Source organism: Salvelinus alpinus, chromosome 24, assembly GCF_045679555.1.
Source record: "Salvelinus alpinus chromosome 24, SLU_Salpinus.1, whole genome shotgun sequence".
In the NCBI taxonomy this organism is placed as follows: domain Eukaryota; kingdom Metazoa; phylum Chordata; class Actinopteri; order Salmoniformes; family Salmonidae; genus Salvelinus; species Salvelinus alpinus.
In genome coordinates this window covers 3,789,045-3,933,223 of record NC_092109.1, presented here as the reverse complement: position 1 = coordinate 3,933,223, position 144,179 = coordinate 3,789,045, and the positions used below count along the sequence as shown (strand labels likewise).

The window sequence follows — 144,179 nt, the reverse complement described above, 5'->3', positions numbered from 1 at the left end:
GTATTTGATACACTGCCGATTTTGCAGGTTTTCCTACTTACAAAGCATGTAGAGGTCTGTAATTTTTATCATAGGTACACTTCAACTGTGAGAGACGGAATCTAAAACAAAAATCCTGAAAATCACATTGTATGATTTTTAAGTAATTAATTAGCATTTTATTGCATGACATAAGTATTTGATACATCAGAAAAGCAGAACTTAATATTTAGTACAGAAACTTTTGTTTGCAATTACAGAGATCATACATTTCCTGTAGTTCTTGACCAGGTTTGCACGCACTGCAGCAGGGATTTTGGCCCACTCCTCCATACAGACCTTCTCCAGATCCTTCACGTTTCGGGGCTGTCGCTGGGCAATACGGACTTTCAGCTCCCTTCAAAAATGTTCTATTGGGTTCAGGTCTGGAGACTGGCTAGGCCACTCCAGGACCTTGAGATGCTTCTTACGGAGCCACTCCTTAGTTACCATGGCTGTGTGTTTCAGGTCGTTGTCATGCTGGAAGACCCAGCCACGACCCATCTTCAATGCTCTTACTGAGGGAAGGAGGTTGTTGGCCAAGATCTCACGATACATGGCCCCATCCATCCTCCCCTCAATACGGTGCAGTCGTCCTGTCCCCTTTGCAGAAAAGCATCCCCAAAGAATGATGTTTCCACCTCCGTGCTTCACGGTTGGGATGGTGTTCTTGGGGTTGTACTCATCCTTCTTCTTCCTCCAAACACGGCGAGTGGAGTTTAGACCAAAAAGCTCTATTTTTGTCTCATCAGACCACATGACCTTCTCCCATTCCTCCTCTGGATCATCCAGATGGTCATTGGCAAACTTCAGACGGGCCTGGACATGCGCTGGCTTGAGCAGGGGGACCTTATGTGCGCTGCAGGATTTTAATCCATGACGGCGTAGTGTGTTACTAATGGTTTTCTTTGAGACTGTGGTCCCAGCTCTCTTCAGGTCATTGACCAGGTCCTGCCATGTAGTTCTGGGCTGATCCCTCACCTTCCTCATGATCATTGATGCCCCACGAGGTGAGATCTTGCATGGAGCCCCAGACCGAGGGTGATTGACCGTCATCTTGAACTTCTTCCATTTTCTAATAATTGCGCCAACAGTTGTTGCCTTCTCACCAAGCTGCTTGCCTATTGTCCTGTAGCACATCCCAGCCTTGTGCAGGTCTACAATTTTATCCCTGATGTCCTTACACAGCTCTCTGGTCTTGGCCATTGTGGAGAGGTTGGAGTCTGTTTGATTGAGTGTGTGGACAGGTGTCTTTTATACAGGTAACAAGTTCAAACAGGTGCAGTTAATACAGGTAATGAGTGGAGAACAGGAGGGCGTCTTAAAGAAAAACTAACAGGTCTGTGAGAGCCGGAATTCTTACTGGTTGGTAGGTGATCAAATACTTATGTCATGCAATAAAATGCTAATTAATTACTTAAAAATCATACAATGTGATAATCAGGATTTTTGTTTTAGATTCCGTCTCTCACAGTTTAAGTGTACCTATGATAAAAATTACAGACCTCTACATGCTTTGTAAGTAGGAAAACCTGCAAAATCGGCAGTGTATCAAATACTTGTTCTCCCCACTGTATATACTGTACTCTATATCATCTACTGCATCTTGCCATCTTTATGTAATACATGTACCACTAGCCACTTTAAACTTTGCCACTTTATGTTTACATACCCTACAGTACTCATCTCATATGTATATACCGTACTCTATACCATCTACTGCATCTTGCCTATGCCGTTCTGTACCACCACTCATTCATATATCTTTATGTACATATTCTTTATCCCTTTACACTTGTGTGTGTATAAGGTAGTAGTTGTGGAATTGTTAGGTTAGATTACTTGTTGGTTATTACTGCATTGTCGGAACTAGAAGCACAAGCATTTCGCTACACTCGCATTAACATCTGCTAACCATGTGTATGTGACTAATAAAATTTGATTTGATTTGATTTAAGAAAACATTTTTGAGGATTGAAAATAGACTGTTTCTCCATGTAACCCACATACAAATTAGAATAGTTACGAGCCATGGGGGATCCCATAGCAGTACCACTCGTCTGAATAAAGAAATAATTTAGAAACACGAAGTAGTTGTGTGTGAGTATTATTTCAGCCAATGTTATAATGCATGCACTGGAAGGTAGTTCATTGGGGTCACGTTGCAGAAGAAAATGTTCCATAGCTTCAATACCGCCATCGTGTGGAATATTTGTATATAACGACTCAACATCAAAAGTAACTAACAAAGTTAGTTGGTGTCCCTTTTGGTAGGCCGTCATTGTAAATAAGAATTTGTTCTTAACTGACTTGCCTAGTTAAATAAAGGTTAAATACAAATACAAAGCCTCTTGCGAATTGAAGTTAAATTATGAAACACAAAGAGAAGAAAGATACATTCTTGTATGTTTTTTTTGTTGTACATTTTTGGGGGAAGCCTGACTTCCCTACGCATCCATGAATACACACCACTGTGACTATCTACTTCGTTCGTCCTTCACTAACCTGGCAGAACAGTCATTGCGTTCTGTGAATCCAAAATCATAAAGCTGGCTTTTATTTTGAAAAAAGTGAGATTGACCCGGAAAACCATCGCTAAGTAGCCGGAAGAACGTTTGCAGAAAAAGTTTGCAACATAAGGCATGCATCCATAGAGAATGATAGAGGCCTCTAGTGGCCAAAATTACATTGTAGTATAGTCAGCGCAATTGAGGGCTTCCACCATTTTAATGTGGTCAACTAGGTAGGACTTCCGACTTCATTGGCTGATCCGTCCTGGTGACCCTATTGGAGTCATGTCCAACCGGGTCATGAGGAGGGCAAACGCGAAAAAGAAAATGGACTACTTCAAACCGGAGATTGCCTCAATGGCGCTGCCTATGCTGTCACAGACGCTATAATGGCACATACACAAAAATGAGTCCTCTATCTATCTCTATGGTTCCAGCCATTACCTCAGTGGGTGCATCCATCGAGTTAGATTGGATATAGCTAGCTTAACGGTAGTAAATGGATTCATCTACGTTTAGGTAATACGTGACTGTATACGCAAGAGTATTGGTGCGTGTAACATTACCTATCCGTTAACTTCGGAAAGAAGCAGATTCCCTCATTCCAGCTAGCTAGCCAGCCAGAAAAGCTAACGTAACGTTTATTTTCTAAGCCGATAAACTAATGACCTTTTGACATCTAGCAAAATTGAATATTCTGATAGTTCTAAGTAGCGTTCTATTGTTTTGTAGAACGCAAAGAATAACAGGTTTTCCCGTCCGCCTTGGCTAGCTAGCTAGCACAATACCTCCCACAGATACGGGTTCTACGGGAAATGGTAAGTTGTACTACCGTTTCTACAGCTAGCTAGATCACCTACATGTTCACGTTAGTGTACAATGCACCTTACTACTGAAACTAACGTTAGCTAGCTAGCTAGCTTAACAACGTTAACTTTACAAATGCTAGTTACATTCCTTGAACTCTTAGCTATTACTTTAAATAAAAGGGGCAAAGCTAGCTGGCTAGTCAGAACAGTAGATGTCCTACTCGATACAACAGAGGCAGTCTTGTCTCTACGTTAGTTAGCTAAGAACTCATGTTGCCTTAAACTTGTGAAGTATGTAACGTTAGCTAGTTAGGCCTAAGTAAATGATTGAGGTACACATTTGCTGGTAGTGTTAATGAAATATTCTAAACAGTCAAAGGTGATCTTTGAGAATGTATTTTAACTACGCTTTAAAGGTAAACTCAGCCAAATTATGTTGCCACGAGCAGCACTGCAGTTGAGATTAGCGATACACAACACTTCACTCTGTCACACATTATCCACCCATGTGCACGGATTCGCTTCACGCTGTTAGTTTGGTAGCCACGGGACCAAAACAACCGAGAAGTTGAGCCTCGCGCTTCAACAATCTTAGCTGTTGCCGAAATGTACCTACTAAGTTCTTTGTTTACTTTCTGCATCTACGCCATGTCGCTGAGTCTACCTTTAAACACATAATAATGGTATGTAACGTTTACTGAACCCTGTAACCGCAGGTCGACGTTCTCATGTGTCCATGGAGAAGGCGGCCTTTGAGGGGTGGCTGGAGTCGGTCTCCGCCTCTTTCCTTACACTGAGCGACCAGCAGCGCAACCAGTCCCTGGACCAACTCATCTCGCTGAGCGGTGCAGTCCAGCTGCGGCACCTGTCCAACGGACTGGAGGCGCTGCTCAAGCGGGACTTCCTGCGACTGCTGCCCCTGGAGCTCACCTTCTACTTGCTGCACTGGCTCGACCCGCAGACCCTGCTAACCTGCTGCCTGGTGTGCAAGCAGTGGAATAAGGTCAGGCTCTCTCTGTCATGGTGGTTGGATCTCTGGTGGTGTATAAGCAGTACGACAAAGGTCAGCAGGACACAATGTTTTGGAACGTTCAGATAGAAAAACATGTTATATAGGACACACATGAACAAGGAATGGCTCTATTCATGGCATTTCTATCTGCAATGTTTGGAAACTGAATGTGGCCCAGGCTTCATGTTATACCCTTTTCACACCATCGTGCTGACCTGAACCATACTGTGCTGGCATGGTTCTTTTTCTACTTTCACCTTTCCAGTGTGGTTCTGTCCAACTATTGGTGGATGCATAACCAGGCCAGCACAGTACAACTCAGTATGTTTGAAGGGGTATTTGTTAGTAGCTGGTGTGCAAGCAATTGAATAAGGCCAGGGTCTCCCACATGTGACACTAGCTAGGTTTCCATCCAATTGGTGACAGATTTTCATGGGAATATCTTAGAATCAGCATAAAGAAAATGTGCATTCTCCCACCAGTGGTGTTTCCACCAAACATTTTCTTTTTGCTTAAGTTTTCATTTACCTAATAAAAATCAAAAGTAATTTTCAACTGTACTGATAGTTTGGTCACAAACGGCAAATGTGCCTCCTCTGGTCTTGGCACGTGTGCTCAAGCCAACAGCTGGCAGATACAGTGCGGGTAGGCTAGTCTACATGATGTTATTATGGTTATTGCAAATATTTTTATTTGTCGAGCATCGATCATCATGCCACCAGAATAAGACCCTCAATGTTTATTGGAAAGGAGCATCAAGCTCATCACAATGCACTTTCACCACCCTGTGAAGATCATCATAACTTGTTTCATCTGTAGACTAATAAACTGCATTGTTTGAGTGGTAGTACCACACATCCGTATCATCATGTGACTATAAGTTGACTTTGATATGTTGGTTATTATATCAATATTGGAGCATAAAGGCGTTTCCACCACAATTAATTATACATACACAAAAAGATCCCACCATGTTGAACAAAAAAATGTGTCTATTTATAAAATTGAACCGAAACTTCCTGTTTCCATCACAGCTGTCATGATTTTAAAAAAAATTGGACGCTATGACTTTACTCGCATAACAGGATGGAAATGTGGTTACTGATAATATTTTGGATTGAGAAATGTACACCTGTGGTGTGGCGCAAGTAAGGACCTATTTTAACGTGTGTTGTAAAATGGTACTTACTCCAACGTTATTGAGGTGAACTTTGATATTGGACCTCCACATGTTGAACCTTTTCCTCCTAAGATTTGCCTCGGTTAGTTAGTTAGATTTGACGTTTGTTTGGGTTGCTTGGTCCTCGGTTCCGGTTGAACTATATAATCCTTTTGATAACTCCCGTAGGTGATCAGTGCGTGCACGGAGGTGTGGCAGGGTGTGTGCCGGGACCTGGGCTGGCGCATCGATGACTCCATCCAGGATGCGTCGCACTGGAAGGGTATCTACCTCAAGGCCAAACTGCGCATGATGCAGTTGAAGGACCAGGAGGCCTTTGAGACCTCGTCGCTCATCGGGCACAGTGCGCGCGTCTACGCCCTCTACTACAAGGACGGCCTTCTCTGCACAGGTGGGTTATATGCGTATGGTCATTCTGGGGTGTGGTGGAGTGGTCTTCAGTGTTCTCCTCCCATAAATTTGGCCAGGTGGCCTATTACTCTTTTGCCTGTTAGGTTGAATTTAAGGTTTAGGTGTTAGCATCTGTGGACAATGCTTCAATTGGCACTTTTGTGCAAAATGTAGTATCTGTAACAATCGCTAGTTTGCTGGAGGTCTTTTGTCGTCTGTTAAAATGTTGTCGTTACATTCATACATGTAATTGTTTAATTCCTCATTTGTAAAACTCAAATTATTTCGTAGGCTCTGATGACATTTCTTTAAAATAAAATGTTAAAGCTGCAACCTCGAGCTCCGGTGCGATAATTTAATTCACCAACGTTTCGACAGCCGAGCTGTTTTCATCAGGCTATCCTCGTTGTAAAATTCACAAATGATCTTGTAGGCTCTGATGACCTTTCTGCCAAACTGTGGGACGTCCGCACAGGGCAGTGCATCTATGGCATTCAGACGCACACCTGCGCCACAGTGAAGTTTGACGAGCAGAAGCTGGTGACTGGGTCCTTTGACAACACTATCGCCTGCTGGGAGTGGAGCACAGGTGCCAAGATCCAGCAGTTCCGTGGGCACACGGGTGCAGGTCAGCGTACCGCTGGGATCCCTACCTTTCCCAGTTCCTGACTTAGGGGTGTTTCATCCATTGTTCATTTTGGGTTTTAGGAAATAACTTTTGTGAGTTAGGCATTGTTTCCTAGAGACAGCTGGACTGTGCTGATCAGTGGGTTTTTGATTGACAAGCAGATATGAACTTTGATTTTATGCATGGGAGCTACCACTACAAGTAGCCTCCATAGACCGGTTGTAGAGACCTTATCAGTGTCTAAATAGCTCTATTTTACAAAAAAAAAATCATTCTTAAGGCTACGAATTATGATGGTCACAAATGGCAGAGCCATGTGTGTTGGTGTACTAAAGCCAGGTCTCTCTCCTTGCCTCTGGCAGTGTTCAGCGTGGACTACAAGGATGACCTGGACACGCTGGTGAGCGGCTCGGCCGACTTCTCTGTGAAGGTGTGGTCCCTGTCGGCAGGCGCCTGCCTCAACACCCTCACGGGACATACTGAGTGGGTCACCAAGGTAAACCTGCCTATCAACCTCCTGTCCTTGGTTGTGTTAAGGATTGCTGGAAAATTGAATCGGCATGTTTGTGGGTATCCGTTGAGGACCTGGGGCAGAATTGCACAACATTTTTTGCTAATCTTGAGTAGACATTTGGGATGATTTGTAGATCAGTGATTGTGCCCATTGTCTTGTGCAAATGGATGAAAGGAGAAGGGTTTGCAGTTGCAATCTATAGCAAAGCCCTATCTATCACATTCACAGCTTTTGTTTTGCTGGTACATTTTGTTTACAAACTGTTCAATAAGAATACTAGATGAAGGACCCAAACTCGTCTCACAAACCATTTCCCTTGTGTAGGTGATTCTTCAGAAGAGTGAAGTAGAATCCATGGTACACTGTCCTGGCGACTACATTCTGTTGAGTGCTGACAAATATGAAATAAAGGTAATATGGTTCATTAATTTGTTCTTTGCATCTGCTGCCATTCAACTTTCATGCAATAATTTAACCCTGTGCTTTTTGTCTTTTGTCACTGTAATACTTAAGATGGCTCCATACAGTGTCCCCCTCAGCACAGTTTGACCACGGTGCTGCTTTCTCTACAGAGATGCATATATTCACACACATATAAAGAAATGAATGTGTGTGTATCATTGGTTATTTCACAGATTTGGCCTATAGGCAGGGAAATCAACTGCAAGTGCTTGAAGACCTTGTCTGTGTCAGAGGACCGTAGTGTGTGTCTGCAGCCTCGCCTGCAGTTTGACGGCCGCTATGTCGTTTGTAGCTCGGACCTGGGGGTCTACCAGTGGGACTTTGCCAGCTTCGATATCCTCAGGTAAACTGCCCAGGGCCTTGTTTCCTGATAGAAACAGAACTTTAACCCTCAAAACAACCAGGTTGTAAACGACTTGATTCCTTGCTAGACTTGCTGTGAATAAGCCACAGAATCCTCAGAACTTTGGAGTATATGACTCACAATATCCATGGTTGCGAACAAAAGGAGTTGTGTGGGTGTTCATACATGGAATGTATCGGAGCCCTTCATACCTGCCAACAATCAGTTGCTGAATCTCCTTCTTTCCAGGGTCATCAAAACGCAGGACCCCGCCAACCTTTCCCTGCTCAGCTTCGGCGAGGTGTTCTCGCTCCTCTTCGACACCGACTTCCTGTATGTCATGGACCTGAGGACAGAAAAGATATCGGGTCGTTGGCCTCTGCCTGCCTACAGGAAGTCCAAACGAGGTTCCAGCTTCCTGCCGGGAGTCACCTCCTGGCTCAATGGGCTGGATGGGCGAAATGACTCTGGCCTCGTGTTCGCCACGAGCATGCCTGACCATAGCATTCACTTGGTTCTGTGGAAAGAAAACCGATAAAGAAAGCTATCGGCGAAACCTACGAGGGCCAGGTTGTCAATTGCCATGTAAACAGGTGCTCTGACTTTCTAAACCCAACATCAAGTTAGATAGTGCATGGGCCAAAGTTGTTTTCCCTTTTTTTGTTTTGACACGTGCTCTCATACATACATGCATCATGTGACATGCTGTCAGATAGAGTATTGGAGATGGCTTCGCCAACCATAAGACGCACCGAAACGCTGCTATGAATACAAGGGGAAGAAAGGCCCAGTTCAGAGGGCCAAGGCAGCAGTTGATTTTAGTTCCAACCCTGCCATGGGTCTTCTCACTTTGAAGGAAATACAAGGACCGGAACGGTGGCTTAATGAAGACCGAACTCTCGAAAAACTGCATGGTCGACAACCATTAGACTGTGACAACTTTACAAAAACATTGCAAAACAAGTCAGGCTCTACAGCAGTAGACATTTCCCTTGTATTACCATGTATCAGAACTTTTAAACTTCGGACAAGGTTCTTCAAGCAGTTACGAGGCGGGAAGTTGCCTTAACACAATACTTCGTTACAAGAAAGTACATCTATGACTTTGGCACAGTGTGTCCTACGTTTTCCCTAGACTGTCACCAACCATCCCCATGAGAGTTTTATGTTGAAATGTTCAAAGTGGTTTGGTGCATCGGATTTGTACCATGTGAAGCGTTGTTGGATATTCAATGTAAATCCATTGTTTGATAATGCTTTTCTGAGGGGTGCTTGTTTTAAAAGTCAACTTGACATTAAGTTGTGCCTTTTGATTTGAATATTCACCTAGGTGTGACAAATCAAACTAGAATTTCATTATTACCAGGCACATTGCAATGAGATAATGAATGTTGTAATTGTATATATATTTTTTATTATCTTTCGTACTCTCCATACTATAACCAACCGCATACAATGTCTGTCTAAACTTACTAGGCTTGTCACGATACCAACATTTTACATCAGGCCAAGTATCATGATGCCACGTTGGAAAAATAAGTGTCCGACCATCCTGTTCGCCCTGTCTGTCCCTCGGAAGCTTGTTACCTAAACGTTCTCCAAAAACCTGTCACTGAAATTCACACTGCTACTCAATACAACACATTGAATTTAACTTCACACTGTATAATAGAATGGCTGATTTGGTCATATTTGGCTGGAGGAATATACATGCATAATGATCTGCATGTCATTGTCAGTAAGGGGAAAACACTGCTTGGAACCTTTACTCTTCAGTTAAGACATTTCCTCACGCTCATACACACCACTCTCCCTCCCAGAAACACACATAGTCCCATGCTAACAACTTTTAAAAGGATAGGCACCAAACAGAATTTAAGGAGCACCAGAAAGTAATCGATTTTTGATATAGTTTAGGCCTATATGAATTCTACCTTTTGAAGCACGTCATGAGTAGCAGACCCTTTTCCTTCCTGTGCCAATCAAATGTGCCTAAGCCTACTGTCAATTACCAGGTTGTTGGCTAGCTAGATAACATGATTGAATGTTGTTTGTAATCAAACCAATAATGAACAACCCGGGATTAGTTTAAAACGGCCCGCGACATGGTTTGTGAAATTATATTAACGGAAAAAGGCATTCCGTTAATATGGGAAATATTTTTTGAACATTTAGGCCAACTAAAGACAACGTTTTTTGTTGTTGCTGTAAAGCATGCCTGTCGCGAAAGAGTGTTCCATTTCACCTCTCTGACACTGCATGCCGGTGAACTACTTGGACTGGTCTGTGCTCTTGGTAATAACAGGCAATGAAATAATACAATGTATCAACATTGCTCGCTATTCCAAAGTAACAAATGTACACATCTAACAGAAGACTGCGTCCTCGCTCGCCATCGTGCATACATTTATTTTGTCCCCCCACACCAAACGCGATCACGACACGCAGGTTAAAATATCAAAACAAACTGAACCAATTACATTAATTTGGGGACAGGTCGAAAAGCATTAATGGCTATTTAGCTAGCTTGCTGTTGCTAGCTAATTTGTCCTGGGATATAAACATTGAGTTATTTTACCTGAAATGCACAAGGTCCTCTACTCCGATAATTAATCCACACATAAAACGGCCAACCGAGTCATCTCTCATCCTTCCAGGCTTTTTCATCTTTGAATTTATATGGTGATTGGCATCTACACTTTTACCACGACTACCGGCAACACAGTTCGTCTTTCAATCACCCATGTGGGTATAACCAATGAGGAGGTGGGTACCTGCTTCTATAAACCAATGAGGAGATGGGAGAGGCAGGACTTGCAGCTCGATCAGCGTCAGAAATAGAAAGGAGTTCCATTTTAGCCCTTGGCAACGCAGACGCTCGTTGGCGAGCAGTATGGGTGCAATAATTGAATAACATGGATTTCTACTGCGACGCTCGCATCCGGTCTGGTCAGCATGTAAATTCTATGTATTTTTAAACTGACGACGGAATAGACGCGGGTGAGTGAGGGTTGTAGTGGATGCAAGCACTGATTACAGCTGCGACACCTGATACGCGAATGACAGAAGTGGATATCATTGGACCTGCGCATACAAGAGACTAGTGGCTGTTGCATAAATTCAACTGAATTTAAACATTTTACAGCAGGCTCTTTAGTTTGGCAGGGCTGAACAAGTCGGTACAATGGTGTTTTAAAATGTTGGTATTATAAAGATCATCCGTTTTGGTACCTTTTATTACCGTGGTACCGGTATACCGTGCAACACTAAATCTTGCCACCATGTAACACTAAATCTTGCCGCCATTTACCCTACATGATTCACTTGAATATTTCTTGTGAATTGCGGTATTGAAGTATAGACCAGGTAAATGTTTTTTTTACAGGATTTGATGTTGGGAAGTTTGCACAATGTGAATGAGAGTGAGCAATTGGTTATCAGCTTGGGAGTCAAAGCAAGACTTGACTCTCAGCTATGTTTTACAGTGACATTCGGTTCAGCAGTGTACTTAGCAGACCGAGTCACTAATTTAAGAGCAAATCCCCATCCATGCAGTTTTTAAATGTCCATTTCAACACTTACATATGTGACTTTCTCAAAAGATCACATTGGTTGCTCAGAGGTGAATTTAGCCCAGAGATGTTTTAATACTCTGAAAGAGACCTCAAACATATCAGGAGCCTTACCAGTTAAGTGGGAAAGACCGGATAGATTTTACACCAAGGCTGTTTCTGAAAATGTTAATAGCTGTTAAATGTATGCTTCTTCCATTCTTGTTTCATCAATTCCTTGCTCTCCCTCTCAAAGCTCATTGGGGGAGGGACCTAGGATCTTCTCCAATGAAAGGTAAAGAGGTAGGATGGAGGCAGCAAGGATTTGACAGCTAGTAACATTTTCAGACAGCCTATGCTTCCCTTCTCCCAAGTTCTATAATCTGTACAGACAAGTAGCTCTCCTGCCATTCTATTGTTGCCTTACTAAGCAGATGGTGAATGGTATGGTAAACCTAGACAATCTCATGTTTCATTAGTTCAAACAAGGCCTCTGAGGTCAGACCTCTACATGCATCGCCTCACTAAACTGTATTGCACTGTAATAGCATCACACACCCAACCAATCTTTTTTTCAATTGCATACATCAATCAGCTTAATTCAGGTATGTTGGTTTCATATAACAATATTGCAATCTTTCAAATAAATGGAAGTTGCTAACCTTAATGATAGTTTGTCTTTTTTTCCTCCCTATGTGTTAAATAGGGAAATTAGATATGTTTCCTTACCTTGAAATATATGTACAAGAAGAAACCGCAATCGACACTCCTACCCAAATAATGTTGTTGACTTGTTCTATACTCGTATTGGTGGCGAACACAAATTGGAGAAAAAACACAACTCAAAAATGCTTGCTATTTCCTCAGAGAACATGATATTTTGGCTCATTGGCTGAGCTGGCCAATCGGTGGTCTCCTGGCATGAATATTTTTAATGACCAGTATACTGGCTGAAAGAAGTTGGCTAGCAAAAGCGATTTTAAGACAAGACCTGGTTAGACTGTTTCAAGTTACAGTGCATTCGGAAAGTATTCAGACTCCTCGACTTTTTCCACATTTTGTTACGTTACAGCCTTATTCTAAAATGGATTAAATAAAAGTTTCTACAACTTGATTTACCACCTGTGGTAAATTAAATTGATTGGACATGATTTGGAAAGGCACACACCTGTCTATATACGGTCCCACAGGAGAGAGAATACAGTAGATGGCACACGTGTGATTTATGACCCTACTTGATGGGTCATGTGTGTATGCCCATATATGGGCATCCTGCAGGACATCCGGCCTTCCTTTCTCACGGTAGGGGGAGGGTGTTTATTTAACCAGATAGTGCATCTGTTCCTTTGAAGCTGTCATGATGATTGATGTGTAGGGACCTCGTTGAACTGGGGGATGTGTTTGAACATTTCAAAGAGTATGGCCCCCACCCTGTTGTAGTGACCTGAGGGCTGTTGTCTATGAAACAGGAATGTCCGGGGTTATTGGGGGGCAGACGCATTATAAATAAACCCCAGAACACCAAACAAGAAATTAAAATAAACCCAGAACACTAAACACCAAATTAAACATGTCTCCTAGGCCAATTGTAGGTGTACTTTGTGCCTCGTGTCAAGAACATCGAGGACATTCTGAGTGAGGCCCCTGAATGTTTTAATGGAGTTTTGGATATGAATGATGGACATATGGGTTACATTTTCCAACCGGAGGATTCAACTTTGAAGATTTTCACAGACAGCGGCCACAGCTCCCTTTATCAAACAAAACCCGGGAGTTTTTCTGGCTTAAGATACTGCTCGGGCTATGCCACATCGAACACGCCCTGAGTGGGGCAACGCTGCCCGGGTATGCGTTGGAAGTGTGCGGGCGAGCTGATTTGAAAGCCATAAGAATCTCTTCAATGGCGTATAGTCCAAAGTGACAATTTTAGCATGTGCCCAATTCAATAGTTCAAATGCAACAAAATCAGTTAGTTCGTATATACACTGCTCAAAAAAATAAAGGGAACACTTAAACAACACAATGTAACTCCAAGTCAATCACACTTCTGTGAAATCAAACTGTCCACTTAGGAAGCAACACTGATTGACAATAAATTTCACATGCTGTTGTGCAAATGGAATAGACAACAGGTGGAAATTATAGGCAATTAGCAAGACACCCCCAATAAAGGAGTGGTTCTGCAGGTGGTGACCACAGACCACTTCTCAGTTCCTATGCTTCCTGGCTGATGTTTTGGTCACTTTTGAATGCTGGTAGTGCTTTCACTCTAGTGGTAGCATGAGACGGAGTCTACAACCCACACAAGTGGCTCAGGTAGTGCAGCTCATCCAGGATGGCACATCAATGCGAGCTGTGGCAAGAAGGTTTGCTGTGTCTGTCAGCGTAGTGTCCAGAGCATGGAGGCGCTACCAGGAGACAGGTCAGTACATCAGGAGACGTGGAGTAGGCCGTAGGAGGGCAACAACCCAGCAGCAGGACCGCTACCTCCGCCTTTGTGCAAGGAGGAGCACTGCCAGAGCCCTGCAAAATGACCTCCAGCAGGCCACAAATGTGCATGTGTCAGCATATGGTCTCACAAGGGGTCTGAGGATCTCATCTCGGTACCTAATGGCAGTCAGGCTACCTCTGGCGAGCACATGGAGGGCTGTGCGGCCCCACAAAGAAATGCCACCCCACACCATGATGGGGTGGAGTGTGAGATATCTTGTGAGGAAGAGACAAGGTCTGATCAGGTCACAGCTTGAAAATGGGGAATTAGAAACGGATGGGTGTCTGGGTTAATCATATAGCCGCCCCCTTTATCTGTAAGAAAGGAATAGTAAAATTGATTAACTAATTATAACATGTTTTCTAAATATTTAGAATTAAATAAAGGGTTTTAACGAAAGGAATCTGTCTTTTCTCTCTCCCAGTGTGTCTCAGAGAAGTGCGTGTGCGGGCGTGTTTGTGTTTCAAAACAAAGTTTTTTTTGGGTGTGTGTGTGCGTATGTCTCTAATTTTGAATTGTTTCAAGCACAATTGAAGAGGTCATCTACATATAAGCCTCTCAAAAAGTTTTACCCCGAGGATGTGTGTGGGTTGTGTGTGCGTCTCTTCAATTGTGCTTGAAACAATATCGGGTCATTAGCACACAGGTTGTCTCCAAAAAAAGGAGCTCTAATTCAAACATGCAAAGATATATATTTGATACAATTACCCCGTTAAAAACTGGTGTTACAATATCACTTCTCATTGTGTACATTTCAAGGTTTCACAAACATAAAACAACTATCTAATTAATGTTTCTCGGACTAACACACTGTTGAGTTTCCTATTTACTAAAGAATAATCACTAAGACAAAACACAAAAAGTTGTAATATAATCTGTATACATGTCATTCTATACGATTTTGATGTGATAACACTTTTTTATACAGCTCAGGATAATACTGTTTATTTTATACTTTACTTAAATTGTATTATTTATCTTGTCTCATACCATGCTAATACACTACTCATACGTCTATTTCCCAAAGACAACCTCTGGATATGACAACCTCTGACCACGTGCACTCAACTTCTTTGGTCGACCATGGCGAGGCCTGTTCTGAGTGGAACCTGTCCAGTTAAACCGCTGTATGGTCTTGGCCACCGTGCTGCAGCTCAGTTTCAGGGTCTTGGCAATCTTCTTATAGCCCAGGCCATCTTTATGTAGAGCAACAATTATTTTTTTCAGATCCTCAGAGAGTTCTTTGCCATGAGGTGCCATGTTGAACTTCCAGTGACCAGTCAGTATGAGGGAGTGTGAGAGTGATGACACCAAATTTAACACACCTGCTCCCCATTCACACCTGAGACCTTGTAACACTAACGAGTCACATGACACCGGGGAGGGAAAATGGCTAATTGGGCCCAATTTGGACATTTTCACTTAGGGGTGTACTCACTTTTGTTGCCAGCGGTTTAGACATTAATGGCTGTGTGTTGAGTTATTTTGAGGGGACAGCAAATTTACACTGTTATACAAGCTGTACACTCACTACTTTACATTGTAGCAAAGTGTAATTTCTTCAGTGTTGTCACATGAAAAGATATACTCAAATATTTACAAAAATGTGAGGGGTGTACTCACTTTTGTGATATACTGTATACCTTTTTTATAAACATAATACAAATAAATTAAAATGGTTATGGAACACAACCACCATCTTGACCCTAACCCCTATATCTCATACTATGTTGACCAAGTGGGTAATGGATTACCCGGCTATCACGGATCCCCGACCATGTACGGTTCGGGGATAGGAGGCATATTTCGTAACCTCTTTAGGATGGTTTGACCGTTTTATGAAGAGAGACCTCAGCATAGCCAAACCACTTAAAAATCAAACCATTTAAAATCAGTGGCTAAAAATATTGTAAGTGAGGTTGTAGCCAATGCTATGACCCGAAGGGCTTCATCAGATCCCGAGCATCAAGAAGGCTCAGGGCTTATGCTGTTGTCTCGAAGGACTATATTGTGTAAAAGCTCGGGAAATTTCAGGATGTTCGCTACCTGCAAATAGCATATCGTCCAAAACCAGCAGATTGTTTTTATGAGGAGGTAAAAGTTCACCATCAGACAGGGATGCGGGTATTCCTTCAACAAACTTGATTTTTATCAACAGCTCATCATACAAAGGTTGGTAACATGAATAACACCACACAATATTGTCAGGTTTCTGAGATAATACATCTTCAGAATTCTCTAAAATACTTTTTACAAAACAAGTTTTACCGCTATTGGATGGGCCTGCGATTAAGGCTGAAAATGGTAGTTGCAACCGGGGATCAAAACCTTCTACAGCAGCCATTATATCTTAAGGGTTAAGACACACAGGACTTGTAACATAAGTCAGTAGCCAAAGGGCAAGGTGGTCCCGTCAGGTAAAAGCAATCTCTTGTCATAGACTACCCGGAATCTTTTAGTAAGTGGGGCATTCCTTAGATGGAAACCCTTTTTATCTCTAACAATCTTTTTGTAGGAGTTCAAAATGTCCAATTCACTATTCCGGTCGTTTATGAACCCCTCAACCAGGCGTGTGATTGATTCCAAGTTTACATGCGGGGCATTTTCATCGTTTTGAGTCACGCCTTTGGCTTTCAACACCACGTGATTGACTTTAGTCCTAAAAGCATAGCTTTTGGGACCACAGGAGGACCACTCTGTGATATGGTCACACTCTTCGAGTTCACTCATTAAACCACCCAGATAGGGTGATTGGAACCCCCCACTTAGCAACTGTTTGCTTATATAGACCACAGAGTCTGTGTCATGATAAAGAACGCGCCTCTGCAACTGTTCCATGAGCGTGTACAGTTCAAGTCGACCATAGGCCGTGGTAAATGCTGCAAGAAACACATTTACATTACTCGGGGGTAGAACATACTTCTTGTTACGTCTCCATTGCACCAGGGCAATGTCTTGACTCAAGAATGAAAAATGTGAAATTTCGTATTGGTCCGAAAAAACGAATTCTCTAAATTCTTCGGGGTCTTTAATGATCGACGTTGTTAGCATATTGCTTCTCTGGGAAAGTTTGCCCCAAAGTGAGTTTAAGTACAATTGACAGATTTCTTTTGGTTTTGTTGACCTCTATTCTGTCAGGGTCAAGACGTAAACCTTCTCTGTCATGATAGTCCTGAATGTACTTGTCTTTGCTCTCTTAATCTGTGACCGATGCAGGATACCCTGAAGCCATTTGCTTGCTTCTCAAGAAGGTCTTGATGTACTCTTTAAAAATAGTGATTGATTTCCTGGAAAAGTTCCACACTTCAAAGATTTTGGCCACACGATACCCCTTCTCTAGAGCCTTAGAGAATTCAACTGTGACCCATACACCTGTCAGAGCTCTTTCTTGATCTGAATGATCACAAGGCTTTTCCTGGTTGTTGTTTTTACTGCAGGTGCGACAAAGGGGAAAGAAAAGTTTTCCTTGAGGTCCCTTGTAAGGCAACACTGGCAGAAACAAACCCCGGGGAGGGTAAACCGTTGCTTTAATCAGACCAAAATAGTTTTGGGGTAAGTCAAAGTCACGAATAATTTCGGGATGCCCCATAGGATAGCATGAGGAACTCATTACATGAGGATAAAGGGATGTAAAATCTACATATCCTATTGTCTCGTCGGGTTGCGCTACATACCGTAATGTCAAAGTACGACCTCCATACAAGGCCTGTCGGGGTTCCAAGGGTTCTGGTGTGTCAAAGCTGGAAAGGAACGCTCGAACATGAGGATCAGAGTTCGGTCCACTCATGCTCCCACGTCACATTCACTTTCAACCCATAAGTAGCCTGTAAAGATTCCAATTTGTCTTGGAACTCCTGGTACATATCCCCAAAAGTATTTTGGGTTAGGACACACATGGCCTGGGGCACAAAGCAAGATTTACAACCGTGGAAGAAACACCCGTTGTACTCAAACTGTCTCAACACTGTCAATCTGTGTGTATACATCAACGTGATACGGCCCAACCGTCTTCTCCCCAATATTCAAAGCATGTTGAATAAAAATGTTTTTATCCTGGGTACTCCAACCATTGAATGTACCCGCTGGAGTATGACTTGAATTGGCGTCGGTAGTTGTCAGGCGATGGAATAGCTATAGATGAGGTAAAAAGTGGGTACGATAGGTTTTCATGCATGCCGATGCAATAGTTGTACAACTCCAGGGGTCAATGCCGGCATCTTTGTTGACCTCTTCTCTGAATCTGAGGCATCCTTCACGAAGTATAACCACATCATGACTCCATCTCTTTATGGAAATCAAATGTGTTATGACATACTGCCTCATACCATGTCATGAATCTCTCTCGCTCTTTGGGAGACATTTGACCACACCGTACATTTCGGGGCTGGGATAAGATCAAATATAATGTAGATTCTCCTCAGATGTGAAGAAATGAGGAAACCACCCTTTCACAGAGTTTTCAAAACCCAAGGCCTCAGGCATTTGAGCCAATCTCATGGGTAAGAAACTTAAACTGTCAATGTATCTCTGGTTGAAGGCGGGGTCTACAAAACACAAGATTTTACTACCTTGCGCCATGACACTGGGTGCAACGCCTTGTTGTATCAGGGGTTTCAAAAGAAGATAGGAATCATAAGGCTCTTGAATTGTGAAGTTTCTATACTGGGGTTTTCTGAAGAGTTTAAGAAAGAGTAGTGTACAATTGAGCCCCTCTGCTGACCACTTTTCACCCTTGAACGTCATGGTAGATACAAAAATAGGCAAATGAACCCCTGATTGCTGATTAGTGTCAAAATCATAAAACACATATTTCTCTGAATGTTCAGGGGCTGAACATGCCAAGGGCTGAATATAACACTCGTGTGGCACTTCTTGAACCCCTTCAGTGTCTCTGCTTTTCAAAGGTCCTATACAGATTGGCTGTCTATTTTAAGGTTGTAATTGCAATGGCATTTTGGACATTTCTTGTTAATGTCACAACTGCTTACAGATTTACAGGCCTTGGGGTGCCATGTTTCAATTTTGTGTTTTTCATAGCAGTCGGCCGAACGACATGTGCGTTGACAATCCGCACAGGGTGTTAGGTTTAAGGGTTGCATCGGACATGTTTCATCCTGACATACTGAACAGTTATAACGACAAGAGTGCCCCCCCCCCCCCCCTTTCGGGTGTAGCCTGTATGACATGATGGACACACATATGGCGCTCCTAAAAACGCTGTGATGTTGGTAATAGCATAATAATGGGCGTTTTGCACATAAGTACAGAATCTGAGGATGAGGTTGTGGGTTGTTCTGGAATTTCAAGAGAGCTGCATTAGCTCTACCGTGGTACAAAACCACAATCTTGATGTTCAGAAATTTTTCAAATTTGACTGTCAGAGAAAGCCACAGCATCCTGTATACCTAGACCCACGGCATTTTGGAGCTCCCTAGCCTTTTGATCAGTACATCCAGGGTTGAGTAAATGTGCTAGGCCTATTGCAAAGCATAACTGATTACCAGGATTGTGAACATTTATGAGATATGCCCTTTTACTGTTTATGATTTCTGATTGCATGAGACTATCAAGTTTCCTTCTCTGACCCCCTCCACCTAGGGGTTGACGTAAGATTTGCACAACGAGCTCTAGGGTCCTAGCAGCTATGATGGATAAATTAGATTGAACAAGTCGTTCCAGCAGGGCTATATATTGTTCAAGATCTGCTGCGGCATTGGGTAAAACAAGAGATACAGTGTTTTGCATACTATCTCCACAAATTTCAAGCTGTAAGACATCACGAGGTTCGGCAAAATCTGTTGCCCTCTCTAAAAGTTCGCTCAGCGTATCCAAGATCATCACATAAAAAACTGCATAATCAAGGTTCTGATTCATCCATGTGAAATTTAAAAAACTGTCGAATCTCTGTATTGCTGAACTTATTTCGGTACACAACACGAACACTTCTATCAATACCATCGCCACTCTGATTTATTACACAATTTTCCAATTCCTCAAAAACATTGTGGGGCTGCTCTGACTCCTTGGACATGGGAGTTAAAGGAGGTGTGTGTGTGTGGGATGGTGGTGAAGATGTTGTGCTCTCATTCATTTGGTTAATTAAGGTTATGAGTTCTGATGGGATCTGCGATAACAGGTTTTCATCTGTCGGAATGATTGATGGATCTGTTGGCCCTGACGCACACACAACCCCACACACGTAACCCCATCCTCGGGGTAAAATGTGTGTTTTGAGAGGCTTATATGTAGATGACCCCTAATTTTGAATTGTTTCAAGCACAATTGAAGAGACATACACACCCGAAAAAAACTTTGTTTTGAAACACACACACGCCCGCACACACACACACGTCTTTCTCTGAGACACACTGGGGGAGAGAAAAGACAGATTCCTTTCGTTAAAAGGTGAGATACAATTTTAAAACCCTTTATTTAATTCTAAATATTTAGTACAGACCTTTTAAAACATGCTATAATTAGTACAAACAATTTAACATCGCAATATTTAACCAAGCCAGAATGTTTTTATACACATACAATTTTTTTTTATACATCCTATATATATATATTATTACAGCACAGTACTACACGTTAACACCCTTTAAATGCTTATATTTAGAACTGTCTGTTGTAGGAAAGACTGTATTCATACAAAAATCAAAAACATTGTTTTAAAACAACTGCAGACACACACCCCCCAAAAAGCAAATTTTTTGAAAAGCACACATGCGTCTTTCCTGAAACATTTCCTCCGAGACAGACTGGGAGAGAGAAAAGACAGATTCCTTTCGTTAAAGGTGAGATACAATTTTAAAAACCTTTATTTAATTCTAAATATTTAGTACAGACCTTTTAAAACATGTTATAATTAGTTAAGCAATTTTACTATTCCTTTCTTACAGATAAAGGGGGCGGCTATATGATTAACCCAGACACCCATCCGTTTCTAATTCCCCATTTTCAAGCTGTGACCTGATCACACTCCACGTTCCGTACATTTTCTTTCCCTGGATAGATCAACCTTCTTGCAATTAGGCCCCGGTTGTGTCTTAAGGATAGAAGCGGCGTAATTGTTCACGATGTTGGAAAAGATTGTCCAACTGTTTCATCATGGCCAGGAATATATGATAATCGCCCCACCTGAAGCTAAAGACAGGCCCCTTAATAGTTCACATCCATGCAGGCTTTTGAAAATATATACGAACTAACTGATTTTGTTGCATTTGAACTATTGAATTGGGCACATGCTAAAATTGTCACTTTGGAGTATACGCCATTGAAGAGATTCTTATGGCTTTCAAATCAGCTCGCCCGCACACTTCCTCTTCCAACGCATACCCGGGCAGCGTTGCCCCACTCAGGGCGTGTTCGATGTGGCATAGCCCGAGCCGTATCTTAAGCCATTCTCTCATACGCAGCGCAGGAGAAAAACTCCCGGGTTTTGTTTGATAAAGGGAGCTGTGGCCGCTATCTGTGAAAATCTTCAAAGTTGAATCCTCCGGTTGGAAAATGTAACCCATATGTCCATCATTCATATCCAAAACTCCATTAACACATTCAGGGGCCTCACACAGAATGTCCACTATGTTTTTGTCACTGTGTTCTTGACACGAGGCACAAAGTACACCTACAATTGGCCTAGGAGACATGTTTAGTTTGGTGTTTAGTTTTCTGGGTTTATATTAATTTCTTGTTTGGTGTCCTGGGGCTTATTTATAATGCGTCTGCCCCCCAATAACCCCGGACATTCCTGTTTCATAGACAACAGCCCTCAGGTCACTACAACAGGGTGGGGGCCATACTCTTTGAAATGTTCAAACACATCCCCCAGTTCAACGAGGTCCCTACACATCAATCATCATGACAGCTTCAAAGGAACAGATGCACTATCTGGTTAAATTAACACCCTCCCCCTACCGTGAGAATGGAAGGCAGGATGCCCATATATGGGCATACACACCTGACCCATCAAGTAGGGTCATAAATCACACGTGTGCCGTCTACTGTATTCTCTCTCACAGGTGACAGTGCAAAGATCTGGGGAAGAGTACCAAAACATTTCTGTAGCATTGAAGGTCCCCAAGAACACAGTGGCCTCCATCATTCTAAAATGGAAGAAGTTTGGAACCACTAAGACTCTTCCTATAGCTAGCCACCCGGCCATACTGAGCAATCGGGCGAGAAGGGCCTTGGTCAGGGAGGTGACCAAGAACCCGATGGTCACTGACAGAGCTCCTTTGTCCTTGATTGTCCCATCTCCACAATCAGGCCTCTATGGTAGAGTGGCCAGACAGAAGCCACTCCTCAGTAAAAGGCACATGACAGCCCGCTTGGAGTTTGCCAAAAGGCACCCAAAGGACTCCGACCATGGGAAACAAGATTCTCTGGTCTGATGAAACCAAGATTGAACGCTTTGTCCTGAATGCCAAGCGTCACATCTGGAGGAAACCTGGCACCATCCCTACAGTGAAGCATGGTGGTGGCAGCATCATGCTGTGGGGATGTTTTTCAGTGGCAGGGATTGGGAGACTAGTCAGGATCAAGGGAAAGATGAATGGAGCAAAGTACAGAGAGATCCTTGATGAAAACCTGCTCCAGAGCACTCAGGACCTCAGACTGTGGCGAAGGTTCACCTTCCAAGAGGACAACCCAAAGCACACATCCAAGACAAGGGAGGAGTGGCTTCAGGACAAGTGTCTGAATGTCCTTTAGTGGTCCAGCCAGAGCCCGGATTTGAACCCGATCGATCATCTCTGGAGAGACCTGCAAATAGCTGTGCAGCGACCCTCCCCATCCAACCTGACAGAGCTTGAGGATCTGCAGAGAAGAATGGGAGAAACTCCCCAAATACAGGTGTGCCAAGCTTGTTGTGTCATACCCAAGATGCGAGGCTGTATTTAAAAAACTGTTTTTCCTTTGTCATTATGTGGTACTGTGTGTAGATTGAGGCAGAATAAAAAAATAATAAATACATTTTAGAATACAGCTGTGACGTAACAAAACGTGGAAAAAGTCAAGGGGTCTGAAGACTTTCCAAATGCACTGTATGTAGAAGGGTGAGTGACTGTGTACTGTTTTGGCAGAGTCAGTGTACAAAAGCTTGCCACATAAGAACAGACTCGCACACAAGAGACACCCAAATTAATCCATCCCCTCAAGACAACGCTCGTTTGGTATCAGTCCTGGACGCTGCATTTGTTAATGACCAAGCAGAAAAACGAGGCCAAATCAGGAAGTTCAGCCCCCCTTTAAATATCAATCACGCTATAAAGCTGAACTTCAGCGATACAGATTGAATCCAGCCCTTTGGCTGAGATCTGGCAGCGGAAATGTTAGCTGTTGTGTGCTAAACGTTCTGAGGCTTGGACAGAGGAACAATGGCTGTTTAATGAGGGAGATAATGCACTCATTTAGCTCGAGACAGAGAAAGGCTTGCCAAGGGACAGGGCGCTCAATGGCCAGCTTATGCTCCATCTACCTGTAATCGTCTGTATTAGGGAGTAGGACAAAGCACTTTTTAAAATGTATTTGTATTAAGTGTGAGGAGGGTTAGCATAGTTGCGGACTGTGTTTGGCAATGTGTTTACACTGCATAACAGTTTTAGGCAGGCTGCACAAGTGGGGCTATTATGCTTGCTAAATGAGCTGGTAAATATACCCAATTTCCTTGAGTGGGAGGGCTGGCCATCTTGGCTGTAAATGGTTGTGTTGGGTCACAATTAGCCTATATGAAAGATAAGTTGTATAAAATGAATCATTTGCACGTAATTACTTGGCCTGCGTACTGTATCTAGTAATAGTTTGGGTACGTACTGCTGGTTTGCCTTCATGGTAAATTTAACTAATAAGAAATGAAGCATCTACGTTTCTATTTAGCAATAATCCTCAATGTTTTGGGATTGCAAAACTACAGTATTCAACAAGATGACTATCATGTCTTCGTAGAAAGAGCTTGTCATAACTGAGCACTAGATGGTGGTAGAGGTGTGGTTGCGTGCACTGGATATTTCTCAGCCAGGTTTTCAAACTGAACAGGTCTCACCATGGGATTTACAGTTTCTAAATCAAGTGTCAACTCCCTCCAACCAGGAGATCCAGTGCCTTCAGAAAGTATTCTCACCCCTTGACTTTTTCCCAAATTTTTCTGTGTTACAGCATGAATTTAAAATACACTGCTCAAAAAAATAAAGGGAACACTTAAACAACACAATGTAACTCCAAGTCAATCACACTTCTGTGAAATCAAACTGTCCACTTAGGAAGCAACACTGATTGACAATAAATTTCACATGCTGTTGTGCAAATGGAATAGACAACAGGTGGAAATTATAGGCAATTAGCAAGACACCCCCAATAAAGGAGTGGTTCTGCAGGTGGTGACCACAGACCACTTCTCAGTTCCTATGCTTCCTGGCTGATGTTTTGGTCACTTTTGAATGCTGGTAGTGCTTTCACTCTAGTGGTAGCATGAGACGGAGTCTACAACCCACACAAGTGGCTCAGGTAGTGCAGCTCATCCAGGATGGCACATCAATGCGAGCTGTGGCAAGAAGGTTTGCTGTGTCTGTCAGCGTAGTGTCCAGAGCATGGAGGCGCTACCAGGAGACAGGCCAGTACATCAGGAGACGTGGAGGAGGCCGTAGGAGGGCAACAACCCAGCAGCAGGACCGCTACCTCCGCCTTTGTGCAAGGAGGAGCACTGCCAGAGCCCTGCAAAATTACCTCCAGCAGGCCACAAATGTGCATGTGTCTGCTCAAACGGTCAGAAACAGACTCCATGAGGGTGGTATGAGGGCCCGACGTCCACAGGTGGGGGTTGTGCTTACAGCCCAACACCGTGCAGGACGTTTGGCATTTGCCAGAGAACACCAAGATTGGCAAATTCGCCACTGGCGCCCTGTGCTCTTCACAGATGAAAGCAGGTTCACACTGAGCACATGTGACAGACGTGACAGAGTCTGGAGATGCCGTGGAGAACGTTCTGCTGCCTGCAACATCCTCCAGCATGACCGGTTTGGCGAAGGGTTAGTCATGGTGTGGGGTGGCATTTCTTTGGGGGGGCCGCACAGCCCTCCATGTGCTCGCCAGAGGTAGCCTGACTGCCATTAGGTACCGAGATGAGATCCTCAGACCCCTTGTGAGACCATATGCTGGTGCGTTTGGCCCTGGGTTCCTCCTAATGCAAGACAATGCTAGACCTCATGTGGCTGGAGTGTGTCAGCAGTTCCTGCAAGAGGAAGGCAATGATGCTATGGACTGGCCCGCCCGTTCCCCAGACCTGAATCCAATTGAGCACATCTGGGACATCATGACTCGCTCCATCCACCAACGCCACGTTGCACCACAGACTGTCCAGGAGTTGGTGGATGCTTTAGTCCAGGTCTGGGAGGAGATCCCTCAGGAGACCATCCGTCACCTCATCAGGAGCATGCCCAGGCGTTGTAGGGAGGTCATACAGGCACGTGGAGGCCACACACACTACTGAGCCTCATTTTGACTTGTTTTAAGGACATTACATCAAAGTTGGATCAGCCTGTAGTGTGGTTTTCCACTTTAATTTTGAGTGTGACTCCAAATCCAGACCTCCATGGGTTGATAAATTTGATTTCCATTGATCATTTTTGTGTGATTTTGTTGTCAGCACATTCAACTATGTAAAGAAAAAACAATTTAATAAGAATATTTCATTCATTCAAGTGGTTTTAGTGGTCCCTTTATTTTTTTGAGCAGTGTTGTTTAAATTGCGATGTTTTTTGTCACTGACATTATGGTGTATTTGTGTAGGCCAAAGTGGAATAAAGTTTTTATACATTTTTACAAATTCATAAATGTAAAGCTGAAATGACTTATTGAATCAATAACTATTCAAACCCTTAGTTTTGTTATGGCAAGCCTAAATAAGTTCAGTGACTGAGTGTATTGATACACCATCCAAAGTGTAATTAATAACTTCACCATGCTCGAAGGGATATTCAATGCCTGCTTCTTCAGGTGCCCTTCTTTGCGAGCATTGTAAAACCCTGCTCTTTTTAGTTGAATCTGTTTTTGAAATTCACTACGGAGATGAGGTAGTCATAAAAAAAAGGAACACTATTATTGCACAGTGAGTCCATGCAACTTGTGACTTACAAAGCATTTCTACAAATTCATAAATGTAAAGCTGAAATGACTTATTGAATCAATAAGCATTCAACCCCTTAGTTTTGTTATGGCAAGCCTAAATAGGTTGCAGGCGTCCTTCCTAACTCAGTTGCCAAAGAGGAAGGAAACCACTCAGGAATTTCACCATGAGGCCAATGGTGAGTTTAATTAATGGCTGTGATAGGAGAAAACTGAGGTTGGATAAACAACATTGTAGTTACTCCACAATACTAATCTAATTGACAGAGTGAAAAGGAAGCCTGTACAGAATACACATATTCCAAAACATGCATCCTGTTTGCAATAAGGCTCTAAAGTAATACTGCAAACAATTAACACTTTGTATTCAGGACAAAAAGTTATGTTTGGGGCATATCAAATACAACACATTACTGAGTAGTACTCTCAATATTTTCAAGCATAGTGGTGGCAGTATCATGGTATGGGTAAGCTTGTAATCTTTAAGGACTGGGGAGTTTTTCAGGATAAAAAATAAACTGAACGGAGCAAAATCATAGAGGAAAACTTGTCTGCTTTCCACCAGACACTGGGAGATGAATTCCCCTTCCAGCAGGACAATAACCTAAAACACAAGGCCAAATCTACACTGGAGTTTCTTACCAAGAAGACAGTGAATGTTCCTGAATGTCCAAGTTACAGTTTTTACTTAAATCTGTTTGAAAATGGTTGTCTAGCAATGATCAACAGCTTGAAGAAATTTGAAAAATAATAATAGGCAATTGTTGCACAATCCAGGTGTGGAAAGCTGTTCGAGACTTACCCAGAAATATTCACAGCTGTCATCGCTGTCAAAGGCGCTTCTACAAAGTATTGACTCAGGGGTGTGAATACTTATGTAAATAAAATATATTTCTATATTTCATTTTCAATACATTTGCAAAAATTTCTAAAAACATGTTTTCACTCTCATTTTTAGGGCAGATCGAGAAAAATAAAAAATATTTTTTTTTTAGGGCAGATCGAGAAAAATACATTTTTAATTCAGGCTGTAACACAAAACGTGGAACAAGTCCAAGAATATTTTCTGAAGGCACTGTATGCTGCTGTGCAAATCAAGCACTTATGAAGGTGCTACCTTGTTTAAAAGGCTAGTTATAGGTGGGTAAAAAAATGCCCAAGTGCTTCAATGATGATTGATTTCATTTGATTTATTGCAATAAACATGTACAAAGTATGTTAAAATGTTCGAAAAAAGCATATCTGTGACAGTTAACAGTACAGCATATCAATACAAATACAGAGGATGAAGACGTCTCAACATGGCTAGGCAACATGTTTTGGTCTCTTGGACAGAGCACAGTAGTGTCAGGCTTCGGCTAAATAATGACGTTTTGAGGACGTTATAGTATTCCTCTCCTCACACCTATACATAGATGGAAAAAAGAACACACTCATGCCAAAAATCCCCGCCCGGTTGTATTGACACAAATGTTCTTATTTATATATCTAAATATAAATGTAGAGTAACCCGTGTTTTGTTTGTAACATTGTTGCTTTGTATAGTAACTGAGGGTTGAGTGGTTTACTCACCGATACACAGAACAGATCTTGGTAAGTAAGATTGTACCATCTGGTTTCTAAAAAGCTTTACAATCCCCCACCCATTTAAAAAAACAAAAATGTACATGCTTTGCACATATTTCAAAGAAATATAATTTTATACACTAGTATATTTACACTATATGTGTATATATTCGTTCACAATCACATGGCGTAGTCATTCTCTAGATAAAGGACACAGAACGGTGAGATGCAGTCGTGTGGGTGGGAATAGTTCATTGAGCCTGGAATACAAAGCACACTGCACTTGGATTTCCATGTGGGACTGGAATCTAAAAGGATGTAGCTTATAGCAAAAACATTGAACTCGGCACTGTAGAAGTAAAAAATAAAATTAACTCTCAGTTTAGTGTTTATCAGATTTACATTCAACTGACCCAAACCTCCTGCCTAAAAAGTCATTCTTTTTTAAGAAATTGCATAAAGGATAAGAACTAGGGAAGAGAGGGGCAATGACGTGGTTGGCCCTAAATGCTATGACCTATAGACAGCGTGTTGGGTAAGGCGTGGGCAATACTGTACATTATAAACGCAAATAACCCTGTTTTGATCCAGTAGCTTCCGGCAGTTATTATAAAACCCTCATTCACAAGTTAAAGAAACAGTTAACATGCACCCTTTGCTTTGGGAAATTTCACCCCTGCGAGAAAGGCCCCACATGGTACGCACCACAACTTTAACTCTCCCGGAACAATGGCAAAGTGTGCTGACAATAGGTTTATGGGCCAGCCTAAATGGTCCAAAAATGAACTGAGGGACAGTAAAACCCTTCAAATAAACCATGCATGGGATTTTATCCCAAACCCTTATTACAGTAGCTCACCTGCATAGAGGTATGTATCGTGTGTACAATACACTAACGTACATGTACATTACGTGGTTCGTAAGGATGGTAAATGAATTTTTTGTGTCCAAGGTGGCTTAGCAGTTCAGACGTCTTTTTCTGTTCCGTATTGTTCGTGTCCTGTATATATATATATTTACACCTTTCTTCGCATATCTTTTATCTATTTTATTATCCAAGAACTCAACTACAAAAGCTTTCCTGCAAAAGCTTTCCTGCAACCCGCTTCACCAATTACAAAAAGTATTATTTACCTCAATCTGAAAATCCATCGTGGAAGCTAGCCAGGGGCTAATTCAGAAGCTAGCCTGAAAGCTAACCAGAAGCTACTCCGATAGCTAGCCAGAAGCTAATCTGTAGCTGCCCCGAAATTAGCCGGTTTGCTGGCTAGCGTTGGTGTTTCAGCTGCCCACGTTTAGTGGTCATCAGCTATTCCTTTAGCTCGATAATCTACCGGCACTTTTGTGCAACGCGACTCGGACCGGAGCATTCCGGGACTCTTTTTCTCTCAGTTTCCCCGGATTCCAGCCGCAGGCTCTGGACACTTGTACCTTGATTTCGCAGCTAGCTAGCTGCAAACCGTGTGACTATTGGCTTACGTCGACCCCGGAGCAAACTCTAATCATTCTGGAGCTAGCCAGCTGAGGAGTTCCATCACCATCCGGACCCGTTTCTTTTGTTGCTGCTGCAGATACGGAACCCCACCGGGCCTTCACGACTGACTGCCGCGACTGACTGCCGACGTTATCTGCCCGAGGGATTTATCCAACTGGCACCTCCGTCCCGACGTTACCTGAACGCTCATCTGAGGCCCGCTAATCGTTAGCTGTCTTATCGGCTGCTATTTGAACAAGTATATTGGACAACTATTATTATTATTATTTATTTATTTTATTTTTTCCTTGGGTCACTATATCTATTTTGCCAATTTGGATTGATCCCCTCTACCACACGGAACCCCACTACACGGAACCCCACTAACCTACCGACGGAAACGCACGAGGTATCTACAAACAACCTCCATCCTATGCTGCTACCGATAGCCATATACCCGGCCAGCTGTCTGGATCGCCACGACCCCAACCAACCTCTACTCACTGGACCCTTATTGATCACTCGATTAGCATGCCTCTCCTTAATGTAAATATGCCTTGTCCATTGCTGTTCTGGTTAGTGTTTATTGGCTTATTTCACTGTAGAGATTCTAGCCCTGCTCTCTATACCATATCCAACCTCTCAGTTCCACCACCCACATATGCGATGACATCACCTGGTTTCAATGATGTTTCTAGAGACAATATCTCTCTCATCATCACTCAATACCTAGGTTTACCTCCACTGTATTCACATCCTACCATACCTTTGTCTGTACATTATTCCTTTAAACTATTTTATCGCCCCCAGAAACCTCCTTTTACTCTCTGCTCTAGTAGCTCTAGGCGACCAATTCTCATAGCTTTTAGCCGTACCCTTATCCTACTCCTCCTCTGTTCCTCTGGTGATGTAGAGGTGAATCCAGGCCCTGCAGTACCTGGCTCCACTCCTATTCCCCAGGCGCTCTCTTTTGATGACTTCTGTAACCGTAATAGCCTTGGCTTCATGCATGTTAACATTAGAAGCCTCCTCCCTAAGTTTGTTTTGTTCACTGCTTTAGCACACTCTGCCAACCCGGATGTTTTAGCCGTGTCTGAATCCTGGCTTAGAAAGACCACCAAAAATTCAGACATTTTCATCCCCAATTACAAGATTTTCAGACAAGATAGAACGGCCAAAGGGGGCGGTGTTGCAATCTACTGCAAAGACTGCCTGCAGAGTTCTGTTATACTATCCAGGTCTGTTCCCAAACAATTTGAACTTCTACTTTTAAAAATCCACCTCTCTAAAAACAAGTCTCTCACCGTTGCCGCCTGCTATAGACCACCCTCTGCCTACAGCTGTGCTCTGGACACTATATGTGAACTGATTGCCCCCCATCTATCTTCAGAGCTCGTGCTGCTAGGCGACCTAAATTTGAACATGCTCAACACCCCAGCCACCCTACAATCTAAGCTTGATGCCCTCAATCTCACACAAATTATAAATGAACCTACCAGGTACCACCCCAATTCCGTAAACACGGGTACCCTCATAGATATCATCCTAACAAACTTGCCCTCCAAATACACCTCTGCTGTTTTCAACCAAGATCTCAGCGATCACTGCCTCATTGCCTGCATCCGTAATGGGTCAGCGGTCAAACGACCTCCACTCATCACTGTCAAACGCTCCCTGAAACACTTCAGCGAGCAGGCCTTTCTAATCGACCTGGCCGGGGTATCCTGGAAGGATATTGATCTCATCCCGTCAGTAGAGGATGCCTGGTCATTTTTTTTAAAATGCCTTCCTCACCATCTTGAATAAGCATGCCCCATTCAAGAAATTTAGAACCAGGAACAGATATAGCCCTTGGTTCTCTCCTGACCTGACTGCCCTTAACCAACAGAAAAACATCCTATGGCGTTCTGCACTAGCATCGAACAGCCCCCGTGATATGCAACTTTTCAGGGAAGCCAGAAACCAATATACACAGGCAGTTAGAACAGCCAAGGCTAGCTTTTTCAAGCAGAAATTTGCTTCCTGCAACACAAATTCAAAAAAGTTCTGGGACACCGTAAAGTCCATGGAGAATAAGAACACCTCCTCCCAGCTTCCAACCGCTCTGAAGATAGGAAACACTGTCACCACCGACAAATCCACTATAATTGAGAATTTCAATAAGCATTTTTCTACGGCTGGCCATGCTTTCCACCTGGCTACCCCTACCCCGGACAACAGCACTGCCCTCCCCTCTGCTACTCGCCCAAGCCTTCCCCATTTCTCTTTCTCCCAAATACAGTCAGCTGATGTTCTAAATGAGCTGCAAAATCTGGACCCTTACAAATCAGCCGGGCTAGATAATCTGGACCCTTTCTTTCTAAAACTATCTGCTGAAATTGTTGCCACCCCTATTACTAGCCTCTTCAACCTCTCTTTCGTGTCGTCTGAGATCCCCAAAGATTGGAAAGCAGCTGCGGTTATCCCCCTCTTCAAAGGGGGGGACACCCTTGACCCTAACTGCTACAGACCTATATCTATCCTACCCTGCCTTTCTAAGGTCTTCGAAAGCCAAGTCAACAAACAGATTACCGACCATTTCGAATCCCACCACACCTTCTCCGCAATGCAATCTGGTTTCAGAGCTGGTCATGGGTGCACCTCAGCCACGCTCAAGGTCATAAACGATATCGTAACCGCCATCGATAGGAAACAATACTGTGCAGCCGTATTCATTGACCTGGCCAAGGCCTTTGACTCTGTCAATCACCACATCCTCATTGGCAGACTCGACAGCCTTGGTTTCTCTAATGATTGCCTCGCCTGGTTCACCAACTACTTCTCTGATCGAGTTCAGTGTGTCAAATCGGAGGGTCTGTTGTCCGGGCCTCTGGCAGTCTCTATGGGGGTGCCACAGGGTTCAATTCTTGGACCGACTCTCTTCTCTGTTTACATCAATGATGTCGCTCTTGCTGCTGGTGATTCTCTGATCCACCTCTACGCAGACGACACTATTCTGTATACTTCTGGCCCTTCTTTTGACACTGTGTTAACAACCCTCCAGGCGAGCTTCAATGCCATACAACTCTCCTTCCGTGGCCTCCAACTGCTCTTAAATACAAGTAAAACCAAATGCATGCTCTTCAACCGATCACTGCCTGCTCCTGCCCGCCTGTCCAACATCACTACTTTGGACGGCTCTGACTTAGAATATGTGAACACCTACAAATACCTAGGTGTCTGGTTAGACTGTAAACTCTCCTTCCAGACTCACATCAAACATCTCCAATCCAAAGTCAAATCTAGAATTGGCTTCCTATTCCGCAACAAAGCATCCTTTACTCATGCTGCCAAACATACCCTTGTAAAACTGACCATCCTACCAATCCTCGACTTCGGTGATGTCATTTACAAAATAGCCTCCAAAACCCTACTCAATAAATTGGATGCAGTCTATCACAGTGCCATCCGTTTTGTCACCAAAGCCCCATATACTACCCACCACTGCGACCTGTACACTCTCGTTGGCTGGCCCTCGCTTCATACTCGTCGCCAAACCCACTGGTTCCAGGTCATCTACAAGACCCTGCTAGGTAAAGTCCCCCCTTATCTCAGCTCGCTGGTCACCATAGCAGCACCTACCTGTAGCACGCGCTCCAGCAGGTATATCTCTCTAGTCACCCCCAAAACCAATTCTTCCTTTGGACGCCTCTCCTTCCAGTTCTCTGCTGCCAATGACTGGAACGAACTACAAAAATCTCTGAAACTGGAAACACCTATCTCCCTCACTAGCTTTAAGCACCAGCTGTCAGAGCAGCTCATAGATTACTGCACCTGTACATAACCCATCTACAATTTAGCCCAAACAACTACCTCTTTACCTACTGTATTTATTTATTAATTTATTTTGCTCCTTTGCACCCCATTATTTCTGTCTCTACTTTGCACTTTCTTCCACTGCAAACCAACCATTCCATTGTTTTTTATTTTTTTTTTTGTTTTTTTTTAAACTTGCTGTGTTGTACTCACTTCGCCTCCATGGCCTTTTATATTTTTATTTATTTGTACATATATTTGTTTGCCTTCACCTCCCTTATCTCACCTCACTTGCTCACATTGTATATAGACTTATTTTATTTTTTTCACTGTATTATTGACTATATGTTTGTTTTACTCCATGTGTAACTATGTGTTGTTGTATGTGTCGAACTGCTTTGCTTTATCTTGGCCAGGTCGCAATTGTAAATGAGAACGTGTTCTCAATTTGCCTACCTGGTTAAATAAAGGTTAAATAAAATAAATAAAATAAAATAAAATAAATAAAAAAATAAATGTATCAGTGCCCTCTTGAAACATGCTAATCCATATCTTCTAAACACCCAAAAAGAACAGCCACGGAAAGATACTCAGCAAAGTGCCTACTCATCTTCACAGACCAGACAGAGTGGGAGTCGTTTCTGCATTGAACAGAAACGAACGGAGGAGAATCGAGGCTACTAGTCCAATGTACATCAATCAGGGCAAGCGGACAAACAGTCAGACATGTGGGCATGAAGGACTCCGGTCCACTGTTGAGTGGAATACGTAAAAACAGTCTACACCAGAGTATGTCCAGGTACCATTGTCTGAGGCAGAATGAGCTAATGCCACCACAACTGGAGAAAAGACGGACACGAAATGGCACTTTTCTATCAACAGTTGAACCTAAAGCAAGCACAGATTCCAGACTGTTCCATGTAACAGACTAAGGTGGGCTTTCTTGAAATGGAAACAATAATAAGAAAATGGTCCATACATATACAGAATTGTTTTTAAAATACTGGATAAAGTAGAGTGACAGTACATTCTTCTTTATGCAATACTCCTCTATAGCTACATCTGCATTGACCCACGAGTATAATCACACAGCCAGTACGGCTTATAAGAGAAAGACAACGACAACAATCATTACTTCTAGCATTAAGGCAAAGTTTTAATTCGCGGTTGTAAGGGCTAGACCAGTTCCTTCGTAGAGTCACTCCAATGTGGGGAACCCGAGGGGCCGTGTCCTAACTTGAGATATAAGATAAGTAACTCACTTTCAAGTCTCCTACGGACATCGATACACGAATTCCGCAAACACGTTTGAGTAGAATTGGAGCATCTGAAGTTAGGATTCAGCCGATAGATTCCAATATGGTGACAGAGTTCAACGTGGGGACCTACTCGAGTCGAAAGGAGACTTGGACTAAGAACTTGTTTTTGGTTGAAACACTTGTTTGTGTTAGCAGCTGTTGTGAGACAACTGGCTCTTCAGCAGGGCAAAGCTAATCAGAAGCTATGCCGTATTCTAGCCAACTGCAGTAATTTCTGACACAGTGTGGAAACAAGAACCCTGGAACTTCAAATTCTAGACCCGCGGATGCTTTTTGTTACGAGACAATTCTTCGACATCATCCAATCAACTTTCAGAATTGAAGCAGATTGACTCTAGTATTAAGTAGAGGGTACTGCACTAGAAACTATTTCATTTACACAGCTTAAAAGGAAGACAAACAAACAGATAGAAAACAAAGTCAGAGGCCATTAAAAAAAAACAGGAAATAATTTAGGGATGGAGGAAGGAGGAGGAAAATAAACACCAGAGAAAAGCTTTTTAAGCCATCAAGTGGAGACTCTCTGCTAACCTCCTACAATCAATCCACTACCATAAAAATCCTCAATAAAAATAGCTCTTATACATTTTTCATACCGTTCAATCTGGGTAGAGCGATTAAATAGTTTAATTATTGATTTCAACTGGAAGGCACATACATAAGGCAATAAAAAGTGTTGCAAAGCATTCGACATGACTCTCTCCCAACACAAGAAAATGAAAAATAAGAGAGGCATTATTGCTGCATTGAAAAAAGAAAAGAAAAAGATCTTTAACTTAACATGACATCAAGAAGAATCGGAATAGTAATAACAAAATAGTTCGAAGCATGAACGGGCGCTTTCAAGCCAGGGAGGAAATCAACTTTGTAAATTAAATTGTGCACTTCTTTTCTCGCGTTAGGTTGAATGTGTTAGCCAGGGGTGCCGGAAATAACCCCCACGTGTTCTCCAGTTTCAAAAGAGTAGTTGGGACTTCACTGACCGACTGCCCTTTCACATACACTATATTCAAAAGTATGTGGACACCCCCTTAAAATTAGTGGATTCTGCCATGCAATCTCCATAGACAAACATTGGCAGTAGAATGGCTTTACTGAAGAGCTCAGTGACTTTCAACATGGGACCGTCATAGGATGCCATCTTTCCAACAAGTCAGTTCGTAACATTTCTGCCTTGCTAGATCTGCCCAGGTCAACTGTAAGTGCTGTTATTGTGAAGTGGAAACGTCTAGGAGCAACAACGGCTCAGCCGCGAAGTGGTAGGCCACAGTGCTGAAGTGCGTAAAAATCATATGTCCTCAGTTGCAACACTCAGTACCGAGTTCCAAACTGCCTCTGGAAGCAACTACAGCACAATAACTGTTCGTCGGGAGCTTTATGAAATTGGTTTCCATGGCCGAGCAGACTCTAGAGCAGTGGGAACGTATTTTCTGGAGTGATGAATCACCATCTGGCAGTCTCACGGACGAATCTGGGTTTGGCTGATGCCAGGAGAACGCTACCTGCCAACTGTAAGTTTGGTGGAGGAGGAATAATGGTCTGGGGCTGTTTCCTGGTTCGGGCTAGGCCCCTTAGTTCCAGTGAAGGGACATCTTATTGCTATAGCATACAATGACATTCTGTGCTTCCAACTTTGTGGCAACAGTTTGGGGAAAGGCCCTTTCCTGCATGACAATGCCCCCGTGTACAAAGCGAGGTCCATACAGAAATGGTTTGTCGAGATCGGAGTGGAAGAACTTGACTGGCTTGCAAAGAGCTCTGACCTCAACCTCATCGCACACCTTTGGGATGAATTGGAATGCCGACTGCGAGCCAGGCCTAATCGCCCAACATCAGTGCTCGACCTCACTAATGCTCGTGGCTGAATGGAAGCAAGTCCCCGCAGGAATGTTCCAACATCTAGTGTAAAGTCTTCCCAGAAGACTGGAGGCTGTTATAGCAGCAAAGGGGGGACCAACTCTATGTTCATGCCCATGATTTTGGAATGAGATTTTCGACGAGCAGGTGTCCACATACTTTTGATCATGTAGTGTAAGAGGCTGGATGTCCACAGCAACACCATATCCTTTATCATTATTAATATTATCATCAATTGCTACTGTTTCTACCTTCATTGAAGAATATGTGTGCGTGTCTTAGTTAGGGCTGGCATAGGGATGGGAGGTCCCAAAGGCAGCATGTGTGTGTTTATGAGTAGAAGGTGAGGACGCTCTGGTGGTTGCCGCGCACCAGGAGGAGGGGAGGCAGATCCTTGGACAGAGTCTCCAGCCAGGACATGTAGAGAGCACTGGACACCGCTCCCTTTCTGGCCAAGGGCATGCTCCTGTAGATCGAGAGAGAGTGTGATGTGATGAGTGACAGAAATAGCCCTATCCATTTGGATCCTTTCAAATCTCACCCTCGTGCCCCGTATATCTACAGCACAAACTCAATACCACACGCATACTTCAATAAAGTGCTGTATGACTGACTAACAGAGCATTGAAACACCCTATTCTACACATCCATTAATGAGACACAAAATGGAGGTCCAGTGACACTGAGGACAATGGGTGTTTCTATTGCTCTCTGGCCCCATTCAGTATCAGTGGTGGAGGTGAGGAGAGCAGTAGTGCTGTGGTGTTGTGAATAGGATAGGACAGCAGGGACCGAAGCAGAGCCAAGCCAGTGGTGGAAAGAGACAACGCAAGGGCAATTAACCCACAGCGCTACTTAATGAGTGTGGGTGGAGTATTGTGTGTGCGCGCCCATGCATAGAGAGGGAAGGATGAGTGAGGAAGCAGAGGGAGAATAAATGAGAAGCAGGACGATGGTAGGAAAATGGAGAGGGGGAGAATAGGAAGAGGTAAATAAAGAAGATGAGTGGATTGAGAAAGAGAGAAGGTAGAGCAACAGAGAGAAAAGATGAAAGAGAAGTGGCAGGGAAATGGAGAGAAAGAGGAGAGAAGACCTAAAGGGGACGAGGAGGGTGACAGAGGAGAGCGAGAGAGTGTGAGGGCAGCTGGCGTCTCAGTTTACAGGGCACCCAGCTGATTCACTTAGCGGCTGTTATTACAATTGACATTTTAGTCACTTAGCAGATGCTCTTATCCAGAGCAACTTACAGGAACAATTTGGGTTAAGTACCTTGCTCAAGGGCACATTGAAAGATTTTTCACCTATTCGGCTCGGGGATTCAAACCAGTGACCTTTCGTTTACCGGCCCAATGCTCTTAACCTGCTAGGCTACCTGCCGGCCCCAGACACAAGGCCTCAATACTTCTGCGTGCACACACACCACACAAAAAAAGACATGCTCTTAAATCTACTTGCATGACAATGAGGTTAGCTGTGCTTGAGTGTTCCTTCAGCAGTTCGTTCAGTCTGATCTGACGATTAGTCTGAGAAGAACCAAAACAAAAACACAGGTTAAAATGGATACACATTCGTCGAGATTACCATCTGAAGCAGCAGCCACACTTTGCTGTAGGATAGGCAGATATGGGAGCACTTTCATCCCCATATATCTCAGACATTGGGCACAATACTCAACTCTGGAGGACCCCATTTCAAAACGTTTTATAGGCTGGTTCTATTTGGCTCCCAGCATCCTACAGCTAGCCCCTTACCACTTCCATGTTCACAGATCTGGAGTAAGTAATATGGTGATGGCTAGAGTGGTTAGATTTACCTTGGCCCTGTAGAGCTCCAGCTCGTTGTCGGTTATCCTCCAGGGCTCGCTGGCCTTCTGTGCCTCCGCCGTATCCTGCTCCATGTCGTCCTCCTTCAGCCGGTACGGCTCGATCATCTCTTCAAAAGCAGTAACACTGCACAACCATAGGGGTTTAAAGGTTAGTAAATGATTAGTTAGAAACTTTAGTACACACGCACAGTATACCAAACATTAGGAACACCTTCCTAATATTGAGTCACACCCCCCCAAGAGCCAACACTGTCATGATTATTGAAGGTGTCAAAGTTCAACCCAATGCTATGTGAGGGCATAGGTCATCACGCAACAGCCGTCATCAGAGCGGTCTACACTCGGTCTGTTGTTTTCATGAAATCATTTTTAATCATGTCAACAACAACATATTTAACCATTGGAAGTTCAGATAGCTGGGAACGCAAGTTTGCGTCCCGGATTCCTGCTAAAAAAACACAATAGTTAGCCATCATGCTAAGAGAGCAAGATAACGCTTGCAGTGTTAGAGTCAAAACAGGAGTGGTATTCGTGTCTACATCTGGGTTCAAATGCGCTAGGTCTGAGATCATCTCAACGCAAGAGCAGGATAAGATGGAACTAAAATAAAAATGTATTCTTTGTCTGTTCCAAATGTATCATCGTCAAACAGCTTAGGGAAGAGATTCTCCGGCTGCTACCTCAACTGCGGAAAAACAAGATGTGCTTTCTAAGTACTTGGATGCAGCCCAGGCACACAGAATGTCAGTTCTGAATGCCTCCTACAGCCAAGGGGGGTCGATGAGTCTGGCAGTACTGACCTGCTCCAAACCACTGGATAGATGGTAAGCTTAACTCGGCGGCCAGTGGGAGACACCGGCAATGTGAAGGAGGTCGGGTGGGAGACAGTCTGGTTGTCCTCCATATATCCTAGTAGATCAGATTCAGTTATTAAACAGCTTTTCCCGGCTGGAGGCGGACATACTGGCCCTGGGAGTCAGCTCTGATCCTGGGAGTACACCAACAGAATGCAGCCGTCTACGGGCACCCTCCTCAGCTCAGCCAATCCCTGACCAAAGGAAAAAAGGTCTTGGGCCCTCCATCTCCCCGAGGATTCCGACGCCATCCACTGCTACATGTGCGGTGAGTCAGGCTGGCATGAGTCGAAGCACACCTCCTCCCCGAGGCAGGCCCGTTCTGTTCTTCTTCCTTCTCCATCGGATTCCATCACAACCACCATAGTCTGCGTGAACGTGCCTTAGGCATGCTGCAAGGAGGCATGAGGACTGCAGATGTGGCCAGGGCAATAAATTGCAATGTCCGTGCTGTGACATGCCTAAGACAGCGCTACAGGGAGACAGCACGGACAGCTGATCATCCTCGCAGTGGCAGACCACGTGTAACACCTGCACAGGATCGGTACATTCGAACATCACACCTACAGGACAGGTACAGGATGGCAACAACAACTGCCTGAGTTACACCAGGAACGCACAATCCCTCCATCAGTGCTCAGACTGTCCGCAATAGGCTGAGAGAGGCTGGACTGAGGGCTTGTAGGCCTGTTGTAAGGCAGGTCCTCACCAGACATCACCGGCAACAACATCGCCTACGGGCACAAACCTACCGTCGCTGGACCAGACAGGACTGGCAAAAAGTGCTCCTCACTGACGAGTTGCGGTTTTGTCTCACCAGGGGTGATGGTCGGATACGCGTTCATCGTCGAAGAAATGAGTGTTACACTGAGGCCTGTACTCTGGAGCGGGATCAATTTGGAGGTGGAGGGTCCGTCATGGTCTGGGGCGGTGTGTCACAGCATCACCGGACTGAGCTTGTTGTCATTGCAGGCAATCTCAACGCTGTGCGTTACAGGGAAGACATCCTCCTCCCTCATGTGGTACCCTTCCTGCAGGCTCATCCTGACATGACCCTCCAGCATGACAATGCCCCCAGCCATACTGCTCGTTCTGTGCGTGATTTCCTGCAAGACAGGAATGTCAGTGTTCTGCCATGGCCAGCGAAGAGCCCATATCTCAATCCCATTGAGCACGTCTGGGACCTGTTGGATCGGAGGGTGAGGGATAGGGCCATTCCCCCCAGAAATGTCCGGGAACTTGCAGGTGCCTTGGTGGAAGAGTGGAGTAACATCTCACAGCAAGAACTGGCACATCTGGTGCAGTCCATGAGAAGGAGATGCACTGCATTACTTAATGCAGCTGGTGGCCACATAAGATACTGACTGTTACTTATTTTGACCCCCTCCCCTTTGTTTAGGGACACATTATTCAATGTCTGTGGAACTTGTTCAGTTTATGTCGCAGTTGTTGAATCTTGTTATGTTCATACAAATATTTACACATGTTAAGTTTGCTGAAAATAAACACAGTTGACAGTGAGAGGATGTTTATTTTTTTGCTGAGTTTAGTATGTAGCCTGAGAAACAAGGTTCATGAAATGTATTATCAGAAACCATTCAGGCCATCTCTGAAACACACTTAGATAATTCATTTGATGCAATAGAATATACAGTGCATTCGGAAAATATTCAGACCACTTCACTTTTTCCACATTGTTACATTAGACGTATTGTAAAATTGATTAAAAACAATTCCCCCTCAATCAAACACACAATACTCCATAATGATGAAGCGACGCTCCCCATCCAACCTGACAGAGTTTGAGAGGATCTGCAGAGAAGAATGGGAGAAACTCCAAATACAGGTGTGCCAAGCTTGTAGCGTCATACCCAAGTAGACTCGAGGCTGTAACTGCTGCCAAAGGTGCTTCAACAAAGTACTGAGTAAAGGGTCTGAATACTTATGTAAATGTGATATTTAAATGTTTTATTTTCAACACATTGGCAAAAAATGTAAATACATTTTTTTTTCTTTGTTATTATGGGGTATCGTATGTAGATTGATAAAACAAAGTTGAATCCCTTTTAGAGTAAGGCTGTAACGTAACATTTGGAAAAAGTGAAGGGGTCTGAATACTTTCGTAATTCACTGTATTGGAAAGATAGAAATGTAAATGTACAGTGGCTTGCGAAAGTATTCACCCCCCCTTGGCATTTTTTCCTATTTTGTTGCCTTACAACCTGGAATTATAATGGATTTTTGGGGGGGTTTGTATCATTTGATTTACACAACATCCCTACCACTTTGAAGATGCAAAATATTTTTTATTGTGAAACAAACAAGAAAAGAAAAATGAACTTGTGCGTGTGTAACGGATGTGAAATGGCTAGCTTGTTAGCGGTGGTGCGCGCTAATAGCGTTTCAATCGGTTACGTCACTCGCTTTGAGACCTTGAATTGAAGTAGTGGTTCCCCTTGCCGCGGCTTTTGTGGAGCGATGGGTAATGACGCTTCGTGGGTGACTGTTGTTGATGTGTGCAGAGGGTCCCTGGTTCGCGCCCGGGTTGGGGCGAGGGGACGGATTAAAGTAATACACGTGCATAACTATTCACCCCCCTAAGTCAATAATTTGTAGAGCCACCTACAGCTGCAAGTCTCTTGGGGTATGTCTCTTAGCACATCTAGCCACTTTCATTTTTGCCAATTCTTCAAGGTAAAACTGCACCAGCTCCTTCAAGTTGGATGCGTTCCGCTGGTGTACAGCAATCTTTAAGTCATATCACATATTCTCAATTGGATTGAGGTCTGGGCTTTGACTAGGCCATTCCAAGACATTTAAATGTTTCCCATTAAACTACTCGAGTGTTGCTTAAGCAGTATGCTTAGGGTCATTGTCCTGCTGGAAGGTGAACCAGTCTCAAATCTCTGGAAGACAAACCGGTTTCCCTCAAGACTTTCCCTGTATTCAATTCTGAAAGCAATGGCTTTTTTTCTGGTCACTCTTCCGTAAAGCCCAGCTCTGTGGAGTGTACGGCTTGTGGTCTGTCCTATGGACAGATACTCCAATCTCCGCTGTGGAGCTTTGCAGCTCCTTCAGGGTTATCTTTGGTCTCTTTGTTGCCTCTCTGATTAATGCCCTCCATGCCTGGTCCGTGAGTTTTGGTGGGCGGCTCTCATGGCAGGTTTGTTGTGGAACCATATTCTTTCCATTATGGTTTTAATGGTGCTCCGTGGGATGTTCAAAGTTTTGGATATTATTTTATAACCCAACACTGATCTGTACTTCTCCACAACTTTGTCCCTGACCTGTTTGGAGAGCTCCTTGGTCTTCATGGTGCCGCTTGCTTAGTGGTGTTGCAGACTCTGGGGCCTTTCAGAACAGGTGTATATATACTGAAAACGTGACAGATCATGTGACACTTATATCGCACACAGGTGGACTTTATTTAACAAATTATCTGACTTCTGGATGTAATTGGTTGCACCAGATCTTATTTAGGGGTGAATACATATGCACGCACCACTTTTCCATTCTTTTTTTTGTTGAATTTTTTGAATCAAGTATTTTTTTTTCATTTCACTTCACCAATTTGGAATATTTTGTGTATGTCCATTACATGAAATCCAAATAAAAATCTATCTAAATTACAGGTTGTAATGCAACAAATAGGAAAAATGCAAAGGGGATGAATACTTTTGCAAGGCACTGTATGTCCAGAGTCATTCCTTTTAGGCTGAGAGATAATCTCATGTCAGATGATGTGGAAATAATATGGCTACAGGTTCATCTGCCTCACAGTTTAGATCTAATATTGAATATTGTGGCTATTGAGACATTTGAGGAGAGTAAACTGCTGGGTGTAACTCTCGATAGCAAGCTGTCATGGTTAAAACATATAGACTCAATGGTTGCTAAAATGGGAAGAGGTCTGTCCATGATAGGGCGTTGTTCTGCTGTCTTGCCATCTCAGTCGACCAGACAGGTCCTACATGCCCGAGTTGTCACACTTGGACTACTGCCCAGCTGTGTGGTCATGTGCGGCAAAAAAGGACCTAGGTAAATTGCAGTTGGTCCAGAACAAAGCAGCACATATCACACTTAGATGTACACGGAGGGAAAGTGTCAGTCTCGCCTGGCTCAAAGTTGAGGAAAGATTGACTGCATAACTATTGTTCTTTGTGCAAGGTACTGATGTTTTGAAGGTACCGAACTGTCTGTTCAAGCAGTTGGCACACAGTTCAGACACTCATCGGTACAAGACATGCAAGCCAGTAGCCTCTTCAGTTCCCAGGTCCAAAAAATAACACATTACTGCACAAAGGGAGAGCCATTAAGAGAGAGCCATTTGATATATGTTGCATTGTAATTTGCACTGTGCTATGTATTAGACTTAGACATTGTGTGTGTGTACTAATATGTCGGCTGTGTGTGATGTTTAAAATGTATGTATTTCAGTCCTTGACTAATAATGTTCTGTACGATGTCATGTTTCATGTGGACCACGGGAAGAGCAGCTGACGCTTTCGCAGCGGCGAATGGGTGTCCTAATAAATAAATTTGGTGTTTTGTTAATGGTGGTGGAAAACGCAGTTGCGGGCACTGCTCCAGAATCTCCCATAAGTGTTCAATTCCCTAACCCGGGCGACCCTGGGCCAATTGTGCACCGCCCTATGGGACTCCCGGTCACGGCCGGTTGTGAGACAGCCTGGGATAAAAACCCGGGTCTGTAGTGATGCCTCAAGCACTGTGATGCCTTAGACTGCTGCGCCACTCGGGAGGCCTTGGCTTTTTGCCTTGACATTTCAATTTAGAACCCCAACCCGCCCGACAACCTCAGAACTGTCATGTGAGGGAGAATCAATCTTGAGAGAAAAACCACATACTTCTCTTTCTTGGGCTTGGTGTTGATGTCTCCCAGTACGTTGATGTCGGAGAAGTCTATCCTGAACTTGCTGAGCAGGGTGGCCATCCTGAGGAGAAAATGTAACAACACATAACACCAAAGCTCTTGGATGTAAAGTGGCATGAAAACTGCTTTAGAGAGACCGCACAAGCCACTGAGGGCATCAAGAAGCCATTTGAAAGGATTGCTACTGTTTGAAGTAGCATAGTGAACAGGTGCGAGCTGAAATCAATATTTTCCAGATATTTAGGAGAAAAAAAGCTGTGGTGGCTGTTAAGAGGCTTTCTCTTTATGACACTCATTTCCCTAAGTAAAAAAAAAATAAAAATGCAATCAAAAGACAGGGATAACTTCTCCTCAAAACATCTTCAGCGACTCCAAACATGTCATGTCCGAGTAAGCACAGCAACTTTTATATACAATGACTTTCATATCAAAGGGATACTTGAATCCTCAATTACATGCCGAGAGTTTGGATGGGATATTATTGCAACAATGAGGTCCAAGTATAGAACAAACGAGGTCCAAAAATATAGTTTGCCAATACTGAAACGCTATTTTAAATTAGCAAGGCTAATATGGCTTGTGACACACACACACACACATACTCTAAAATGGAAGGCCTGGGTTGCCAGTGCTCATTCTAGCCAACAAAAGGAGGCAGGAGGCAGCTGTGGGGGACAATGAGAGTGAGGGTCAGGACATTTGTGTTGGACAATAACACTGCCGCCACAACAACACAGAGAGAAAAGAGAAAGAAGACAGATGAGTGGGAGAAAGAACAACGGAAACCCTAACCTGCTTCTGTGAAGCAAATATAACAAATTGTTATATAGAAAAACATGCAGATTTAATGTGGTGGTGGAATAACGTGGGTTTAATCCTGTAAGGGCCGTACCTGTGCCAGTCAGTGACTAAGCTGTATTTTTGGAAGGCAATGTAGCATAGGGCTCTGACGGGCAGCTAAGAGCAGAGCAAGCTCATCCCTTGAACCTGTAACACACTGATCTTATTTAGCATTGGAGGTATTAGGGGTTTGAGGGAATTTGCCAGACAGACCTAAATCTAGGATGTAAGCGAATATAAAAATGTATTACTCAATATGGAATGTAAAAAAATGGAAGAGGAAAACGCATATAGTATTACAATGTACACTATATATAGACATTATTGTTCAAAAGCTTAGGGTCACTTAGTAATGTCCTTGTTTTTGTCCATTAAAATAACATCAAATTGATCAGAAATACACTGTAGACATTGTTAATGTTGTAAATGACTGTTGTGACTGGAAACGGCAGATTTTTTAAATGAAATATCTACAGAGGCCCATTATCAGCAACCATCACTCCTGGGTTCCAATGGCACGTTGTGTTAGCTAATCCAAGTTTAGAATTTTAAAAGGCTACTTGATCATTACAAAACCAATTTTGCAATTATGTTAGCACAGTTGGAAACTGTTCAGATTTTTTTTATTTTACCTTTATTTAACCAGGTAGGCCAGTTGAGAACAAGTTCTCATTTACAACTGCGACTTGACCAAGATAAAGCAAAGCAGTGCGACAAAAAACAACATAGTTACACATAGGATAAACAAACGTACAGTCAATAATACAAAAATCTATATACAGTGTGTACAAAAGGAGTAAGGAGGTAAGGCAATAAATAGGCCATAGTAGCGAAGTAATTACAATTTAGCAAATTAACACTGGAGTTATAGATGCGCAGATGATGATGTGCAAGTAGAAATACTGGTGTGCAAAAGAGCAAAAAAAAGTAAATAAAAACAATATGGGGATGAGGTAGGTAGTTGGATGGGCTATTTACAGATGGGCTGTATACAGGTGCAGTGATCTGTGAGTTGCTCAGATAGCTGATGCTTAAAGTTAGTGAGGGAGATATAAGTCTCCAACTTGAGCGATTTTTGCAAGTCGTTCCAGTCATTGGCAGCAGAGAACTGGAAGGAAAGGCGGCCAAAGGGGGTGTTGGCTTTGGGGTTGACCAGTGAGATATACCTGCTGGAGCGCGTGCCAAGGGTGGGTGCTGTTATGGTGACCACTGAGCTGAGATAAGGCAGAGCTATACCTAGCAAAGACTTATAGATGACCTGGAGCCAGTGGGTCTGGCGACGAATATGTAGCGAGGGCCAGCCAACGAGAGCATACAGGTCGCAGTGGTGGGTGGTATATGGGGCTTTGGTGACAAAACGGATGGCACTGTGATAGACTGCATCCAGTTTGCTGAGTCGAGTGTTGGAGGCTATTTTGTAAAATACATCGCCAAAGTTGAGGATCGGTAGGATAGTCAGTATTACGAGGGTATGTTTGGTGGCGTGAGTAAAGGAGGCTTTGTTGCGAAATAGGAAGCCGGTTCTAGATTTAATTTGGATTGGAGATGCTTAATATGAGTCTGGAAGGAGAGGTTACAGTCTAGCCAAACACCTAGGCATTTGTAGTTGTCCACATATTCTAAGTCAGAACTGTCCAGAGTAGTGATGGTAGTCAGGCAGGTGGGTGCGGGCAACGATCGGTTGAAGAGCATGAACTTCGTTTTACTAGCGTTTAAGAGCAGTTGGAGGCCACGGAAGGAGAGTTGTATGGCATTGAAGCTCGTTTGGAGGTTTGTTAACAGAGTGTCCAAGAAGGGCCAGATGTATACAGAATGGTGTCGTCTGCGTAGAGGTGGATCAAGGAATAACCCGCAGCAAGAGCGACATCATTGATAAATACAGATAAAAGGGTCAGCCCGAGAATTGAACCCTGTGGTACCCCTATAGAGACTGCCAGAGGTCCGGACAACAGGCCCTCCGATTTGACACACTGAACTCTATCTGAGAAGTAGTTGGTGAACCAGGCGAGGCAGTCATTTGAGAAACCAAGACTGTTGAGTCTGCCGATAAGAATACGGTGATTGACAGAGTCGAAAGCCTTGGCCAGGTTGATGAAGACGGCTGCAGAGTACTGTCTTTTATCGATGACGGTTATGATATCGTTTAGTACCTTGAATGTGGCTGAGGTGCACCTGGATCCAGCTCGGAAACCGGATTGCACAGCGGAGAAGGTACGGTGGGATTTGAAATGGTCAGTGATCTGTTTGTTAACTTGGCTTTCGAAGACTTTGGAAAGGCAGGGCAGGATGGATATAGGTCTGTAAGCTTGGGTCTAGAGTGTCACCCCCTTTGAAGAGGGGGATGACCATGGCAGCTTTCCAATCTTTAGGAATCTTGGACGAGACGAGAGGTCGAACAGACTAGTAATAGGGGTTGCAAAAATGGCGGCGGATAATTTTAGAGGGCCCAGATTGTCTAGCCCAGCTGATTTGTACGGGTCCAGGTTTTGCAGCTCTTTCATAACATCTGCTATCTGGATTTGGGTGAAGGAGAAGCTGGGGAGGCTTGGGAAGTAGCTGCGGGGGGTGCAGAGCTGTTGGCCGGGGTTGGGGTAGCCAGGAGGAAAGCATGGCCAGCCGTAGAGAAATGCTTATTGAAATTCTCGTTTATCGTGGATTTATCAGTGGTGACATTGTTTCCTAGCCTCAGTGCAGTGGGCAGCTGGGAGGAGGTGCTCTTATTCGCCATGGACTTTACAGTGTCCCAGAACTTTTTGGAGTTAGAGCTGCAGGATGCAAATTTCTGTTTGAAAAAGCTAGCCATTGCGTATTGGTTCCTGACTTCCCTGAAAAGTTGCATATCGCTGGGACTATTCGATGCTAGTGCAGTACACCACAGGATATTTTTGTGCTGGTCGAGGGCAGTCAGGTCTGGAGTGAACTAAGGGCTATATCTGTTCTTAGTTCTACATTTTTTTGAAAGGGGCATGCTTATTTAAGATGGTGAGGAAATTACATTTAAAGAACAACCAGGCATCCTCTACTGACGGGATGGATGAGGTCAATATCCTTCCAGGATACCCGGTCCAGGTCGATTAGAAAGGCCTGTTCGCAGAAGTGTTTTAGGGAGCGTTTGACAGTGATGAGGGGTGGTCGTTTGACCATGGACTCATTACGGATGCAGGCAATGAGGCAGTGATCGCTGAGATCCTGATTGAAAACAGCAGAGGTGTATTTGGAGGGCAAGTTGGTTAGGATATTATCTATGAGGGTGCCTATGTTTACAGATTTAGGGTTGTACCGGGTAGGTTCCTTGATAATTTGTGTGAGATTGAGGGTATCTAGCTTAGATTGTAGGACGGCCGGGGTGTTAAGCATATCCCAGTTTAGGTCACCTAGCAGAACAAACTCTGAAGATAGATGGGGGCAATCAATTCACATATGGTGTCCAGGGCACAGCTGGGAGCTGAGGGGGGTCTATAACAGGCGGCAACAGTGAGAGACTTATTTCTGGAGAGATTCATTTTTAAAATTAGAAGCTCGAACTGTTTGGGCATATATCTGGAAAGTATGACAGAACTTTGCAGGCCATCTCTGCAGTAGATTTAGGGCATAATGTACAGACATGGGTATGGTAGGGTGCGGGTACAGTGGCGGTAAACCCAGGCATTGAGTGACGATGAGAGGTTGCATCTCTGGAGGCACTAGTTATGCTAGGTGAGGTCACCGCATGTGTGGGAGGTGGGGCTAGGGGCTCCGCAACAAAAATAAAACGATGATAACTACCCTAAACAACAGTATACAAGGCATATTGACATTAGAGAGAGACATAAAGCGAGTCATAAAGCAATCACAGATGTTGATTGGAAGAGCTAGCTAAGACAACAATGCGTAAGACAACAGCAGCTAATCAGCTAAGACAACAACAACAACAGGTAAAATGGCGATGAATGGGCGGATGGGGTCAGTTAACTACACACAGGGCCTGAGTTCAAGGCTGGGACCGACAGATCAACAAAATAAACAAAATGGAGTACCGTGATTAATGAATAGTCCAGCTGGTATCAGCTATGTAGCCAGATGATCATAGGGTCCAGTGAACAGCAATAGATGAAACAGGGAAGTCGTTAGGTAGTCGTTACTATGCTAGCAAGCGGGAGACACGGCGTACATAAAGATAGCAGGCCGGGGCTAGCAGAAGCATCTTCACCGACATCCGGCAAAGGCCGGCTGAGGGCACAACGGACGGAATTACGTTGGCAGACCAGTCGTGATGGATCGGTGGGGCTCTGTGATTAAACAAACAATAAAACTGGCCTTCTTTACACTAGTTGAGTATCTGGAGCATCAGCATTTGTGGGTTCGATTACAGGCTCAAAATTACCAGAAACAAATAACTTTCTTCTACATTTACATTTACATTTAAGTCATTTAGCAGACGCTCTTATCCAGAGCGACTTACGTCAGTCTATTCTTGTTCTGAGAAATGAAAGCTATTCCATGCAAGAAATTGCCAAGAAACTGAAGGTCTCGGACAACGCTGTGTTCTACTCCCTTCACAGAACATTGCAAACTGGCTCTAACCAGAATAGAAAGAGGAGTGGGAGGCCACTGTGCACAACTGAGAAAGAAGATAAGTACATTAGTGTCTAGTTTGAGAAACAGACGCCTCACAAGTCCTTAACTGGCAGCTTCATTAAATAGTACCGCAAAACGCCAGTCTCAACATCAACAGTGAAGAGGCGACTCCGGGATGCTGGACTTCAAGGCAGAGTTGCAATTAGCCTTTTAAAATTATAAACGTAGATTAGCTAACACAACGTGCTATTGGAACACCGGAGTGATGGTTGCTTATACTTGTGGGGGGGACGCCCATTTGGGGGTCTGTACACCTATGTAGATATTCTTTAAAAAACAAGGACATTTCTATGTGACCCCAAACTTTTGAACAGTACATATGTGTATTTTATACAGTATATATATACACACACACACACACACACACACAGATATACACACACACATATATATACACACACATATATACAGTTGAAGTCGGAAGTTTACATACATACCAAATACATTTAAAGTTTTTCACAATTCCTGACATTTAATCCTTGTAAAAATATTAGGTCAGTTAGGATCACCCCTTTATTTTAAGAATGTGAAATGTCAGAATAGAAGTAGAGTGAATGGGCATAATGTACAGACAGGGGTATTTTTGTTTCATCAGACCAGAGGACATTTCTCCAAAAAGTACGATCTTTGTCCCCATGTGCAGTTGCAAACCGTAGTCTGTATTTCTTATGGCGGTTTTGGAGCAGTGGCTTCTTCCTTGCTGAGCGGCCTTTCAGGTTATGTCGATATAGGATTTGTTTTACTGTGGATATAGATACTTTTGTACCTGTTTCCTCCAGCATCTTCACAAGGTCCTTTGCTGTTGTTCTGGGATTGATTTGCACTTTTTGCACCAAAGTACGTTCATCTCTAGGAGACAGAACGCATCTCCTTCCTGAGCGGTATGACAGCTGCGTGGTCCCATGGTGCTTATACTTGCGTACCATTGTTTGTACAGATGAACGTGGTACCTTCAGGCGTTTGGAAATTGTTCCCAAGGATGAACCACACTACAATTATTTTTCTGAGGTCTTGGCTGATTTTCCCATGATGTCAAGCAAAGAGGCACTGAGTTTGAAGGTAGGTCTTGAAATACACAGGTATACCTCAAATTGACTCAAATTATGTCAATTAGCCTATCAGAAGCTTCTAAATCCATGATGTAATTTTCAACGCTGTTTAAAGGCAGTCAACTTGGTGTATTTAAACTTCTGACCCACTAGAATTGTGATACAGTGAATTATAAGTGAAATAATCTGTCTGTAAACAATCGTTGGAAAATTACTTGTCATGCTCAAAGTAGATCTCCTAACCAACTTTCCACAAATTTGTTGTTAACAAACTTTAGTTTTGGCGTGGTTGAAAAATGAGTTTTAATGACTCCAACGTAAGTCAAATCAAATCAAATTCTTTTGGTCACATACACATGGTTAGCAGATATTAATGCGAGTGTAGCGAAATGCTTTTGCTTCTAGTTCCGACCATGCAGTAATATCTAACAAGTAATCTAACAATTCCACAACAACTACCTTTTACACACAAGTGTAAAGGAATGAATAAGAATATGTACATATAAATATATGGATGGCCGAACGGCATAGGCAAGACGCAGTAGATGGTATAGAGTACAGTATATACCTATGAGATGAGTAATGTAGGGTATGTAAACATTATATAAAGTGACATTGTTTAAAGTGACTAGTGATACATTTATTACAACCAATTTTTAATTATTAAAGTGGCTAGAGATTTGAGTCAGTATGTTGGCAGGAGCCACTCAATGTTAGTGATGGCTGTTTAACAGTCTGATGGCCTTGAGATAGAAGCTGTTTTTCAGTCTCTCGGTCCCAGCTTTGATGCACCTGTACTGACCTCGCCTTCTGGATGATAGCGAGGTGAACAGGCAGTGGCTCGGGTGGATGTTGTCCTTGATGATGTTTTTGGCCTTCCTGTGACATCGGGTGGTGTAGGTGTCCTGGAGGGCAGGTAATTCATTTGCTCCCAGTGATGCGTTGTGCAGACCTCACTACCCTCTGGAGAGCCTTACGGTTGTGGGCGGAGCAGTTGCCGTACCAAGCGGTGATACAGCCCGACAGGATGCTCTCGATTGTGCATCTGTAAAAGTTTGTGAGTGTTTTTGGTGACAAGCCAAATTTCTTCAGCCTCCTGAGGTTGAAGAGGCGCTGTTGCGCCTTCCCCACATTGTCTGTGTGCGTGGACCATTTCAGTTTGTCCGTGATGTGTACGCTGAGGAACTTAAAACTTTACACCTTCTCCACTACTGTCCCATCGATGTGGATAGGGGGGTGCTCCCTCTGCTGTTTCCTGTCCACGATCATCTCCTTTATTTTGTTGACGTTGAGTGTGAGGTTATTTTCCTGACCCCACACTCCGGGGGCCCTCACCTCCTCCCTGTAGGCCGTCTCGTCACTGTTGGTAATCAAGCCGACCACTGTAGTGTCGTCTGCAAACTTGATGATTGAGTTGGAGGTGTGCATTGCCAAGCAGTCATGGGTGAACAGGGAGTACAGGAGAGGGCTGAGAACGCACCCTTGTGGTGCCCCAGTGTTGAGGATCAGCGGGATGGAGATGTTGTTTCCTACCCTCACCACCTGGGGGCGTCCCGTCAGAAAGTCCAGGACCCAGTTGCACAGGGCGGGGTCGAGACCCAGGGTCTCGAGCTTAATGACGAGTTTGGAGGGTACTATGGTGTTAAATGCTGAGCTGTAGTCGATGAACAGCATTCTTACATAGGTATTCCTCTTGTCCAGATGGGTTAGGGCAGTGTGATTGATTTGATTTGCAACCCAGATGGGTTGTATGTAAAGTGTATGTACATTTCCGACTTGTATATACACATACATATTCCAAAGTTGTGGCAAAATGGCTTAAGGACAATAAAGTTAAGGTATTGGAGTGGCCATCACAAAGCCCTGACCTCAATCCTATGGAAAATGTGTGGGTAGAACTGAAAAAGCGTGTGCAAACAAGGAGGCCTACAAACCTGACTCAGTTACACCAGCTTTGTCAGGAGTAATGGGCCAAAATTCACCCAACTTATTGTGGGATGCTTGTGGAAGGCTACCTGAACATTTTGACCCAAGTTAAACAATTTAAAGGCAATGCTACCAAATACTAATTGAGTGTATGTAAACTTTTGACCCACTGGGAATGTGATGAAAGATATAAAAGCTGAAATAAATCACTCTCTACTATTATTCTGATATTTCACATTCTTAAAATAAAGTGGTGATCCTAACTGACGTAAAACAGGGGATTTTTACAAGGATTAAATGCCAGGAATTGTGAAAAACTGTGTTTAAATGTATACATACACACACACACAAAGTATGTGGACACCCCTTCAAATGAGTTAATTTGGCTATTTCAGCCACACCTGTTGCTGACAGGTGTATTAAATTGAGCACACAGCCATGCAATCTCCATAGAGAAACATTGGCAGTAGAATGCCCTTACTGAAGAGCTCAGTGACTTTCAACGTGGCACCATCATAGGATTCCACCAAGTCAGTTCATCAAATTGCTGCCCTGCTAGAGCTGCCCTGGTCAACTGTAAGTGCTGTTATTGTGAAGTGGAAACGTCTAGAAGCAACAACGGCTCAGCCGCGAAGTGGTAGGAGACACAAGTTCACAGAACGGGACCACCGAGTGCTGAAGCACGTAAAAATTGTCTGTCCTCGGTTGCAACACTTACTACAGTGTTCCAAATTACCTCGAAGCAACGTCAGCAGAACTCTTCGTTGGGAGCTTTATGAAATGGGTTTCCATGGCCGAGCAGCTGCAAACAAGCCTAAGATCACCACACGCAATGCCAAGTGTCGGCTGGAGTGGTGTAAAGTGCGCCGCGATTGGACTCACTTCTCTGGAGTGATGAATCACACATTACCATCTTGCAGTCCGATGGACGAATATGGGTTTGGCGGAAGCCAGGAGAACGCTACCTGCCCGAATGCATAGTGCCAACTGTAAAGTTTGGTGGAGAAGGAATAATGTTCTAGGGCGGTTTTTCATGGTTCGGGCTAGGCCCCTTAGTTCCAGTGAAGGGAAATCTTAACGCTACAGCATACAATGACATTCTAGACAATTCTGTGCTACCAACTTTGTGGCAACAGTTTGGGGAAGGCCCTTTCCTGTTTCAGAATGACAATGCCCCCGTGCACAAAGCGAGGTCCATACAGAAATGGTTTGTCAAGATCGGTGTGGAAGAACTTGACTGGCCTGCACAAAGCTCTGACCTCAACTCCATCGAACACCTTTGGGATGAATTGGAAAGCCGACTGCGAGCCAGGCCTAATCGCCCAACATCAGTGCCCAACTTCACTAATGCTCTTGCGGCTGAATGGAAGCAAGTCCCTGCACCAATGTTCCAGCATCTAGTGGAAAGCCTTCCCAGAAGAGTGGAGGCTGTTACAGCAGCAAAGGGGGGACCAGCTCTATATTAATGCCCATAATTTTGTAATGAGATGTTCGATGAGCAGGTGTCCACATACTCTTGGTCATGTAGTATACTTTCAATACATTCTCATTGGCAGTATAGATCTACAGCGCATAGAAAGCAATACAGATCTGTAGTGAATAGAAGGTCACTCACGCTCTGCGGTCGTGGTCGATCCTGTTGATCTTGCCTCCGATGAAGACGCGGATCTTGCAGTCCTTCCACTTCTTCTTGTTGGTGAGCAAGTAGGGGATGAGCAGGGTAAGGCCTGGCACAGTCACATTACAGAGACACAGTCAGTCACTACTCTGTGCTTGGTGCAATGCGGCAACACCAGTCTCTTCTTACTGATGGCTGCTGTGCCTACTCCACTCATGTTGGTACAATGTTAGTCTCTTGTCCAATGTATATTTTTCTAATTTCTCAGCGGCATGTTACTCTCGTTGCATATGTTACCCACTGGTGATATTCGTAACCAGTAATATTCTCAACCAAAGAGATATTCTAGTTCTGAGTGCTGAATTCTTCCTGAATTGACTGTCCTCAATACAGTGTTTGTCAAACTTCCAACTACAACCAAGTTGCTCTGTAACAGCAACCAATAGGCACAAAGTATCCAGAAAACACCCCCTTGGTGGTCTGGAGGGCCAAACTCACCACCGTCGTCAAAGAGCCACCACACGTCCACGGTGCCCTTTCCCTGTTTCCTCTTGAACAGCTGACTGGCGTCCAGCAGCCTCTGGTCGGCCACGTTCAATCTCTGGGGGCTCTTGTCTGTGTGGCCAAAAAAGCGCTATGTCAGACACTAAGATCAAGACAGGACAGGAAGCTGCATCCTCAATGAGGGAGATGACTTAGCTAGGAATTCCTCTGTGTGACTCAGACTGGGCCCACATTTATAAAGTGTCTAGGATCCGTTTTGTCTTTCAGATCATAATGAATAAAATTATACGGTCAAGGGATCTGGCACCAGGCTGTGTGTGACTTACTTTGGGTGTGTGATAGAAATCCAAGGAAGTGGGGATCTTATGTGGTTTTTATCTAACAGTCACGGTACAATGGAAACGATCTCTAAAGTGGGCTCAGTGTAATGTAAACGGTGTGCTCGGTGTAATGTAAACTGTGGGCTCGGTGCAATGTAAACTGTGGGCTCAGTGCAATGTAAACTGTGGGCTCAGTGCAATGTAAACTGTGGGCTCAGTGCAATATAAACTGTGGGCTCAGTGTAATGTAAACTGTGGGCTCAGTGTAATGTAAACTGTGGGCCCAGTGTAATGTAAACTGTGGGCTCAGTGTAATGTAAACTGTGGGCTCAGTGTAATGTAAACTGTGGGCTCAGTGTAATGTAAACTGTGGGCTCAGTGTAATGTAAACTGTGTGCTCAGTGTAATGTAAACGGTGGGCTCAGTGTAATGTAAACTGTGGGCTCAGTGTAATGTAAACTGTGTGCTCAGTGTAATGTAAACTGTGGGCTCAGTATAATGTAAACTGTGTGCTGGGTGTAATGTAAACTGTGTGCTGGGTGTAATGTAAACTGTGTGCTGGGTGTAATGTAAACTGTGTGCTCAGTGTAATGTAAACTGTGGGCTCAGTGTAATGTAAACTGTGGGCTCAGTGTAATGTAAACTGTGGGCTCAGTGTAATGTAAACTGTGGGCTCAGTGCAATGTAAACTGTGGGCTCAGTGTAATGTAAACTGTGGGCTCAGTGCAATGTAAACTGTGGGCTCAGTGTTATGTAAACTATGGGCTCAGTGTAATGTAAACTGTGTGCTCAGTGTAATGTGAACTGTGTCCTCAGTGTAATGTGAACTGTGTCCTCAGTGTAATGTAAACTGTGTGCTCAGTGTAATGTAAACTGTGGGCTCAGTGTAATGTAAACTGTGGGCTCAGTGTAATGTGAAATGGGCTCAGTGTAATGTAAACTGTGGGCTCAGTGTAATGTAAACTGTGGGCTCAGTGTAATGTAAACTGTGGGCTCAGTATAATGTAAACTGTGGGCTCAGTATAATGTAAACTGTGTGCTCAGTGTAATGTGAAGTGGGCTCAGTGTAATGTAAACTGTGTGCTGGGTGTAATGTAAACTGTGTGCTGGGTGTAATGTAAACTGTGTGCTGGGTGTAATGTAAACTGTGTGCTGGGTGTAATGTAAACTGTGGGCTGGGTGTAATGTAAACTGTGGGCTGGGTGTAATGTAAACTGTGGGCTGGGTGTAATGTAAACTGTGGGCTCAGTGTAATGTAAACTGTGGGCTCAGTGTAATGTAAACTGTGTGCTCAGTGTAATGTAAACTGTGGGCTCAGTGTAATGTAAACTGTGGGCTCAGTGTAATGTAAACTGTGGGCTCAGTGTAATGTAAACTGTGTGCTCAGTGTAATGTAAACGGTGGGCTCAGTGTAATGTAAACTGTGGGCTCAGTGTAATGTAAACTGTGTGCTCAGTGTAATGTAAACTGTGGGCTCAGTATAATGTAAACTGTGTGCTGGGTGTAATGTAAACTGTGTGCTGGGTGTAATGTAAACTGTGTGCTGGGTGTAATGTAAACTGTGTGCTCAGTGTAATGTAAACTGTGGGCTCAGTGTAATGTAAACTGTGGGCTCAGTGTAATGTAAACTGTGGGCTCAGTGTAATGTAAACTGTGGGCTCAGTGCAATGTAAACTGTGGGCTCAGTGTAATGTAAACTGTGGGCTCAGTGCAATGTAAACTGTGGGCTCAGTGTTATGTAAACTATGGGCTCAGTGTAATGTAAACTGTGTGCTCAGTGTAATGTGAACTGTGTCCTCAGTGTAATGTGAACTGTGTCCTCAGTGTAATGTAAACTGTGTGCTCAGTGTAATGTAAACTGTGGGCTCAGTGTAATGTAAACTGTGGGCTCAGTGTAATGTGAAATGGGCTCAGTGTAATGTAAACTGTGGGCTCAGTGTAATGTAAACTGTGGGCTCAGTGTAATGTAAACTGTGGGCTCAGTATAATGTAAACTGTGGGCTCAGTATAATGTAAACTGTGTGCTCAGTGTAATGTGAAGTGGGCTCAGTGTAATGTAAACTGTGTGCTGGGTGTAATGTAAACTGTGTGCTGGGTGTAATGTAAACTGTGTGCTGGGTGTAATGTAAACTGTGTGCTGGGTGTAATGTAAACTGTGGGCTGGGTGTAATGTAAACTGTGGGCTGGGTGTAATGTAAACTGTGGGCTGGGTGTAATGTAAACTGTGGGCTCAGTGTAATGTAAACTGTGGGCTCAGTGTAATGTAAACTGTGTGCTCAGTGTAATGTAAACTGTGGGCTCAGTGTAATGTAAACTGTGGGCTCAGTGTAATGTGAAGTGGGCTCAGTGTAATGTAAACTGTGGTCTCAGTGCAATGTAAACTGTGGGCTCAGTGCAATGTAAACTGTGTGCTCAGTGCAATGTAAACTGTGGGCTCAGTGTAATGTAAACTATGGGCTCAGTGTAATGTAAACTGTGTGCTCAGTGTAATGTAAACTGTGTGCTCAGTGTAATGTAAACTGTGTGCTCAGTGTAATGTAAACTGTGTGCTCAGTGTAATGTAAACTGTGGGCTCAGTGTAATGTAAACTGTGGGCTCAGTGTAATGTGAAGTGGGCTCAGTGTAATGTAAACTGTGGGCTCAGTGTAATGTAAACTGTGGGCTCAGTGTAATGTAAACTGTGGGCTCGGTGTAATGTAAACTGTGGGCTCGGTGTAATGTAAACTGTGGGCTCGGTGTAATGTAAACTGTGGGCTCGGTGTAATGTAAACTGTGGGCTCGGTGTAATGTAAACTGGGGGCTCAGTGTAATGTAAACTGTGTGCTCAGTGTAATGTGAAGTGGGCTCAGTGTAATGTAAACTGTGGGCGCAGTGTAATGTAAACTGTGGGCTCAGTGTAATGTGAACTGTGTCAGTGTAATGTGAACTGTGTCCTCAGTGTAATGTGAACTGTGTCCTCAGTGTAATGTGAACTGTGTCCTCAGTGTAATGTGAACTGTGTCCTCAGTGTAATGTAAACTGTGGGCTCAGTGTAATGTAAATGGTGGGCTCAGTGTAATGTAAACTGTGGGCTCAGTGTAATGTGAAGTGGGCTCAGTGTAATGTAAACTGTGGGCTCAGTAGAATGTGAAGTGGGCTCAGTGTAATGTAAACTGTGGGCTCAGTGTAATGTAAACTGTGGGCTCAGTGTAATGTGAAGTGGGCTCAGTGTAATGTAAACTGTGGGCTCAGTGTAATGTAAACTGTGGGCTCAGTGTAATGTAAACTGTGTGCTCAGTGTAATGTGAAGTGGGCTCAGTGTAATGTGAAGTGGGCTCAGTGTAATGTGAAGTTGGCTCAGTGTAATGTGAACTGTTTGCTCAGTGTAATGTGGGTGTAATGTGAAGTGGGCTCAGTGTAATGTGAACTGTGTGGAGTCAGTGAGTGTCTTTATTGTAACATTCCCTTCTCTATTCGGTCTGTCTGAGTGTATGTCTGTGACTTGGCTAAGTTCACAGAATGGATATCAAACAGATGTACCTGAAAAGCACATGACTATTACAACAGGAGAGCGAGACACAGGCAGAGAGGGACAGAAGAATGAGAGGAAGAGAGGAAAAACAGACAAAACCAAAGAGCAGCCTGCTAGTAAGGAACAGATCGAGACAGTGACAAAGTACTGAAGACTGTCATCTCTGCAGAGAGAAGAAACAGGCACTTAAGACTGAGGAAGTTCAGGATAGAAAAGATTGAAAGAAAAAACAACATCAGAGTGCACACACACACACACAGCTAAGAACAAAGAGGAAGACCCTCTCACACTGCCACAGAGCAGATACACACACACACAGCTAAGAACAAAGAGGAAGACCCTCTCACACTGCCACAGAGCAGATACACACAGCTAAGAACAAAGAGGAAGACCCTCTCACACTGCCACAGAGCAGATACACACACAGCTAAGAACAAAGAGGAAGACCCTCTCACACTGCCACAGAGCAGACACACACACACACACACACACACACACACACACACACACACACACACACACACACACACAGCTAAGAACAAAGAGGAAGACCCTCTCACACTGCCACAGAGCAGATACACACACACACACAGCTAAGAACAAAGAGGAAGACCCTCTCACACTGCCACAGAGCAGACACACACACAGCTAAGAACAAAGAGGAAGACCCTCTCACACTGCACAGAGCAGATACACACAGCTAAGAACAAAGAGGAAGACCCTCTCACACTGCCACAGAGCAGATACACACACACACACACACAGCTAAGAACAAAGAGGAAGACCCTCTCACACTGCCACAGAGCAGATACACACACACACAGCTAAGAACAAAGAGGAAGACCCTCTCACACTGCCACAGAGCAGATACACACACAGCTAAGAACAAAGAGGAAGACCCTCTCACACTGCCACAGAGCAGATACACACACACACACACACACACACACACACACACACACACACACACACACACACACACACACACACACACACACACACACACACAGCTAAGAACAAAGAGGAAGACCCTCTCACACTGCCACAGAGCAGATACACACACACACACACAGCTAAGAACAAAGAGGAAGACCCTCTCACACTGCCACAGAGCAGATACACACACACACAGCTAAGAACAAAGAGGAAGACCCTCTCACACTGCCACAGAGCAGATACACACAGCTAAGAACAAAGAGGAAGACCCTCTCACACTGCCACAGAGCAGATACACACACACACACACACACACACACACACACACACACACACACACACACACACACACACACACACACACACACACACACACACACACACACACACACACACACACAGCTAAGAACAAAGAGGAAGACCCTCTCACACGGCCACAGAGAAGATACACACACACACACACACACACACACACAGCTAAGAACAAAGAGGAAGACCCTCTCACACTGCCACAGAGCAGATACACACACACACAGCTAAGAACAAAGAGGAAGACCCTCTCACACTGCCACAGAGCAGATACACACACACACACACACACACACACACACACACACACACACACACACAACACACACACAGCACACACACACACACACACACACACACACACACACACACACACAGCTAAGAACAAAGAGGAAGACCCTCTCACACTGCCACAGAGCAGATACACACACACACACACACACACACACACACACAGCTAAGAACAAAGAGGAAGACCCTCTCACACTGCCACAGAGCAGATACACACACACACAGCTAAGAACAAAGAGGAAGACCCTCTCACACTGCCACAGAGCAGATACACACAGCTAAGAACAAAGAGGAAGACCCTCTCACACTGCCACAGAGCAGATACACACACACACACACACACACACACACACACACACACACACACACACACACACACACACACACACACAGCTAAGAACAAAGAGGAAGACCCTCTCACACTGCCACAGAGCAGATACACACACACACACACACACACACACACACACAGCTAAGAACAAAGAGGAAGACCCTCTCACACTGCCACAGAGCAGATACACACACACACAGCTAAGAACAAAGAGGAAGACCCTCTCACACTGCCACAGAGCAGATACACACACACACAGCTAAGAACAAAGAGGAAGACCCTCTCACACTGCCACAGAGCAGATACACACACACACAGCTAAGAACAAAGAGGAAGACCCTCTCACACTGCCACAGAGCAGATGTGTACACACACACACACACACACACACACACACACACACACACACACACACACACACACACACACACACACACACACACACACACACACACACACACACACACAGCTAAGAACAAAGAGGAAGATCCTCTCACTGCCACAGAGCAGATGTCTATAAACACACACACACACACACACACGCAACGGCGCTTCAGAGACTGCGCTAGAGCTACAGGTAGTCGGATTGAGTCAGGAGCGGAAAGAGGAAAGGAGGAACAAACAGTTATTCCCAGAGCCAGGCAGCTAAGACTACTAGATGACAGAGTAACAAAGAGTGAGAGACAATGTGTTGCATGAGGGTGAGAGCAATAGAAACAGAGAAAAAGAAAACCAAACTCAACCAGGTTCAACAGCTTTTCGAGCGCTCATGACAGAGAGTGAGAACAAGATAAACGTGTTTTATTTCAATACGGTTACATGACAGACAAAGAATGAGTACGTGTGCAAGTGAGTGAAAGTAATAGAAGGAGAGAAAAGGAAAAGTAAGGCAACTCAATAAGGTGGACTGCCTGCCTTTTTTCAATAGGGGCTTCGTTGCGGCTTTGCATTCGTCATCGTCATCTGGATCATGTAAAAAAAAAAAAGAAAAAAGAGGGAGGTAAAGAAGAAAAAAAGAGCGAGAGAGAACGGAGAGGTTAACGTTTTTTGCTGCTGTCGCCATGATGGGAAACATGCGTCAATAGCACCGCTACAATGAGGGGTCTGTTCTGGGGGCGGGGTGTCAGGTGGACCGCTGTGTCATTTATCCCTGCGCCAAAACGAGATGGAATGGGGCTCCAATGGAAAAGGCATCAGCGGCAACACACAAGCACACACACTTGGGGTCCCTCAGGGAAAGAAAGGTTGAATCCAGGCAATGGTTAGAAATTGGGTCATCGGAAAACTCCACCACTGCCTTAGTAGTGGATGAGCTCTTGGGACACGCCAAGTTAGCGAAGCCAGTGTTTATAGCCAGGGCACACTCTTTAGTCTTCACAGAGACAAATATTATTGGCTGCAACTTCAACCATTTGAGAAACACTGTTTTACGACCACTTTAACAGTTTAACCCATAATAGTCTAAGTCGAGTCTAAGCCGGGGGATGGGGTTCTACTAAGCAATATGCAATTGTTTTAAGGGCACACCAAAGTTTATTTAGCTGTTTGATTTAGAATTTTAAGACCCCTTGAAGTATAAAAAAAATGTGGGATAATTTTTTTATTTTGGCCTTACTGCTATTAGCCCATACAAACACATTGAATAACAGATTCATTCACTACATGGATAGTCCCCGAAAAATCCAAAGAAGTTGGTTCTCTAGTGTCTCCCCTATATCTGAGAGATGTAAGAAAGACCAAGATTTTTTGGGTTGCTGTTGTTGACATGTTAGCACATTTTTTGGCACTAAACAGTCTCCATATATACTTCCATTCATTTTTTCGACTGGTACCAGGGGACCTTCAGACGAGTCTTGTGAGGCCAGTGGGCGTCTTAGAGCAAAACAAACCGACGTGCATGTTCGTGAGAGTCTCACCTTTCCACAGAGGGATCATACTAGTGTGTAGCCCAAACTGTTCGGACGCTACAGACAGAAGTTGGCAGATCGGCTGTACCGACTTCAGACAAGTCCCAAGACGGGGCGTAGAGAAAAACGGAGAACACCACCGTGTCCGTGAGAGACTCATCTTTCCATAGACATAATAGTTTGTAAGCCAAACCGTTTAGACGTTACAGAGGATTTTGTGAGATGACTGATTTTCGGGATATCTCATAGTCTGACGCTCTAGCTCTGTCACCGCAGATGCGTAAGTGCAACATAGGGGGATGCGGTGGATTGAGTCACATCCAATGCAAAAAAAACATCTCTAGTTTTAAACTGACAGATTTTTATGGGGATTTGTTATTATGCTAATTAGAATTATGCGGGGACGCAGACATCAACCTTAAGGGGTTAAAACATACAAAGCCTTGGACCTAAATCCCTCACTTCTAAGGTATTTTGGAGAGGTTTCCTGGTCGAGGTTCGCAAGTGTGAGAAGATGGAGAATAATGATGTGGAAAATGACTAAATAAATAAATAATCTGGACAAGTTCGGAGAAAATAATAAAAGGTTCCGGCGTTAAGCATTGCTTGCTCCTAAGCCGACTACAGACGTGACAATCTTAATTTGACTGTTTTTGTCACCTGGCCCACTATGTTCACTATGTAGTGAACACCAGGGTTTCTGTTAGGAAAATGTGGTGCCAGACAACGTGACCAGGAATATTTAATTTACCGGCCGTTTGAGAAATTGACCGGACCCATATGCATTGGGTGCATAACCTATTAGGGCGCCCATGCTCAGAATAACAGAAATCACATTTAGATTATGTTAATGAATCTTAACAGAACATGCAACTCTGTACATAAGTAGCCAATAAAACGTCATTTTTAAACATTTGCTAAAATGCAATTCGCGGGAAAAGACCCTTCTAAACAGATCACCTGATAAAGGTTCCATGTGTGACAGACACAAATCTCTGTTAGAAACTTCTCTGTTGGAAAAATCTGACGTTGCAACAACTAGGATGGGTTGCTAATATGACAAGGTTTGTGCCTTTGGCTTCTGGACAACGAAAGAAAGTTGATACGAAAACCAATAGAGCAGGAGAGAAATGGCATAGCGGTGGGTCCAATAGGACAGTAAATTGACATACATTTCCCAAAATTATGTAATTACTCCTGTCTCTACAGAAACTGACTAAGATTTTTTCAAAATACTTCACCAGGAAGCATGACTTAGCCACAGAGGATCATTAGGGATTCCTCAACTTGGGCAGCGTGTGTGGCAATAGGTCTTGCTGATTTATGGCGTTGCGGCAGTCAATGAAAAGCATCTAAAATGTGTGTGAAGTACAGTGATGGAAAAAGTACTCAATTGTCATACTTGAATAAAAGTAAAAGACAACTTCATAGAAAATGACTCAAGTAAAGCCACCCACTAAATTACTACTTGAGTAAAAGTCAAACTATTTGGTTTTAAATATACTTAAGTATCAAAAGTAAATGGAATTGTTAAAATGTACTTAAGTATCAAAAGTAAAAGTGTAAATCATTAAAAATTCCTTATATTATATATATATATTTTTTTACTGATAGCCAGGGGCACACTCCAACACTCAGACATCATTTACAAATGAAGCATTTGTGTTTAATGAGTCAGATCAGAGGCAGTAGGGATGACCATGGATGTTCTCTTGATAAGTGAGTGAATTGGACAATTGTCCTGTACTGTTAAGCATTCAAAATGTAATGAGTACTTTTGGGTGTCAGGGAAAATGTATAGAGTAAAAAGTACATTATTTTCTTTAGGAATATTTATTTTCTTTCTTTAGGAATATTTAGGAAAATGAAGTAAAAGTTGTCAAAGTAAATAGTAAATTACAGATACCCCAAAACACTACTTAAGTAAAAATACTTTAAAGTACTATACGGTGCCTTAAGAAAGCATTCAGAACTCTTGACTCTTTCCACATTTTGTTACGTTACAGCCTTATTCTAAAATTGATATATATATTTTTTAAACTCAGCAATCTCCACATATTTGGATATAAGAGCAATGTCAACTCACCAACATTACGACCAGGAATACGACTTTCCCGAAGCGGATCCTCTGTTTGGTCCACCACCCAGGACAATGGATCGGATCCCAGCCGGCGACCCAAAACAACGGCGCCGCAGAAGGGGCAGACGGAGCGGCCTTTTGGTCAGGCTCCGTAGACGGGCACATCGCGCACCGCTCCCGAGCATACTACTCGCCAATGTCCAGTCTCTTGACAACAAGGTAGACGAAATCCGAGCAAGGGTTGCCTTCCAGAGAGACATCAGAGATAGTAACGTTCTTTGTTTCACGGAAACATGGCTCACTCGGGATACGTTATCAGTCGGTACAGCCACCTGGCTTCTTCACGCATCGCGCCGACAGAAACAAACATCTCTCTGGTAAGAAGAAGGGTGAAGGGAGGGTATGGTATGCCTTATGATTAACGAGACGTGGTGTGATCATAACAACATACAGGAACTCAAGTCCTTTTGTTCACCTGACCTAGAATTCCTTACAATCAAATACCGACCGCATTATCTACCAAGAGAATTCTCTTCGTGTATACCCCCCCCAAGCAGACACCTCGACGGCCCTGAAAGAACTTCATTGGACTCTTTGTAAACTGGAAACCACATATCCTGAGGCTGCATTTATTGTAGCTGGGGATTTTAACAAGGCTAATCTGAAATCAAGGCTCCCTAAATTTTATCAGCATATCGAATGCGCGACCCGGGCTGGCAAAACCCTGGATCATTGTTATTCTACCTTCCGCGGCGAATATAAAGCCCTACCCTGCCCTCCTTTCGGAAATCTGACCACGACTCCATTTTGTTGCTCCCAGCCTATAGACAGAAAATAAAACAGGAAGCGCCCATGCTCAGGTCTGTTCAACGCTGGTCCGACCAATCGGATTCCACACTTCAAGATTGCTTCGATCACGGGGACTGTGATATGTTCTGCATAGCGTCGGAGAATAACATTGATGAATACGCTGATTCGGTGAGTGAGTTTATTAGCAAGTGCATCGGTGATGTTGTACCCACAGCATCTATTAAAACATTCCCTAACCAGAAACCGTGGATTGATGGCAGCATTCGTGCAAAACTGAAAGCGCGAACCACTGCTTTTAATCAGGGCAAGGTGACCGGAAACATGACCGAATACAAACAGTGTAGCTATTCCCTCCACAAGGCAATCAAACAAGCTAAGCGTCAGTATAGAGACAAAGTAGAGTCGCAATTCAAGGGCTCAGACACGAGGTATGTGGCAGTGTCTACAGTCAATCACGGACTACAAAAGGAAAACCAGTCCCGTCGCGGACCACGATGTCTTGCTCCCAGTCAAACTAAAAAACTTCATTGCTCGCTTTGAGGACAATACAGTGCTACTGACACGGCCCACTACCAAAACCTGCGGGCTCTCCTTCACTGCAGCCAACGTGAGTAAAACATTTAAACGTGTTAACCCTTGCAAGGCTGCCGGCCCAGACGACATCCCCAGCTGCGTCCTCAGAGCATGCGCAAACCAGCTGGCTGGTGTGTTTACGGACATATTCAATCATTCCTTATCCCAGTCTGTTGTTCCAACATGCTTCAAGAGGGCCACCATTGTTCCTGTTCCCATGAAAGCTAAGGTAACTGAGCTAAATGACTATCGCCCCGTAGCACTCACTTCCGTCATCATGACATGCTTTGAAAGACCGGTCAAGGACCATATCACCTCCACCCTACCTGACACCCTAGACCCACTCCAATTTGCTTACCGCCCCAATAGGTCCACAGACGACGCAATCGCAAATCACACTGCCCTAACCCATCTGGACAAGAGGAATACCTATGTAAGAATGCTGTTCACCGACTACAGCTCAGCATTTAACACCATAGTACCCTGGGTCTCGACCCCACCCTGTGCAACTGGGTCCTGGACTTCCTGACGGGCTGCCCCCAGGTGGTGAGGGTAGGAAACAACATCTCCACCCCGCTGATCCTCAACACTGGGGCCCCACAAGGGTGCGTTCTCAGCCCTCTCCTGTACTCCCTGTTCACCCACGACTGCGTGGCCATGCATGCCTCCAACTCAATCATCAAGTTTGCAGACGACACTACAGTGGTAGGCTTGATTACCAACAACGACGAGACGGCCTACAGGGAGGAGGTGAGAGCCCTCGGAGTGTGGTGTCAGGAAAATAACCTCACACTCAATGTCAACAAAACAAAGGAGATGATCGTGGACTTCAGGAAACAGCAGAGGGAGCAGCCCCCTATCCACATCGACGGGACAGTAGTGGAGAAGGTGGAAAGTTCCTCTGCGTACACATCACGGACAAACTGAAATGGTCCACCCACACAGGCAGCGTGGTGAAGGCGGCGCAGCAGCGCCTCTTCAACCTCACGAGGCTGAAGAAATTTGGCTTGTTACCAAAAACACTCATAAACCTTTACAGATGCACAATCGAGAGACACCTACACCCCCTGATGTCACAGGAAGGCCAAGAACAACAACCACCCGAGGCACTGCCTGTTCACCTCGCTATCATCCAGAAGGCGAGGTCAGTACAGGTGCATCAAAGCGGGGACCGAGAGACTGAAAAACAGCTTTTATCTCAAGGCCACCAGACTGTTAAACAGCCATCACTAACATTGAGTGGCTGCTGCCAACATACTGACTCGTCTCTAGCCACTTTAATAAGGAAAAATGTATGTAATAAATGTATCACTAGCCACTTTAAACAATGCCACTTTATATAATGTTTACTTACCCTACATTACTCATCTCATATGTATATACTGTACTCTATACCATCTAATGCATCTTGCCTATGCCGTTCGGCCATCGCTCATTCATATATTTTTTATGTACATATTATTATTCATTCCTTTACACTTGTGTGTATAAGGTAGTTGTTGTGAAATTGTTAGGTTAGATATTACTGCATGGTCGGAACTAGAAGCACAGGCATTTTGCTACACTCGCATTAACATCTACTAACCATGTGTATGTGACAAATAAAATTTGATTTGATACCCCATAATGACAAAGCGAAAACAGGTTGTTTGACATGTTGGTATAAAAATAAATAAAAATAGGTATCTAAAAAATAATGTATTCAGACCCTTTTCTATGAGACTTGAAGTTGAGCTCAGGTGCATCCTGTTTCCATTGATCATCCTTGATGTTTCTACAACTTCATTGGAATCCACCTGTAGTAAATTCAATTGATTGGACATGATTTGGAAAGGCACACACCTGTCTATATAAGGTCCCACAGTTGACAGTGCATGTCAGAGCAAAAACTATTGTCCATAGAGCTCTGAGACAGGACTGTGTCGCGGCACCGATCTGGGGAAGGGTACCAAAACATTTCTACAGGATTGAAGGTCCCCAAGAACACAGTGGCCTCCATCATTCTTAAATAGAAGACGATAGGAAACACCAAGATTCTTCCTAGCCGCTCAGCCAAACTGAACAATCGGGGAGGTGACCAAGAACCCGATGGTAACTCTGACAGAGCTCTAGAGTTCCTCTGTGGAGATGGGAGAACCTTCCAGAAGGATGACCATCTCTGCAACACTCTACCAAATCAGGCCTTTATGGTAGAGTGGCCAGACAGAAGCCACTCTTCATTAAAAAGGCACATGACAGCCCGCTTGGAGTTTGCCAAAAGGCACCCAAAGGACTCTGACCATGAGAAACAAGATTCTCTGGTCTGATGAAACCAAGATTGAACTCTTTGGCCTGAATGCCAAGCGTCACGTCTGGAGGAAACCTGGCACCATCCCTACTGTGAAGCATGGGTGGCAGCATCATGCTGTGGGGATTTTTTTCAGCAGCAGGGACTGGGAGACTAGTCAGGATCGAGATGAACGGAGCAAAATACTGAGAGATCCTTGATGAAAACCTGCTTCAGAGCGCTCAGGACCTCAGACTGGGGCGAAGGTTCATCTTCCAACAGGACAATGACCCTAAGTACACAGCCAAGACATCGCAGGAGTGTCTTCGGGACAAGTCTCTGAATATCCTTGAGTGGCCCAGCCAGAGCCCGGACTTCAACCCGATCAAACTTTTTGCCCATGTCTAGATAGACCTGGGGGAAAAAATCACTGCGCAGCAACGCTCTCCATTAAAATCTGACAGAGCTTGAGAGCATCTGCAGAGAAGAATGGAAGAAACTCCCCAAATACAGGTGTGCCAAGCTTGTAGCGTCAAACCCAAGAAGACTCGAGGTTGTAATCGCTGCCAAAGGTGCTTCAAAGTACTGAGTAATGGGTCTGAATACTTATGTAAATGTGATATTTCAGATTAATATTTTGTTCTATAAATTAGCAACATTTTCTAAAAACCTGTTTTTACTTGTCATTATGGGTTATTGTGTGTAGATTGAGGGGGAAAAAACTGTTGAATCATTTTTAGAATAAGGCTGTTTTATTTATTTAACTAGGCAAGTTAGTTAAGAACAAATTCTTATTTGGTCTAAGGCACTGCATCTCAGTGCAAGAGGCGCTACTACAGTCCCTGGTTCGAATCCAGGCTGTATCACATCCGGCGGCCCACAATTGGCCCAGCATCATCCGGGTTTGGCCGGGGTAGGCCGTCATTGTAACTAAGAATTTGTTCTTAACTGACTTGACTAGTTAAATAAATACAATTATGTTATTCGTCCATAGGTCTGGAAAAAAATCTATATTATTTTTAGGCCATATCGCCCAGGCCTACCGACATGGGACTCCCTACGGGAGGAAACAATTAAACGTGACGTGTGTGGCATAAATAGAATTCCGTGTCGGGAATCAACTGAAGTTCCCAGCCTGTCCGTAAGACATGTGGGAACAGTTCCCCTGTTTATTTGTCCACAGTTTAAGGAGGCAGCAGACAGACACAATGTTGAAGCCATCTGTGTGTGAGCACGTGTATACAGTCGTGGCCAAAAGTTGAGTATGACACCAATATTAATTTTCACAAAGTTTGATGCTTCAGTGTCTTTAGATATTTTTCTCAGATGTTACTATGAAATACTGAAGTATAATTACAAGGCTTTTATTGACAATTACATGAAGTAGATGCAAAGAGTCAATATTTGCAGTGTTGACCCTTCTTTTTCAAGACCTCTGCAATCCGCCCTGGCATGCTGTCAATTAACTTCTGGGCCACATCCTGAATGATGGCAGCCCATTCTTGCATAATCAATGCTTGGAGTGTCAGATTTTTTTTTGTTTGTTTGTCCACCTGCCTCTTGAGGATTGACCACAAGTTCTCAATGGGATTAAGATCTGGGGAGTTTCCTGGTCATGGACCCAAAATATTGATGTTTTGTTCCCCGAGCCACTTAGTTATCACTTTTGCCTTATGGCATCATGCTGGAAAAGGCATTGTTCGTCACCAAACTGTTCCTGGATGGTTGGGAGAAGTTGCACTCAGAGGATGTGTAGGTACCATTCTTTATTCATGGCTGTGTTCTTAGGCAAAATTGTGAGTGAGCCCACTCCCTTGGCTGAGAAGCAACCCCACACATGAATGGTCTCAGGATGCTTTACTGTTGGCATGACACAGGACTGATGCTAGCGCTCACCTTGTCTTCTGAGGACAAGCTTTTTTCTGGATGCCCCGAACAATAGGAAAGGGGATTCATCAGAGAAAATGACTTTACCCCAGTCCTCAGCAGTCCAATCCCTGTACCTTTTGCAGAATACCAGTCTGTCCCTGATGTTTTTCCTGGAGAGAAGTGGCATCTTTGCTGCCCTTCTTGACACCAGGCCATCCTCCAAAAGTCTTCGCCTCACTGTGCGTGCAGATGCACTCACACCTGCCTGCTGCCATTCCTGAGCAAGCTCTGTACTGGTGGTGCCCCGATCCCGCAGCTGAATCAACTTTAGGAGACGGTCCTGGCGCTTGCTGGACTTTCTTGGGCGCCCTGAAGCCTTCTTCACAACACTTGAACTGCTCTCCTTGAATTTCTTGATGATCCGATAAATGGTTGATTTAGGTGCAATCTTACTGGCAGCATTATCCTTGCCTGCGAAGCCCTTGTTGTGCAAAGCAATGATGACGGCATGTGTTTCCTTGCAGGTAACCATGGTTGACAGAGGAAGAACAATGATTCCAAGCACCACCCTCCTTTTGAATCTTCCAGTCTGTTATTCGACCTCAATCAGCATGACAGAGTGATCTCCAGCCTTGTCCTCGTCAACACTCACACCTGTGTTAACGAGAGAATCACTGACATGATGTCAGCTGGTCCTTTTGTGACAGGGCTGAAATGCAGTGGAAATGTTTTTTGTGGATTCAGTTCATTTGCATGGCAAAGAGGGACTTTGCAATTGCAATTCATCTGATCACTCTTCATAACATTCTGGAGTATATGCAAATTGCCATCATACAAACTGAGACAGCAGACTTTGTGAAAATTAATATTTGTGTCATTCTCAAAACTTTTGGCCACAACTGTACATGCATGAGATGTTTTCGTGTATGTGTGTGTACATGCACAAGTGTGTGTGTGTAAACAAACAAGGACACACACTGTAGTAAAGCCATCTGTGTGCTGTGGAGACTAACAGACTGGGCCCAGTGGGAAGGCTGGGGGTCACAGGGTCAGAGGCCACTTCCTCTCTGAGTAGTGCGGTTTACAGGCCCGCCACTCAGTGTAGCCTAGTTACTGGCTGGAGAAGCATAAGGGAGGCCTTTGAGAGATCTAGAGGGGGATCAGCGTGTGGCGGTAAACTGCTTTCAGAATTCTTACATCCGAAACCCCTTCCTCAAGAGCCAAAACAGCACGTTCACATTGTGATTTCACAAATGTCTAATTTTCCATATCTCAATGTGAAGTTGTAAAAAATTAGGTGACCAACCTTCCTGCTCCTTCAGAGCTGAAGAGTGTTCCCGTCCTGCACAGCAATCGGGACCTCGATTAGCCGAATCAGGTATGTGCGCACAACCACTAGTGTAAAAAGGCACTCACTGTTTATATGTGGGTTACTTTAGAATGACACCTGACCTTTCTGGATGGCTGGGCTGTTCTGAACACTGGTGGCCTTGGAAAAAGGCTTGGACGAGTCTCCGTCAGAGTCCTTCATGTTGATGGACACCACCACATCCTTCATCCCTGACGTCTTCTCCTGCGACGACAGCAGGTCATCTGTGAAACGACAAAGCTAAACCATTAACCATGTTTACTGGACATCTGTTAATGTTTGTTAACAGATGACCAGTGAAGCTAAACTATTAGCCTAGAGCAAAAAGAACATCATGTAAACGTCAAAAACCAATTACCTGGAAAATAGCATGGGCTTTGTCAGTGGAAAAAAACTTAAACAAGAGTCATTTTTGTGTCCACTAAACACAGATGTGGAAGGTAACTCTTAAAATGTAGGAAATAATCTTGATGATGGGGTTATTTGGTGGGTAAAAGGCAAACAGTGTGTTCTGAAATGGTGGCTGAGCCATTTGGGCCAATTTAGGTGAATTTGGCCATGGTACAAGCCAGGTCAACTGACTGGACTAAGGGAAGATGAATTTAGACTTGAGTTTTATTTTAATGCTGTTATTATCAACATGCATTGACTAAGAGTTATTGGTGAACGAATGGTACGTGAGTAACACGTCTACTCTTCAACCAAGAAATGATCTTCCTCAGAAAATGTGAACCTTTAAGTGAAGAGGAATAAGAAGGTTAACAGGGAGTGACTGCGTGAGAACAAATCAAAGAGCCTAACTTCAATAATCTGCATCTGGACTGTCTTTTGAAGGTTAATCTACTGAAAAATCCCTTTTATTCACCTCTCTCCAACTTTAGTTTAACAACCACACCTCAATTGGATGCTCTCGATTCCCTGTGTAGTTGCAAATTGGCCCAGACACAATCGTTGCGCTGAACAAGTTAACAGGACGCGGCAAAATACTAGTGCTGAATTCATTTTCTCAATAACTGAATAAAGTTTTAGGAGGAAACAAATGAGACAAGCTGTTAAGATTAGTCGTTTGGCAAGAGAGTGTGTGTGTGTGGGTAAGTATATCATGTAATTTGGTACGAAAGTGTTTCAGTGTGTGTTGTTTGTACACACACCTTGTTCTGAGATGTGGGATACGTCCAGTCCCTCCTTCAGTCTGAGGACCACGGAACCGTACTGGAAGTCAAAGGCATCGCTGAAAGGCACAAACAAACAAACGCACTCTGTTTGCATTATACAGGAAGCAGCTTGACACTGAGCAGGGCCTGTGTGTATGTGTACAACAAACTACATGAAACGTGCAGTTTTCCACTCAGACTAAACACGCGTACGCACTTTAACAAGGCGAACGCAAACAAACAAGCTAAGAACTCAAGCCGCAATGAAAGAGGCCAAGTTTCGAAGGACAAAGTGAAATGCCTGACTGGTAGAGATGGGATCTTCACAGACCACGTGAAAGCATGACTTCGCCCATTCTATACAACTGCATTGATGTAAGTGTATAGTAGAAGCGCGCATAAAATGAAAACTAAAGAGCACATTGCTTAGAGTATTAGCGTAGGTTTTAATATGCTGGGGCTGAACCATCTCTAACCTTCCAATCTAATACAATGATCCCCACACTTTACGCCAGGTACTGATTCAGCCTAAATCAATTGGTGCATAATCTCATAACCAAGTTATCTTTACTCATTGTGTATAACATGTTTTAATTTTCTATTGTTTCTCTATTTTCTTTCTCTCTGCATTGTTGAGAAGGTAAGTAAGTAAGCATTTCACTGTTCTTAATTTTTTTTTAACTAGGCAAGTCAGTTAAAAACGAATTCCTATTTACAATGACGGCCTACCAAAATTCAAATGGCCTCCTGCAGGGCTGAGATTAAAAATAAATTAAATACAAATATAGTACAAAATAAACATCACGACAAGAGAGACAACACAACACTACATAAAGAGTCCTAAGACAACATAGCATGGCAGCAACACATAACACAGCATGGTAGCAACACAACATAACAACAACATGGTAGCAGCACAAAACATGGTACAAACATTATTGAGCACAGACAACAGTACAAAAGTCAAGGGGGTCGAGACAACAATACAACAGATAAAGCAGCCACAACAGTCTGTAAGAGAGTCCGTAAGAGAGTCCATGATTGAGAAAACTCTGCAGGTCGACCTTTAACCTTTTGTCAATAGGGGGAGCTGTTAGCATTATTTTTTTTTTTACATTTCCAAATTAAACTGCCTCGTACTCAATTCTTGATCGTACAATATGCATATTATTGTTATTATTGGATAGAAAACAGTCTATAGTTTCTATAGGAGTTGAAATTTTGTCTCTGAGTGGTACAGAACAATTTCTACAGCACTTTTCATGACAGGGTTCAGATTTCAGAAATTTTTACCTCTGATCTGGGGTCTGTTTATAAGGCCACAGTGAATGCTATGAAGAAACCGACACTACCTACGTCTTCCTCTGGGTGTCTGTACGTCATCACGTTTTCAATGAAGTCTATGGGACGTTCACAGCCATTATAAATGACAAAAATGTACAGAGACCCCTCTTTCTCAACGTGCGCCTCAAGCGTGAAGGCCATCGGACCTGCCTCGTTCCAAATCGTTTTCTAACCAGCAGTATTTCTCCGGTCATGTTTTCAGTCGTTATAGTTGTTAAAAACATCATAATGTAGTTAATTTGAACCGTTTTATAGCAATTTATATCCGTTTAGTGCGATTTTGAGGAATTTCTTTGTTGTGCACTCTGAAAGTTTGGACACGCTTTAGGGTGTCGGTCGTTGGTGATGGACATTTCGAAGGACAGAGGACATCTATCGACCAAAAGACGTTTATAACATAGAAAGGATACATTGCCCAAGAATATGATGGAAGATCAGCTCAAAGTAAGCAATATTTAATATGATAAACCGTGTTTCTGTCGAAATATTTTAAACGCATACATCGCCATTTTGTTTGGTATAGCTTCACTTGGCCAACCCTGTATTGAAAAGTAAGGATAATTTTAAAAATGTAAATCAGCGGTTGCATTAAGAACTAATTTGTCTTTCGATTCCTGTCAACCCTGTATTTTTTAGTCAAGTATATGATTAGCTTTTAATTAAACTAGATCACTCTGATAGATGACGTCAGACATATTGAGGCTTGATTTCCTAGTAGTTATTGGCTATCAATATCTTAGTTGAGCCGAATTGGTGATAGCACCTGAAGGAGTAAGAAACTGATGGAGTTAGAATAGTGGTGTATTTTGCTAACGTGTTTAGCTAATAGATTTACATATTTTGTCTTCCCTGTAAAACATTTTAAAAATCTGAAATGGTGGCTTTATTCACAAGATCTGTATCTTTCATCTGGTGTCTTGGACTTGTGATTTAATGATATTTAGATGCTACTATCTACTTCTGAAGCTATGCTATCTATGCTAATCAGTGTGTGGGGGGTGGGGGGTGCTCCCGGATCCGGGTTTCTGAGGCAGTAAAAGTTAACAGAATGTGACTAGCAGAACGGGTGTTGTATGTGGAGGATGAAGGCTGCAGTAGATATCTCAGATAGGGGGGCGTGAGGCCTAAGAGGGTTTTATAAATAAGTTTTAACCAGAGATGACCAGTTTACAGAGGAGTATAGAGTGCAGTGATGTGTCCTATAAGGAGCATTGGTGGCAAATCTGATGGCCGAATGTTAAAGAACATCTAGCCGCTCGAGAGCACCCTTACCTGCCGATCTATAAATTACGTCTCCGTAATCTAGCATGGGAAGGATGGCCATCTGAATCAGGATTAGTTTGGCAGCTGGGGTGAAAGAGGAGCGATTACGATAGAGGAAACCAAGCCCAGATTAAACTTAAGCTTAAATTAAGTTTAAGCTTAGATATGTGCTGAGAGAAGGACAGTGTACCATCTAGCCATACCCCCAAGTACTTGTTAGTCTACATCTGTTGCTTAACATTTGATTTGTGACTGAATAAAAGTTGACAGAAGTCCAAACTAGTGTGTGTGTATATGTGTGTGTAGTACTCCATATAGAGTACTTTAGTTGTGTGACAACGCTTGTTATCTTCACAACCCATCTCATGTTCAGGTGCTTTAAAACAATGACTGTTCGAAATCGGGCGTCTTTGTGGACGGCCTTTTGATGAGGTGGCTTGCAAAGCCCCCGTTTACTCACTGAATCATGTGGATGTAGGTCTCCACGTTCATCATGTCTCCGTCCCTCCAGTCACTCTTGTAGCCAATCACCAGAGTGTTGGGCCTCAGGCGACCCAGTCCGGCAGCCTTGGGTAAAACAGAGGGGGAGAACAGGATCGGACCAACCTAAAGCCGCTACTAAATGAATCCCTATCTGTAGATCAATTTGACAGGGTGCTGCACCTCCCAAAAGATCAGCTTAGGCAATCGCTTTCAAGCATGAACAAGTCTGTTTGGCCGGCAATCATAACATTAAAGTATACCACCTGCATTGGGGTTAAATCAATCTTGATCCATGGATCATTTTCTATTCTAGTTTTCCATGTCATTTGACCATTCCATAGAGTTGAACTGGAATTGAACTCAACTCCACACCACAATGGGTTTCAATATATTATCATGCACTTTGACTCAATGTGCTTGAACTTGCAGAAAAAATATCTTCAAATGTAGCATAAATCCAAAGGCTTGTGTTTCTACGTCAACCAGAGTAGAATTCAAATATATATATATATATATATATATAGAACAAAAATGTCGTACTTATTAAAAAAACTACAGCAGATCCCACCGCTTCCACCAGTTGCAGCGTTTGTCTGTTCTCACCTGTAACAGATACTGGGTGCCCATGTCTGAATGTGCTTGAACTTCAGGAAAAAAAATTCAAATTAAGCATGAATCCAAAATGTGTTTCTAGGGAAACCAGAATAGAATTCAAATATGAACTCAGAAAAAATAAAGAAACGTTCTCTCACTGTCAACTGCGTTAATTTTCAGCAAACTTAACATGTGTAAATATTTGTATGAACATAACAAGATTCAACAACTGAGACATAAACCGAACAAGTTCCACAGACATGTGACTAACAGAAATGGAATAATGTATCCCTGAACAAAGGGGGGGGTCAAAATCAAAAGTAACAGTCAGTATCTGGTGTGGCCACCAGCTGCATTAAGTACTGCAGTGCATCTCCTCTTCATGGACTGCACCAGATGTGCCAGTTCTTGCTGTGAGATGTTAACCCACTCTTCCACCAAGGCACCTGCAAGTTCCCGGACATTTCTGGGGGGAATGGCCCTAGTCCTCACCCTCCGATCCAACAGGTACCAGATGTGCTCAAGGGGATTGGGATCTGGGCTCTTCGCTGGCCATGGCAGAACACTGACATTCCTGTCTTGCAGGAAAGCATGCACAGAACGAGCAGTGTGGCTGGTGGCATTGTCATGCTGGAGGGTCATGTCAGGATGAGCCTGTAGGAAGGGTACCACATGAGGGAGGATGATGTCTTCCCTGTAACGCACTGCATTGAGATTGCCTGCAATGACAACAAGCTCAGTCCGATGGTGCTGTGAAACACCGCCCCAGACCATGACGGACCATCCACCTCCAAATCGATCCCGCTCCAGAGTAACGCTCATTCCTTTTACGATAAACGTGAATCCAACCATCACGCCTGGTGAGACAAAACTGTGACTCATCAGTGAAGAACACTTTTTGCCAGTCCTGTCTGGTCCAGCGATGGTGGGTTTGTGCCCATAGGCGACGTTGTTGCCGATGATGTCTGGTGAGGACCTGCCTTACAACAGGCTTACAAGCCCTCAGTCCAGCCTCTCTCAGCCTATTGCGGCCAGTCTTAGCACTGATGGAGGGATTGTTCGTTCCTGGTGCAACTCGGGCAGTTGTTGTTGCCATCCTGTACCTGTCCCGCAGGTGTGATGTTCGGATGTACCGATCCTGTGCAGGTGTTGTTACACATGGTCTGCCACTGCGAGGATGATCAGCTGTCCGTCCTGTCTCCCTGTCATAGGCTTCTCACAGTAAGGACATTGCAATTTATTGCCCTGGCTACATCTGCAGTCCTCATGCCTCCTTGCAGCATGCCTAAGGCACGTTCATGCAGATGAGCAGGGACTCTGGGCATTTTTCTTTTGGGTTATTTTCTGAGTCAGTAGGTAGGCCTCTTTAGTGTCCTAAGTTTTCATAGTTGTGACCTTAATTGCCTACCGTCTGTAAGCTGTTAGTTTCTTAACGACCGTTCCACAGGTGCATGTTCATTAATTGTTTCTGGTTCATTGAACAAGCATGGGAAACAGTGTTTAAACCCTTTACAATGAAGATCTGTGAAGTTATTCGGATTTTTACGAATTATCTTTGAAAGACAGGGTCCTGAAAAAGGAATGTTTATTTTTCTGCTGAGTTTATATAGAACAAAAATGTTGTACTTATAAACTACAGCCGCTTCCACCAATTGCAGCGTTGGTCTGTTCTCACCTGTAACAGATACTGGGTGCCCTGTCTCATGTCGTCGGCAAACACAGGGGTGTAGAAAGCCTTGGTCTCGTTTTTCAGCAGCCAGCGCTGGTAACGCGTCTGGTCGTTGGACAGCTCTTTGAAGTTGGGCCTTCTGGAGCCCTGTGGACACAACACACATAGATAAGAACAGTCCCGCTAAAGGCTAAGTGTAGCATTTAGCAACTCATTAACAAACATAGATGTAGTTCCACCTTGCACAGTCAAAAATCACAGGTGGTGGATATATTTACCGTACCAATTACCGTCAAAGGATCTTAAGTTTTCCTGGAAGAAGCCCCAATTCAAAACAGCCACTCCTTAAAAGGTCCACACATGGAGTCTCTTCCTTATTTCTGAAGAGAGGTGCTTTAGCGTAAAAAGCAGCCCTTAGCCAGAAAAATGTACCGCCATTAAGAGGGAATGTTTTTACCATTGGCTGGTGTTGGAGCACTCACTCTTTTTTGACAGTGTTAATGGAAGAATAGAGAAAGTGAGAGTGTGTGTGTTTATGAGAGAGAAAGAGAGAGCGTTGTGGGCACAGCGCGGGGACGATTACATTTCCCCAGTCCCACACCACTTTAATGGAGCGGTTATTTTATTGCCCCCAGGTAACGCACAAATGAGGGATTTATTTTAAAAAGTCGCTAAAAGTCATGACAAAAAAGGAGAAGAAAATCGCTAATTGGGAGCAACGACTCAATCAACATGAAATGTGGATTAGAAAGTAAACGGGATAAATATGAGCAACGCAACAAACAAGGTCCAAAACAATAGGGCAGCCACTGTGTTCTGTTTCCCCGCAAATTGGTTCTAATGGGAGTTAATAGAGCACTTAGTCACCGGTAGTTAACTAGAAGTAATTATGACATTGCATTGAGATTAGTAATCTAAGGTTAGGGTATGCTATAAAATAAGAGTGAAACATTGTGAAATGGAGCCAAAATGGCCCTGTTGTGTGCTATGGAACAGTTATGTGATGGAGCCAAAATGGTCTCCAGGTAGGCGAAGTCTCTGGTGACTCACCGTGCGCACATGGCCGCAGATCATCAGGCCCACGTTCTTGGTGAAGGCGTGGACCAGGTGGAGCAGAGCCGGACGGGAGTTGGGGTATCCCGTCATCACCAAGCACTGGGGTCTGTGGTAAAACATAGTCAATACAAAAACAGCATTTAGCTAGTATCCATGCTAACAGTAAATGGTACACATACTAGGGACGCCAATATCTAACCCAAGGATGGCCAACCCTCCTCATGGAGATATACTTGATGAGCAGGTGTTTTCTACAGACCTGCTGCAACCCACCTGATTCTATTAATCAAAGTTCTAATGAGCAGCTGATTTAGTAGATTTCGGTCAGTTTAGCGCAGAGCTGAAACAAAAACATGCACCCACTACCTCTCCAGGAGGGTTAACCAATGGCCACCGCTTGCCTCACCCTTTTGACTTTTTCACCAGGTCACATGCACACAGTACTCCTCAGTGCTTCATCTCACTCAATGTCTTCCAATGACCTTGAGAGAAGACGTTTGAATCATCTCCTCAGTGAGGAACAGGAACAGACTTGGATGGAGAGCTCCCGGAGTAACGCACATCAAATCAAAGCTATGTTAAGCACATGGGATTAAGAGAGCCAGGAGGGGGGGAAACGAGAAGTCCAGGAGTAACACGTTTGAATTCCGAAGACAATATCAGATGCTCCATAATCCCTCACCCGCCGGTTTATTGCCATGGGAACACTTCCAGGACGAATTGCACATTCTGAAAAGTGTCCACAGCAACTCTTACAGTCCCGTGTGTGAGCGGGTGAACAATAGAGCATGAGATTGTCGTTTTGTGGCTCGGACGAGTTCGGAGGGTGACCTGATGGAACGCTTTTCCCTATATCAGTGTTTCTGAACAAGATCCTGAACGAGAGTGTACGCTTGATTTAAATCAAGCTAAGCATCAACTTGATATTGTATCACCAGAACACTAGTACTAGAATATGTCTGCCCCCTTGTTTGTGTGGTTGTGGCAGTGCCCACGTCTTCGAGAAACACGGTTCTATACCCCAACTCCCATGCTCTCCACCGTTTGAGCTTTTCGAGAATAGACCATTTAGTCTCACACTTTTGTCCTCTGAGCCAAGGCAGTGTGAAGGATGCCAAGTATCTGCCACTGTTGTCCCAGGTGTGCAGTTACACAACCCTCTCTCCAAGGGGATGTGTCATGCCGAGACGGAGAGATGGGCCTGCTGTAGCCTGACTGGACAAACGGCAATATCCTCCCCTGCCACCCGGATGCAGTCAGCCTGCTGCAGCCTTACCGGATCTGCACACCTCAGTGGGCATGTGTTAGTGACAACTTGCCTAGCAACATGGAAGGGTAATTAAGTGGAGGAGTTGTTCATCTAATTTGCCTATCAGATACTGTTAGAAGTAACAGGGCAACAGCCTTTATGACGTGAACGCTGAACATTTTACCCAGTAAATATTTAAAAAGTAGCATAATGAAACTAACGCCAGGAAGGACGCTGGTGGTTTAACTAAGGTGGTTTAGTGAGTGTTAAGAACATAGCCTTTCTACGGGCCACTGCATTTCAAAGACCATCCCATTCCGTTGGTCTAAGTAGTGTGTGTGTGTGTGTGTGTGTGTGTGTGTGTGTGTGTGTGTGTGTTAAAGTGTGTTCTACACTGTACCTGAAGTTCTTGATGTGGTCCTCAACACTGCTGAGGTGCAGACTGTGGGTCAGGGCCTGGTGGTATGTCAGAGCCTGGGTCGAGGAGCCCCAGTTCACATCTGGAAGAGAGGACAAAAATCGTCACATTCTGGAGTCAGGACCCTGTATGGGTGACCATTAAGCCAGTCAGGACATTGGAACAAGTCCCATGCAGTGTGGGCATCAGTAGGGATGCTGTGCATGAGTGTGTAGAGCTGTGTGTGAAGCTGTGACTCTGCGTGTGTGAGAATGTGTGTACGTCTGTGAGGGAGAGCATGTCTGTGTATATAGCTGCATGTCAAACGGAGTGTGTGAAGCTAGTTGTGTATGTGTGTGTTGTTCATACAAGTGTGCCTCTGTGAATGTCTATATCGGTGTCTGGTGCTCCCCCTGGGGTTTCCAGCGCAGGTCAGGTTTGTTTACCCAGAGCCAGCGGTTCCATATGGGGACTTCCAATCGACCATCTTACCTCTGTGGGGGCCTCAACAGTCCAGTTCCCAGCTTGCTCCAGAATAGAATCAGCACAGCCAGGCCAGAGAGCCTGAGCACTAATACAGTCGAGCACATGTAACTGCATGTATCCGCACCCTCACCCGCCTCACCCTCCCAGCACTCGACATTTAAAAGCCCCCCATTTAAAGTCACGCTGCCTTGCGTGGGTGGGCAGCTTAAGAAAAGTTAACAGGAGAATGAGCCAGCCCTTTGGCAAATCACCATAGAAACATCGGAGGGGAAGTCTATTCATGTACAAGGTAAAAATAAGAATTTATAAATCCGTATGCTAATTAACAGACTGAATGACGAAGTTGACAGAATATTTTTTGTGGAAACATATGTTCTACCCTGCAAATAGAGCCGAGAGCCATTGACAACCCACATTCATTTTTGACAACCCACATTCTGCCTTCCTTGTAAGCGGCAAGCCCTCTGATTCAAATGTAACCTTAATACAGCATCACATTGTGAATAGCTGGTTCATTTCGGCTGTAGTCATACTGCCAGTTTCCACAACCCTGCGTTTAGCTAAAAATACATTTCAACCATGTTGGCCTGGGCTGCACTGCAGCAGAGGGTGCACAACAAAAACATAATTGTAATGCCAATGCTTACCACTTCACCAAAATACATGTATGCATCAGCAATACAAAAAAGCTTGAAATATCAATAGTGGGGCCTGATTCACATTGTGTTCAAAGCATTTATGTTATTTAACTAGGCAAGTCAGTTAAGAACAAATTCTTATTTACAATGAAGGCCTACCCTGGCCAAATCCTCCCCCTACCCGGGCGACGCTGAGCCAATTGTGCGCCGCCCTATGGGACTCGCGATCATGGGAACCAGGGTCTGTAGTGACGTCTCTAGCACTGAGATGCAGTGCATTAGACCACTGCGTCACTCGGGAGTGTTCAAAGCATCTTTGGGCATCAGGGGACTTTCAGTGCATTGTGCTAATGTGGCTTAGTCATAAAGGTTTATATTTCAGTGGAATCAAAAGACTAGGAAAGTATTTACACTAAGTGGTCAGGCGTAATTCACAGCGATTGACCTCTTTTGGGGACATTGCTATATTTTTTCAATTAAAGGGTAGACTAATTCATGAAATAATATGGTGATGATATTTGTAAAGTAAGATAACTGTAAGCCATGTTAGCCAAGTTGCTCAATGAGCACCTATCTTGGCAAAATAACACTAGTCGATGTTGAGGCACTCCAAGATGGCCGACTTGGCCTAAATTGAGTCACTCACCGGGCTTCTTGTAGCTCACGTAGATGTAGAGGCCCATGACAATAACGTTGGTCATCAGGGCTGCCCACCAATTGATGACGAACATGACCACGCAGCACAGCACAGCGCCAGCCAGGGACACCCACATGTTGTAGAACTTGAAGCTGGGGCGCCACCCTAAGGGTCAGAGAAACGTTAGGTGGACTCCCTTATAAGGACCCTCGTAAAAATGCACTTTGGCGGTCAGTAATACCAAGGGGTGCCAGCATATGACCTTTATCCTTATTGTAAAAGACCGTAGAGAGGTTAGAATGGGTTATATATCCAAAACTAAGGAATAACATACGAACATGAACAAAGGTAGAATCCAAAAGACTAGAACAAATCTGCCACTTATGTCTATGAAGAATCAGCAAGTGTCTATGAAGAGCTGCGGCTTACCATAGCTGAGAGCTCTTGTTCATTTATGACTTGCATTACTTCTTCACATATTCCAACAAACATCATTGTTATGAGTGAAATGACTGAATCATAAAAAAGGGGCGGCGGCTTAATATAGCAATGTCACTAATTTAAGGAAAGAGCATATGGATATGTACTTGGATTAAAAATGGTGTAAAAAAAACAACATTGCGCAATAATGTTACATCCACTACTGGATCCCAGTTAATTAGACACTAAAGAGACTAGACTAGTGGGAGTTTAGTAAACGGGTACAATGGGGCACAGTTTAACTGTGGGCACAGTTACACAAGGACAAGAACTACAAAAACCACAGGACATAAAGGGTACATTGGAGTGACGTCATTCTTTGCCCCATGCCCGTTTTTACATACAACTCATGGGAGAGCGAAAACGGGCTCTAAAGGTGGCCAGAAAAGAAGGCTTTGACATTGCCAGTTTGAGTTTCCAGAGACGAGAAGCCAAGTGTCTTTTGCCTTGCCTGTGGTGAGTCATGTACCCTTTAAATCCGTGTAATTAAATGGTCTGCGTGGACAATGTCCGAATTAGATATAAAATCTGTACCTGGCGTTCTCCTAGGGCTTTTTGTGTGTGGTACTAACAGAAAAACAAACATCACTTTATACAACGACTGCTGGATGATACAACAATGAAATGGTTGTTTCAAATTCGTACACTCATTTTGTTTTTTCCGTCTTGACTAAGGCACAACTGATGACCATCAGGTACGAAAAAAATGACAGTAAAGATCTTGATTTCTTGACACCAATAGACTGACAGTTGATCCAAGCTGGATGATGTCCACTCAGTTTCAACTAAGTGATATTTAATGACACTGTGCCATCATGCCAAGCCAGCCTCACTACTAAACCCCAGTCCCTGGAGGTGTGACTTCTACACAAGTCACATCAGTCAGACACGGAATGTGTTGCATTCAATAATAAGCAGCAGTACAGGTTTCCCAGCAGTATTGCTTTCAACCAAGCATCTATCAATCAGTTGCATAATACTGAGAGCCATTGAGACAATCCCATTTCTTCCAATTTACTTCCTGAAGAAGAAAACTGTGGGCCTTATCAGAGAGATCGCAGTTGCCATTCTTTAATAAAACAATTGTCCAGTTATGAAAACGTTCCCGTAACTCAGGCATGTCATTACATCTGTTATCTCAAGGCTTGAGCTACTTGGGGAATGGCAAAGATAGATGAGACTCGATGCAACACATACCGGTGGAGCCATGCATATCACTAAGAATGACAGAGTGAGGACTGCTCCCACCTATAAATAATTTGTCTGGAAGTCCTATTTCCTATTAAATCTCACCTTTAAGCCTAATGACTTAACTGTTAAGACTCATCACTTCATTCGGGCCATAGTCAGGACCTTTGGGGCTCTGTTTTTTGGTCGCATTGAAATTCCAGACTTTCTGCTTTTCCTCAGGAAAGTGTTGTTGTTGTCCCAAAAGGACTTACCTGGAGAGTTGGCCAGAGAGGCGTGGAATACAGAGAAGTTGATGAGCGCGTAGGAGGCCAGGAAGAAGTTGGAGATGATGGGAGCGATAATGTTCAACTGGGCTAAAATAAAGACAAAAACATGGCAGTTTAGTTGTTCATAGGGAACTGTCCATAGACATTCAATAGTACACTTTATACTACTAAATGATATATTACTGATGTACTACTGAATGATATACTGACATAATACTGAATTCCATTTTCATGACATGCTACAGAATGTCATATTGTGAATAATAGTGTCATTGTTAGATGGCTAAACCTGGACGGCGTAACTACCGATGAGGATGAAGGCCAGAGCGATGCAGAAGGTGAGGATGTAGCCGCGAAGGGGCTCGTTGTTCTTGCCATACCCCTTGGCGAACATCTCAAGGCCGGGGTAGATGTTGTCTTTGCATAGAGCCTGGAGGAGAAGGAAAAACCATTGGAATTGGACACCGCTATACTAATCAGTAGATGGGACACTAGGTGGATGACCTCAGGAACATTGGGATACAAGATCACAACCTTGCCTTTGATTTGTGTCTATGGGACAGGAACTGTAACAGGACGTGTGCATAAACTCGGCAGGCTATTCCATAAAGTAAGGATAATATGGTAAAAGCATAACGTGACTAGCAGGGACAGATTAAGGAAGCAGGATCTGAGGACGGAGTCTAGGGGCTTACCTGGAACACTTTGGGGGCGCTGACCAGAGAAGCCAGGGCAGAGGACAGAGTGGCGGAGAAGATTCCGGCGGTGATGATGGGGCCGAACCCGGACACGATGCTCATGACCTAAGGAAAAGGCATGATACCGGTTAAACAGCTGAGCCCATGAGGCCATACCTTTCTTCGACAACTTCTGTCCCACCCGGGACGAAGAGGACTAAGTATGTACGTTTCTTCAAGTTCCCCTCACCACTCAACGGTGATAAAAATTGCCACAAAATGGCTGCCGTTCTAGGTAGCAAACATCACCCAATCAGACATACACAAAGTATGTGGACACCCCTCCAAATTAGAGGCCGCACCCGTTGCTGACAGAGATAGAAAATTGAGCACACAGCCATGCAATCTCCATAGGACAAACATTGGCAGGAGAATGACCTTACTGAAGAGCTCAGCGACTTTCAACGTGGCACAATCACAGGATGCCACCTTTCCAACAAGTCAGTTGGTCAAATTTATGCCCTGCTAGAGCTGGCCCAGTGCTGTTATTGTATAGTCCAACCATCTAGGACAACAACGGCGAAGTGGTAGGCCACAAAAGCTCACAGAATGGGACCGCTGAGTGCTGAAGCGCGTAAAAATCGTCTGTCCTCGGTTGCAACACTCACTATAGAGTACCAAACTGCCTCTGGAAGCATCGTCAGCACAATAAATGTTTGTCGGGAGCTTCATTAAATGAGTTTCCATGGAGTTTCCACGCACACAAGCCTAAGATCACCATGCGCAATGCCAAGCCTCGGCTGGAGTGGTGTAAAGCGTGCCGCAATTGGATTCTGGAGCAGTGGAAACACGTTCTCTGGAGTGATGAATCATGCTTCATCATTTGGCAGTCCGACGGACAAATCTGGGTTTGGCGGATGCCAGGAGAAAGCTACCTGCCCCAACGTATAGTGCCAACTGTAAAGTTTGGTGGAGGAGGAATAATGGTCTGAGGCTGTTTTTCATGGTTCGAACTAGGCCCCTTAGTTCGAGTGATGGGAAATCTTAACGCTACAGCATACAACGGCATTCTAGAAATGCTATGCTTCCAAATGTGGCAAAAGTTTTGGGAAGGCCCTTTCCTGTTGCAGCATGAAAGTGCCCCCGTGCACAAAATGAGGTTCATACAGAAATGGTTTGTCGAGATCGGTGTGGAAGAACTTGACTGGCCTGCAGAGCTCTGACCTCAACCCCACTGAACACCTTAGGGATGAATTGGAACACAGACTGCGAGCCAGGCCTAATCGCCCAACATCAGTGCCTGACCACACTAACGCTCGTGGCTGAATGGAAGCAAGTCCCTGCAGCAATGTTCCAACATCTAGTGGAAAGCCTTCCCAGAAGAGTGGAGGTTGTTATAGCAGCAAAGGGGGGGACCAACTCCATATTAATGCCCACGATTTTTGTATGAGATGTCCGACGAGCAGGTGTCCACATACCTTTGTATTGTAGTCGTGTAATGTACCTGGAAGTCGTTCTGGAGTCCGTATCTGCAGTTGTACTGGCCGTCGTTACCCTTGCAGGAGGAGAAGTCATAGCCAAACTTGCAGGCGGCATCGGTGCAGTTGGCCATGAACTGTGCGCCGAGTGTGTCATTGCCGTTTCCTGTGGCATCTCTCACAATGCAAGAGCCTTTAATGAGAAACAAGAGAACAAATTGTCACAAACTCTCGATCTGTAATATGTATAATTTAGTCGGTCTTGTTCGGGACAAATGAGAAGAAATTCCACAGACCAGTAGAAATGGCAACCCCCAGGTAGACAATGCCAGTGATCAGAATGGCTAAGAGTGTTCCTCTTGGAATGGCCAGTTGTGGGTCCTGTGAATATAAAGAAATGCTTAGTCCCCCACACTGATTTCATATCAAGTCCCACACATTAAGCTTTTAATCAAGACAATATGAGTTCCATTGATTGTATCCTTTTTATATGAATTGGGATAAGTCATCTGCTTGTTTTGTTCTAAACAATGACCAGGGGTTCTTACAGAAAGATCTCCTGATATGTTGGCGCCAGCCAGAATGCCAGTGGCTGCAGGGAAGAAGATGGCAAAGACGGAGAAAAACGACTCTGTGCCTCGGAAGTCCGGACCCATGTTCTCCATCATAATCGCACCTTAGAGCAAGAGAGCAGGGGGAAAGAGAAATAGAGAGAAAGGAGAGGTGAGCAGATCAAGAGAGAATGCAAGAGGGCGCAATAGTCACAAAGCATGCAGAGCGTATCTTAGGATAGTCAGACTCGATCAGTTGATCTGTGAGCTGGAACCAGGTCGCAAAGTGAATTACAAATAATACAATTGGTTTGGTCTTGTGACTTCATCCAAAAATCTCTAGTACAACTTTGATTAGCCAGCACGTTATGCTGCATACAGTAGTCATGCAGATCACGAGTTCAGAGAAGAATACATGAATTCAGAATTATAGCTCCGCAACGAAACCACCGGTACTGTGTCAATCTAATTTCGTTTGACACGTCTTGGACTGTCTTTTACTTTTGCTTGACAGTCATGTCAGTTTGTGTTGTGTAAAAGGGAGAACCAAACAAGGTCCTACTGTCGTAGCCAAAGAAGCCCTGCGACTCCTTGGACTTGAGTGGGACCAAGGACCCAATGAAGTAGTTGAAGATGGCCGTAATCAGAACGATCAGCAGGAATATCTGAGCCTGTGGACAGAATGAACATGTTAGTTACAGTCGGGAAGTTTACATACACTTAGTTTTAATGACTCCAACCTTGTTTTTTAACCACTCCTATAGTTTAACCAAATCATGTACATGACAAAAGTAATTTTCCCAACAATTGTTTACAGATTATTTCACTTATAATTCACTGTATCACAATTCCAGTGAGTCAGAAGTTTATGTACACTAAGTTGACTGTGCCTTTAAACAGCTTGGAAAATTCCAGAAAACTATGTCATGGAATTAGAAACTTCTGATAGGCTAATTGACATCATTTGAAACAATTGGAGGTGTACCTGTGGATGTATTTCAAGGCCTACCGTCAAACTCAGTGCCTCTTTGCTTGACATCATGGGAAAATCAAAAGAAATCAGCCAAGACCTCAGAAAACAAATGAAGACCTCCACAAGTCTGGTTCATCCTTGGAAGCAATTTTCCAAATGCCTGAAGGTACCACGTTCATCTGTACAAACAATAGTACGCAAGTATTAACACCATGGGACCACGCAGCCGTCATACCGCTCAGGAAGGAGACGCGTTCTGTCTCCTAGAGATGAACGTACTTTAGTGCGAAAAGTGCAAATCAATCCCAGAACAACAGCAAAGGACCTTGTGAAGATGCTGGAGGAAACGGGTACAAAAGTATGTATATCCACAGTAAAACGAGTCCTATATCGACATAACCTGAAAGGCCGCTCAGCAAGGAAAAAGCCACTGCTCCAAAACCGCCATTAAAAAGCCAGACTACGGTTTGCAAATGCACATGTGGACAAAAGATCATACTTTTTGGAGAAATTTCCTCTGGTCTGATGAAACAAAAATAGAACTGTTTGGCCATCATTATGTTTGGAGGAAAAAGGGGGATGCTTGCAAGCCGAAGAACACCATCCCAATCGTGAAGCACGGGGTGGCTATATCATGTTGTGGGGGTGCTTTGCTGCAGGAGGGACTGGTGCATTTCACAAAATAGATGGCATCATGAGGATGGAAAATTATGTGGATATATTGAAGCGACATCTCAAGACATCAGTCAGGAAGTTTGGTCGCAAATGTGTCTTCCAAATGGACAATGACCCCAAGCATACTCGCAAAGTTGTGCAAAATGGCTTAAAGACAACAAAGTCAAGGTATTGGAGTGGCCATCACAAAGCCCTGACCTCAATCCCATAAAAGATTTGTGGGCAGAACTAAAAAAGCATGTGCGAGCAAGGAGGCCTACAAACCGGATTCAGTTACACCAGCTCTGTCAGGAGGAATGGGCCGAAATTCAACCAACTAATTGTGGGAAGCTTGTGGAAGGCCTTCCAAAACGTTTGACACAAGTTAAACAATTTATAGGCAATGCTAACATATACTAATTGAGTGTATGTAAACTTCTGACCCACTGGGAATGTGATGAAAAAAATAAAAGCAGAAATAAATAATTATCTCTACTATTATTCTGACATTTCACATTCTTAAAATAAAGTGGTGATCCTAACTGACCTAAGACAGTGAATTTATACTAGGATTAAAATGTCAGGAATTGTGAAAAACTGAGTTTAAATGTATTTGGCTAAGGTGTATGTAAACTTCAGACTTCAACTGTACACTTTCACCACACCTCCCAACTAGCATTAACCACAAAACAGAGCAATGTATTACATCTAGCCTACTGCACAGTGTACATCAATGTCTGCATTCAGTCAGTCTGGAAGGAATTCTGCTTATTTGAGGTCAATTTCAGCTTGACGTCAGAGATGAGTTGCAGTTCAATATCACCTTAAGTTCTAGATCGAAACCATGACTGAGGGCTCTATTCAATCAAACCGAGTTGTATGTTATCATCTTACCTTAGCTTCCCATTCCATTCCTGCCAAGGAGATACCCAGGAGAAGGATGACGGTGATGGTGCCGATGATTCGGATGTCATTGATCTCATCCGTCATGATGCAATCCACGCTCTGAGAAATCACAGGAGAATATTAACTTCACTGTCAGACCAAGAGGTAGGAGAAACACTCAAATTCATAGCTGGCTGTCTGGTGTTCAGCTACGTTACTGTGATACTGGCCAGTTGAAAAAGCGAATATTTTGCTTTACTTTTATTTTCAACTTCTTTACAACTGAGTTCGAAACTTAACTCGCAAAATGGAATGTAAAATGCAAATATTTTTTTTTACCAACACCATCTGAAAAAGGCGGAAAAACATCTAACCAAATTGTATTTAAAATAAAATAAAAACACTACTGAAATGCAAAACAAATTCAGGGGCTTGAAATTCTGATGAACAGAGAAAACAATTCATTACACTTGCAGCTTACACTTGACGCCAATGGCACACTGCAATCAGCAAAATGCAAAAAAACTGTGTGGGGGCAGGATTGTACCACGCTGAGTGAGCCTTGCTTAAAATACTTCAAAGATCTCGAAGGAGAAGCGTCATCGTTATTAACTTTGCATGAGCTGCCCCTAAATCAATAGTGGCTTTTCAGTCCTCCTTGCAAACAACCTAAGAATAAACATTGAACATCAGGAGACCCAAAGCATCCTTCACCGCTTATTAGAGATGTGGAAACTATGGTGTTAAAAAAGTAGGCTTTTTCAGCAGTATTATTGAATCTTCAAGTTAACCTTTTGAGGGAAAACCAAATATTTAATCAAAATGAAAAAAAAGTAACAAATAAAACTGAAAGAAAATGTTGATCTCGGATGATGACGTGGGGAAGGATTGGGTGACTTACTCCGAGGAGCTCCACAACCGTCTCTGCGAAGCCCACCACGTACATGGCGACAGCCACAGCGTTGGCAAAGGCAAAGATCAGACCAATGGAGCCGCCAAACTCTGGCCCCAAACTTCTGGATATCAAATAATATGCCCCTCCTGCAAAGAGACAGATGGACGAAGCATTTACATTTCATTTAATTCGTCTCAGAAAGGCCAAACACATTGTTTAATCAAATAACTGTATTATGTAGGCTAGCCTATTGAATTTGCATACATCATTAAAACTAACTGCAGTACAGCCTAGTACACTCATCTCAACGACACCCTTAAAACAACATATCTGCTCAAACGAGTGGATAGGATGGAGGAGCTCCAAGATGGGAGACAAATGAATTGACACATTTAGCTGCACAATGAGTTTGTAGTGTGACAGGCTGAGTAGAGATCCTCGTTGATCTCTCTTTATACAACCTCTCTGCTGATAGCTTTGGAGAGCACCTCAAGTGCTCATACAGACACGAGTGGGGGACAAGACAAAGGAAGGAACCAAACTGACTGATCTCTGAGGGCATGAGTGGGTGGACAAATTAATGTGGGGTCATGCTTGAGCACATGGGGGATATTTTGCTGGCTCTATTCGTTCCACCTACACTCAAATCTAGTTTTATTGGTCACATACACATATTTATCAGATGTTATTGCGGGTGTAGCGAAATGCTTGTGTTCCTAGCTCCAAAGGTGCAGTAATGTCTAACAATATACACCAATACACACATCTAAAGTAAAAGAATAGAGTCAATAAATATATAAATATTAGGACGAGCAATGTCGGAGTGGGATTGACTAAAATACAGTAGAATAGAATACAGTATATACATATGAAATGATTAAGGCATTATGTAAACATTATTAAAGTGACTAGTGTTCCATTATTAAAGTGACCAGTGATTCCATGTCTATGTATATAGGGCAGCAGCCTCTAAGGTGCATGGTTGAGTAACCGGGTGGTAGCAGGCTAGTGATGGCTATTTAACAGTCTGATGGCCGTGAGATAGAAGCTGTTTTCCAGGCTCTCGGCCCCATTCAAGCGTCAACATCAGTACATTAAATTGAACAACCGTTCAGGAATATCCCCTGAAAGTCAAACTTTCAGAGAGCACATTTTGATTTGCCCTCTGTAAAATGGACATTTTGATATTGAGAGACCACTTGGGAGGAAGATGTGGAAAAATTTGTTTGGGTAGGATTAAAAACCTACACAGTGCTGTAATTGGGAGTATTACAGTAATCCCTACGAATGGCATGTGATTTCAATCTACTCGACATCATAATGCACCAACTTTACTTTGCTAGAGCAGGTGCAGTAGCAGCAGGGAGAACTTTCTCTTAGGCAAAGGTTTGTTTGAACATGTTACAGATATTACCAAGGGGGGGAAAAAAGGTTTTAGCCTTGGTGAAAAGTTTTTGCATTCCACCGAAGGGTAATGGATTAGCCTACTTCGAAAGAAAATCAAATCAGGAGGAGGGGATGTTGAAATTAGATAAGTGTGCGTGTTTTGGTTACTCTGCTGCTCTAGACAAAACAATAGCCACTATATGGAGCCTCTCTTGCCGCCTGTAGCCCGAAAACAATCTGGCTGTGGTAGACCGGAAACCTTATGAAAATTAAATCGATTAGGCGGTCTCCAGGAGGAGTACCCTACAGAAAACACAAATATCCTTTACTACAATATGATTTCATCACCAGCGCATTTTAAAATGAATCTAATCCTTTGTTTTCCCTTGCCCTCGCCCATGTGGAGAGTGTCCTAATATCCATTTCAGACCTCCCTGCCAGCATTGGTCTCTTTCAGTGACTTGAGGGAGAACTGCTGCAAATTTAGAAACACAATACTGAATTTCCCCTCATGCTGCGACAACTGGGACCAATGTGTGGACAGTGTTTTCCCCCTCCTTCATTCGACTTCAAATGAATCAGGGAACATCTCATTGAGGCCCTCGACTGATAATACATATTCCGTTCCGTGGATAATGGTAATGATAGCCAAGTCCAGCTGGTAAAAATCACACCTGTAAATCCATATCCAAACGCAGGAGAGTAAGCAAATGTCACATGAGCCGGCCACTGCTCTGCGGGACGCACGTTTGAATGAATTCCAGAGAAAAGTTAAAAGGTTAGCCTATCAGTAGTGTGGGAGACCTCAGCTCCATTCATCCAAACATGCCAAGAAAAGGCCAGAAAAAAAAACACACTAAATAAAAATCAGCATGAAGCGACCTTGCGCAACTCATGAGAAATATATTAAGGTGGAATTATAAATGCAAAACTGAGCTGAGCTGACTGTTGCGAGAGCCATCTCTTGAATTATTCATTTTTTTCTACAGTATTAATCTATTGATATGAGAGGCTCATTTCTATGCACCAATAGCCAAGTCTAGTGGTCGGAAGTGCCAAGATCAGACAGCGCTGGTAAAAACGGTAAAGGGAAATTCCACGGTAACAGGTTGATGCTGAGACTCAGATTTTTCACTTTAAAATGTGTCAAACAAGACTTAATTTCCACTGAACATTTTACAAAAACACTGATGATCGTCCTTGTCTTCAGTCACCTAATCTAAAGCCTTATTATAAATAACAAGACATTGCAAACGGTTAATGATTTATGAGAAGCATATTTATTAATACTCTATATATATACAAAAGTATGTGGACACATCTTCAAAATTTGTGGATTTGGCTATTTCAGCCACACCAGCTGCTGATGGGTCTATAAAATCGAGCACACAGCCATGCAATCTCAATGGACAAACATTGGCAGTAGAATTGCCTTACTGAAGAGCTCAGTGACTTTCAACGTGGCACCGTCATAGGATGCCACCTTTCCAACAAGTCAGTTTGTCAAATTTCTGCCCTGCTAGAGCTGCCTCTGTCAACTGTAAGTGCTGTTATTGTGCCGTGGAAACGTCTAGGAGCAACAATGGCTCAGCCGCAAAGTGGTATGCCACACAAGCTCACAGAACGGGACTGCCACCTGCTGAAGAGCGTAAAATGTGTCTGTCCTCGGTTGCAACACTCACTATCGAGTTCCAAACTGCCTCTGGAAGCAACGTCAGCACAAGAACTGTTCGTCAGGAGCTTCATTAAATGGGTTTCCATGGCTGAGCATGCATTAGCTGGAGTGTAAAGCTTGCCGCCATTGGACTCTGGAGCAGTGGAAACGCGTTCTCTGGAGTGATGAATCACGCTTCACCATCTGGGTTTGGCGGATGCCAGGAGAACGCTACCTGCCCCAATGCATAGTGCCAACTGTAAAGTTTGGTGGAGGAGGAATAATGGTCTGTGGCTGTTTTTCATGGTTCGGGCTAGGCCCCTTAGTTCCAGTGAAGGGAAATCTGAATGCTACAGCATACAATGGCATTCTAGAAATTCTGTGCTCCCAGCTTTGTGGCAACAGTTTGGGGAAGGCCCTTTCCGGATTCAGCATGACAATGCCCCTGTGCACAAAGCGAGGTCCATACAGAAATGGTTTGTCGAGATTGGTGTGGAAGAACTTGACTGGCCTGCACAGAGCCCTGACCTCAACCCCATCAAACATCTTTGGTATGAATTGGAACACCGACTGCGAGCCAGGCCTAATCGCCCAACAACTCTATATTAATGCCCATGAATTTGGAATGAGATGATGTCGGCATACTTTTGGTCATGTAGTTTAAGTGTGCTGGTATGAATACAGATATGTTTAAGAACAAGTTTTATTGAATTTCTTGCATTGTGAATGTTATTTGTTCATTGTGTCATGTCTTCTTTCCATTGGCTGATGCATTGTGGGAATGTGTATTTAATCCCTGTGCGTTATTGTTGTTTGGACTAGACAGACAGGTAGGCATGCTGCCAGGTTTACAGCCATGATTGGAGCCTGGGTTTTCTTTTGAGTTTATTAGGCCTACCTTTTTGTTCATTGTCCTGTTTATCGTTTTTTGTAAATACTTGTACAGTGGCCAGCTTAGTATCTTCACGTTTGCTATTAAAAGCCTTACTCTGGGCAAGAAAAAACACATCTTACTCGTATGCCTCCTCACTGTTCCACTCCAACCGCATGGTCAACCTCACAAACACATTGACTTGAAGAACATTGCAGATACCAAGTTTGGTAACAGCATGATGGTTTATGCTGTTGGTGCCACCATGGGAGACAGCAGGACCAGTTGTTTCCATCATCCTGGAAAACCTGTTTGTCCATAATGTCCAAGAAGGCTTTATCATCCACTGATGGTGCTGGTTTATCATCGTCTTGTGTTTTGTCGAACACGTAACATCCCAGGCTGTCTGTGTTCACAGTTGTGCTCGGATCTCTCGGGTGCACTGTAGAGGGAGAGATGCGTTTCTGAGCTACGCTGTTGTAGTTCTCTTTTACCTGGATGATGTCAGGGCAAGGGCTCAGATAGGATGTGCGACCATTTTGAAGTAGCTGGTGCGTCCATAGCGTTTTAAATATGTCGGTGAGTCTCTGTTCTGTGGCGCACGAGGTGATGAAGCTACACTTTTATGCAATTCAATACTAATATCTTAATGGCTTTCTGCCAGAAGTCAAAGTTCTGGATGAGTTGTCTGTGCAGCTTCCGTTTCCCCCCCTCCCCCCCCCCTGTGCTTCCTACTAGTGTTTTTTTTTCTCCTTCTTCTTCTCCCCTCTGCTCCACGTACAAATGCTGCTCTTCCTTCAGAAAAGCATGCGTCACAACTTTGTTCATTTGCACAATCTCTCTTTTTCACTCTCAGACTGTCCTAGCTAAATTCTGGCTTGGGAAATTGATCTTTGCTAAGAAGCCACGTTTCTGTTTTAAATTAAAATGGTCAAAAAATCACAGTAAGGTACTTAATTGTTACCCAGAAATGATTTGATATTGAGATAAAAATGGCTGCATTGGACCTTGAAAGATGCAAAGGTTCATACCTCCTCGTACAAAGCCGTTAGTCGCAATCGCTGAGGTCGAAAAGCCGGTGATGGTGGTCACAACTGTTGCCATGAGAACAATCACACAGGAGAGAACTGAAAGAAAATGGAGGACATGATTAACTAGCGACAAAACAAAATCAGCATTAACATTTCTACAAACTCCTAGGAGGCGAATAACTGCAATAATGAGCATCAATAAGCAGCCCATTTTGCTTGTTGAGCCTCTCACTCATATTCACACATGGGTTAGTGTCAGAAGGCCTGTGAATCGTAGCGGCGCCGCTACAAAAACAAGCTAGTGTGTAACAGTTGCCTGCATGTGTTGCCGTGTGGCAACATTTAGCATCTGGATGGTAAATGGTCAAAAGGTGATGGGAGAAAGAGGGGTGGTTTGGTGGGGTGGCTGGGGGTTCGGGGTGACATTGTGTGTGAATTAAAACAGTAGTTCACATGAACATGCTTTATCTTGGCCAGGTCGCAATTGTAAATGAGAACTTGTTCTCAACTTGCCTACCTGGTTAAATAAAGGTTAAATTAAAAAAATCTACTCCATGGTGTAGTCTTACCAATTCCCGCCTGGCCCACGATCCATGACATGCGGATGAAGAGCATCACGCCCCAAATGTTCAACATGCAGCGCACCTGCACAGAGGAAGGGGTGGCAGTTAGGATGCATGTGAGGTAACGGGAACACTTCACTCAACAAAGCACTTTCCAATAACCTGGCCTTGGAACATTGCTGGTGGGAATCCAATAGATGTCCAAGACTTGATGCAGGATTCAATCGCAATTTGACCTGAATGAATGTTAATGGTAAAATTCCAAACCTAGTGAAAGTAACAGTGTCGCCGTGTCATCGACTAGTCCTAAAAATTGCTACGAGCACCAAGATTGCAACTTAATGTTAGAAGAAATGTTTAAACAGTGATTTAAGTCCTGATTGAAGCCCTTCTCTTTAAAATATAACATTTGAAAACCTGGCCAAGGCTGACGTAAGGAAAAAGTAAACTTTTAATGACCAGCCTAATTTAAAATCCAATCACTGTCAACCGCAAAGAACATTCATCAGTATCTACCACAGTTTCATCAATTTCAGTGCAAATATCTTGTAATTGAGTAGTATAATAAATTCATTGATTAGTATCATACCCACCAGGAATCTTTTCTCTAGTCAGAATTTGGAATACAGAACAAAAGTAGGGCTGGTACAATTACCGTGTAACCCGAAAGTTATGGATGAAGATCGACATGAAAGTAAAATAAGTCATAATCGTATAAAAAATAATAATAATTGGAACGAACTTAAGACAGGACAGCCAGGCATTCGTACGGTTGAGTCCGTTTCTTCAGTAACATGGACTCCAAACAACATGATGAAACTTTGCTACAACACAATTAAGGTGTTGTAGCAAACAAGTCTTCGGTTGCCTAGGCAACACCCCGTCTCCCTGTAGCAGCAGCAGCACACATAGAAATAGAATGTGCTTGGAACATCTAACCCTGGCAATTTCACACGTAAACTCATGGGTACACTCGCAGTGGCCACCTGGTATTGTGATGCAATCATTTCCATGGTAATGTCAAATGTTCATTCAAATGATGTTACATCAGATTCCGCCTGCACTGATCGGTCTTGTATCTCGCAAAGGACAATGGGATTGAGCAAACGTAGTCCGGCTACAATGGACTGCCACAACATCAAAAAATATTACCTAGGTGACATCAAAGATCTAAGATAAAACAATAAATGTCAATAATTGTATAAAAAAAAAATTGGGGGGGGGGGGTGAGCAAGTCTTAGTCGCCCCATTTTACATCTAGCTAAGGAATATTGTGCTTCAAATGAACAGTATTTCTGAAGTTTGACTATGGGCATGAAAACTCATTTATTTATTATTATTATTCTTTTTTTTATTTTTATAACCTTTATTTAACTAGGCAAGTCAGTTAAAAAAAATCCTTATTTACAATGACGGCCTACTCCGGCCCGGATGATGCTGGGCCAATGGGACCCTATGGGGCCCCCAATCACGGCCGGTTGTGATACAGCCTGGAATCGAACTAGGGTCTGTAGTGACACTTCTAGCACTGAGATGCAGTGCCTTAGACCGCTGTGCCTGTCTAAAATGTAAAGTACTTTTAACTACATTCATGACAGCTAGTAGAAACAGTTTATTTCAAGCCATTTCCTCTTTGTTTGAAGTTTCCAGTTCCGACAGATGATGTGCAGCACAGTTAGTTATTTCTCAGATAATCTGTTTCTTGTTACCCAGCTTGTATTTTGACATGTAAAAGCCTTCCTTCCTCTCACCCATCTGACTGTTTTAAAAGCAGCAGAAACTTGTACCACATTTATTTAAGGCTGTGACAGTCATGGAATTTGGGATGACTGTTATTGGCCAGCCAAATGACCGTGGTCACTGTAACAGCCGTTAGAATAGCATGTGTTGCCATAGAAATACAAATAATAGAACGGGTGTCCCCATTGCAGTCAATGATGACATAATATGTGGACTGAATGCCATTGCGAGTGTACCCATAAAAGCAAAGCAGGAAGTAAAAGCAGGAAGCGTACCCATCAATACTGCATTACGCTCGTCCCGCAACCGATGTCTTGTAGGACGTAGAACTCGTATTCAAATTTGAATATTGAGCATCCACTGACTTGCCTAGTTAAATAAAGGTTAAATAAATACATAAAAATGTAATGTGTGACAAATTCCTACAACCCTGACAGATTCTTACACTAGACTCACAGAAACATTTTATGGCCTGGACAGACCACGAAGGATTAATCACCAAAGCATTTCTTGCTAGTTGCACAGAATCTTGAGTAGAATGTGATCGACTCACATCTCAATTATTGAGGTTCCTCTGACTGCTGTAGGACTGATAAAATACAATTAGACAGCCAAGGGAATCTTAAGTTGAATGATACGTTAACTTAATACTAAAAGAGGCCTAGCCTGATTGTGGGGTCATGAAAGAATGTCTCTGTACTTTGAATGAGAGGGCAGAAAAATATACTATGGTCAAAATCCCGACTTGAAATACATGTACACCAAGTCAGGATTTACGTCCATGCCATTGAACATTGTGTTCAAGAATAACTCGAGGACAATGCATTCCCTACAATGTCATATCTATAAAGAGAAGTGCTTATGATGCAGTAGCAATGTAGACGCAGGGGTCAAAGAGAAACGGCAGAAGGTAAAAGACACACATAAAAAGGGAGGGGGAGATGGAGATCGAAATACAGGGATATTGATGGGGAAACGTCACATTGTGTCACATAACAAAAAGGTAAGCAGGAGGACTCTCGGGAGACGCAAAAGGTCAAACAGAGTCTGTCGGGTTGACCACTCACCAGCACCCCTTTGATCCACCCGAACTTGACCGCTCCCTTAGGCTCGGCCGCCTCCTTGGCTGCGGCCTCCTCGGCCGGTGTCAGCTCATCCCCGTTGGCGAAGCCATCCTCAAATGGCTCCTGTAAACAAAATGAGACAGACCGCTATGGTCAGCATGCACAATGGAGAAAGACGTCGGACTAACAATAGCTCGGAATTAAACTGTGGTTCACCCATGTTTATTCATTTCCAGAAACAATCTACTCGATTTTTATTTCACAGAACATTTATTCTCTCACACAGACACGGGTCGATCTGCCCTCTTATCGTCTGGAGAAGGTCAAACACAGGAAGCATCCCTCCTGTGCAGAGACAATGCAGTGACGCGGGTGGCTGTCCCACCAAGTCAGTCTCTCAGGGCCCACCAATACACGTTGTTCCATCTATGTGTCCCAGGACGCTCCCAGCCTGCAGCCCCCCCCCCCCCTGTCACAAACTCTGTTACCTCCTGCGCCTCTACCTTTTGTTTCCAAGGTCCTCTTTTCTTTTTATTCATAAGTGCGTGTGTCAACACCTGCTCCCAACTAGCCAGCGAGCTAGAAAAGCAATGGAGCCCGCTTCCCCTGGAATAGCTAACGAACGTTTCCAGCACTGTAGAAGCTGTGTTTATTACGTTCGTTCAGGCCAACAGACAATCCGGTGTTCCAATTAGGCAATTGTTTGCTTGCGCATGATTACAGGAATGAGGTGGCTATCCTTAACTAGCAAATGTCAATTCTGTGCGCACTCATGGGGAAAACACAAATTGGGTACATTCTCGTTCTCAACTCCTGTGGCTGGTTGCCGCACGGGCCTGATGGATGTGTCCCTGCCTTGCCATCTGTCTCAATCCGAATGGCCTGTGTGCCCTGGAACTGGCCTGGCCTGCCAAGGAGGTCGTCTCCATCCGCTTCTCCTCCATCTAGTAGTGGAGTAGACAGAGAACATCGAGAGGATTGTTCCAATCAGTGCTGGTCTTATGTCACAAGTCGTGGAATCCAAAGGCAGCGGCTAAGCGGACTGGAGTGTCTGCGAGAGGTTCGGAGCAGATTGACATAAGGAATAGCTTCGCTGCACTGGTGCCTGATCTACCTGTGCCTTCATCGCTGGGACTGCCTGTGTCTGCGACGGCTGTGCTGACTTCAACTACGCTGACTCCAGAGGGGCACTGCCTGCTGTGGGAGATCTGGACCCATCGCAGGGAGTAGCGGGTGTATGCTATCCTGCTTCTCATGGGCCCGTCAAAGGTTCAACTAATTGTGTGAGGGCTAGGAATGGGCGGATTTATCCATCCCCTTCTCCGGCCGTTGTATTGGGCAGTTCAATGTCTCAGTCCCTGGAGCAAAAACGTTGTGCTATCCAGGAGCACGAGTACAGGACATCAATAACCTGCTCCCAAACATTTTAAACCTGCATCCGGAAATTGAGTCGATCATAGTTCATGTGGGATTCAATGACATTATGAAGGGAAGCTCAGAACAGCTGAAGATGGATTTTAAAGAACCGATTGGGTCTCTCCTTGACACCAACAAACATCCCATAATATCTGGCCCTGTGCCCTCCCTAAATCATGGCATTAAATGTTTCAGCAAACTTGTAGCCCTCTATAACTGTCTATAAGACTATTGCAGCTCTGTGGGTGGAACATTAATTAACAATTTTGATACCTATTGGAAACAAAGCTCGTATTATAAGGAGGATGGGATCCACCCAAATCATTTGGGTTCTTGGATCCTTTCACAGCATTATAAGGCTGCATTGAGACAATGACTTATCAATGACCCAAGCACAGTTCATTTAATCCATACCATTGTGTTGCTCAGTTGTCATAATGCTTCAGCAAATGTACATTATCCAGGGGTGTTGGAAGACACAATGTAAGTAACCTAATTTATGTCACTCTAAATGCCCTGAATGCCTCCGCTGATCCTACAGCTATTGCATGAAGTAATCATGTGCCTACAAACCAGATTTACTGTTAGCACTGAGGCGGTGTGACCTAGTAGCAAGTCCACTGTGTACTGCACTAACATAAATAACATGAGCATGTCTACTTCTGCTAAGCTTCCCAGTAAAAGCAATGAAAACAATCAAGCATCCCAGAAAAGTGCTAAAAATAGCCCACGTTAACATGTAGCTTACGAAACAAGGTTCATGAAATCAATAATTTAATGACATTCATATTCTGACCATTTCTGAAGTTAAAAAAAGTTGTGATCCTGAGGGAAAACACTTCCTGCGTTACGGGCACTGAACAAAAGGCCGACCCCAAACAACATTTACACATGTATAGTAGTGATGAGGGAAAACATTTGATAGTTACATATCGACGATATATTATTTTGACAATATTGCAATATTATTCTTTCACTAGTTGGCTGTACCTGCACCAAAACTCCACGGTATGTTCTCAATCTTCTTTTTAAAATAGGGAGCCAATTTGTTTTCAGCAGTTTTATTTCCCTGACTGATCAAAACTTGTTTTCTCGTGTTCTCTCTCTCTGCAGCAGACATATGGTGATCAATATGTTTGGAACATCGAATTGCAATAAAATCACAGTATCGAATCGCAATACATATAGAATCGTGAGAATCCCATTACATATTGTATCGGCACCAAAGAGACAAGTCACGGTTAGCCACGGTTCCATAGTCTCTGTTTTGGGAGGATTTTAAATAAACATAGGAAAATGATACATTTAATAAAAACTATGTATGGGTGACCTTGGGTTCATTGATCGCCCCAGTCCGCAGGGTGACCGTGTCGCAGAGCAGATACAGGCTGGCTGATACAGCAGGGGTATTTGCCCTCCATATTCACGACAGTGATTTTTGCCCAGCTCCGGAAACTTTGCAACATTGACTCATCATGCTAGTTATCAAATGGGCACATTTGTTGGCCAGCATTATCGAGTTGCAAAACAACGCGCTACCATCCCACAATCATTCATTTAATTTGCCTTAAACGTACATTCTGCCCTTTAATCATCAATGTACATAGTTACTCACGTTTACCTGTTTGTGAAGTTATGCTGCTATAGCTAATATCGCACAATGAAGAATGACTTTGTTGAAAAAATTATTGATCTCACAGGCAGAACATTTGCAAAGTAATGTATATTGTATTAAATGATGGATGAGAGAGTCATACAAATGAGACTAAGCTAGATGTGCTCTATACTCACGCCATGCGTCACTTGCAGCAGTTTGCACTCTGCACACGTCTCTAGAGAAAAAGTGAAGAGGGGAGCATCTCCTCCTCACACCACACTTTCCCCATGGGGTCTCTTGCCTTCTTTCTCAGCGTTCTGAGCTCCTCGCTCAAGGTCAACCCCCATCCCGTCACCTCTCATTTGTCTTGGCAACCACTGTGCTGACTGAAGTAGCACCGAGTTGCACTCAGCCACTTAAAACGGAATAGCCTACCCCGAGTGTTTCTGTATTATCTGATGGGAAAGAGGAGTCTGTCAGAAGGCTCTGACACCATCACACAAAATGTAATCCCCCCCTTTGGGTTTTGGGTATACAGAGATTAAACAGCCGCAGGGAGGGACGAAAACTACGGGGGAAACTGTACCATCTCTACTCTAGCACGTCGGGTAGGTCTAGTGGAGACATGGTTCTATTACAATGGGTATATAAATAGGTGAATAAATTATACGAGAGAACGGCGCCTCTGGCGTGTACCCCGGCATATGAAGGGTTGGGTTGTGTAGATAGGAGGGCGGGGCTCAGCACTTGCTTCACCAAGGCCATCTGGGGTCTGGCGGTGGCTAGTACACTGGGCTATTGGAGGAAGAGACGAGAGATTCTAGGAATTTAAAAAAAGGGTTGGTGTTGTCGGTTGGCTCGGGTAAAGTCAACGGCCGTCTGTGGGGGACCAGGGAGGCGCTGCCAGGGGGCAGGTGAGAGGGGGAATGTGGGGACCAGGTGTGGACAAGCATAGGGGAGAGTGGGATGAACAGCAAATGTATTGCGCTATAAGAGACTCTACTACTGCCTCAATAGGTCTGTCTAGTCAAACTGCTGTAAGTAACCCACCTCTTCTAAAACGAAAGGAGCTAGCCACTCAGCTGTGATGATCGCAGTGAAATTAGAATTTGGCGGTCACCAGTTCACACAGAAGACATCCTCATAAAAAGCAGACAAACTAAAACGCATGGTATTTGCTCTCAACAAAGGAGGAAGAGATCAGGAAACTAACAAACATTGTCCACGCGTTCCACCAGTAGGTCATAGCACATGCAATAGATGAGCTCCTTGTCATGGGCAAGGCTCAGAGCCACAGGAAGTGAGTCATGCATCCCATCGCACTCTCATCCCATCTAATTCTCTACTCCAGCGTCAGAATAAAAGATGATCTTGAGTGTTTGCTAGCCCTTCCTAGTCTGGGACTATTGATTCTTCTGGCTTCACTACAGCGGCATTGCATTACCCAGCCTTTCAGTGAGTCTAAAAAAGTCACTACATTTTAGAGGGGTTTTACAAAGCTGATAAAAAAAATCACACATCTAAAGCACATGGCCTTTTCCTCTAATCACTTTTGGGACGCTAACAACTAGAGCTGGAAAACTTACCAGCACCTTGTTGACTAGGAGCACAGTCTTTAGATATAAAAGGGACCTTGTCAGTCACAAGTACAGTGCCGTGAAACAATATTTGCCCACTTTGAAATTCTCTCATTTTGCATACAGTGCCTTCGGAAAGTATTCAGACGCCTTTGACTTTTCCCACATTTTGTTACTTTACAGCCTTATTCTAAAATTGATTAACTAAGAACAATTCCTCAGCAATCTACACACAATACCCCATAATGACAAAGCGAGAAAATTTTTGCAAATATTTCTCTCAAATACCTTATTTACCAAAGTATTTAGACCCTTTGCTATGAGACTCGAAATTGAGCTCAGGTGCATCCTGTTTCCATTGATCATCTTTGAGATGTTTCTAAAACTGAATTGGAGTGCACCTGTCCCACAGTTGACAGTGCATGTCAGAGCAAAAACCAAGCCATGAGGTCGAAGGAATAGTCCGTAGAGCTCAGAGACAAGATTGTGTCAAGGCACAGATCTGGGGAAGGGTACCAAAACATTTCTGCAGCATTGAAGGTCCCGAAGAACACAGTGGCCATCATTCTTAAATGGAAGAAGTTTGGAACAACCCAGATTCTTCCTAGAGCTGGCCGCCCGGCCATTCTGAGCAATCGGGGAGAAAGGCCTTGGTCAGGGAGGTTCCTCTGTTGAGATGGGAGAACCTTCCAGAAGGACAACCATCTCTACAGCACTCTACCAATCAGGTCTTTATGGTAGAGGGGCCAGACAGAAGCCACTCTTCAGTAAAGAAGAGTTTAGAGTTTGCCAAAAGGCACCCAAAGACTCTCAGACCATGAGAAACAAGATTATTTGGTCTGATGAAACCAAGATTGAACTCTTTGACCTGAATTCCAAGCGCCACGTCTGGAGGAAACCTGGTACCACCCCTACGGTGAAGCATGGTGGTGGCAGCATCATGCTGTGTGGATGTTTTTCAGTGGCAGGGACTGGGGGACTAGTCAGGATCGAGGCAAAGATGAAGTACAGAGAGATCCTTGATGAAAACCTGCTCCAGAGTGTTTAGGACCTCAGACTGGGGCGAAGGTTCACCTTCCAATAGGACAATGACACTAAGCACACAGCCAAGACAACACAGGAATGACTTCGGGACAAGTCTCTGAATATCCTTGAGTGGCCCAGCCAGAACCCGGACTTGATCCCGATCGGACATCTCTGGAAAGACCTGAAAATAGCTGTGCAGCGACGCTCCCCATCCAACCTGACAGAGCTTGAGAAGATCTGCAGAGAAGAAATGGGAGATGTGCCAAGCTTATAGCGTCATACCCAAGAAGGCTCGAAGCAGTAATCGCTGCCAAAGGTGCTTCAACAAAGTACTGAGTAAATAAAGGGTCTGAATACTTATAAATTTGTTATCAGTTTATAATTTTTTATACATTTGCAAAAATGTCTTAACCTGTTTTTGCTTTGTCATTATGGGGTATTGCATGTAGATTGATGAGGATTAAAAAATATACTTACATTTTTTAATAAGGCTGTATCATCAAAATGTGCAAAGGTCAAGGGGTCTGAGTACTTTCCGAATGCACTGTATGTTTGACACTGAATGACACCTAATATTAGATAAACGGAACACGAGTGACCAAATAACATTTTGATAATTCATTAATGTATTTTATAAACAAAGTTATGCAACTCCCAATGCCCCTTGTGTGTAAAAGCAATTTCCCCCGTACACTAAATAACTGGTCGTGCTACTTATAGCTGCAACAAAACGCTTCCTGTAGTTGTTGATCAGTCTCTCATGTCGCTGTGGAGGAATTTAATCCCACTTTTCCATGCAGAACTGCTTTAACGCATGGACATTTGTGGGTTTTTGAGCGTGAACTGCTCGTTTCAGGTCCTGCCACAACATCACAGTAGGGTTTAGGTTTGGACTTTCACTAGTCCATTTTAAAACTTCAACAACAAAAGAATTGCCAGACATAACGGGACCCATGTCGTCCAAAAAGTTCAACTTTTGACTCATCTGTGCATAGAACCTTCATCCAGGAGTCTGGAAGATTATCCAGATGCTTCCAGGTGCTTTTTTGGCAAGAATGAGTCTTTGGACTATATGGGTCCCGTTAAGTCTGGCGAAAACCAAACTGCATTCCACAGTAAGAACCTCATACCCATGGTCAAGCATGGTTGTGGTAGTGTGATGTTTGGGGATGCTTTGCTGCCTCAGGACCTGGATGACTTGCCATCATTGAATAAACCACAAATTCGGCTCTGTATCAGAGAATTTTACAGGAGAATGTCAGGCCTTCCTCCAGTGAGCCGAAGCGGAGATGGGTCATTCAGCCATACATTAGAATGGCTGAAAAGCAAAACGTAAAGTTTTGGAACGGCCTAGTCAAAGTCCAGACCTAAAACCCATTGAGATGTTGAGGCATGACCTGAAATGAGCAGTTCAGCGACTCGTGGGTTTTTGAGCATGAAAGTAGTTCTGCATGAAAGAGCGGGCCAAAATTCCTACACAGCAATGTGAGAGAATGATCAACAACTCCAGGAAGTGTTTGGTTGCAGCCATTGCAGCTAAAGGTGGCACAACCAGTTATTGAGTGTAAGGGGGCAATTACTTTTTCACACTGGATTGTGAAAAAGGATTTTGGATTTTGAATACCTTTGTTTATTAAATCAATAAAATAAGTATCAAAATGTTGTGTTATTTGTTCAATCGGGTTCCCTTTATCTAATATTTGGTTTTGGTTGAAGGTCTAATAATATAAAGTGTCAAAATAAAGAGAAAATCAGAAAGGGGCAAATACTTTTTCACGGCACATGTTGAATGTTAACGGATAGTTTATTACCCGGTGACTTAAATTAACCAATGATGATATCTTGATAGAGCAGGTGGTCGGAGTGTCAATTACGTTAAAGATGCTTGCTAATCCCTGTGCACATTATAGGCAAATTCTGTCCTAATTGAGCATTTCGTGGGAACAGTCATCCCATTATGGGCGGCAGGTAGCCTAGTGGTTAGAGCGTTGGTCCAGTAACCGAAAGGTTGCTAGATCGAATCACCGAACTGACAAGGTAAAAGTCTGTCGTTCTGCCCCTGAACAAGGCAGTCATTGTAAATAAGAATTTGTTCTTAACTGACTTGCCTAGTTAAATAAAGGTTAAATAAAATAAAATAAAAATGTGTCTATCAGCGGAGGTCAGTGTCGTTTAAGATGAGGGAGGACCATTTTTTGTTCTCCATGAGCATGACCTTATTTCTATTACAGAATTCACCCAGTTCAATGTAACAGTGATAGGTTTAGGCTACTACAAGATACTCGAATTTCCCCTATACCCATCATGAGGTTGCTACAACCTAACCTATGAATGAAAGTTTACAACGTAGGTGCACACAGATCGAGAGAAATTTGAGGCGACAGACAGTGACACACGGACAGACTGACATTCAACACATCAGCTGTATGTGACCAAACCGCTACACAGCCAAACCGCTACACAGCCTAAATTGGTGTCACCATGTCAAAGTGAGCATATTCTTTTATTTAACCTTTATTTAACCAGGTAGGCTAGTTGAGAACAAGTTCTCATTTACAACTGCGACCTGGCCAAGATAAAGCAAAGCAGTATGAGAAACAACACAGAGTTACACATGGAATAAACAAGCATACAGTCAATAACACAATAGAAGAAAATAAAGTCTATATACAGTGTGCAAATGGCGTGAGGAGGTAAGGAAATAAATAGGCCATAGTAGCCTAAGTAATTACAATTTAGCAAATTAACACGAGTGAGATGTGCAGATGATGTGCAAGTACAAATACTGGTGTGCAAAAGAGCAGAAAAGTAAATAAAAATAATATGGGGATGAGGTAGGTAGATTGGATGGGCTATTTACAGATGGGCTGTGTACAGCTGCAGCGATCGGTTAGCTGCTCAGATAGCTGATGGTTAAAGTTAGTGAGGGAATTATAAGTCTCCAGCTTCAGCTATTTTTCAATACGTTCAAGTCATTGGCAGCAGAGAACTGGAAGGAAAGGCGGCCAAAGCAGGTGTTGGCTTTGGGGAAGACCAGTGAGATATACCTGCTGGAGCGCGTGCTACGGGTGGGTGTTATCGTGACAAGTGAGCTGAGATAAGGTGGAGCTTTACCTAGCATAGACTTATAGATGACCTGGAGCCAGTGGGTTTGGCAACGAATAGGTAGCGAGGGTCAGCCAACGAGCATACAGGTCGCAGTGGTGGGTGGTATATGGGGCTTTGGTGACAAAACGGATGGCACTGTGATAGACTGCATCCAGTTTGCTGAGTAGAGTGTTGGAGGCCATTTTGTAAATTACATCGCCAAAGTCGAGGATCGGTAGGATAGTCAGTTTTACGAGGGTATGTTTGGCGGCTTTGTTGCGAAATAGAAAGCCGATTCTAGATTTTATTTTGGATTGGAGATGCTTAATATGAGTCTGGAAGGAGAGTTTACAGTCTAGCCAGACAGCTAGGTATTTGTAGTTGTTCACATATTCTAAATCAGAACCGTCCAGAGTAGTGATGCTAGTCGGGCGGGCGGGTGCGAGCAGCGAACGGTTGAAAAGCATGCATTTAGTTTTACTAGTGTTTATGAGCAGTTGAGGCAACGGAAAGAGTGTTGTATGGCATTGAAGCTCGTTTGAGGGTGTTAACACAGTGTCCAAAGGGCCAGATGTATACAGAATGGTGTCGTCTGTGTAGAGGTGGATCAGAGAATCACCAGCAGCAAGAGCGACATTGATATATACAGAGAAAAGAGTCGGCCCGAAAATTGAACCCTGTGGCACCCCCATAGAGACTGCCAGAGGTCCGGACAACAGTCCCTCCGATTTGACACACAGAACTCTATCTGAGAAGTAGTTGGTGAACCAGTCAAGGCAGTCATTTGAGAAACCAAGGCTATTGAGTCTGCCGATAACAATGTGGTGATTGACAGAGTCAAAAGCCTTGGCCAAGACGGCTGCACAGTACTGTCTTTCAACGATGGCGGTTATGATATAAATTACGACCTTGAGTGTGGCTGAGGTGCACCCATGACCAGCTCGGAAACCAGATTGCATAGTGGAGAAGGTACGGTGGGATTCGAAATGGCTGGTGATCTGTTTGTTAACTTGGCTTTCAAAGATTTTAGAAAGGCAGGGCAGGATGGATATAGGTCTATAACAGTTTGGGTCTAGAGTGTCTCCCCCTATGAAGAGGGGGATGACCGCGGCAGCTTTCCAATCTTTGGGTATCTCAGACGATACGAAAGAGAGGTTGAACAGGGGCTGCAACAATTGCTGTGAACAATTTTAGAAGGAGAGGGTCCAGATTGTCTTGCCCAGCTGATTTGTAGGGATCCAGATTTTGCAGCTCTTTCAGAACATCAGCTGTCTGGATTTGGGTGGAGAAGCATAAGGGGGTGGGGGGGGGGGTGCTTGGGCAAGTTGCTGAACATGGTGCAGAGCTGTTGGCCGGGGTAGGGGTAGCCAGGTTGAAAGCATGGCCAGCCATAGAAAAATGCTTATTGAAATTCTCGATTATCGTAGATTTATCGGTGGTGACAGTGTTTCCTAGCCTCAGTGCAGTGGGCAGCTAGGAGGAGGCTCCCTTATTCTCTATGGACTTTAGTGTCCCAAAACTTTTTGGAATAGGTGGGGGAAGGGGGGGGTCTATAACAAGCTGTAACGGTGAGAGACTTGTTTCTGGAAAGGTAGATTTTTAAAAGTAGAAGCTCGAATTGTTTGGGCACAGACCTGGATAGTATGACAGAACTCTGCAGGCTCTCTCTGCAGTAGATTGCTGAAGGGGGCGGAATTGCAGTTGTATCTTGTTGGAAAACGTTGTAGTTAGGGATGGAAATTTCAGGATTTTTGGTGGCCTTCCTAAGCCAGGATTCAGACACGGCTAAGACATCAGGGTTAGCGAAGTTTGCAAAAGCAGTGAATAAAACAAACTTAGGGAGGAGGCTTTTAATGTTAACATGCATGAAACCAAGGCTTTTACGTATACAGAAGTCAACAAATGACAGCGCCTGGGGAATGGGAGTGGTGCTTGGTGCTGCATGGCCTGGGTTAACCTCTACATCACCAGAAGAACAGAGGAAGAGTAGGATAAGGGTACGGCTAAAGGCTATAAGAACTGGTCGTCTAGTGCGTTCGAAACAGAGAGTAAAAGGAGCAGATTTCTGTGCGTGGAAGAATAGATTCAAGGCTTAATGTACACACAAGGGTATGGTAGGATGTGAGTACAGTGGAGGTAAACCTAGGCATTGAGTGACGATGGGAGGTTTTCTCTCTAGAGGCACCAGTTAAGCCAGGTGAGGTCACCGCATGGGTGGAGGGTGGAACAAAAGGGCTATCTAAGGCATATTGGGCAGGGCTGGGGGCTCTTCAGTGAAATAAGACAATAATTACTAACCAAAACAGCAATAGACAAGGCATATTGACATTAGGGAGAGGCATGTGTAGCCGAGCGATCATAGGGTCCAATGAGGAGCAATCGATGAGTCAGGGAGCCGATTCAGTAGTCGCTACTACGCTAGGCGAGCTGGGGACACGGCGATTCAGACAGCTAGCGGGGCAAGCAGATGGGCCTCCAATTGGCAAAAGAGGTATTGTAGCCCAAGAATTGGCTGGTGGACCTCTTCGGGTAGCCGGGAGATGGGCCTAGCTCGAGGCTAGCTCAAGGCTAACTGGTGCTTGCTTTGGGACAGCGACGTTAGCCAGGAGTAGCCACTCGGATAGCAGCTAGCTAGCTGCGATGATCCGGTGTAAAGGTTCAGAGCTTGCGGTCGGAATCCGGAGATGAGGTAAAGAAAAAGCAGTCCGATATGCTCTGGGTTGATATCATGCTGTGCAGACTGGCAGGTATTGACCGAGCTGAGGCTTGCTGGTGTCCGAGTTAACGGTGAAGACCGCTAGCAGTGGTTAACTGACTACTAGCTAGTTAGCTTGCTAGCTTCTGGTGGGGGTTCCATTTCTAAAGTATAAAAATAGCAGATCCTTACCACATTGGGTGAGGCAGGTTGCATGAGAGTATATTCAGTCCATAGATGCAAAGTGAGATTAAAGTATTTACGAAATATATGTGGGGAAAAAAACAAGGGAAAAAAACAATATTTACACGGGACAGGACGGGACAAGACAAAACACACGTCTGACTGCTACGCCATCTTGGAAGCCATTGCAGTTCCACACACTAAGCGCCCTGGGTTCGACTCCCAGAGAGTTTGAATATGGGAGATTAATAATTAATTAAGTGGATGGATTTGTTTTTTTTGCAGGAGATTTAAGGCACTCATGCTGTAACATCTGATCATTCTCAGAGACCCAGATATCCTTAAAATCCATTACTGTTAGCCGAAGTAGTTTGACACAACTTTACAGTTCAACGTACAAAAAAGAACCCTGTTATTTATGCTCAGTCATGTACTTTTCATGAGTGCGTGTAAGGCATTACATTTACTTTAGATTAATTCATGCTACTAGCAGTAGGTGTTATATATCGAGATAGCGATCTAGCTAATGTGTTTTGAGTTTCCTCCACAGGTGGTGAATTGTCATATATATTAACATTAGAAACTGCAAATTATACATTATGGCCTTTCTCTTGCATTTCAAAAATATATTTTGCCAGATCTAATGTTATATTCTCCTACATCAATTTCACATTTCCACAAACTTCAAAGTGTTCCCTTTCAAATGGTACCACAAATATGCATATCCTTGCTTCAGGTCCTGAGCTACAGGCAGTTAGATTAGGGTGTGTCGTTTTAGGCAAAAATAATAGATTTTTGCAAAGACTATGCATGGTCATCATGTTTCTAATGTTTATCATAGACAATGTAACCAGCTACATGTACTAATGTTTTGCTTAAAGTTCATCTTGTTAAAGGCATGAGCTCTGCTTTGTTTTTTGTTTCAGGCTGTACACACTTCATCAGTCTCTCATTCACAATTTGACAAGCACTTGATAATGTCTCAAATTTCCCAGCTGCATCCCCTTTGTGTGGCCATAATCCCCCTAAAATAATGTATGCCTTTTGCAGCCAGTAGCCATTGTGCCCTAGGGCTGAATATAATTCCCTTCTCCCCACTGCATGCTGAAGCACCTCTCACTCACATGGCTCTGTCACATGATCGGGTCTTTCTCACAGGCTACAAGGGAAGAGACATCGGGGACACAACTGCGAGCATCCTTTTCCAATTCCGATGCGCATATTGAAGATATTGGAAGAGCTGTCCACATTTACTTTGTCAGCCAACAAGATGAGTAGGCCTAACGAACAGCAAAAGCATTAGGCCTATGTCAATCTACTATCCCCCATAGTAGAAAAGTTGACTGATTCTATTCTGTGTGAGAAATAAATATTCCAAACACAGTGAGGGACAATGGTGGGATGCGATTAATCCCAAATTATTACAACCACTAGTATAAAAAAAACCACTGTTTTAAGCCTGACAACAGATGAGAACGTTTAGCTTAAAATGTTGATAAACTACAGTATCAGTCAAAAGATTGGACACACCTACTCATTCAAGGGTTTTTCTTTATTTGTACTATTTTTCTACATTGTAAAATAATAGTGAAGACATCAAAACTATGAAATGACACATATGGAATCATGTAGTAACCCCCCAAAAATGTAAACAAATTAAAATGATATATATATATTCTTTAAAGTAGCCACCCTTTGCCTTGACAGCTCTGCAAACTCTTGGCATTCTCTCAACCATCTGCATTAAGTAGTCACCTGGAATGCATTTCAATTAACAGGTGTGCCTTGTTAAAAGTTAATTTGTGGAATTTATTTCCTTATTAATGTGTTTGAGCCAATCAGTTGTGTTGTAACAAGGTAGGGGTGGAATACAGAAGATAGCCCTATTTGGTAAAAAACCAAGTCCATATTATGGCAAGAACAGCTCAAATAAGCAAAGAGAAACGACAGTCCATCATTACTTTAAGACATGGTCAGTCAATGCGGAAAATAACTTTAAAAGTGTCTTCAAGTGCAGTCACAAAATCCATCAAGCGCTATGATGAAACTGGCTCTCATGAGGACCGCCACAGGAAAGAAGACCCAGAGTTAACTCTGCTGCAGAGTATAAGTTCATTAGAGTTAACTGCACCTCAGATTTTAGCCCAAATAAATGAACATCAACTGTTCAGAGGAGAATGCGTGTACTGGGCCTTCATGGTCGAATCGCTGCAAAGAAAACACTACCAAAGGACACCAAGAAGAAGAAGATACTTGATTGGGCCAAAAAACACGAGCGATGGATATTAGACCGGAGGAAATCTGTCTTTCTGTCTGATGAGTCTAAATGTAAGACTTTTGGTTCCAACCGCCGTGTCTTTGTGAATTCAAGGCACACTTAATCAGCATGGCTACCACAGCATTCTGCAGCCATCCCATCTGCTTGCGCTTAGTGGGACTATAATTTATTTTTCCAACAGGACAATGGCCCAAAACACACCTCCAGGCCAAGAAGGAGAGTGATGGAGTGCTGCATCAGATGACCTGGCCTCCACAATCAACCCATGAGATAGTTTGGGATGAGTTGGACCGCAAAGTGAAGGAATAGCAGCCAACAAGTGCTCAATATGTGGGAACTATTTATGACATTCTCTTGCTACCGCTCCTTCACAGGTGCTAATCTCAATAAACTTGGGCGTAGCTGGACCTACCACCACTCATTGTCGGAGTCAGAATGCATTCGGCATCATGGCTGCAAGGAGGAGGATTCTTGTATGCAGTCTCAGTTCTTTGTCCGCACTGTGAACCAGTAGTTTTAATCTTGTTAATAAAATGAAACCGGATTCTGGGACGTCTCAGTGCGCAGTAATTTAGATTAGATTGAGCTACACCACAAGTATAAGAAAGTCTGTCAATTCTGTGGCACACAGCTCTTCTGTACGTTGTCAGCCCCTGATGTTGAAATAGAATGCATTGAAACACATTGTATTGAGATGAGGAAATGGCAACAGAGCTTTTTCAGCACACAAATAAACCTTTATTCTTGCTTCTGAAAGTAAACCACAATACAAAAGTGTCTGCTAAGATCAGACATGTAAATAAGTATCTATGGAATACAATGTAAGTGTCAGAGTGTAGATAAATATTTCTGAACAATAGTAAAACAGTGTGTTAGTAACAGAAATGTAAATAAAAGTAAAACTATGGAATAAAATTAAAGTGTCTAGTGTGACTCCTGAGATGTCTAAACAATAGAACAAGTTCATTTCACTGTGGTCCCAGTCGTTCGGGTCCATGTCATCTTCTTGAAATCATGCACGAACTCGTGCAGCTGGTGATCGAATTCCTCCCGGAGATTGGTCAAGAGTTCATCCATGAAATCAGCTGTAGCTGCCAGGACCCTGTGGAGAGTATGAAAAGAGGGGGGAAATTAAGAGTGTCTGGAGAGCAGTGTGCATGGTGAGGAAGAAAGTAAACAGAAGAGAGGAAAGGGGATCAGAGTAAAGTCTGAAATTATTTGTGTTTATTTACCTCTGGGACAAGCTGGTGGCTTGGTGCATGACGTTCTCCAGATCTTGAGATGTCTTCAAACATTTGCAATGCCTTTACTAGTGATGTGTCTAGGACTGAGTCTGCAGCTCTTTTGTCCCTTCTCACACCCCTGCTACTACTACTGCTGCTCTGTGGCATCGCTGAGGAGCAAGCCAGTGGAGTAGGTCTCCCTTCTCCTCAAACCCCTGCTACTACTGTTGCTGCTCTGTGGCGTCGCTGAGGAGCAAGCCAGTGAAGTAGGTCTCCCTTCTACTCAAACCCCTGCCGCTACTGTTGCTGCTCTGTGGCGTCGCTGAGGAGCAAGCCAGTGGAGTAGGTCTTGGAGGTGGGCCCAAGATAGAGCTTCCCAGGTCCTGCATTGAGATCGTTTGTAATTCTGCACTGCATCTCAGTGCGGGAGATGGGCTGGCTGCAGAGGTAGTGCTTGGGGCCGGTGAACAGGCAGTACTGGGGCACAGAGAACAAAAACCAGGTGCCGTCTCCATTCACTGGTGTTTGTGCCTTGAAAATAAAATGAAGAGGTCTATTTAGTACACATATCCAAAACATTAATGCACATCAAATATCATTAACCGAGACTACACCATTTGAAACGTTTGAGCAGAGTTGAGTAGGCCTGGCCTAACGTTAGCTACTCAACTCCGCTCAAACGTTGGCAACATTTACACTAGCTGGACCTTGCTACCAAACTTTGACTTGTGTTACCAATGTGGAAAGCTTATGATTTTCTTTCTATGACAAAATGTTTGATCAAAAGTTGAGTTGGTTGGCTTGCACGAGTATGCTGCTAAGCTAGCTAGACACTAGCCAGCCAAGTAGCTATCTCTAGCTGGCTAACTATTGTTAGCAAAACATGACTACTCTTTTTGTCGACAAATATAGAAAATACAACATACCCCATCCTTTCGTGAAGACGGCACGTTGCTTCCAGTCTTACATGCTTCCCATGCCAGCAGCAATATTTCTGGAGAAGCCTTTCCAACTGAAACTCCACTGCGGCCCTTGTTTCTTTTCTTTGATGAACTTGTTGCAAACCCTACCCCGCCTTTTCACAAGTGGTTGGGTCAGACCCCAGCTTCTCCGCAATCTCCCTCCATGAATTGGCATTGACATGCTGCTCTTTACATAATGAATGGCTAGAATCGTACTGGTAAAGGTACTTTTGTACCGCCTCGGTCAATCGATGCTCAAAGTTGTCGTTCGCCATGTTGAATCCACACCGAGTATTAGGCTGAATCGACAAGAAGCACAAACTCACGTCACCCCTACAGTTGACCAATCACGGAGGAAGAAAATATGACTAGTGCCTGAACAGCCGACAAAACCCTAACCAAACTTAAACATTTTGAAAAATGTCACAAAATGTCATCATAACCAAACTCTTTCGGTTGGGAAGCATGTGGCCACCTTTAGGACAAGAGAGCCCCGAGTACCAGGCCATTAGCGACCTGATGGTAGTACCCAACTCCCTAACAATCAACGCATGTCCAAAGTGCATAAGAGGATATTCCCGTGACTCAGTAACATGACATTTTACTGTGGTTATGACTCATGACTGCTGGTGTGGCAGTAATACGGTCACTACAACAGCCCATGGTAGGATTAATCTAGGTCTAACTATACTGAACAAAAATATAAATGCAACAATTTCGAAGATTTCACTGAGTTACCGTTCATATAAGGAAATCAATTGAAATTAATTCATTAGGCCCTAATCTATGGATTTCACATGGCCGTCAGATGATCCCGCAGGTGATAAAGCTGAATGTGGATGTCCTGGGCTGTCATGGTTACACTTGGTCTGCGGTTGTGAGGCCAGATGGACATCCTGCCAAAATCTCTAAAACAACATTGGAGGCAGCTTATGGTAGAGAAATGAATATAAAATTATCCGGCAACAACTCTGGTGGACATTCCTGCAGTTAGCATGCGAATTGCTCACCCCCTTAAAACATCTGCGGCATTGTGTTTTGTGAGAAAGAAAAAAAACGTCCACTTTTTTTACACCCCCTTTCTCCAATTTCGATCGTCTCATCGCTGTAACTCCCCAACGGGCTCGGAAGGCGAAGGTCAAGTCATGTGTCCTCCGAAACATGACCCGCCAAGCCATGCATCTTAACACCTGCTCACTTAACCCCGAAGCCAGTCGCATCAATTTGTCGGAGGAAACACCTTTCACCTGACGAACGAGGTCAGCCTGCAGGCGCCCGGCCCGCCACGAGGAGTCGCTAGAGCGTGATGATCCAAGTAAATCCCCCCCCTGCCAAACCATCACCTAATCCGCACGACACTGGACCAATTGTGCGCCGTCCTATGGGACTCCCGATCATGGCCGGTTGTGATACAGCCCGGGATCAAACCCAGGTCTGTCTGATGCCTCTAGCACTGCGATGCAGTGCCTTAGACCTCTCGGGAGGTCCTAAAACTGCAAATTTTAAAGTGGTCTTATTGTCACCAGCACAAGGTGCACCTGTGTAATGATCATGCTGTTTAATCTGCTTCTTGATATGCCACACCTGTCACTAACAGGGACGTAAACAAATTTGTTCACAAAATTTGAGAGACAAGCTTTTTGTGCGTATGGAACATTTCTGGGATTTGCTCATGAAACCAACACTTTACATGTTGTGTTTATATATTATTTTTTTTAGTGTATATCAAAAATCTCTTTCTGGTGCTCCTTACATTCTGTTTGGGGCCTAACATTTAAGTCGGGAGCAGTGTGTGTTTGTGGGAGAGAGGGAGAGTGTCAAGGCGTTAACTGAAGAGTAGGTTTCATGCAGTGTTTTCCCCTTACTGGCACAATGCCATGCAGCTATGCATATATATTCCTTCCTCCCATTCCATGTTGGCCTTTGCAAATATGAGCAAATTCGATGCAGTATTCTATTATATAGTGAACAGTGTAAAGTTAAATTCAATATGTGTTGTATTGAGTAGAAGTGTGACTATCAGTGACAGGTTTTCGTGTAGCACAAGTGCATAACGTTTAGAAAACGTGAACAAGCGTCCGGGCGACGGGACGAACAAGATGCTAGGCCACTGAATTTCCCCCCCTTGGTATCACAATACTACTCGATATTGTGATACTTGGCCTGGTATCGTATCATTACTCAAATGTTGGTATGGCGAGAACACTACTTACTTAGATTACTAGCAAGTTAAACAGAGCAGAATTATTTTTCATACGCATGGGGAAAAACCGCATAAGAAATATCATTCTGCGTTTTATAAACGCAGAGCTAAAATGCTTCTTAATGTAATTTCAGCACACTGAATGATCTGTAGCTACTTTTCTCAGTTACTTTTCTTGGTGTAACCAGCCTACTTTCATCTGCAAAATGCAAGATTAACCTTAAGCAAAACATTAGGAAATGTAGCTGGCAACGTCCCTTCTGTGATCTACATTAGAAACATGATGGCCGTGCATTGTTGTTGCCAAAAAAGTAGATGAAAAGGCTAAGCTCATTTACTTGTGTGGTTGCCAGCCAAATAGCGTTGAACTTCTGTTGCCATCTGATGAAAATGAAGCAATTTCGGATGAATGTTGCACTAATGGATTTCCTGTGAAAGGAAACTGTAGCTGCCCATCTATTGGGGAAAATAAATAAATAAATAAAACTTGACTTTCAATTTAAAACGTGACTCCTGTCAACACACAGCTGGACTCACATGCTCCCGCTTTCTCCGGTTGTGCTTTTTACAAACAGGTGACTGGCTGAACTGTTCTGGGGAACTACGGTAAGCTTCATAATGTTAAATAATGTGACAGGTGAAATGAAGAATGCGATCTGCTCCGTCTAAAGTATTGCACAAGTTGACTGCAGGCATTTACTTAAAGTAGCTACAAATATGACAATTTATTGAAAAACTTCCAAAAACAGTTTCAAATGGTATTGAAAAACCATCCCCTTGACTATTTCCAAATACCCCGGTATACACGGTATACTGCCCAAGCCTAATGCGACCAAAATCGTTGCACTTAAAAAGGCCATGTAATTTCAGAAGACTGATCATGTCAAATAAGGGAGTATCCAATCATTCAGAATAGCATACAATAAAAAAAGATAACATTTTAAAAAAGAGCAGGGTGTCACACCACCAAGGGCTTCCAAGTTACGTGCATGGAAACGCATAACTGGGAATTCCCAGAGAAAAGCTCAACAATATCTAAGGGGGGGGGGGGGGGGGGGGTCTGTCAGCAACACTATTAATTTCGCCACTTCTTAAAGAGAGGCCCTGCCTACTCAACACTCCACAGAGAGAGGAAGGGGGTCAAGACTTCACACTACATTTACTAACTGCCAAAGGGATTGGTCAGCGTCTAACTTGAGCCAAAGGGAACACAAAAGTATCGGCGCACAGCATCACCATCCAAAGAGTGTATGAGAACAAAAGCCACATGCTGACATGGTTGTAATTGTATTGTAACAGAGTGATGGCATGGGCATTTTGCAGACTCAGTACACAACTTGAACTTCATAGAAACACTCAAGAAGTTGTAATCAGAGCAATAAGGTCATTGCATCCAAAGGCTTTAAAATTGACAAAGGTTAGCCAATACCAAAGTCTTACTTACTGTAAACGGTGTTCTTTTCTCTGGGCCACGTGTTCAAATTTCATTAAAACATCTAACTGGGACATAGACTTGTCTACTCCATGCCTGGTCCCCCACTACTAAGGCCAAGAAGCCACACAGTACGGACTCATACTATAGTTGGAAGTCAGCTGGCCTGTGTGGGCTCTCGTCAACTTTGAGCCCCGCACTGTAGTGGCAATAGGAAGACGGCAATATATAACACCACAATCCGCTTCCGCTTGGCCGCCCGGCACTGAATAAATCTGCCCTGTAAATCTGCCCTGTCAGGGTTTCCACTCGGGCTGTTCAATATAACAAGTCGCATGCGGCTATTGCTGCTACTGCTGGGTAATGGGTTCAAGGCCCAATAAGAACACAGTAAAGGCTACAATCTACCCCACCAAAAAATGGGTGGCAGCAGAGCAGTGCCACATTACAAATGCAGAATGATGCCCCTTTTTATACATTCAATGGAATCTGCAACGGCCATTGGTTGCGTCACAGTTTGTGTGTGGAACGGAGCCTGTGTGCCTAGCAATGGTCAGGTAACTTTGCAGTCTATCACTTGACAAGTCCCCTTTTAGCAACACTAACGATGGCTAATTGGTTGACTGATTTCTGTGCAAGTCCACGGGCACAGATTGATTGGCTACACTGGAATTTCCATTTCGCGTTTTCAAACCTTAACAGGCTCTACTGATAAAAGGGAAAAACATTTCAAATGGTAGTAGTGAGACCTGGACTTTGAAGCGACAGGCACGAACTGACTGAATTTGAAAGCCTCCTCTGTGGCACACAGCGAAAAAGGAAATAAAATAGAGCAAAAAGGGTCAGGAATCATTGATGTTAATTGACTAGAACATAAGGCATGTGGACAATTATGTTATACTATGAGTATCAATTACAAGTAATTCTAAGGTAGTAAAATAAGTTTAATATAGTCCATCTGCATACAATAGGGCTGCTCTTCCAACTACATGGCATTGGACCAATAGGATGCTACTTTTCATTAAAACCTTGGCTGTCTGGACACCGTGTCGCTCTCTTGATACCAATCGATGGGTAGGAGCATAGGAGGGGTTGGGCTTATTTTAATTTTCTAAAGTCTATAGAGGTCGACCGATTATGATTTTTCAATGCCGATACCGATTATTGGAGGAGCAAAAAAGCCGATACCGATAAAAAAAATCGGCCGATTTTTATGTATGCATGTATACACGCACACATACGTATATAAAAATGGTACGATTTAAATATCGGCATCTCCTTTTTTTGGCCCTCCAATAATTAACCAAATATATAAAAATAATGACAATTACAACAATACTGAATGAACACTTTTAACTTAATATAATACATAAATAAAATCAATTGAGTCTCAAATAAACATGTTCAATTTGGTTTAAATAATGCAAAAACCGTGTTGGAGAAGAAAGTAACAGTGCAGTATGTGCCATGTAAAAGAGCTAACGTTTAAGTTCCTTGCTCAGAACATATGAAAGCTGGTGGTTCCTTTTAATATGAGTCTTTAATATTCCCAGTTAAGAAGTTTTAGGTTGTAGTTATTATAGGACACTCTCTATATCACTTGTATTTCATATACCTTTGACTATTGGATGTTCTTATAGGCATTTTAGTATTGCCAGCCTAATCACGGGAGTTGATAGGCTTGAAGTCATAAACAGCGCTGTGCTTCAAGCATTGCCAAGAGCTGCTGGCAAATGCAGTAAAGTGCTGTTTGAATGCTTACGAGCCTGCTGCTGCCTACCCCCGCTCAGTCCGACTGCTCTATGAAAGCAGACTTAATTATAATAAACACAGAAATACGAGCCTTAGGTCATTAATATGGTCAAAACCGGAAACTATCAATGCAAAAACAAAACGTTTATTCTTTCAGTGAAATACAGAACCGTTCCATATTTTATCGAACGGCTGGCAACATTAAGTCTAAATATTGCTGTTACATTGCACAACCTTCAATGTTGTCATAATTATGTAAAATATAAAATCGGGCAAATTAATTATGGTCTTTACGCAACGAGCCAGGCGGCCCAACCTGCTGCATACACCCTGACTCTGCTTGCACAGAGCGCAAGAGAAGTGACACAATTTCCCTAGTTAATATGGCCTGCTAACATGCATTTATTGTAACTACATATGCAGGTTTTTAAAAATATACTTGTGTATTGGTGTTTATGGTTAGGTACATTTGTGCAATGTAAGTGCTTTTTCCGTAAATGCGCTTTTGTTAATTCATCACCCGTTTGGCGAAGTTGAAGTAGGCTGTGATTCGACGATAAATGAACAGGCACCGCATTGATTATAAGCAACGCAGGACAAGCTAGTTAACCTAGTAATATCAACCATGTGTAGTTTGATTGTTTTTTTATAAGATAAGTTTAATGCTAGCTAGCAACTTACCTTGGCTCATTGAAGCCACAAGGTCCTTTTGATGCTGCACCCGCGTAACAGGTGGTCAGCCTGCCATGCAGTCTCCTCGTGGATTGCAATGTAAATCGGCCATAGTCGGCGTCCAAAAAGGCCGATTACCGATTGTTATGAAAACTTGAAATCGGCCATGCCGATTAAAAATCGGTCTACCTCTAGTCTATGAAACAGAAAACGCTAAGCTTCGGCTTAAGCCTTCTGTGCATACATGCAGAAAAATGTCTATATTTACAGGACTAGTCATAGCAAAATACGATGCGTCAAAGTACATTTTACCAGTGTCCGGTGACTGACAACTGCCGATGTACAAATGCAGGCATTTGGCCAAAAATACCACATGTTCAACTGATGCCGCAAGGACAAAAATGGTGACAAGTTCAACAATATGCAGACTAAGGCCCTGTTTGGAATAGTAAAAAACGCGTCCTCGCTTTTTTGAAGTAAATGCACATTTGGAAAGAGTTGGATTGGTGAAATCAGTATAGGATGGACACCTTCCTTCACTTATTCAATCACATATAGATCAGTCATTAACCTACTTCAAGAAAGGGAGGAAAGAGGGATGTGTTCATACATTCAAAACAGGATGTCAAAATGTCTATGGTAATGTGTTGTGCTGCTGGGACACATAGCAAAGCTGGGAAAAGGAGACGACCGCAGATCGAACAGTATAAACCAATAGTGGAAACTAAGGAGGGGAGGTTGCACTACTATAGTAGGAAACTGACTAGCATAGATTTTCAGTCTGGGTATGAATTAAACATACCTCATGTAGTCTATTATATACTGGGTCACAAGAGCATGGCACACAATTTCCCACAAAGGACACAGTCAAAGCTAACATGTTGCGGGTTGTTGCTTTATGAGTTCATCATGCTAAATATACTGTTCCACATGTCTTATGAAGATCATAACTGTGTACTCTACATACAAGCCGTAAGGCGTACAGTTCCAAAAAGCACATGGGAACAGTCTCCACCCATACTTGCAGTTAGAACGGACACCACAAGAACATTACAGAACTTTTTTTAACCTAAAATGTAGGGATTGAGAGGACATTGATGGAATGCGGAAAAATCACATCTGGAGATATGGAGGCCAAGACAGTTAAACTTGAGCGTCCTCCCGTGTGTCCATCTGGAATGGCCCCCGCCTCCTTACCATGATGTCTGAGACATAACAGACCCTGGAATGTCAACATGGCATGCGGCCTTCCGTTGTTTTTCTTTCATCTTCCAATAAGTTGAAACAGAACGATAAGGAGAGCTCAGGGCTGGCATGCCATCTCAATGCCAGGCGCATGCCAGGGGAATGGTGTCAATGCTTAGCGGTAATGCTCTGTAATTGAGAGCTACGTTTGTGGTATTATTAGGGGGCGTGTTTCAGATAGAGAAGGATTTCCGTAGATTTGCTGACCAAATGAAAAGGGCTGACATTGTGGACACTAGCCAGTGTGCCTGGGATTGCTTTGTCATGGTAAAGTGTGAAAGACTGCTTCAGTACTCAGCTAAACCCAACGGCTACTAGACATTAAAATAATATACATTTTAAAACAATCATTGTCAGAACGTCAGATAATTTAGAGTACCTTAAGACAGGATTAACTATTTGAGAAAGTAATATTAGAAGTTGCCTAACATCAAAGCTGGAAGTGGGTGTGTCTTGACCGACCACATCAAAAGCCAAGAAAAATGTCTTCAAGCCAATAGAAAAAACTTACAGCATAGCGTAACCAAAGCAACAATGATTTGAGTGACTAAGTATGAGTAGTGTACATCAGATGGCGTACATCAGAACAGATAGATGAGCTGCGAGATCAAAGATGTTTTCTTTCTATCCTCTTGGCTCCAAGAGACCTGCACACACACTGGGAGACAGGGAAAGTTTCTTGGAAATAGGTCAACCAGAGGGCTGGTGAATACAGTTGAAGTCGGAAGTTTACATACACCTGAGCCAAAAACATTTTTTAAACTATTTTTTTCACCATTTCTGACATTTAATCCTAGTAAAAATTGACTGTTTTAGGTCAGTTAGGATCACCACTTTATCTTAAGAATGTGAAATGTCAGAATAATGAGAACTATGTATTTCAGCTTTTAATTTCTTTCATCACATTCCCAGTGGGTCAGAAGTGTACATACACTCAATTAGTATTTGGTAGCATTGCCTTCAAATTGTTTAACTTGAGTCAAACTTTCCGGTATCCTTCCACAAGCTTTCCACAATAAGTTGGGTGAATTTTGGCCCATTCCTCCTGAAAGAGCTGGTGTAACAGTCAGGTTCGTAGGCCTCCTTGTAACACACTTTTCAGTTCTGCCCACACATTTTTTATGGAATTGAGGTCAGGGCGTTGTGATGGCCACTCTAATACCTTGACTTTGTTGTCTCTAAGCTGTTTTGCCACAACTTTGGAAGTATGCTTGGGGTCATTGTCCATTTGGAAGACACATTTGCGACCAAATCTCCTGACTGATGTCTTGAGATGTCGCTTCAATATATACACAATTTTCCTCCCTCATGATGCCATCTATTTTGTGAAATGCACCAGTCCCTCCTGCAGCAAAGCACCACCACATGATGTAGCCACCCCCGTGCTTCACGATTGGGATGGTGTTCTTCGGCTTGCAAGCATCCCCCTTTTTCCTCCAAACATAACGATGGTCATTATGGCCATACAGTTGCATTTTTGTTTCATCAGACCAGAGGACATTTCTCCAAAAAGTACAATCTTTGTCCCAATGTACAGTTGCAAACCGTAGTCTGGCTTTGTTATGGCGGTTTTGGAGCAGTGGCTTCTTCCTTGCTGAGCGGCCTCTCAGGTTGTCGATATAGGACTCGTTTTTACTGTGGATAGAGATACTTTTGTACCCATTTCCTCCTGCATCTTCACAAGGTCCTTTGCTGCTGTTCTGTGATTGATTTGCACTTTTCGCACCAAAGTACGTTCATCTGTAGGAGACAGAACGCGTCTCCTTCCTGAGCAGTATGACGGCTGCGTGGTCCCATGGTGTTTATACTTTTGGAAATTGCTCCCAAGGATGAACTACACTTGTGGAGGTCTACAATTTTTTTTCTGGGGTCTTGGTTGATTTCTTTTGATTTCCCCATGATGTCAAGCAAAGAGGCACTGAGTTTGAAGGTAGGCCTTGAAATACATCTACGGGTACACCTCCAATTGACTCAAATTATATCAATTAGCCTATCAGAAGCTTCTAAAGCCATGACATCATATTCTGGAATTTTCCAAGCTGTTTAAATGCAGTCAACTTAGTGTATGTAAACTTCTGACCCACTGGAATTGTGATACAGTGAATTATAAGTGAAATAATCTGTCTGTAAACAATTGTTGGAAAAATGACTTGTGTCATGCACAAAGTAGATGTCCTAACCGACTTACCAAAACTATAGTTTGTTAACAAGACATTTGTGGAGTGGTTGGAAAACGAGTTAATGACTCCAACCTAAGTATGTAAACTTCCGACTTCAACTGTATATGTTTTCAGGGATACCTGTAACTATTAAAAATCTGTCTAGTCAGACCATTACTCTGTTCCAGCTGGCTGATAGGCGTTATTAGATAGGTACTGTTTGGCGTACCGCAGAGAATTCTCAACCAACCTTAGCTTGTTGATACTTCCTCAAGTACAGAAGTGAAAAACACCACATTTCTCCAAAACGTCCATGTTTAGTTGCAGGGGTTTCCTTTGAATTTAGAAAATGCTCCATTAAATTAGTTTTGCGCCATAAAGTAATCCAACAATGTGTACGTCGCCATCTTGTCTATTTCAAATCTTCTCTCACTGATTGAGACTGGTGGGTGTCCACCCAAAAGTGCAGCATGTCATGATGATAGTCACCTGTCTTGGTCAATGTCAGAGCAGTTTACCGATCGGTGTACCTGTACACAGCCCATCTGTAAATAGCTCATCCAACCAAATACTTACCTCATCCCCATATTTGTTAATTTTTCTGCTCTTTTGCACACCAGTATTTCTACTTGCACATCCTCATCTGCACATATCACTCCAGTGTAAATTGCTAAACTGTAATTACTTCGCCACTATGGCCTATTTATTGCCTTCACTTGCACACACTGTATACTGATTTTTCTATTGTGTTATTGGCTGTACGTTTGTTTATACCATGTGTAACTCAGTTGTTTTTGTCGCACTGCTTTGCTTTATCTTGGCCAGGTCGCAGTTGTATTTGGGGGTGACCAGTGAGATATACCTGCATGCTACAGGTGGGTGCTGCTATGGTGACCAGTGAGCTGTGATAAGGCGGGGCTTTACCTAGCAGAGACTTGTAGATGACCTGGAGCCAGTGGGTTTGGCGACGAGTACGAAGCGAGGGCCAGCCAACGAGTGTACAGGTCGCAGCGGTGGGTAGTATATGGGGATTTGGTGACAAAACGGATGGCAATGTGATAGACTGCATCCAATTTGCTGAGTAGAGTGTTGGAGGTTATTTTGTAAATGACATCGCCGAAGTCAAGGATCGGTAGGATGGTCAGTTTTAAGAGGGTATGTTTGGCAGCATGAGTGAAGGAGGCTTTGTTGCGAAATAGGAAGCCGATTCTAGATTTAATTTTGGATTGGAAATGTTTAATGTGAGTCTGGAATGAGAGTTTACAGTCTAACCAGACACCTAGGTATTTGTAGTTGTCCACATATTCTAAGTCAGAACCGTCCAGAGTAGTGATGCTGGACGGGCAGGCAGCGATCGGTTGAAGAGCATGCATTTAGTTTTACTTGCATTTAAGAGAAGTTGGAGGCCACGGAAGGAGAGTTGTATGGTATTGAAGCTCGTCTGGAGGTTATTTAACAAAGTGTCCAAGGAAGGGCCAGAGGACCAAAGAACCACCAGCAGCAAGAGCGACATCATCATACAAAAGTTATACTTAAATCCAAAATGGTTCTCTAGTAAATTAGTAAGAATGTCTCACCCCATTTTCAAGAATGGCCGTTTTCCCTTTATTCAGATTACAACCGCTCACGTTCGGTTATTTGAAAACAACATAATAGGTAATAGTTATTTTTTTTAAACAATCATTTTAAAGTTGGTTGCAACTTCAATTTAATCCACCTGAAAAGACAGAACAAAAAATACAACAAGCATTGTGGTTAAAGTCAAATATACTAATTGATTAAAACCCCCCAATTTTTCGATAATTTAAAGAATTTTTGTGAATAATATCATAAATAGGACTGGTGGCGTTTTGCCACCATGGCACATGATTTATGAATTGACAGGCAAAACATTGGATTCAAAACTTCGAATTTATCAATATAAATGATAATACAAAATTCTTGCAACCAATAGAATGTTTTATATATGGGGGATATAATCTTCCCAGCTCTAAGATTTTGCTGTGAGGAGGCAGAGTCATTAGATGACTTATTTTGGTACTGTCCATATGTAGCTCGTTTTTTGGTCACAGGTCCAGGAACGGCAACATTTTCCTAGAACTAACGCTGCAGACAGCAATACTGGGTGATTTGAAAAGACAGTCAAATCGATCAATAATATAATAATTAGTTTAGCAAAAATGTTTCTTTAATTTACAATCTGTAGAAGCTATGAGAACAGAAAAGTTCAGAACTTTTGTGAAGCATCACAGCACAGTTGAAAAATGTATGGCAAATAGAAATCCAAAATTGGATGGTGTTGAGAGATAGATGGGAGGGGTTGAATGGAGCTGAAGGGTGGGACTAATAACAAGAAGATAACCAATGTAAAACATACGGGGTCTGTAAAATGTATATAGGTTCAGAACTTTTGTGAAATAGCACAGTTACAAATAGAAATCAAACTGGATGGACATCAGAAATAGAGGAAGGACTAAAAACAAACAAAATATAACAATTGTAAAATCGATTGTCTGTAAAATGTGTAGAAACCGAAGTGTTATTGTTCATTAGTTTACTCCAATTCGGGGGGGGGGGGGGGGGGGGTCGGGGAATGAAAGAAAAAAAAATCCTCAAAAATAAAGCTACCGTGAAAAAAGTCAAGGGGTCTGAATACATTCCGAGGGCAATGTAAATCCATTATTGATTTTAGACTTGTCTTTAGAAACATGATATCAAAAACATGTAGTCTATTTCAGAAGAACAGAATAGCATACTCTGAGTTGTCCTTATGTTAGGCCCTGATCTGGCTATGGGCCACACTAATTCATTTATCAAAGATTTGCTTAGAATTCCATGGCATTATTTTTATAGTATGAAGAATACAATTGAACAAAGCTGAATAAAAGAGGATATTTTCTCCAAACAATTCAAATCAAAGTTTATTTGTCACGTGCGCCGAATACAACAGGTGTCGACCTTACAGTGAAATGCTTACTTACAGACTCTAACCAATAGTGCAAAAAAGGTGTTAGGTGAACAGTAGGTAAGTAAAGAAATAAAACAGTATAAAGACAGGCTATATACAGTAGCAAGGCTATAAAAGTAGCGGGGCTACATACAGACACCGGTTAGTCAGGCTGATTGAGGTAGTATGTAGATATGGTTAAAGTGACTATGCATATATGATGAACAGAGAGTAGAAGTAGCTTAAGAGAAGGGTTGGCGGGTGGTGGGTGGGACACAATGCAGATAGCCCGGTTAGCCAATGTGCGGGAGCACTGGTTGGTCGGCCCAATTGAGGTAGTATGTACATGAATGTATAGTTAAAGTGACTATGCATATATGATAAACAGAGAGTAGCAGCAGCGTAAAAAGAGGGTTTGGGGGGGGTTGGGGGAGCACACAATGCAAATAGTTCAGGTAGCCATTTGATTACCTGTTCAGGAGTCTTATGGCTTGGGGGTAAAAACTGTTGAGAAGCCTTTTTGTCCTAGACTTGACACTCCGGTACCACTTGCCATGCGGTAGTAGAGAGAACAGTCTATGACTGGGGTGGCTGGGTTCTCAGTCAGGATGCTCTCGATGTTGCAGCTGTAGAACCTTTTGATAATCTCAGGACCCATGCCAAATCTTTTTAGTTTCCTGAGGGGAATAGGCTTTTTCGTGCCCTCTTCACTACTGTCTTGGTGTGTTTTGACCATTCTAGTTTGTTGTTGATGTGGACACCAAGGAACTTGAAGCTCTCAACCTGCTCCACTACAGCCCCGTCGATGAGAATGGGGCGTGCTCGGTCCTCCTTTTCCTGTAGTCCACAATAATCTCCTTAGTCTTGGCTACGTTGAGGGATAGGTTGTTATTCTGGCACCATACGGCCAGGTCTCTGACCTCCTCCCTATAGGCTGTCTCATTGTTGTCTGTGATAAGGCCTAACACTGTTGTGTCGTCTACAAACTTAATGATGGTGATGGAGTCGCGCCTGGTGCGCACGCCTGGTGCGGGAGTGCGCACATGCGACTATTTTGTGTTGAGCGGTTAAAAAAGAAACATTTAATTTTAGTTATTTCTGTAACTTTAGATGTGATACAAACATCGGTCTATATGTCTTGATTTTTAATACATTCTAAGGCTGCATGATGCGACTAATGATGATTTGAAAAAAGTCCCATGAAAGGCATGAGCTCTGCTTTGTTTTTTGCGCAGGCTGTAATGACTAATTTCCCGGTGGCATCCCCAAATCCATGCCTTTGTGGCCGTTGTGCCCTTGGGCTGAATATAATAATTGGAATTCCCTTCTCCCTGCATGCTGCGAAGCACCTCTCACTCGGCTCTCCGTCACATGATCGGGTCTTTCTCACAGACTACAAGTGAAGACAGACACAGCGGGGACGCAACTGCGCGTGTCCTTATCTAATGCCGAAGTGCATATTGAAGACAATGGAAGAACTGTCCAATTTTACTTTTTGTCACCCTACAAGATGAGTAGGCCTAACAAACAGCAAAAGCACTAGCCTATGTCAATCTACTATCCCCCATAGTACAAAAGTTGACCATTCTATTCTGAGTGAAGAATAAATATCCCAAACAGTGTGGGACAGTTGTGGGATGCGATAGATCCCAAATTAATACAACCACTAGCATAAAAAAAAAACTTTTTACGTAATGAGGCTGATGCAAATGATCAGAACATTTGGCTTAAAATGTTGATAAACTATTAGGCTAATTCTTCACATTATAAGCTCAGCAATGCACACACGGCAGTAGGATAAAAGCGTGAACGTTCCATTAGCGGGAAAAATATCAAAATTGACGTCAAATGCGATTATCCATCTAATGCTTTTATTATAAAACATTTTTAAATGGTGAAAATTACCTTCCCAAACTTGAAAATCAAGTTCACGTGATAGGCTAATTTAGCCTATCAAGTGATAGGCTAATTTTGTCACCCACCACACAATTCTTGATTTAATCTTTAAATATACTAAATAACATGTGAAATGTGTTTTGATTTAGAATGGACCATTATCATTCACCAAATGAACCATGGGAAAAAAGGTGCATCTATGCCCTTAAAATGCAAATGGAGGATGCTTTCCCCATGGTTAATTTTCATGCCAGCCAGGTATGCTATACTCCTGTTATAAAGAGAAGCAATGTGCTTAATATTAGGAAAGTTTAGAAATAAATATAGTAGGCCTAGCTCACAGAAAGCTGATGGGATCCTCTTTTTAATAGAGGCCATCACTCGGTTTTCTCACGCAATTGCATAGCCTATAGAAATGTTGCGCAACATGAGCTCTCATGAAGTGTTTGATTAGATAACATTTGCATTGATTTCAGAGTGATTAGAGGGACAATAAGAGTGCTGAGTACCAGGCAGTTAGCAAGTTTGGGTGGCTACTAATAACCATCTGAGCTTGGAGAAGCCTAATTAGCGCAACTAAACGGTTATGTGAAATTTGACTGCCTTCATGACCCGTGACCGCCAGTGTGGCAGTAATATGGTCACCTTAACAGCCCTAACCACAAGTGGACTCCGATCAAGTTGTAGAAACATCAAGGATGATCAATGGAAACAGGATGCACCTGAGCTCAATTGAGTCTCATAGCAAAGGGTCTGAATACCTATTTTAATTTTTAAAACATTTGCAAAAATGTTTTAAAAAAACGATTTTCGCTTTGTCATTATGGAGTATTGTGTGTGAGGAGGTAAAAAAGATTTAATACATTTTAGAATATAGCTCTAACGTAACAAAATGTGGAAAGGGAGAAGGGGGTCTGAATATTTCCCAAATGCACGGTATTTCTAAGAAACTAATATCAAAAATTTGGCATGCAGACGCAGCTGACATTTCACTGGTGAATGATAATTGTTCACGTTTTACAAGTGACTGATGATGCCATGGCCCATTTAGAAGTTAGGCATGCCTAACTTAGTTACATTGTTTTTTTACCAGGTAAGTTGACTGAGAACATATTCTCATTAACAGCAACAACCTGGGGAATAGTTACAGGGGTGAGGATGGGGATGAATGAGCCAATTATAAATTGGGGATGATTAGGTGACCGTGATGGTATGAGGGCCAGATGGAGAATTTAGCCAGGACACCAGGGTTAACAACCCTACTCTTATGATAAGTGCCATGGGATCTTTAGTGACCACAAAGAGTCAGGACACCCGTTTAACGTCCCATCCGAAAGACGGCAACCTACACAGGGCAATGTCCCCAATCACTGTCCTGGGGCATTGGGATATTGTTTTAGACCAGAGGAAAGGATGCCTCCTACTGGCCCTCCAACACCACTCCTAGCAACATGTGTGTGGGCATAGGCAGATGTTGCAATTGGAGGATGTATTGTATCCATATTCTATAATGGTATATTCATCAATAGGCTACATCTGTCAGTACAAACTTTGAGGGAGTGGGGGGTGCTGCAAAATCTTTTTAATAATGTAGCCTACACTGTCCCACAAAATCATCTTGTTGTCAGCATTTGGGTATTTTAAATGTGGTCCCCCTACTCAAGTGGGAACTGTCAGATACAGACATATTGCTAGGTAAACAAATATGTTTTTACTATGGCCTAAGTAAAACATCCTATTGATTGTCAATTCCTGTAGTGACTATTTCCTACTTTGTAAAAAAAAGCATTCACTCTGGTTTACTGAACTGTGCGTTCTCTGCGCTGCTTAATCTGATATCCAAATTAGAGGTTGACAGATGTGTAAAAAAATAAAATGTACATATTTTTTTTTAAATCGGCATTGGCCGATTAATTAGGGCCGATTTCAAGTTTTCATAAGAATTGGTAATCAAGCTTTTTTGGACGAGGATTACGGCCGATTACATTGCAATCCATGAGGAGACTGCGTGGCAGGCTGACCACCTGTTACGCGAGTGCAGCGTCAAACGGACCTTGTGGCTGCAATGAGCCAAGGTAAGTTGCTAGCTAGCATTAAACTTGTCTTATAAAAAAAACTAACTACACATAGTTGATGTTATTACTACTTTAGCTAGCGTCGCATATATGCGTTGCATATAATCAATGCGGTGCCTGTTCATTTATCATCAAATCACAGCCTACTTCAACTTCCCCAAACGGGTGATGATTTAACAAAAGCGCATTAGCAAAAAAAAAGCACAATCGTTGCACAAATGTACCTAACCATAAACATCAATGCCTTTCTTAAAATCAATACACAAGTATATATTTTTTAACCCTGCATATTTAGTTACAATAAATTAATGTTAGCAGTCAGTATTAACTAGGGAAATTGAGTCACTTCTCTTGCGCTCTGTGCAAGCAGAGTCAGGGTATATGCAACAGTTTGGGCCGCCTGGCTCGTTGCGAACTGTGTGAAGACCATTTCTTCCTAACAAAGACTTAATTAATTTGACAGAATTTTACTTAATTATGACATAACATTGAAGGTTGTGCAATGTATCCGCAATTTAGAATTAGGGTTGCCACCCGTTCGATAAAATACGGAACGGTTCTGTATTTCACAAAGAATAAACGTTTTGTTTTCAAAATGATAGTTTCCGGTTTTGACCATATTTCCCTGTTTGGGATAGGGGGCAGCATTTTCACGTTCGGATGAAAAGCGTGCCCAGAGTAAACTCGTATTTCTGTGTGTTTATTATATTATAATTAAGTCTATGATTTGATAGAGCAGCCTGACTGAGCGGTGGTAGGCAGCAGCAGGCTCGTAAGCATTCATTCAAACAGCACTTTACTGCAATGCTTGAAGCACAGCGCTGTTTATGACTTCAAGCCTAATCAACTCCCGAGATTAGGCTGGCAATACTAAAATGCCTATAAGAACATCCAATAGTCAAAGGTATATGAAATACAAGTGATATAGAGAGAAATAGTTGACGCGTCATAATTCCTATAATAACTACAACCTAATACTTCTTTAATGGGGAATATTGAACCATCAGCTTTCATATGTTCTCATGTTCTGAGCAAGGAACTCAAACGTTAGCATTTTTACATGGCACATAATGCACTTTTACTTTCTTCTCAAACTCTGTTTTTGCATTATTTAAACCAAATTGAACATGTTTCAGTATTTATTTGAGACTAAATTGATTTTATTTTTGTATTACGTTAAAATAAGTATTCATTGTTCATTCAGTATTGTTGTAATTGTCATTATTACAAATATATAAATAAGAATTGGCTGATTAATCGGTATCGGCTTTTTTTAGTCCTCCAATAATCGTTATCGGAGTTGGAAAATCATAATCAGTCGACCTCTAATCCAAATACTCTGTTCCACACTATTCAAGTTCAACGAATACGTGTATCCTATTCACATGAGTTTCTATCGAAGAATGCGCAAAACTCCTTTTCACACATTGACGTCTCACCAATGTTGCCAATTTAGCCATCATTTTAAACAAGCGCAATAAAATGAGCCACGGAACAATATAGGATTGACCGCAACAATGTCAAAATTACAACTAAATACAGAAAGCTGGCTAGCAAAAAGAAAGTTGCTTTCAAGACAACTGGGAAGTCGGAAGAAAAAAAACGAGGTCGAATCATGACGTCGGTGATCTTCAGATCGGAAAGTCTTAGCTCTGGAAAGAAGCCCGGGTTTCCCGCCTCGGAATTCCGAGTTGTTTGACCATTCAAACACATTTCCCCAGTCAGAGCTCCTTTTTCCCCCAGTTGTCATGAACGCACGGAAGTCGGAAATTTCGCAGTTCCCAGTTGTTTTGAACGTGGCATCTGTCCAAGCACGCGCTATTGCTCTAGCATCCGTTTCAAAAACATAAATTCGCGGTTGCTTACCTTGTCAAGTTCGTCGTGCAGCTCCGAAAGGGTGGGTCTTATCAGCTTGTCCCCCAGCGGAGCAGCACTTTGCCGGTAGAAATCAATGTTAGGCACAGCATCGATGGTGTTGTGGCCAAAAGTCCTCAGGTAATAGGTGTTTGTATGGGTGTCGTAGTGGTAGTGATGCTGGCCTCCTGTCGAAGAATGCAGGCTGCCCTCGCTCATTACGGTGTCTCCATTCTGGAAACCTTCAGCGGGCACTACTTCTGGTGGGCTCGCTCCACTGGGATCCATAAAGTTCACCACTCGGAACCGGCCTTTGGCCTCACCACCCGCCGCTGGCTCCGAACCTTCGGGGTTGGCTTTGTCGCCAGATGCGAGCGTGGAATCCGAGCTGGGCGTTTTATCAGCGGCGCTGGCTGCTTCAGCCACTAGGTCCACCTGGAACCGACTCGGGCTGGGTGTCGGGCCGGTGGGCTTCAAACCTGTATTCACGGTCAGTCCCTCATTTTCTGGCGCCTGGTTCTCTTCCTGAGCGGGAGGCGTGGAGGATGGCGCTGACATTGCAAATATTACTGATGAATGGACGAGCTTGCAGAGACAAACCTAGCTAGCTAAATGTCCAGCACAACTCGTGTACAATAGCAAAGCCACACTGCTGCTAAACCCAAGTTCTTTCCGACATCAAGTTAGTCAGCGAACACTCCTGATACCACCCAAGTGGTGGAAGACCGTCTGGATATTCGCTCCAACAGAAACGCGGTGCATCCGAATTGAGAAAAGGTAGTCCACAGACATGCGGAGAGCTACGAATGGAGAAGGATGGCTTGCTAGTTGCCTCACTATTATATACACTAGAGAAAAAGGCATCAACTTTCAGCCCTGGCTAACGCGTCTTCAAAACGCTTCACGGTCCTCTCGCTTTCAGCACACTTGTACGAAAGCGAATAAAATCCGCGGTGTTATGTTTTCGGTGCTTTTTAGAGTGGATGCTGCATTGACCTTGGTGCAACACCTCCTAGACTCCCATTGCATCCTCCTTGCAACCAACACTGCAGTTAAGCATTAAGATACTGACTGGTAGCGTGAGTTCCAAACGGGGATAGAGCTCGCGAGATTTCAGCTCATCCTTTTTTTAAAGGGAAAATAGGGGAAGGCGTGTTATTTAAATATTTTCCTTGTGCAAAGGTGGTACCAGTTACATTTACAGTCTGTAGATGCGGTGGAGAAAACGTTATGCAATCAAAAAAGCAACCAACCAGATGACCATTAAATTAAAGTTGCCTACCACACATACTGAGGATATAAACTATTTCAAGTTTGAAGTAGTGTCAATTCATACAGTGTAATTGACAGGATGTCCAGAAAAAAACGGAGAATTTAGCCTGAGCTTATCACTGTGTAATAATTTGAGTCAGTGACTTTTTTTTCAGTTCAAAGTTACTTTAATAGTCAAACATATCATTATGGTGTGGTTAGTCATGTGTGGCTTATTTTTCCAATTTAATTTATGAAATTATATACTACTTGGCAGATGTGCCTTTTATGTGGAGATGAGATGTAGACATAGCCCACCCTTTCATTTTCAAAGCTCTTGTCATGATGTGTAGTTTTGTAAATAAAGGTTTGTGCCTAACCTTTAAAACTCATCCACCTGTTTGTGATCATGACAATGGAGAGGGCATGTTGTAACCTCCAGCAAGATAAGATCTGTAGTTTTACACTATGCCAATCAGTAATTGGTCTGTGTTTGGAGGTTGGCCAGGTCAAATGCACCAGCTGTTGTACTTTTTGTTTTTCACCAACTCAATTAGGAGCGACCCTAAATGTACTGTACATCTTGAGGTTCATTGTAACTTTTGTCCCCACAACACCAAAACGATTCAGATAATGGTTAAACTAGGCCTAATCTGTGTTGTTTGTAGTCTAGATACAGGAGAAACAAAAAGATCGCATTACTGTGTGTTTTCTTGTAGGCCACATTACTGATGCAAAAGGATCTTAGAGGGCTGTCAGGGGAATGGCTGTCCAGGGCTCATTGTTGTGGGTGTGTTTAGTTACATCTACATGCATAGATCATATTTATATCAATGGATCGTCAGCAATGTGTCACCGCACCCCTAATTCCTGATCAGTTTGTCGTAACACTTTACTTAAAGGTATAATGCATTTTCTGTGAACAATTGTTTTTAATTGGGTCACAAAGGCAACACAATTAATTTTAAAAAACTAAATTTTTCCCCTTTTTGAACAACCTCACCCCACCACCTCACACCATCCCAAAAATATCTCTGTCAGCCCCATCCACAACCTCTGTCAACACATACAGTGTTTATATCCACAGCCAAATACATTTAAACTCAAGTTTTTTCCTAATTTAATCCTAGTAAAAATTGTCTTAGGTCAGTTAGGATCACCACTTTATTTTAAGAATGTGAAATGTCAGAATAATAGTAGAGAGTGATTTATTTCAGCTTTATTTCTTTCATCACATTCCCAGTGGCTCAGAAGTTTACATACATTCAATTAGTATTTGGTAGCATTGCCTTCAAATTGTTTAACTTGGGTCAAACGTTTCGGGTATCCTTCCACAAGCTTCCCACAATAAGTTGGGTGAATTTTGGCCCATTCCTCCTGACAGAGCTGGTGCAACTGAGTCAGGTTTGTAGACCTCCTTGCTCGCACACGCTTTTTCAGTTCTGCCCACACCTTTTCTATGGGATTGAGGTCAGGGTGTTGTGATGGCCACTCCAATACCTTGACTTTGTTGTCCTTAAGCCATTTTGCCTCAACTTTGGAAGTATGCTTGGGGTCATTGTCCATTTGGAAGACCCATTTGCGACCAAGCTTTAACTTCCTGACTGATGTCTTGAGATGTTGCTTCAATATATCCACATAATTTTCCATCCTCATGATGCCATCTATTTTGTGAAGTGCACCAGTCCCTCCTGCAGCAAAGCACCCCCACAACATGATGCTGCTGTACCACCCCTGTACTTCACTGTTGGGATGGTGTTCTTCAGCTTGCAAGCATCCCCCTTTTTCCTCCAAACATAATGATGGTCATTATGGCCAAACAGTTGTATTTTTGTTTCATCAGACCATTTCTCCAAAATGTATGATTTTTGTCCACGTGCAGTTGCAAACCGTAATTTGGCTTTTTTATGGCGGTTTTGGAGCAGTGGCTTCTTCCTTGCTGAGTGGTCTTTCAGGTTATGTCAATATAGGACTCGTTTTACTGTGGATATAGATACTTTTGTACCCGTTTCCTCCAGCATCTTCACAAGGTCCTTTGCTGTTGTTCTGGGATTGATTTGCACTTTTCGCACCAAAGTACGTTCATCTCTAGGAGACAGAACGCGTCTCCTTCCTGAGCGGTATGACGGCTGCGTGGTCCCATGGTGTTCATACTTACGTACTATTGTTTGTACAGATGAACGTGGTACCTTCAGGCGTTTGGAAATTGCTACCAAGGATGAACCAGACTTGTGGAAGTCTACAATTTTTTCTGAGGTTTTGGCTGATTTCTTTTAATTTTCCCATGATGTCAAGCAAAGAGGCACTGAGTTTGAAGGTAGGCCTTGAAATACATCCACAGGTACACCTCCAATTGACTCAAATGATGTCAATTAGCCTATCAGAAGCTTCTAAAGCCATGACATCATTTTCTGGAATTGTCCAAGCTGTTTAAAGGCACAGTCAACTTAGTGTATGTAAACTTCTGATCCACTGGAATTGTGATACAGTGAATTATAAGTGAAATAATCTGTCTGTAAACAATTGTTGAAAAAATGGTTTGTGTCATGCACAAAGTAGATGTCCTAACAGACTTGCCAAAACTATAGTTTGTTAACAAGAAATTTGTGAAGTGATTGAAAAACTAGTTTTAATGACTCCAACCTAAGTGTATGTAAACTTCCGACTTCAACTGTACATTGGACACAGCTACTCATTCCAGTTTTTCTTTAATTTTTACAATAGTGAAGACATCAAAACTATGCAATAACACATATGGAATCATGTAGTAACCAAAAAAGTGTTAAACAAATCCAAATACATATATTTATATTTTTAGGTTCTTCAAGGTAGCCACCCTTTGCCTTAATGACAGCTTTGCACACTCTTGGCATTCTGTCATCCAGAGACGCACAGTAGGAGAACTGATGATCTCCACATGTGTAGTTCCCACCGTGAAGCATGGAGGAGGAGGTGTGATGGTGTGGGGGTGCCTTGCTGGTGACACTGTCTGTGATTTATTTAGAATTCAAGGCACACTTAACCAGCATGGCTACAACAGCATTCTGCAGCGATACACCATCCCATCTGGTTTGTGCTTATTTAAAAAAAAAAAAAAGATTTAACCTTTTTTTAACTAGGCAAGTCAGTTAAGAACACATTCTTATTTACAATGATGGCCTACCCCGGCCAAACCCGGACGACGCTGGGCCAATTGTGCACCGCTCTATGGGATTCCCAATCACGGCCGGATGTGATCCACCCTTGGGGGCTCTATCATTTGTTTTTCAACAGGACAATGACTCAAAACACACCTCCAGGCTGTGTAAGGGCTATTTGACCAAGGATAGTGATGGAGTGCTGCAACAGATAGCCGGGCCTCTACAATCACCCGACTTCAACCTAATTGAGATGGTTTGGGATGAGTTGGACCGCAGAGTTAAGGAAAAGCAGCCAACAAGCGATCAGCATATGTGAGAACTCCTTCAAGGCTGTTGGAAAAGCATTCCAGGTGAAGCTGGATGAGAGAATGCCAAGAGTCTGCAAAGTTGTCATTAAGGCAAAGGGTGGCTACCTTGAAGAACCTAAAACAATATATATATTTGGATTTGTTTAACACTTTTTTGGTTACTACATGATTCCATATGTGTTATTTCATAGTTTTGATGTCTTCACTATTATTCTATAATGTAGAAAATAGTAAAAAAAAAGATATATTTTTATTGAAAGGTATAATGCTTTATAACTTGTTACGGCTTGTATGCTTATAACAAAACAGTTGAGAATATACTTCAAATTGAATAGGTTAATCATTTTATAATGATTTATAATAGAACGTTAATGGTGATTTGTAATCCCAAGACATCATCATGATTGATTATGAAATGAGTGCTTATGTCATTTTAATGAATGACAGTGCCAGAGCAACAAGTCATTCAGAGCCCATATGATCTGCTGTTGACTTATCTCCAGTAGCTAATCCCCTATCTGCACTGCATGGTACACTGCTAGCCTCTGTCCATCATTGGGCAGGACTGTACAAGATTACAAGATTTCCACTTCAAAGGTCTGGAAGTCTGCCTGTAGTTGGGTAGTTGGAGATCTTCCTGCTGCTGTGTGAGCAGATCTTGGCTCTTGGTACGGCAACATCTTTGCTCAGCAGTGTTCTAAGGCCAAAGGTCAGATCCACCAGTAAATGCCTTCTCCTTATTACCTGGCTACTCTCTAATCCTGTTAATACAATTATTTACAGCCCAGGAGCTCATTACAGTGAGACCAGCCAGGCCAGGCAATGACAGCCACTCACTCTGTCTGCTAACTAGCTCACTAGCTCAGACACTCAAATAAGTCTGCGCTGGTCACACAATTGAATTATAACAAATTAGCTTTGGACGTTGAGGTGGGATGAGATACGTGCCTGTCAAATATAATGCCACAGTGATGTTGGCATAATACCCATAAAACTCAGCGGTCAAACACGGAAATGGTTCCAATCGTTTTTTCACCATTCATTTTTCCCATAGGGGATTTTAGAAACACTTAAAATCTGTGTTTGCTGTAGGCTTGCCTTGGTGTGGGATTGTGATAACTGTATAAGATTCTCTCGGATAAGGTGACATTTATCAGGATATTTCGTCTCTATTTACTTTCATATTATAAAATGTTAATTCGCATCAAAGTAGACATCATGCAAGACTATAAATCCCTGCAAGCTCCTGCACGTCATCTCTAACCAACACCTTGCTGTCAGCTAGCTATTAGCTACCTTGATCCAAAACGAAATGTTCATCTACTGTTCCATATTTTATTTAAGTAAAAGTCATAAACTGACGCATATCCAAACATTTTTATAGAGGTGCTGACTGAGAGTAAACTATAAAAAAAATAAAAAATAAAGTAGCACCAATTAATTATTCTCCCAAACATGTAATGGGTATTAGGGCTGGGCGGTATACCGTATTTTACGATATACCAGTATTGATGCATGGACCGGTTTGGGTTTACGGTACCTTCTATAACGGTATTTGAATGTTTGGTTTGTTAAATGTGATACGATGTGTGTAACGTCTATTTTTATAGTTTACCTCGCTACTTGAGTCATCTCTCTCTGCTCTCTCTCTCCATGCCGCTTTTCACACAGACCTAACCCCACCCCCTGTCACTCAAGGAGCGCATTTGTTGAGTCATGAGTATGAGACACTTGCGTTCAGTCTGCATGGTCACTGCTTCACATGTAACAATGTGGATGACAACAATGCTGTTTCCACTTTGCTTCTTAATATAAATCCACAAGCGTTCTATAATTAGTATTAGTTAGTGGTTGTTGCATCTGAAAACACCTAGTAAGTATTTTCTTAACAAGTTGTAACTAAGTCATGTTAGCCACTAATGCTAATCGCAATCTATGTACTGAGTCAGAGCAAGCGTAGCTAGCTATATAGCCTGATACCAGTGATGGTGTAGGCCTAAGTCAGCACGTTGTTTGTGCAAATGTATCTTCTAAATCAAAGTGGAATAGGCGAAGCATGAATATGTTAGCTACATGAAGTAGTAGCTAAAAGAAAACATTTAATGTAGCCAAAGATTAACACTTTGGTTGCTACCCTGTCACAATAACTCCTTGACATTTTCATTAATTGTCATGTCAAACAACAATCTATTCAAAGTGCCCACTAGTATCTTGTAAGTAGATAGAATGAGAATAATCATATTTTTTTTACATTATTCCAAAAGTTTCACCCAAGTGTTTTGATCTAAATTGCAAGGAAAGTCTCAATTGCAACATTTGGTTAAAAATAAGGCCAATATTTTTTTTGCTCATATCATGCAGCTCTACGTGGCAGTGTGGAAATGATTTCAAACGAGTACAGGAAATGCAGAAATCGGTTGCATTGTAATTGAACAGTATAAAACAATCAGAATGGCAAGAGACTCATTGAAATCATTTAGAATGTATGTGTTGCCACCCTAGGATAACTCACTACTCATAAAGCAAATGTAGAACTTTTATTATTCATAAACAAAATACCGTTAGAAATTTGAAAAATTCTGTGAAATTATATTTTGGCTATATCGCCCAGCCCTAATGGGTATAGCAACCAACGTTTTGGTATGCAATGCCTTCTTCAGGTTTACGTGGTAAATGCTTGAACCAGGTTATGTAGACAAACAGTGCAATTAGTACAGCCAATGAACACAGTGTGTCATAGTGATTAAGGTAATGAGGGATGAAAAAGTAGAACTGTTAAACATATTTTACACCATGTCAAGATGTTGAATACATGGGAAATGTATTTACATAATCTTGTTAACATGATTAGAAATAATAGAATACATAATGTTAATATCAACAATCATTGTTGTTACATTTCATTTACTTTCATATTTGTTTCATTATTTAATTTCATATTTTTGGTTCAAACATAATGCATAATGAGCATCATCGACATGAGGAACATGATATGCAGTGTGGGTTGAACTGTTAATAGAAAGGACCTGAGATCAAATTCAATATTCAAACCACTAGGGGTCAGTGTTTTTAGGGAGGAGATTCAGTGGGACTCCCTCTGTAAAAGAAGGGTCTCAATGTTACCTCTACTTGATCGGGTAAAATGCTCAATAACTATGTATTTGAGGGAGGAGATAGGATGGTTAGCTTCAACAAAGTGGGCTGCTACTGGGTAGTCAGTGTTCTTACACCTGATTGCGCTGCAGTGTTCAGCTATTCGTTGTTTTAATTGTCTTTTCGCTTGCCCAACGTAAGCTTTACAACACGACAGGTGATGAGATAGATGGACATATTTTATTTAACTAATATTTGTTGGCTTATTTATGTTTTTGGCCTTGTGTCTGACTGCTACTTTCCCAGTAGCAGTCAGATATTTACAATGTTCCATGAATAGGGTAGTTTTCTGCAAAGAAGTGAGCCAAATAGCTAGCTACCTAGATCATATTAGCAACATACCCATATTTTACCAGATCCTCTTCTCCTTCAGCCGGTGGAGGTCAAAAGTTTAATCCCTTACAATTTCTCCCAACTATATGAACAAGGTGAAATCTATTTCAATTCATGGTGTCAGAATGTACTGCTGTATTCAAGCAATTCAGAAGTAACTTGTTGACATGTTCTGTGGCAGATTCAAAGCCAGATAAAGTCGTTGCAGAATGTATCCATAATCATGAATTAATAAGCATACCGGAAAACTTAAATTAATAGCCGAGGCGCTTATTAGAGACAGGCGCCTATTTCCTTAAATGCACACAGCCTTTGCTCAATGAAATGTTGAAAAGACTAACACACTGATAATTGTGAACATTATGATCAGTATAAACATTATAATAATAAATCCATTGCAAATCAGACTTGCAAAGACTAGGCTGCCTATCATATCGTTTCCCCTGTAGTTGCAATGCGATCACAGCAGATAGACTACTGTATACAACATATTCCAAGTCCCCAAGACATTGGGAGATGTCTTCAATACCGTGCACTAGGGGCAAATTAACTGTGAAGTTTATGTGCAACCATAAGCATTTATTTTTTTAAACAACGTTAACCCTGACCTCCTCTCACTTCACCCATAGACGTTTATCCCCCCGGACAAACGTGGAATACTGAAGTGAGACCGTAAGATCTTGTTGCTAGTTGAGACTACCATGTCAAACCACTCTGCCCATTCATCCATGGCAATGATGTTCTTGATGCTCTTCTTTTGCACAATTTTTACGGTATTTACTGAAGTTCACTCGTGAACAATTCATTTAGACCTGGCGTTTATTTGAAAAAGGTGTCTATATTCTGAAATGTGTGCTGATTCCAGCCTACTAAAAGGGACAGGCGGCTATTTGAGACTGCGTTTAATTGAAGTTTTACTGTATTTTTTAACAAGAATGCACCTAGTCACCAATCAACCAAGTCAAACACATGAACTCCAACAATTGCATTGTTTTAAAGAAATCGAAATAACATATAAACATCTGACTTGAAATAAAGATACAATTATTTATTCATCAATGCCACAAACCTGGAACATCGAAGAGCACCATATCAACTATAATTACTATCCGAAACCGCACAGATTCTGCTGCTTTTCCATTATACAAATTAGACCAGCACAAATTACACATAATGTAAAACAACATATTTAAAATTTTGGTGGATGAGTTACAAATGGAGAAACAACTGGATGCGTAAGGTAGTTTTAATAACCAATACTTGGACAACTCCAGCTGAATGAAAAACAAACATTCACACTTAAGACTTAAAACAAGGAAGCCATGTCTTTACGCAGCTAAACTCAGCAAAAAAAGAAACGTCCCAGGACCCTGTCTTTCAAAGATAATTCGTAAAAATCGAAATAACTTCACAGATCTTCATTGTAAAGGGTTTAAACACTGTTTCCCATGTTTGTTCAATGAACCATAAACAATTAATGAACATGCACCTGTGGAACGGTCGTTAAGACACTAACAGCTTACAGACGGTTGGCAATTAAGGTCACAACTATGAAAACTTAGGACACTAAAGAGGCCTTTCTACTGAAAAGAAAGATGCCCAGAGTCCCTGCTCATCTGCATAAACGTGCCTTAAGCATGCTGCAAGGAGGCATGAGGACTGCAGATGTGGCCAGGGCAATAAATTGCAATGTCCTTACTGTGAGAAGCATATGACAGCGCTACAGGGAGACAGGATGGACAGCTGATCGTCCTCGCAGTGGCAGACCATGTGTAACAACACCTGCACAGGATCGGTACATCCGAACATCACACCTGCAGGACAGGTACAGGATGGCAACAACAACTGCCCGAGTTGCACCAGGAACGAACAATCCCTCCATCAATGCTCAGACTGTCCGCAATAGGCTGAGAGAGGCTGGACTAAGGGCTTGTAGGCCTGTTGTAAGGCAGGTCCTCACCAGACATCACCGGCAACCACGTCGCCTATGGGCACAAACCCACCATCTCTGGACCAGACAGGACTGGCAAAAAGTGCTCTTCACTGATGAGTCACGGTTTTGTCTCACCAGGCGTGATGGTTGGATTCACGTTTATCGTCGAAGGAATGAGTGTTACACCGAGGCCTATACTCTGGAGCGGGATCGATTTGGAGGTGGATGGTCCGTCATGGTCTGGGGCGATGTGTCACAGCACCATCGGACTGAGCTTGTTGTCATTGCAGGCAATCTCAACGCAGTGCGTTACAGGGAAGACATCATCCTCCCTCATGTGGTACCCTTCCTGCAGGCTCATCCTGACATGACCCACCAGCCACACTGCTCGTTATGTGCGTGCTTTCCTGCAAGACAGGAATGTCAGTGTTTTGCCATGGCCAGCGAAGAGCCTGGATCTCAATCCCATTGAGCATGTCTGGGACCTGTTGGATCGGAGCGGAGGACTAGGGCCATTCCCCCAAGACATGTCTGGGAACTTGCAGGTGCCTTGGTGGCAGAGTGGGGTAACATCTCACAGCAAGAACTGGCACATCTGGTGCAGTCCATGAGGAGGAGATGCACTGCAGTACTTAATGCCGCTGGTAGCCACACCAGATACCGACTGTTACTTTTGATTTTGACTCACCCTTTGCTCAGGGACACATTATTCAATTTCTGTTAGTCACATGTCTGTGGAACTTGTTCAGTTTATGTCTCAGTTGTTGAATCTTGTTATGTTCATACAAATATTTACACATGTTAAGTTTGCTCAAATTAAACGCAGTTGACAGTGAGAGGACGTTTCTTTTTTTGCTGAGTTTATATCAACACCCTTGTCAATTTTGCTGATGTCAGTTGTAAGCAGCACATTTACCACTGCATTCATTCTGAACCTCAGAATAACCAGGAGGAAATCATTACACAGGTGGGAGGTAATGAGGTAACAAAAACAGTCGAACCCTTTTAAGCGTGTAACTAAGTCTAGACAAAGTGAAGGAAGCAGCATGTGGAAAATGGGCAAAGGTAGGGTCGATTTATAGAGATAAGATGGAGAGTTCAAAAGTGTCCGAAGTTGAGGGACCATGGGGCATAGAAGGTGTGGAATAAGTGGTAGTTAGAGGGATGGTTGTCCATATGATAATAGAATATAGAACATATAATTAACATAAAATGGGGGTGCTGATCTGTTTCTGCACCCCTTTTAAGTCGTTTTCACATAAATATCTGGCCCACTCATGTCCAGTCATACTCGGGGTATCAGCGTGTGTCCTTTGACGCCATTCCGTCTCAGTTGTAGCAGTCAAATTCTGACGTTTCATGAAACTAGGTGTATGTCGCGCGTCACTACTTCACAGAAGTGGCATTTGAACATAACCTTTTTTTTTTATAAAAATATGTTTTTTGGCAGAAATGCCTTCTGGAACATGTGAACTTTCATGTCCCTTAATAACAAACTTGTATGCCATCTATAAATACAAATAAATTACGAGCCTAGTTGGTTTAGCCACGGAAAAAGATGAGAATCTTCCCGCTAGCCACAATTAGCTGAGATAATGGATGGGCTGCACATGCAGAGAGATGAGGACGGGTTGGTCTGCCATGTAGCACGCTTCTTGTCTATAACATGAGCTGGTAAGTATGTGTAGGTAATCCTTTCTAACGCGGCTTTAAAAAAA

At 43.1% G+C, this 144,179-nt stretch overlaps 2 protein-coding genes and 1 long non-coding RNA gene across 5 annotated transcripts; 1 reads left to right on the top strand and 2 right to left on the bottom strand.

Moving 5' to 3' along the window:
* Nucleotides 1-2,881: 2,881 nt before the first annotated feature.
* Nucleotides 2,882-9,525, top strand: LOC139552021 (F-box/WD repeat-containing protein 2-like). 2 transcript variants are annotated; one of them, XM_071363357.1, is made up of 8 exons: nucleotides 2,882-3,346; nucleotides 4,054-4,340; nucleotides 5,698-5,920; nucleotides 6,353-6,547; nucleotides 6,910-7,043; nucleotides 7,386-7,472; nucleotides 7,697-7,866; nucleotides 8,116-9,525. In XM_071363357.1, exons 2-8 carry the CDS (start codon nucleotides 4,074-4,076, stop codon nucleotides 8,402-8,404), a joined length of 1,365 nt encoding a protein of 454 aa, XP_071219458.1. In that variant the 5' UTR covers nucleotides 2,882-3,346; nucleotides 4,054-4,073; the 3' UTR covers nucleotides 8,405-9,525. The 2 variants fall into 2 exon arrangements, with proteins under 2 accessions (XP_071219458.1, XP_071219459.1); XM_071363358.1 differs by lacking the exon at nucleotides 6,353-6,547 and having other exon boundaries at nucleotides 3,036-3,346; nucleotides 8,116-8,492.
* Nucleotides 9,526-34,791: 25,266 nt separating this feature from the next.
* Nucleotides 34,792-133,417, bottom strand: LOC139551717 (solute carrier family 12 member 2-like). 2 transcript variants are annotated; one of them, XM_071362991.1, is made up of 27 exons: nucleotides 132,356-133,417; nucleotides 98,068-98,187; nucleotides 95,267-95,342; nucleotides 94,698-94,793; nucleotides 89,762-89,901; nucleotides 88,870-88,980; nucleotides 86,911-87,019; nucleotides 86,346-86,473; nucleotides 86,094-86,178; nucleotides 85,824-85,990; nucleotides 84,338-84,445; nucleotides 83,949-84,072; nucleotides 83,628-83,729; nucleotides 81,715-81,870; nucleotides 79,948-80,047; nucleotides 78,293-78,404; nucleotides 77,249-77,389; nucleotides 74,957-75,063; nucleotides 71,887-71,966; nucleotides 70,819-70,959; nucleotides 60,777-60,824; nucleotides 54,158-54,274; nucleotides 53,657-53,768; nucleotides 43,584-43,670; nucleotides 37,853-37,988; nucleotides 37,495-37,562; nucleotides 34,792-36,505 (listed from the first exon to the last, which is right to left on the bottom strand). In XM_071362991.1, exons 1-27 carry the CDS (start codon nucleotides 132,899-132,901, stop codon nucleotides 36,370-36,372), a joined length of 3,453 nt encoding a protein of 1,150 aa, XP_071219092.1. In that variant the 5' UTR covers nucleotides 132,902-133,417; the 3' UTR covers nucleotides 34,792-36,369. The 2 variants fall into 2 exon arrangements, with proteins under 2 accessions (XP_071219092.1, XP_071219094.1); XM_071362993.1 differs by lacking the exon at nucleotides 60,777-60,824.
* On the bottom strand, nucleotides 112,650-114,651 carry LOC139551718 (uncharacterized). Its single transcript, XR_011670307.1, has 3 exons — nucleotides 114,073-114,651; nucleotides 113,156-113,677; nucleotides 112,650-113,025 (listed from the first exon to the last, which is right to left on the bottom strand). It is a non-coding gene; the product is annotated as an uncharacterized lncRNA (long non-coding RNA).
* Nucleotides 133,418-144,179: the final 10,762 nt, after the last annotated feature.

Bases quoted from the DNA above. Each gene is read 5' to 3' on its own strand.
- LOC139552021 (XM_071363357.1), top strand. From the start codon at position 4,074: ATGGAGAAGGCGGCCTTTGAGGGGTGGCTGGAGTCGGTCTCCGCCTCT. The intron at 4,341-5,697 runs GTCAGGCTCTCT...TAACTCCCGTAG, and splicing joins TGTGCAAGCAGTGGAATAAG to GTGATCAGTGCGTGCACGGA. The intron at 7,867-8,115 runs GTAAACTGCCCA...CCTTCTTTCCAG, and splicing joins GCCAGCTTCGATATCCTCAG to GGTCATCAAAACGCAGGACC.
- LOC139551717 (XM_071362991.1), bottom strand. From the start codon at position 132,901: ATGTCAGCGCCATCCTCCACGCCTCCCGCTCAGGAAGAGAACCAGGCG. The intron at 78,405-79,947 runs GTACAGTGTAGA...GTTTTACCACAG, and splicing joins GACCACATCAAGAACTTCAG to ACCCCAGTGCTTGGTGATGA. The intron at 54,275-60,776 runs GCAGGCAGTCCA...TTGGCCACACAG, and splicing joins GAAGCCCCTATTGAAAAAAG to ACAAGAGCCCCCAGAGATTG.